This window comes from Primulina tabacum, chromosome 11, assembly GCF_025594145.1.
Source record: "Primulina tabacum isolate GXHZ01 chromosome 11, ASM2559414v2, whole genome shotgun sequence".
Taxonomy (NCBI): Eukaryota; Viridiplantae; Streptophyta; class Magnoliopsida; order Lamiales; family Gesneriaceae; genus Primulina; species Primulina tabacum.
This window is the reverse complement of record NC_134560.1, coordinates 35,251,429-35,394,507: the sequence shown is the minus strand read 5'-3', so window position 1 is coordinate 35,394,507 and position 143,079 is coordinate 35,251,429. Positions and strand designations below refer to the sequence as shown.

The 143,079-nt window shown below is 36.5% G+C and overlaps 11 protein-coding genes and 1 long non-coding RNA gene across 21 annotated transcripts; 3 read left to right on the top strand and 9 right to left on the bottom strand.

Annotated features, from left to right (window-relative positions):
* Window positions 1-16,719: 16,719 nt before the first annotated feature.
* Window positions 16,720-21,780, bottom strand: LOC142519112 (kinesin-like protein KIN-14S). Its single transcript, XM_075622036.1, has 12 exons — window positions 21,637-21,780; window positions 20,749-20,849; window positions 20,564-20,663; window positions 20,166-20,462; window positions 19,789-20,065; window positions 18,808-18,969; window positions 18,489-18,704; window positions 18,354-18,391; window positions 18,048-18,211; window positions 17,841-17,954; window positions 17,073-17,700; window positions 16,720-16,998 (listed from the first exon to the last, which is right to left on the bottom strand). The coding sequence occupies exons 1-12, from the start codon at window positions 21,641-21,643 to the stop codon at window positions 16,868-16,870; spliced, it is 2,235 nt and encodes a 744-aa protein (XP_075478151.1). The 5' UTR covers window positions 21,644-21,780; the 3' UTR covers window positions 16,720-16,867.
* Window positions 21,781-34,147: 12,367 nt separating this feature from the next.
* LOC142519342 (serine carboxypeptidase-like 40) lies at window positions 34,148-39,051 on the bottom strand. Of its 2 annotated transcripts, XM_075622327.1 has the most exons (9): window positions 38,954-39,051; window positions 38,496-38,854; window positions 37,528-37,635; window positions 37,150-37,424; window positions 35,487-35,747; window positions 35,215-35,333; window positions 34,999-35,091; window positions 34,819-34,924; window positions 34,148-34,358 (listed from the first exon to the last, which is right to left on the bottom strand). In XM_075622327.1, the coding sequence occupies exons 2-9, from the start codon at window positions 38,842-38,844 to the stop codon at window positions 34,203-34,205; spliced, it is 1,467 nt and encodes a 488-aa protein (XP_075478442.1). In that variant the 5' UTR covers window positions 38,845-38,854; window positions 38,954-39,051; the 3' UTR covers window positions 34,148-34,202. The 2 variants fall into 2 exon arrangements, with proteins under 2 accessions (XP_075478442.1, XP_075478441.1); XM_075622326.1 differs by lacking the exon at window positions 38,954-39,051 and having other exon boundaries at window positions 38,496-38,920.
* A 20,093-nt stretch (window positions 39,052-59,144) lies between these two features.
* Window positions 59,145-60,362, bottom strand: LOC142517896 (agamous-like MADS-box protein AGL15). The gene is made up of 4 exons (XM_075620397.1): window positions 60,188-60,362; window positions 59,578-59,653; window positions 59,417-59,472; window positions 59,145-59,333 (listed from the first exon to the last, which is right to left on the bottom strand). The coding sequence occupies exons 1-4, from the start codon at window positions 60,343-60,345 to the stop codon at window positions 59,189-59,191; spliced, it is 435 nt and encodes a 144-aa protein (XP_075476512.1). The 5' UTR covers window positions 60,346-60,362; the 3' UTR covers window positions 59,145-59,188.
* A 16,258-nt stretch (window positions 60,363-76,620) lies between these two features.
* On the top strand, window positions 76,621-81,506 carry LOC142517688 (sugar transporter ERD6-like 5). The gene is made up of 18 exons (XM_075620072.1): window positions 76,621-76,885; window positions 77,132-77,194; window positions 78,421-78,510; window positions 78,612-78,671; window positions 79,115-79,180; window positions 79,259-79,324; window positions 79,403-79,478; window positions 79,551-79,615; window positions 79,701-79,793; window positions 79,893-79,973; window positions 80,059-80,143; window positions 80,205-80,248; window positions 80,323-80,385; window positions 80,457-80,516; window positions 80,592-80,642; window positions 80,762-80,821; window positions 80,912-81,026; window positions 81,134-81,506. Exons 1-18 carry the CDS (start codon window positions 76,709-76,711, stop codon window positions 81,262-81,264), a joined length of 1,446 nt encoding a protein of 481 aa, XP_075476187.1. The 5' UTR covers window positions 76,621-76,708; the 3' UTR covers window positions 81,265-81,506.
* Window positions 81,507-81,657: 151 nt separating this feature from the next.
* LOC142517689 (peptidyl-prolyl cis-trans isomerase FKBP42-like) lies at window positions 81,658-86,147 on the bottom strand. Of its 3 annotated transcripts, none has more exons than XM_075620075.1 (8): window positions 85,911-86,147; window positions 85,569-85,656; window positions 84,776-84,958; window positions 83,759-83,848; window positions 83,185-83,369; window positions 82,969-83,091; window positions 82,738-82,885; window positions 81,658-82,027 (listed from the first exon to the last, which is right to left on the bottom strand). In XM_075620075.1, the coding sequence occupies exons 2-8, from the start codon at window positions 85,603-85,605 to the stop codon at window positions 81,906-81,908; spliced, it is 888 nt and encodes a 295-aa protein (XP_075476190.1). In that variant the 5' UTR covers window positions 85,606-85,656; window positions 85,911-86,147; the 3' UTR covers window positions 81,658-81,905. The 3 variants fall into 3 exon arrangements, with proteins under 3 accessions (XP_075476190.1, XP_075476189.1, XP_075476188.1); XM_075620074.1 differs by having other exon boundaries at window positions 81,658-82,005; window positions 82,733-82,885; window positions 85,569-85,662; window positions 85,911-86,144; XM_075620073.1 differs by having other exon boundaries at window positions 81,658-82,005; window positions 82,733-82,885; window positions 85,911-86,144.
* A 1,184-nt stretch (window positions 86,148-87,331) lies between these two features.
* On the top strand, window positions 87,332-95,083 carry LOC142517806 (uncharacterized). Of its 4 annotated transcripts, none has more exons than XM_075620265.1 (12): window positions 87,332-87,513; window positions 87,655-88,000; window positions 89,106-89,283; window positions 89,353-89,402; window positions 89,804-89,896; window positions 89,975-90,063; window positions 90,898-90,976; window positions 91,131-91,213; window positions 91,915-91,993; window positions 92,087-92,792; window positions 93,507-94,083; window positions 94,411-95,083. In XM_075620265.1, exons 1-12 carry the CDS (start codon window positions 87,482-87,484, stop codon window positions 94,541-94,543), a joined length of 2,445 nt encoding a protein of 814 aa, XP_075476380.1. In that variant the 5' UTR covers window positions 87,332-87,481; the 3' UTR covers window positions 94,544-95,083. The 4 variants fall into 4 exon arrangements, with proteins under 4 accessions (XP_075476380.1, XP_075476379.1, XP_075476378.1 ...); XM_075620266.1 differs by having other exon boundaries at window positions 87,333-87,513; window positions 87,655-87,994; XM_075620264.1 differs by having other exon boundaries at window positions 87,655-87,994; window positions 89,804-90,063.
* LOC142517808 (uncharacterized) lies at window positions 91,126-91,925 on the bottom strand. Its single transcript, XR_012813392.1, has 2 exons — window positions 91,395-91,925; window positions 91,126-91,241 (listed from the first exon to the last, which is right to left on the bottom strand). It is a non-coding gene; the product is annotated as an uncharacterized LOC142517808 (long non-coding RNA).
* An 830-nt stretch (window positions 95,084-95,913) lies between the features above and the next one.
* LOC142519079 (protein TAB2 homolog, chloroplastic) lies at window positions 95,914-97,698 on the bottom strand. Its single transcript, XM_075621981.1, has 5 exons — window positions 97,103-97,698; window positions 96,895-96,964; window positions 96,536-96,707; window positions 96,297-96,440; window positions 95,914-96,215 (listed from the first exon to the last, which is right to left on the bottom strand). Exons 1-5 carry the CDS (start codon window positions 97,606-97,608, stop codon window positions 95,956-95,958), a joined length of 1,152 nt encoding a protein of 383 aa, XP_075478096.1. The 5' UTR covers window positions 97,609-97,698; the 3' UTR covers window positions 95,914-95,955.
* A 922-nt stretch (window positions 97,699-98,620) lies between these two features.
* On the top strand, window positions 98,621-110,758 carry LOC142519275 (uncharacterized). 2 transcript variants are annotated; one of them, XM_075622240.1, is made up of 8 exons: window positions 98,621-98,731; window positions 105,107-105,338; window positions 105,435-105,561; window positions 106,714-106,841; window positions 107,913-108,328; window positions 109,714-109,795; window positions 110,019-110,099; window positions 110,414-110,758. In XM_075622240.1, exons 5-8 carry the CDS (start codon window positions 108,324-108,326, stop codon window positions 110,573-110,575), a joined length of 330 nt encoding a protein of 109 aa, XP_075478355.1. In that variant the 5' UTR covers window positions 98,621-98,731; window positions 105,107-105,338; window positions 105,435-105,561; window positions 106,714-106,841; window positions 107,913-108,323; the 3' UTR covers window positions 110,576-110,758. The 2 variants fall into 2 exon arrangements, 1 of the variants encoding a protein (XP_075478355.1); XR_012813745.1 differs by lacking the exon at window positions 98,621-98,731 and adding an exon at window positions 102,325-104,333.
* Window positions 110,759-111,159: 401 nt separating this feature from the next.
* Window positions 111,160-115,661, bottom strand: LOC142518640 (ATP synthase subunit O, mitochondrial-like). The gene is made up of 6 exons (XM_075621431.1): window positions 115,439-115,661; window positions 114,907-114,957; window positions 113,788-114,031; window positions 112,404-112,516; window positions 111,685-111,771; window positions 111,160-111,532 (listed from the first exon to the last, which is right to left on the bottom strand). The coding sequence occupies exons 1-6, from the start codon at window positions 115,535-115,537 to the stop codon at window positions 111,404-111,406; spliced, it is 723 nt and encodes a 240-aa protein (XP_075477546.1). The 5' UTR covers window positions 115,538-115,661; the 3' UTR covers window positions 111,160-111,403.
* A 6,774-nt stretch (window positions 115,662-122,435) lies between these two features.
* Window positions 122,436-123,400, bottom strand: LOC142519132 (thylakoid lumenal 19 kDa protein, chloroplastic). The gene has a single exon (XM_075622063.1). The coding sequence runs from the start codon at window positions 123,344-123,346 to the stop codon at window positions 122,612-122,614; it is 735 nt and encodes a 244-aa protein (XP_075478178.1). The 5' UTR covers window positions 123,347-123,400; the 3' UTR covers window positions 122,436-122,611.
* Window positions 123,401-125,591: 2,191 nt separating this feature from the next.
* On the bottom strand, window positions 125,592-136,910 carry LOC142518065 (uncharacterized). Of its 3 annotated transcripts, XM_075620684.1 has the most exons (10): window positions 136,408-136,909; window positions 134,401-134,501; window positions 133,946-134,315; window positions 131,500-131,857; window positions 131,039-131,388; window positions 130,867-130,921; window positions 130,493-130,554; window positions 130,285-130,391; window positions 130,109-130,196; window positions 125,592-126,373 (listed from the first exon to the last, which is right to left on the bottom strand). In XM_075620684.1, the coding sequence occupies exons 1-10, from the start codon at window positions 136,528-136,530 to the stop codon at window positions 126,065-126,067; spliced, it is 1,923 nt and encodes a 640-aa protein (XP_075476799.1). In that variant the 5' UTR covers window positions 136,531-136,909; the 3' UTR covers window positions 125,592-126,064. The 3 variants fall into 3 exon arrangements, with proteins under 3 accessions (XP_075476799.1, XP_075476798.1, XP_075476800.1); XM_075620683.1 differs by having other exon boundaries at window positions 131,039-131,857; window positions 136,408-136,910; XM_075620685.1 differs by having other exon boundaries at window positions 126,145-126,373; window positions 130,109-130,191; window positions 131,039-131,857; window positions 136,408-136,910.
* Between the last annotated feature and the right edge of the window lie 6,169 nt (window positions 136,911-143,079).

The window sequence follows — 143,079 nt, the reverse complement described above, 5'->3', positions numbered from 1 at the left end:
CAAGCTTGAATCCATACTTTTGATGGGAAGATATGACAAGAAAGGCTTAAGTTTCATAGACAGTGTGTTTGAAATTGGTGAATCTTCAAATTCAACGGTCTTTGTGAAAGGAAAAACTAATGCATCCAAAAAACAACCCACACCCTCAATCAAAAGTTCTCCACCAAAAAGATAACATACTGCACCCGTTCCTAAGAAAAGAAAATGCAGGTATGTATGTCAACTATTGTTTTAAGTTTGGTCACATCAGGCCCTACTGTTATAAACTCAGGGATGACCGCATGAATCAAAAACCGAGTCGGATGTTGCCCCGAATGTTGCAAAACACTTCCCGCAACACCTCCAACCGCCGACCTACAGTAAGACATGTTTGGGTGCCAAAGGTAACAACTCACTGTAATGTTGTCTATACTTCATTGAAAACTAATACTGTAGGTCATTGGTACTTCGATAGTGGAAGCTCACGCCACATGACAGGATCACGAGAACATCTCATTGACTAGGTTGATCAAAAAAGTGGTAGAGTAACATATGGAGGGGGAGCTAAAGGAAATATTGTGGGAACGGGAACATTGAATGTTGAAGGACTACCAAAGCTCCACAATGTGCTTCATGTTGAAGGATTAAACTCGAATTTGATAAGCATAAGCCAATTTTCTGATGACAATTTGCATGTCAAATTTGACAAACATACTTGTGAAGTTTTTGATGAAACTAACATGTACATTATGACATGTACAAGGTCTTCGGATAACTGCTACCAAATAGGTGAAGAACTTTCATGCAAACATACACAAGTTAGTGAACTCGATTTGTGGCATCAAAAACTTGGACATGTGAATTTCAAAACCTGAAGAACATAAGTAAGTACGATGTAGTACGAGGTATGCCTAATCTCTCTTCTACTATACCATATGTGTGCGGAGACTGTCAAAAGGGTAAGCAGACTCGCGTGTCACACCCAGTGTTTCCATCATCTGGGACAACACGTTGTCTGGAGTTACTTCACATGGACCTTATGAGTCATATGGAAGTGGAAAGCTTTGGAGGTAAGAAGTACTCTTTTGTTTGTGTTGATGATTTCTCACGATATTCATGGGTAAGCTTCATTAGGGAGAAATCGGACACTTTCGGTGTGTTTAAACACTTAGTTACAAGAATCACGAACGTCCACAAATTGAAGGTTTGAAGGATCAGAACTGATCATGGTAAGGAATTTGAAAACTCTTCATTCTCATCGTTTTGTGACAGGAAAGGAATTTCACATGAGTTTTCAGCACCAAAAACTCCACAGAAAAATGACACTGCCGAACGCAAAAACAGGACGTTGCAAGAAATGGCTAGGGTGATGCTAGCTTCGAAGAATATTTCAAAGTGTTTTTGGGCAGAATCCCTTAATACAGCTTGCCATATTTCGAATAGGGTGTAATTGAGAAGTGGTTCAACCATGACTTCTTATGAAATAATCATGGGAAAGAAACCTAATCTTAAATATTTTCATATTTTTGGTTGTGTATGTTACACTTCGAATTAGAGGGATCAACTTGCAAATTTTAACTCAAAAAGTGATAAGTGTTTGTTTTTTGCATATGACAATAATAGTCGAGCTTATCGCATGTTTAATTTAGGAACTAGGACTATTATGGAATCCATTAATGTTGTTTTTTATGACTGTGCAGATCTGAAAAAGAAAACAGCTGAAGTTGATGTGGAAGACCTTCTGGAAATTCCAATCTGACTGGAAAATTCAGGTGTTGCCCCAGATGTTGCAACACCTAGCACAACACGCGACATTGAAGTCACTCAATCTGAGGACGACACGAACAGTTATGCTGATGCAGTAGATGATGGACAAAATATTCCAAGTAGAATTCAGAAATACCATCCATCATCTCAAATGATTGGAAATATGCACGAAGATGTCCAAACTCGAAAGCAAAAAATAAAAAGTGGATTATCTCAAGATGGCAAGTCTTATATGCATGAGCTCCATAAACTCACAGGTCAGATTTTCCTGTTTTATATCCAATATTGAACCCAAAAATGTCGATGAGGCTTTAAAAGATGAATTTTGGGTTAATGCAATGCATGAGGAGCTTGAGCAATTTGTTCGAAATGATGTGTGACACTTGGTTCCACCTCCTGACCATGGTAATATTATTGGTACGAAATGGATTTTCAAAAATAAGACTGATGAGTCGAGAGACATCATTCGAAACAAAACTAGGTTGGTTGCTCAAGGGTACACACTGGTTGAGGGGTTGATTTTGATGAGAAATTTGCTCATGTTGCCCGTATTGAGTCAATCAAACTATTGCTAGCTATTGCATGCTATATGAAAATCAAACTTTTTCAAATGGATGTTAAAAGTGCATTTTTAAATGGAAACTTGTGTGAAGAAGTGTATGTTAGACAACCTAAGGGTTCTGAGGATCCACACCATTTTTAGAAATACACTTGATGCAAACGTGATTGGTCAAGCACCAAAGAAGGCATGGGAGTCATTGGAGTTGCCCGAAGAACCTATAACGAGGGGCCGTAGCAAGAAGTTTAAAGAAGCACTTCAAGGATTCATGGTGAACTACCAAGGAAATTCAATAAATGGGGTGTCTAAATTAGAGGAACTTGAGGAACATGGACACAATGATGGAAGTGTTTGGAATGTAATTCAAGTGCTAAAAGACCATGAGGACAGCAGCACGCGCGCCCCCGCGCCAGAAGCGGCGCAGCCGCGCGCGTATGCGCGCATGATTCGGCGCAACCGAGCGCCCCGTGCGCGCCACAGCGCGTGTTTCGGCGCTGCCGCGCGCACGGGCAGAACAAGGCCCGCACCCGCGCGTGTTTCGGCGCTACCGCGCGCACCCAGCTGGAATGTGCAGAACATGGCGCGCCACCGTGCGAGATCACGCGCTACCGCGTGCACTTCCGTGTAAAACTTTGTTGCCAACTCTTTTGATGACTTTTTACACTAATTTTTATTATTTTATTGTATTTATATGCATTGTATCAACCAAAAACGTGATAATTCAGATTGATAAAAAATATCTTGAGGAGTTTCTCTCAAATTTGCAAGGCATTTTGCTTTGTTCTTCACAAAATCAAACTTATCAAAGATTGCATCTTTGTGGCGTTTGTCGATTTTTTTTCGCACGGATTGTCAAAACAAGTTATTTGAAGGTTCGTTTGAAATTCGATTGTTATTATCGTTGATATTTGTTGCTAAGTTATAATCGCTTAGATGTGAATATCACAAATCGTTACTTGTTTCAAAAGATAGGGACAACACAATCGATCCTTGTTCGATATTGAATTGAGGGCGCGATTCTAATAATCGTGTTTGCTTTCATTCGTACGAGGATTCGTATCATTTGGTATCAGAGCTTCTGGTTCTGTTTGATTCAAGTAAGTTATCGTTGTTGTTGTTATTTTCAGATCTGTCTAAAATTTCGTTCCGATCTCAGATCTGTGGTATCCTTTCGTTTCTATTGTCAAATCTTTCTATATATAAAAAAAAAATATATATATATATATAAGAAAAGGAAAACATAAATTTCGTTCTGTTATCAGATCTGTGTTATTCCTTCGTTTCTGTTTTCAAATCTGTGTTATTCTAGTGTTCTTGGCTTTGTGCAATCCAAGTGAGACAGTTGCAAGTGTTCACAAGTTGAATCTTGTTAGTTTGATAAAATATACATATATATATATATATATATATATAAAAAGATTGATCACATCTTTGAGAGAACTATCACATTTGAGTGAAAATATTTGAGTGCGAGTGTTATTTCTTTGGAGTGATTGTGAGAATTTAGGTGAGGAACATCTTTTATTTCTACTAACATTTTCTTGCAGGTACAAAATCTGAAAGTAAAATGGAGAGGGAGGTAGGAGAGAGTTCGAATCAGGGGTTGTCTAAGGTTCAAATGGAGGCGTTATTTGGGCATTTTAGTAAAATGATGAGGGCCGAGTTGGATCCTTTATATGAGAGGTTGGATAGGCTTGAGGTTAGTACTCGCGAAAATAAATCTAAGCCTAAAGTTTTGGGTAGAGGAGAAGAAGAAGAGTATGAATATGATTTGGAAGGAGAAGAGGAGAGTCAAAACGAGAACTGGAGTAGGAGCGGAAGAGGTAGAGGATTTGGTAGGGGAAGAAGAGAAGCCGTACGGGGTAGGTACGATGATGGGAATAAGGAAGATAGTAACATAGGTAGTATTAAGATGAAAATTCCGTCGTTCCATGGTAAGTCAGACCCAGAGGCTTATTTAGAATGGAAAAAGCGGGTTGAATTTGTTTTTGATTGTCACCAGTATTCTGAACTCAAAAAGGTTAGGTTGGCCGTGGTTGAATTTGTTGATTATGCACTTATTTGGTGGGATCAATTAGTGACCACTAAGAGAAGATGCAATGAGAGGCCTATAGAAACTTGAGCTGAGATGAAAAGCGTAATGAGGAAGAGATTTGTACCAAATCACTACTATAGAGAAATGTTTAAAAAGTTACAAACTTTGAGACAGAGTGCGAAGAGTGTTGAGGACTACTATAAAGAGTTGGAAGTAGTCATGATTAGAGCAAACATAGAGGAGGATAGTGAGGCTACTATGGCTCGTTTTCTGTGTGGTTTGAACAGGGAAATTCAAGACCAAGTGGAGCTTAGACACTACTTGAATCTAGATGAAATGGTACAAATGGCGATAAAAGTGGAGCAACAACTCAAGAGGAGAGAAGTTGGCCTACCATTCAAGCTGGGAATACATCAACACCTTGGCGTTCCAATGTTGTTAAACGTGAAGAAGGCAAGGTAGTGGTCAAACCCAAAGCTGACATTAAACAGGAGGCGCCTAAGCAAGGAGTGCAAGGTAAACCTGAAACTACTATTAATCGTTCTAGAGATATTAAATGTTTTAGGTGTCAAGGAGTTGGCCATATTGCTAGACAATGTCCCAATAAAAGAGTGATGGTGTTGAATACTTATGGGGAGTATGAATCTCATAGTGAGGGAGATGATGGAGAGGATGAAGATGAGATGCCTGCATTAGAGGATCCTGATGAGGGATATGAAGCAGTTGTGGGTGAGGCATTAGTGACTAGACGTATCATGAGTGCCCAAGTCAAAGAAGAGGAGACGAATCAGAGGGAAAACTTGTTCCATACTAGATGTTTTGTCAGTGGCAAAGTTTGCAACATTATTATAGATGGAGGGAGTTGTACCAATGTTGCTAGTCTTGAGATGGTGGAAAAATTGAGCTTGCCTACTTTGAAACATCCTCAACCATATGGGCTACAGTGGTTGAATGACTGTGCTGAAGTGAAAGTGAACAAACAAGTTTTGGTAGCGTTTTTGATTGGGAAGTATGTTGATGAGTTGTTGTGTGATGTGGTGCCAATGCATGCTTGTCATATTTTGTTAGGGAGACCATGGCAATATGATAGGCAAGTGACACATGATGGGTTTAGAAATAAATATTCTTTTGTACTCAAGACAGAACCCATTGTTTTACTTCCTTTGTCCCCAAAGCAAGTGTTGGAGGACCATTTGAAAAAAAAGAAGAGAGAAGAGGCCGAAAAAAAGAGTGAGATCAAAAGTGAGATGGCCCTTGAAAGAAATATGATGGCTGAAAGAAAGAGAGATAAAAATGGTGAGATATCCATACAAAAGAAAAAAGAGAGGAAAGAAAATGAAGGAAAAGAAATTGAGAGGAAAGAGGCCAAAAAGAAAACATATATGGCCCAAAAGAGTGAGTTGAAACAATTGTTGCACACACATGATCCACTTGTGTTGATTCTTTACAAAGAGATTCTCTTTAACACAAGTGATATAGCCGGATCCCTTCCGAGCATTGTTGTTTCACTTTTGCAGGAATTTGAAGATGTATTTCCGGATGAGCTATCTCAAGGATTACCACCATTGAGGGGAATCGAGCACCAAATCGATTTCGTGCCGGGGAGTGCATTGCCAAATCGTCCAGCCTATAGGAGCAATCCGGAGGAGACTAAGGAACTTCAGCGGCAGGTAAGTGAGTTGTTAGATAGGGGTTTTGTGCGTGAGTCCATGTCACCCTGTGCAGTACCTGTTTTACTTGTTCCTAAGAAAGATGGCTCATGGCGTATGTGTGTAGATTGTAGAGCAATCAATAACATAATCATTAAGTATAGGCATCCCATACCTAGACTAGATGATATGTTAGATGAATTGCACGGTGCTTGTATCTTTAGAAAAATTGATTTAAAGAGTGGGTATCATCAAATTAGAATGAGAGAAGGTGATGAGTGAAAAACTACTTTTAAAACCAAATACGGGTTATATGAGTGGATGGTCATGCCTTTTGGCTTAACTAACGCTCCTAGCACTTTTATGATGTTAATGAATCATGTTTTGCGTGCACACATAGGAAAGTTTGTTGTGGTTTATTTTGATGATATCCTAAGTGTATAGCAAAGATTTAGAAGAGCATGTTGAGCATTTGAGACTTGTACTGACAACACTTAGGGCTGAACATTTATATGCTAATCTTAAGAAATGTGATTTTTGTACAAGCAAACTTGTCTTTCTTGGTTTTGTGGTAAGTTCGCAAGGGATACAAGTGGATGAGGACAAGGTAAGTGCTATTCGAGATTGGCCAACGCTTGCTTCTGTTGGTCAAGTTCGAAGCTTTCATGGTCTTGCAAGCTTCTATAGGAGGTTTGTAAAGATTTTAGCACACTGGCTGCACCGATGACGGCGGTGATTAAGAAGAACATTCCATTTCATTGGGGCGAGGAGCAAGAGAAGTCTTTTAATATTATTAAACAAAAATTAATTAATGCGGCTTTACTTGTTTTGCCTGATTTTTCTAATACTTTTGAAATTGAATGTGATGCTTCAGGTATAGGTATTGGTGGGGTTTTGATGCAAAGAGGACGACCAGTGGCGTACTTTAGTGAGAAACTCAATGGAGCAGCACTGAACTATCCAACGTATGACAAGGAGTTGTACGCGCTTGTGAGGACTTTGGAGATGTGGCAACACTACTTGAGGCCTAAGGAGTTTGTGATCCATACCGACCATGAGTCTCTAAAGTACCTTATGGGACAACAGAAACTGAACAAGCGGCATGCCAAGTGGGTGGCATTCATAGGTAGATTTCCCTACATAATCAAATACAAACAAGGTAAGGATAATGTAGTGGCCGACGCACTATCACGGAGGTACGTATTATTCTCTACCTTGGAATCGAAAATCTTGGGATTTGAGCATGTGAAAGAGTTGTATTTGTTGGATGAGGATTTTAAGGAGATATTTGAAACATGTATGCATGGTCCACATGACAAATTTTATTTGCATAATGGGTTTTTATTTAGAGAAGATAGATTGTGCATTCCTAAGTCATCAATTCGTGAGTTACTTGTAAGGGAGGCACATGGTGGTGGTTTGATGAGGCACTTTGGTGTGGCTAAAACTTTGAATTGTTTGCATGAGCATTTTTATTGGCCACATATGAAACGTGATGTTGAGCGTGTTTGTGAAAAGTGCATTACTTGTAGACAAGCTAAGTCTAGAACACAACCACAAGGATTGTATACACCACTTCCTATTCCTAGTGAACCTTGGATTGATATTTCTATGGATTTTGTTTTAGGTTTGCCGAGGAATAAGAAGGGGAGGGATTCAATATTTGTTGTTGTTGATAGATTGTCTAAGACGACACATTTTATTGCTTGTCATAAAACCGATGATGCATCAAACATTGCGGATTTGTTCTTCAAGGAAGTCGTTAGGTTGCATGGTATGCCTAGGACTATTGTATCTGATCGTGATGTTAAATTTTTGAGTTACTTTTGGAAAACTTTGTGGGCTAAACTTGGCACAAAACTGTTGTTTTCTACTACATGTCATCCTCAAACGGATGGACAAACTGAACTTGTTAATAGAACTCTTGGAACACTTTTGCGTGCTATACTTAAAAAGAACTTGAAAAATTGGGAAGAATGTTTATCATTTGTTGAGTTTGCGTATAATCGTAGCGTGCATTCTACTACAAATTATTCGCCATTTGAGATTGTTTATGGTTTTAACCCTTTAACTCCTTTGGATTTAATGTCTTTTCCTGTGAGTGAAAGGTTAAACATGGATGGAAAGAAGAAGGCTGAATTTGTTAGGAGTTTGCATGAAAAGTTTAAAGCTAATATCGAGAATAAGAATTTACAATAAACGAATCAAGACAACAAGGGAAGGAAAAAGATGGTTTTTGAAAATGGAGATTGGGTGTGGTTGCACTTAAGGAAGGAAAGATTTCCAGAAAAGCGACGTTCGAAGCTCTTACCTAGGAGTGATGGACCATTTCAAGTGCTTGAAAGGATCAACGACAATGCCTACAAACTAGACTTACCAGGTGAGTACAATGTCAGTTCTGCTTTTAATGTTAGTGATCTTTCGTTGTTTGATGTAGGAGATGATCAAGATTTGAGGACAAATCATTTTCAAGAAGGGGAGGATGATGCAAACGTGATTGGTCAAGCACCAAAGAAGGCATGAGAGTCGTTGGAGTTGCCCGAAGGACCTATAACGAGGGGCCGTAGCAAGAAGTTTAAAGAAGCACTTCAATGATTCATGGTGAACTATCAAGGAAGTTCAATAAATGGGGTGTCTAAATTAGAGGAACTTGAGGAACATGGACACAATGATGGAAGTGTTTGGAATGTAATTCAAGTGCTAAAAGACCATGAGGACAGCAGCACGCGCGCCCCCGCGCCAGAAGCGGCGCAGCCGCGCGCACGCATGCGCGCATGATTCGGCGCAGCTGCGCGCCCCGCGCGTGCCACAACACGTGTTTCGGCGCTGCCGCGCGCACGGGCAGAACAAGGCGCGCCTCCGCGCGTGTTTCGGCGCTACCGCGTGCACCCTGCTGGAATGTGCAGAACATGGCGCGCCACCGCGTGAGATCACGCGCTACCATGCGCAGTTCCGTGTAAAACTTTGTTGCCAACTCTTTTGATGACTTTTTACACTACTTTTTATTATTTTATTGTATTTATATGCATTGTATCAACCAAAAACGTGATAATTCAGATTGATAAAAAATATCTTGAGGAGTTTCTCTCAAATTTGCAAGGCATTTTGCTTTGTTCTTCACAAAATCAAACTTATCAAAGATTGCATCTTTGTGGCGTTTGTCGATTGTTTTTCGCACGGATTGTCAAAACAAGTTCTTTGAAGGTTCGTTTGAAATTAGATTGTTATTATCGTTGATATTTGTTGCTAAGTTATAATCGCTTAGAGGTGAATATCACAAATCGTTACTTGTTTCAAAAGATCGGGACAACACAATCGATCCTTGTTCGATATTGAATTGAGGGCGCGATTCTAATAATCGTGTTTGCTTTCATTCGTACGAAGATTCGTATCAATACTTTTAACATCCATTTGAAAAAGTTTGATTTTCATATAGCATGCAATAGCTAGCAATATCCTGACTGACTCAATACGAACAACAGGAGCAAAGGTCTCATCAAAATCAACCCTTTCAACCTGTGTGTACCCTTGAGCAACCAACCTAGCTTTGTTTCGAATGATGTTTCCCGACTCATCAGTCTTATATTTGAAAATACATTTCGTACCAATAATATTACCATGGTCAGGAGGTGGAACCAAGTGTCACACATCATTTCGAACAAATTGCTCAAGCTCTTCATGCATTGTACTAACCCAAAATTCATCTTTTAAAGTTTCATCAACATTTTTGGGTTCAATATTGGATATAAAACAGGAAAATCTGACTTGTGATTTTATGGAGCTCATGCATATAAGACATGTCATCTTGCGATAATCCACTTTTTCATTCTTTCGAGTTTGGACATCTTCGCGCATATTTCCAATTATTTGAGATGATGGATGATCTTTCTGAATTTTACTTGGAATATTCTGTCCATCATCTACTGCATCATCATCATTGTTCGTGTCGTCCTCAGATTGAGTGACTTCAGTGTCGCATGTTGTGCTAGGTGTTGCAACATCTGGGGCAAGACCTGAATTTTCCAGTCCGATTGGAATTTCCAGAAGGTCTTCCACGTCATCTTCAGTTGTTTTCTTTTTCAGATCTGCACAGTCATCAAAAACAACATTAATGGATTCCATAATAGTCCTAGCTCGTAAATTAAACATTCAATAAACTCGAAAATTAGTGGCATATCCCAAAAACAAACACTTATCACTTTTTGAGTCAAATTCTGCAAGTTGATCCATGTATTTCAAAGTGTAAGAGACACAACTAAAAATATAAATATATATAAGATTAGGCTTTTTTCCCATGATTATTTCATAAGAAGTCATGGTGAACCACTTCTTAAATACACATTATTCGAAATGTGGCAAGCTATATTAAGGGCTTCTGCCCAAAAACACTTTGAAATATTCTTCGAAGCTAGCATCACCCTAGCCATTTCTTGCAACGTCCTGTTTTTGCGTTCGGCAATGTCATTTTGCTGTGGAGTTTTTGGTGCTGAAAACTCGTGAAATTCCTTTCCTGTCACAAAACGATGAGAATGAAGAGTTTTCAAATTCCTTACCATGATCAGTTCTGATCCTTCAAACCTTCAAATTATGGACGTTCGTGATTCTTGTGACTAAGTGTTTAAACACACCGAAAGTTTCTGATTTCTCCTGAATGAAGCTTACCCATGAGTATCGTGAGAAATCAACACTAACAAAAGAGTATTTCTTACCTCCAAAGCTTTCCACTTCCATATGACTCATAAGGTCCATGTGAAGTAATTCCAGACAACATGTTGTCCCAGATGATGGCAACACTGAGGGTGACACGCGAGTCTGCTTACCCTTTTAACAGTCTCCGCACACATATGGTATACTAGAAGAGAGATTAGGCATACCTCGTACTACATCGTACTTACTTATGTTCTTCAGGTTTTGAAATTCACATGTCCAAGTTTTTGATGCCACAAATCGAGTTCACTAACTTGTGTATGTTTGCATGAAAGTTCTTCACCTATTTGGTAGCAGTTATCCGAAGACCTTGTACATGTCATAATGTACATGTTAGTTTCATCAAAAACTTCACAAGTATGTTTGTCAAATTTGACATGCAAATTGTCATCAGACAATTGGCTTATGCTTATCAAATTCCAGTTTAATCCGTCAACATGAAGCACATTGTGGAGCTTTGGTAGCCCTTCAACATTCAATGTTCTCTTTCCCACAATCTTTTCTTTAGCTCCCTCTCTATACGTTACTCTACCACCTTTTTGATCAACATAGTCAATGAGATGTTCTCGTGATCCTGTCATGTGGCGTGAGTTTCCACTATCGAAGTATCAATGACCTGCAGTATTAGTTTTCAATGAAGTATAGACAACATTACAGTGAGTTGTTACCTTTGGTACCCAAACATGTCTTACTGTAGGTCGGCGGTTGGAGGTGTTGCGGGAAGTGTTTTGCAACATTCGGGGCAACATCCGCCTCGGTTTTTTATTCATGCAGTCATCCCTGAGTTTATAACAATAGGGCCTGATATGATCAGGCTTAAAACAATAGTGACATACATACCTACGTTTTGTTTTCTTAGGAACGGGTGCAGCAGGTTGTCTTCTTGGTGAAGAACTTTTGATTGAGGGTGTGGGTTGTGGCTTTGTGGATGCATCAGCTTTTCCTTTCACAAAGACCGTTGAATTTGAAGATTCACCGATTTCAAATACAGTGTCTTTGAAACTTAAGCCTTTCTTGTCATCTCTCCCCATCAAAAGTATGGATTCAAGATTGGATGTGCTCGAATTGAACTTGGATAAAGTTTCAGTTACTTTTTGAAGCTCATCCTTGGTCTTGCCTAGTTCCAAGTCCTTTTTGCTCAGGATTACTTCAAGTTTGGCAACCACAGTTTTTAGTTTGGTGTTCTCCTTCATGAGTGTTGAGTTAAGCTTATTTCTCTTAGTCCAATCAGCATACAACTCCTCATAAAACTTTTGTACACTCTCAAGAGTGATTTCTTCTTCATCAACTTCCAAATCATCATCTACACTCAAGTTTCCAGAAGATGTAGATTTTAAACAAACTGATGTTACACACGTGTTGCGTCCAGCAGTGGCAACACCTAAGGCAACATCTAGGCAACACCTGACGGGTTCACTTGCGGCCTATGTTTTTCTGTCAACAATGCAGTCAGGGAGGTGTGATTATCTTCATCATTGGATTTTTCCTCCTCATCAGATTCTTCATCACTCAGAGAAACATTATAACATTTATTCTTTCGTAATCTGTTAGCACATTCGTTGGCATAGTGACCAAAACCATTGCTTTCTCTACATTGCACCGAATCGTACTTCTTCGAATTAAACTGACCCTTGCCTTCAATCCTTGGTCGAAACTGTTGTTGGACAGGAGGTTTAGGAGCAGGAAGACCGGGAAACTTCGAAGGTTGACCAGCCTTTTTATCCCTGATTCTCTTCAAGTAATCCTCAAACTTCTTCGTGATATATGAGATAGAATCTTCACAAAGATCCGACTTATTTACTTCTTGTGACAATTGAAGGAGATCATTGTAGGAGTCATTCGATACTTGGAAGGCGATAGTTTTACCTTTGTCCCTTTTTTGCATATCAATGTTCATCTCGAAGGTGCGTAAGGAACTTATCAAATCCTCCAGTGCAATTAGAGTTGTATCATTTGCTTCATCGATTGCGCAGATTTTTATCATGACGAGCAAATGCAGCAATCATGGAGTTCCATGAAACTTCATTCTTCTGAGGCATGCTATCGAAGCCCTTCATGGATTCTTCCAACTCTACACATTTGGCATATATTTTGATCAATCCATTGCTAACAAAGACATCAGACATAAATACTTTCTAGATAACCAATGTATGAACTTGTACACCAAGACCCCAAGCAGTGTCGATGCCACGAACTCCAAGAATGGCGGAAACCATGTTCTGGGTAACTTGGCGCCAACATTTACGATTTTCACAAAAATCTGGATGGCCTCTTCCTCAAAACCATTTTGTGCATAACCAGTAACCATAAAAGTTACAGAAACCTCATCAAAATTCTCACCAGACTCAAACATCAACCATGTTTCTTCCACACGACTACACTTAGAATACATATACATCAACGCACTAGTATGCAAATATCTGATTGAATTCCCGACTTCCATGCAACACCATGAATTTGAGCACCTTCCTTGTGTTCTTGCAACCCAGAGCATGCCATAAGCTCGCTCAAATATTTCAAATGATTGGGAGGCACTGCACTGTGATACATGTTAGCAAACAGCTTCAAGCTTTCACCATAAAACTCAGTTTGTGCCAAACCCGAAATCACGGCTGTTCATGTTATCACATATATCTCCTCCATCCCATAAAAACATGACGCCCTGATCAGAAGCCAAACATATGAAATAAGATGTCATCAAGGCATTCTCTCCCGATATCTCCTTCTCATATCCTCATGAAACGACCAATGCGTTTATCATCTTTACGATCCCAAACGATTCAACTCAACTGCCATCACAAGCCCACAAAACCGAGGTTAAACTCGCATGATTAAACCGATAAACCCCCGAACCAATCATCGCTCTGAAATACCCAAATCCCAATTTTAATTCCCCGTGTTTGAAGAAAACTGAGATAAGCGGGTTCCAAGGGACAGTGTCTTTAAGGGGCATATCTTCAAATAGCTTGACTGCATCACAAAGTTCGCCTATTTCCCATACGCATGCAGCAAATAGTTACAAGTTACAAGGATATTTCATATTTCTGACGGGTTTCTGAAGTCAAAGAATGGCGTGTTCTTGACAATAGAAGCGTGTACAGAAGCACCAAAACTGATATTCCCTTGTCTTCCGCAAGTACAAAGGAGCGCTCTCAGATAAGATTCTTCCAAGGGATTGAACATTTCTGCAGGTGCTCGGGAAGAAACTGGGCTCGGGAAATTCGCAAGGCGGCGCCATGACGGAAGCTGAGATATTAAAGGTGGCCGAAGGAGTTTGGTATCCATGAACTTTATGATTCTATATTTTATGAGAAATTAGCTGGTGTGTATTCAATATAGAGATTTATGAGTTGTATTTAATACAGATTTTTTAAAATGATAGATTTTCGTGGATTTGGTAGATTTTTATCGACTCTTATGTAATCTTACATATTTATAAACAGAATTCTATGAACTTTTGTAAACTTTTTGCAAGATTTTAATAGATATTTGCAAATTTTGTACTTTTATGAATATATATATTTATATATATACATATATATATATAATTTCTTTGAACTAATAATTATTTAACATAAATAACATCTTCTATTTGAAATAAATTTACTTATTTAAAAAGTAAATATGTTTAATATATGAAAAAAAAATCAAATTAATTTAACAAAATCAAAATTCCAATCTCCATGTCTATTCCACATGCATAAATGATTAATAAATAAAATTTTAATTTATAAGCATATATAAAAATTTAATCAATATAAATAAATAACTAATCAAAACATTATAAAATTTGATAAATTTTAAGCAGTTTTTTATTTAAAAAATCTAAGATTCGTTATTGCCAATATGATCAACGTCATTCCACATTCGATTTGTTATAGCATCATTCCATGCATTTGAATTTGCTCGTTGTTGTTCTTCAGTGTCAAATATTTGATCAAAGTTGTTATTCTCATAAATTTGTTCTGATGAAGGTTGTGGAACCAGAAATATTTGAGTGTTTCTTTTCAATGGTTATTTTTTTCACATATACATAAATTTCCATTAGTGTTTCTTTTTATTTTCTAAACAAAGAATTTATTTGATTTACGAATTAATTATCCAAAAACGAAAAATTTCAATCAGTTTTCATAAAAAATAAATAATATAGTAAAAAATCAACAAATTTCAAATTCTATTTGATTTAGTTGGGACTTGGGAATAGAGACGAGGGGAATTGACTTTTTAAATTATGAATACGAATGTATTGAGTTTATAGAATATATCAAACAAACTTTCGACAAAATTGAAAACAAACTGCAATATAAATGTATCAAAATCTATTTGAAAACAAACTTCTATATAAAAACAGATTTATAAATTATTTTTCGAGAAATTTGAAAACAAAACCCAATATAAAACAAATGCTTGTATTCATCTATACAAACTCAATACATCTGATTTTGAAAACAAACTTCAATACAAATGTATCTAGTAAATTATGAAAACAATTGTGAATTTGGAACTATTAATTTTTTAGTCTTCCAACATTATAAGAACAATCTAGTAAAAAATTTATTTATCAATCACGCACCGTTTGATTCAAACGATAAATATCTGTGCAAAAATTTGGAGCACACACATAAACAGATATAAACAAAAAACGAACGGAACACAGAAAGAATTACATAGAAATCATAATATATTTTTAGTTAAATCAATAATGATTCAAGAGAGGAATAATACCTTTGACATTCGTGGAACCCTCGACTTACCTTTAGAGAGGAGAAAGGCGTCGTCTTTGAATGAAGAAAAGATATATACGGGTGAGAAAGATGTTTTATTTGATTAAAAGTCTACCAAAATTTTTAGGGTGAATAGAAGACAATTTTTGAGTTTTTATTGTTGTACCTAGGGTTTTAAGGTTTGTACATAAAGAATTATATTAGAATCATTATAAATCTATGGAAATATTGGATACCTATAGATTTTTATAGATTTTTAAAAAGTTAAATTAAATACCACTAGATTTTTTAAGCCTCTAGAAAAATATAATTTGAATACCACTAAACTTTTATAGAGTTTATAAAAGTCTATGTTCAATACCTCTATACTTTTAAATTCTAGAAAAGTCAATAAAAGTAATTAAATTTTTAAGATTGAATACATGTAGGAGGAGAAATTTTTTAGTTGATTAATAAAAAAAAGTTAATTAAATATCCTATAAATTAAAAATTCACTAAAAAAATTATCTGAAAAACTTATTTACTTTAATATCTAAAAGTTTTCCAATAGTAATTCATTATAAAGAAGATATATATATTAAAAAAAAAATCTAAACAATATAATGCATCACATATTACAAATACCCAAAATTACCTCTTTCAATACTTAATTTTCGAAAGTTTTCTAAAAAAAGTTTACCTCATTCAAAATATCCACTAAATATCCACTTTGTTCTCACATTTTTAATATTATTTAAATATTCACTTAATATTCTTTATTTTGACAAAAACTTGTGTGAGACGGTCTCACTGATCGTATTTTGTGAGACGGATCTCTTTTTGGGTCATCCATGAAAAAATATTAGTTTTTATGCTAAGAGTATTACTTTTTATTGTGAATATCGGTAGGGTTGACCCGCTTCACAGGTAGACCTATTCCTTTACTTTTATAGAATCACAAAAATTGAACTTTATATTATCCTTGAACATTGCATACTCAACAAGACCTACATATAATCATTAATTCAATGAGTAGTACACAATTTTTTATATTTTAATTTAATTTGATGTAGCTAACCCAATACATCGTATTAACTCTTTTTCCTAACTAAAAATATTTTAGTGATAAAATATAATGTATTTTTTTCGATTTTCCATGTTGGACTTGATAAAATGCAAATCTTTAAGAAAAAAAATTACTTAAATTTGTTAACATGAGCTTGGTCCTAGTGTAGGAAACGTGTTTTATTAGTCAACTAGAGACTATAATGACTGTTGCAGGACTTGGTAAAAAGGCGTCTTAAACAAAGTGAAGAAACAATCCAATTGAAATGTCTGCTTTGTCATTTACATTTACATTCAGTAGGACAACATGGAAAGCCCCAATGATCAAGAAGAATGATCCAGTTTCCGTATGCAAAACTCCCAATATAAAAGTTGCGAAAGGAAATGATAGAATACATGCATTTTAATTGTTGAAATTGGGTAATGACAATAACGACTTCCGGTTGTTTCTCATGCTTCTGAACTTCAGTGGACTCCAAACCAACTGTTTCTTATGTAGCGCCACAACCGTAGGATGCCTCGGAATCAGTGAACCTGATGTGGTGGAGACAGAGCATTAACGAAACGAAATCATGTTTTATATATACTTTTCGGGAAAGTTTACTGACCTGATGCTTGTGAAGGGGGACTTCCTCTGAATTTACTACTTCTAAAGGAAAGAGGTGTAGCTTCTGTGGCGGCATTTGGCATTTGTCTCCATTGTGGCAGCGGAGAAGATACTCTTGATGTTTTCCATACTTTTTTTGGATCCCACACAAATGATTGTCGGCCCACAGCACGATCAGGCCTTGATCTGACAGTCGAATAGTGAAGTGGAGTTGTCATGTTTGAGCTAGATTCAGGGCGGAGAGTTGCAACGGAAGCCCTTCTTCTGGGCTGAAGAAGCTGATTTGTTGATGGTGGAAGTCTTACAACAACAGAGCCTCGCCTTGCTTTAAAAATTGGCTTAGACCTGTCATCTGATATATTCTCTTTGTGTTCGTCCACAACTGGTAAAAATGACGCCTTGTGTTTGTTCGAGGGAATGGGAGATGGATTTGTCATAAAGTTTGTGATTCTTCGAAGTGGCAACCTCACCTTTGTTGGGGGCAAAGGTGGTTTTTTATCAGTTGTCATTTGTCCTCGGTTTGAAGTTGATACAGCTGAGGGCTTAGTTGAAATTGAGGACAAAGCTCTGCTCTCCTGTTTTATTCTAGTTTTTCTTTCCACATCTAATTGATTTTCAAGGTCTCGAACCTGTAGGGTATATATCAAACAATCGTAGTGACAAGAACAACAAGAAATAGAGTGAACTGAAAAAAAAAATTTAATATTCGTACTTCAACCCAGTCGATGTTGAGTTGCAATCTACACATGCGAGGACATATAGATTATACCTTATCTTGAAGATTTTTGCAAATATGTTCTCTAGCGACAAGCCTTAACTGCAAAGCCTGAATATTGTCCTGCAACTTCTTTGTTTCCTTCTCATCTTGTTTTGCCTTTTCTCCCTGTTAATGCAAAACAAATAACGAGGAAAGGGAATTAATAGGAGTGCGTGTGAATTGATATACCACAAAAGTAGATTGATTGTTTCTCCATACCAACTGCTTGTATTTCAAAAGCTCTGCATGGTCTGTCTGTTTCCGAGCAGGTCCATGCTCTACTCCCCGTATGCGACTAGCAAAATTCAAAGAACAAAGAGTTTCACCTAAATCAGCCGCAATTGGGCTGATTTGAACAAACATCAAAGTTTTACAGTCTCCTCCTGCATTCAATTCCAATTGGTGTTATTCGTAGAAAAACTGTATCACCAAGAGCTTAGTCTCTGTTGCAGAATATTTAATCAAGAACGCAGTTCCAGAATATGTGATTCAAGTCAATCAGTCAAAAAATATCAATTTGCTCACCTAAAGAACTCTGCAGCATATGAGTGAGTTTCGAATTCCTGAAGGTAGAGAAAGATATGGTTACAAAATAATTTTGGAATTTAAGAACTCTTCCCTTCCACACAACACAATCACAGAGGTTAATAGAGAGGACACCTGTATGGAATATGAGATGATTTGGAAGCAAGGGCAGAGACAACATCCCCCAGTGCAGATAAAGATTTATTTATAAACTGAGATTCCTTCAACCTTTCACCTTCAATTTCAATCTTACCTACGCGCTCACTTCCTGCCAGGTCAACCAACCACAAAAGACTTTTCGTTCTTTCCCCATTTACTAAATTCTCTCCGACAACAGTCACACGTAACAAACTGCATGACAATATAATGTTATATGAACATAGGCATTCTTTATACTGAATCAGATGAACCGACCAAAAAAAAAGAATGCAGATAAAACAGTACTGAATTTTACCAGTGAGACCGGCTACTCAGCTCATTAGCATTTGTTGATCCAACGGATCTTACTCGACCGCCTAATTCTAGCAGGCCCCAAACTTCATCTGTACCAAAAACTTGTGCTTCAACAAGTCCAGGGACCTCCTGAGTACCTTCAGCCGATTGCTTGATCTCCAGCCTGCATTTGCAAAGTGTTAACTCTTGTGGACCTTCCCCATAAAAGAAAAACTTATAAATCAATATATTGACTATGAATCCTTTCTTACAGAGAGCATTCTTGAATCCTGTTTTTTAGCAAGTACCTCCAGATTGAGTCATTGAGAAACGGTGACACTTCTTAAATTCCATATCCTTATTTCTTGTTTCTTAAGTCTGTTATTTCTGTAATGCAAGTTATTTTGCCATTGAAACTCAAAAACCTTTCCTCTATGTTTTGTTCTAATAAATCATTAAACCCATATCCTTCTTTTATTTTTATGATGTTAAGATCAGTGCGATGTAAAGTCCAATTAAGTTGTCATTTTAAAATATATAATTATTTCCTAAATTGTGTAAATCTTAGGAAGAAGTATGTCTCAGGAATAAAAAATATTAAAGCAAATAAATTTGAAGCTTGTTTTGAGCAGGAAAACCGCAAAACAAGGTCAGATACATTGGCACGTAGCAATGAGGAAACATGGTGTATAGAATATGTTATACATGTGGCCATGTGCCTAAAATAGGAAACATGCAATTCCTCCCAATTCTTGATTCTATAGTTGGTTGATTGAATGAAAACTGTTCTCCGTTCAATGGAATGCAAATGTGTTTCTATAACATGGAAGCAGTGCTATATATACTCAATACCCAAATGGGTGACCGGGAAATTCTTTAAAATATGGGGTAGAATTTTGTTAGCTATATAATTTCTACAGTTTTTTATTCATTAGCTTCCCCTGGACACAAGGTTCATAATTCAAAAGAAAAGGCAAGATAAGAAAGATTAATAGAGCCTTACTTCTTGGCAGGTTGGTTCGAGTTCTCGACCAGGAGATCCCTTATCTTTTCATTGTAAACCTCTAGCATGCTGACAGACAATTCATATTTCATACAGTTCCTTTCTTTTGATAATCTAAAGAGTTCCTCCAGAGTTCTGTAGTTTACTCCCCTATTTTCAGGTGTTCCTTCCATTGTATATGTCTTACCCGTTCCAGTTTGTCCATAGGCGAATATGCATGCATTATAACCATCCAAGACAGAGGTCACTATGGGCAGAGTTTGAACAAAGATAGCCTCTGCATTGGAATTTCATGGATTAATGATTAACAATTCAAAGAAGTTTGTTAGAGCTCAAAAAAACGGTAATGCACAACATTTAAAGTCAGTTCTATCTACCCTGGCTGTCCTCAGGTCTAAATACATGATCCAACTTGAACTGCTTTCGACAAGAATCAGAGCAGATGATCTGTAGCTCGGTTTCCTTAGACGAGGTAAAATCAAGGACTGAAGTCAAACCATCTCCAATCTCTTCTTGTTTTAGGGGCCTACACCTGCAGAAGACTCTGATATTTCCTTTGAGTTCAATGACTTCATTGTAAAGAATCTTTCTTTCAGATGATTCTTCAAGATACTGCTTTTTTAGTAGTTCGCACTCTTCATGACTTTTCTTCTTCAGAAGTTCATGTTCGGTGACTATAACTCGACAAAATATAGCATTAATAAGTTTCATTTATGCGTCAAAACTTGTCAAAAAATCTCAAGGAGACTAAGATTGTACAGAACTGGAAACACACCTAGATTCTGAAGAGCAGTGAAAGCTTCGGAACCAATAAAAGAATGAGCTGTGAAGCCCTTAACTTCATCACACAGAAGCGCGTGTTCATTCCTAATAAACTGAAAGAAAAGCAGTGTTACAGTCGATAGTAGCAGCCAAAGTGAAACCGCTAAAATGAAAATGCTTCTGCCAGTAACCACATACGTTTACTTTCTCTCCGAGATCTTGGATTTTCTGAAGAATAGGAAGAGTCTGCTGCGGATAAGAACAAAATTCTTGGGTGTCCTCAATCAGACCACTATTTCCTTCAAATTAAAAATCCCCAATCAGAGTCCACAATAATTATGTCACCGGATCTTCAGTAAAACTACCCCATTTCGTTTATGTTTCTTAATTTGTCAAGAAAATAAAGTAAACAACAGCAGAATGAGAAAATGTCAAGATTTTTCCTTCAACCAACCAGCTTTCATCGGAGAGAATTCTGTAATTTCTAAAAAATTTAGAAGCTACCTTTTCTCCTGAACAATAACGATAGAAAAATAGGGATAAAATATAACCCTAAAAAAACACAAATATCTGGGACAAATGAAATCGAAATAGAAATATGGGGTTACAAATAATACTAAAAATCCTCAATGTGCTTGAATAGTTAAAATTAAAATTCGGAACATCAGGTAAAAATTAACACTATAAATCGACGATTCTGAGAACGATGAAAATTGAAAATATTAATATCAGATCAAAATTAACACTAAAAACAGCAGTTCTCCAGATCAACTGAAGTTTAAAATCCACATTTCTCTCGAAAAATTCAAATTGAGAACAGAAACATCAGGTAAAATTAACATGAAAACCCCAATTCTGGCCGAACGATGAAAATTGAGAATATTAATGTCAGATAAAAATTAACACTAAAACCTACTATTCTCGCGGACAGTTGAAGTTGAAAATAGGAACATTAAGTCCAAAATAACTATAAAACCTAAAAATTCACCAGGAAATCGAAAGTAAAAAAAAAAACCAAGAACACTAGGTCAAAACATCCCAAAAACCAAAGATGGAAAAGAAGACAAGCGAAAAGAGAGAGATTACCGTCCATGACAACAGTTAATTCGCCGCTCTTTCCACTGATAGATCGAGAAAAACTGTAGCAGAAAATCGAATTTCAGAGCTGAAATTTACGGAGGGAGAGAGAGAGAGTGTGTGTGTGGAAGAGAATGGATGTGAAACGTTGAATCGGCCCCTTTTCTTTTCAAAATTTAAAATTGGAGCAATCCGAACCGTTTAATTCAACCATTTTCTTACAACGGCTATAATTTCACGACCGGGCCGGGCCGGAGCCCCGAGCGTATCTTCGTGGGTTAAATTTGTCACCCTTACCATTATAATTAAGTTTTATTATATATATATATATATATATATAAACCGGATTTTCTTTATAATCATTTCGTGGTCCCTCGTACTAACTCCAACGAGCACATTAATCTAAACATATGTCTCTTGTGAGATAGTCTCGCGAGTTTTTATCTGTAAGACGGCTCGATCCTATCGATATTCAAAAAAAAAGATAATATTATTAGCATAAAAAGTAATATTTTTTCGGATGACTCAAATAAGAGATCGTCTTACAAAAAAAAACATGTATCACATAAGTTTTTGCTGTAATTACAAGGATGCAATAATATCTCACTTTGTTAGATAAATGCGAGCATATAGTATGCGTGAAACTTCTCACTTCCGTGAGTTGTAATTATCGATTTTATAACCCTATATTAGTCTGATAAATCATAGTTAATAATAATTGTGAGTGGGTTTTTTTATTTAAAATATATATTTTGTAAGCGCTTTTGATTTAAATTATATATTTTTGTTAGTATGTTTAAATGCATATTTTTTGTCGAAATGGAGCATAAGTGCTTTTTTTATACAAGCATGAATATTTTCTGAAAATTTACTGTTGATTATTGGTCTTTTTTTAATGAGTAACGTATAGGATACTGACATTAACTTAGTCATTCAGAACGTAGTTATTTCAGTACATTTGTGAAATATGATTCATGTTATTAATGAATATCCAATTATTTTAATCCGAAAATTATTTATTTTCTATCAAAATCTACTAATACACAGACATATATTTTTTCAATAATTGAAACTTTAAAGGGATAATTCGAATTTTGCGGGTATACGGATTAAATATATACTGTAAAATAAAAGATCTATCGAAACGTCCCGAAAATTTGGAGGTTCACGTGAAACACATGCATGTAAGATATTAAATTTCTTATGTATTTTGATTAAATTTTTTTATTGCATAAATTGATTATGGTAGGCATATTTATCTGTTTAAAATGTAGTTTTATTTTAGAATGTATAAAACTGTATTTTTAAAGGTTATTCGAGATGCGATCGAAGAACGGAGACAGAAGGCAGAAAAATGGAAAATGTTTTTATTAAATAATAGTTTTTAATTATTTAAAATAAGGTTGATGATTTATGATATTTCTGAAAATAAGGAGTTTTGAGGTGATTTTATACGTCGAGACGTGATTTTTATTGGTATTCGATTTTCAACAAAAATATGAACTTTCTGAGAACTCAGCTAATATTTTCACAACTTTTTCTAAATAAAATATTTTAAGTATTTACAAAAGGGCTTAATGGGCCTAATATACATTGATTAATGAGCTTAGGCTTGCACTTGAGTTTTAATTAAAATAAAAAGCCATCAAACCTCACAATTACACACACAACTCACGCACACCACACACACAAACATAAGGACTCCTCTTGGCAGCCACCAACAGCACACCACACTTATTTTTGAAGAATAAAAGCCATGGAAATTGAAGGAAAAATCAGCAAGCTTTCACCTCTCATCTCCCCGTAGACGTTCTTCGCATCTCAAGTCGTTTTTCCTGCGTAATATACGCAAAGGCACGCCTTAATCTCATTTTTTCATCTTTCACACCATATTATTTGTTTGATACATGATTACATGAAAAACATGATACACTTTATATATTTTCGTTTTTATGGCTATACATGTACAAAACTAGTGTTTTCATCTTTTAAAACTCCTCCTAATGATGCATAAAGGGGTTGCGATAGTATGGGAATTTGAAGGGATATTTTTCCACATGTTTAAGGTTCCATAGATGCATGTTAAAGGGACTGGATAGTAGGGGTACAAGGATGAACGAAAATAAGAGTCCTAGGGGCTAAGGAGTCTTCGGCTAGGAGTCCTTGTTGGTTATGGTTTCTAGCTACGTACTATTAGAGCATGACTATGAAGCCTAAGAGGGCTGCATGATGTTCCTAATATGGTGGCATGAGGGTGGCTCGAAGGGCAAGGTCGATGTGCATGCACTTGGACGGGTTTGGGGGGAAACGGGTGCATGCGTTTGGACGAGATTGAGGGGCTGTGGGTTTAGGCATCTCAAGCTTGGTCTAGTAGAGTCCATAGGGGTCCAGTAGAGTCCTAGGGTGGTCAACTAGGGGCTGGTCGGGTTGCTTTAGGCCTTGGAGCGAAGGGATGCATGACAAGTTATACTAGGGTTTTCGAAAATAAAGGGCAGAAATTCAGTAAGCTTGCAGGGTGATTCCGAGGGTGTTAGGTGGATTGATTTGGGTTCAATATGGTTTATTTAGTTGTTATTAAGCTTTTTTTCAAGTTTGGTAAAATTTGGTCAAATTTCGAGTCAATACGAGTCAAAACTAGGATGTACGTCTAAGCTTTAAAAACGTTTTGGGAAATTAGTCGATGGACATAAGTTTACGTCTAAGGAATATTTATGGGAGTGTTTCAAGGTTATATGTTAAGTTTGGAACAATTTGAGACGTCATTTCGAGGTCTAAGGATAAATATGAAAAAATTTACGTCTAGGGGTAAAACAGTCATTTTACACCTGAAAAGTGTTAGGCGTCCTGGAAATGCCCTACTGTAAAAGATGTTAATTTAATTATTTTAAATGTTTATGGAAATTTATGAGGAAACGTTAACTCTAAAAGATATGTTGCATGCTTGGTTTAAAAGAAAAATGATTATTTTATGCATGAATTTTAAAGTGATGAAATTATGAAATGTTGAAGGAAGTGAATTAATTGTGACTAATACGATGATATGATAATACGTAAGGCCAAGGCTCAATTGACGGGTGAGAGTGTCGTTGATGTCCCCGCCGCCCAGTACTGTGGTTACATATGGATAGATAAGTCGACCTTTAATAAGAATACAAAAGTTACATTTAACGATCTGAAAACTATACGTATATGATGATATGGAATATGCTGATGATGATATGAAAATGTTTAAGATTATGCATGTTCATGAAAAGCAATTTTAAATAAAAGTATATTCATTGTTGCATGTGGATGTATATGTATTACTTGTTATCATGGTTAAGGTTTGCTGAGTTTTTAGACTCACTAGGTGTGATCGATGCAGGTGGGCATGATGTTGATATTAGTGGAGGTCTTGATGGTCGATCTTACTGGACCGAAGGTGCACATAACCCGAATGTTCAATAAGTCGCAAAGGATTATATAAGAAGATTGATTTTTCGATCTAAGTGTGGCTATGTTTTTGAAGTTCTGTTTGCATGATTCTTATGTGGTTCTGAATTATTCAAATAATAATAAGGTAAGTAGGTTTTTGTATATAATTTGGCACAATTGTTCTTTAAATTGGACTTATGTGACACGATCAATTAGGGGTAAATCGTTGAGCTATAATAGCTCAGTTCTTGAAATATAGAACACCGATGAATTAAATCGAGTTTAATTTTCAAATCAAGCGGAAGACATTCAAAATAATCTTTCGTAGAAATCGATTAACATTTTGTAAAGAATTTAAAATATATGCAAGTTGAATGAGTAAAAAATATTTTGGTTGAAGCATTTTATCAAACACTTGGTATGAAATAAATTTGTATTTGAAGAACACATAAAATGCTTCAACAATGCATCCTTAAAACAACAGAAATAATAAGTAAATGCAATAAACAAATAGACACGAATTTTGCCCACCATACGTGAAATATGACTTGTTCCAAATTGAGTTTTCTTATCATTCAAGTTGGCGGATTGTCATTTGGATCATTCATTTGAGAGATATCTTCAAAACACCGAAGCTCGCTAGAAATTCAGTTTGGCTGAATTCCGTTTCAGTTTGCTTGTTGTGTTTGCAACTTCACACTTGAGTAAATATGTTAAAAACACAATAACAAGTTTTTTTTAAAACAATAACAACTCACTCAACTAATATTTGAAGTCCAACTCTCTTGTATATGTGTGAATGATTGTGTATGAGGAATTTATCATTTACAGTGTACATATCAAATGTATCCTCACACAAGGGCTTGTGCTCTCAACTAGCTGATTTCTTCATCCTAACTGTCCATGCTTTAAATCTTCTTCAAAAGCTCTTGTTTGATCTTCTAGATGTTGTATTTATAAGCCCCAACAATGATATATACGTTAGACACAAGAATATGACCGTTTGGAAAGTTTCTGTACTGTTTCTGTTATTGCAATGGTCAAATTCGTCTTGATGTACTTTTTCCCGACTGTTCAACTCAACTGGTCGTTCAGTTCAACTTGTCTGCAGCTGGTTCAGTTCATTTCAGTTGGTCAGCTGCTGGTTCGGTTCGGTTCAGTTCAGCTGATTCAATTGGTCTGGTTCCATTCAACTGGTTCAGTTCAGTTGGTCAGCAGCTAGTTCAGTTCAGTTCAGTTCAGCTGGTGTGCTGAAATCATCCTAGCTGATTTCAGTTTGTGATGAACCGGTATCTTCATCATCATTTATCAGCATCTTAAGCTTCGATTCAGATTTTGACTTCTGAAGATGATTTGTAGATCATTGTCTTATCTTTCCAACGCATACTGGATCGCTTCATTTAGATAATCGAGCTGAGAGATATAACCAAAATATCGCAGCTGCTCAAACCCAACTGATTGTTGTCTTCGTGCGATCGGTTACGATCAGTTTTATCTAGATAACATCCGATTTTGCCCAACATACGTGAAATACGACTTGTTCCAAATTGGGTTTTATTATCAGTCAAAGTTGGCGGATTGTCATTTGGATCATCCAGATGAAAGATATCTTCAAAATACCGAAACTCGCCAGAAATTCAGTTTGGCTGAATTCCGTTTCAGTTTTCTTGTTGTGTTTGCAACTTCACACTTGAGTAAATATGTTAGAAACATAATAACAAGTTTTATTAACATCAACATCAAGATTGAGAACACGAAATGTTCGAACATTATGTTTTAAATTAATTTGTATATGAATCATTTCAGTTTTTGAAAGTTTCAGTCGAGCATGAGCTATTCGTTTCATGATGTACGTGTTGAAAGAACCTAGTGTTTTGAGCACTGTTAGGATTCAACTGGATATGAGTAAAAAAAACCCTAATACGATAAATGTATGGCCTTTATATGGTGTGATTGTAACCATTGTTAAGTTCTCGTCCCTTTAGAGAATTAAAAATTATGAACTGATATCAGTAAATCATAGAAAGTAGATGAATTTCAGTGATTATTATTATTTATGTTACGACGTCAAGATTATGAAATATGAATATGTGTTATGATTCAAGTTATGATATGTTATGCAAAGATTTTGAAATTATATATGTATGTTATTGTGTGTCTCAAACGGCCTTCACTTGCTGAGTATTTCACAAATACTCACATCTTACTCTTCCTCCCCAGATAAGAACAAAATCCAAGTAGATGAGGATGCGCAAAATATGTTTTGGGACTGGTGATGAAGACGTGTCAATTAAAGAATTTAGTTTAGTCAATTTCAATATTATTTTATTAAGTTGTAAAATGTTTTCGCAATGCTATTTTGTTTCAGAGTTTTTTTCTTGTAAAGACAATATTATTTTGAGTTATTTATGAAATATATTGGTTTTGATATATATTATGCTACGAGCCTTGTTGTTTTATATTACATGGTTATTGAACAAAGTCGATGTCGATTAACCCCGGTCCCTGAGCGTCACATTTAAGTGATATCAGAGAAGCCAAGTTCATAATCCAATTGGAGAAAAAAATTTAAAAAGAAAAAAATATGTCATATTAAGGCAAAGAGCCCGTGAAGTCCCTTTCGTAACGACCCAACAAGTAATAATCATCATTTCGTTGTGAGGTATGGTCCAAAAACGCGAAACTCCTTTGTCTAGGCCTTCGAATCCCGTTTTGTTGTTTTAAGAAAGTTTTGTAAAGCCTATAAGTTTTCGTTGGAAATTACAAATTCGATTCCGTCAACTGTTATGGAATCATCTCGCGTATTCTTTCAATCCGTATGTCAATCTCTGATATTTATATTTTTGTAAAATTTATCAAAAAATCATGTTTAACGTATTTCTTGTACTACTTGTAGAATTTTTATGAAATTGTAATATGGGGACAATTAGTATTTGTCTATATTGTTGAAAATATATATATGAGAGATAAGTTAACTTAGGCTTCCAACTTAAGATTAAATATTTGACTCGGAGATGATAAATTATTTATGAAAAACTAATACGAGAAAATCTTATATAAGAATTAGGTAATAATTTTTGGGTATTTCAATAAAAGTTGAATTTTTGTCAATAATTAATTGTGTGAACATTAAAATTGAGTCATTGATAATGTTAAACGATAATTTTAAATGTGTAGGATTTTGCAATATCTTGTTAAAAATGAATACGAGAAACAATATCTGCATATTAAGAAATTTATGATATTTTGGGATAACAAGTAGGTTATGATCTTTTGTGAATAAAATAAGATGAGATATTGTTGGATATTGAGGAAAGTATAACATAATAAGTTTTGACGTTTATTATGGTATTAAAAATGATTTAAAGAGAAAGACATTCAATGAACTTATTTGTGTTATAGTGTGCTAGGCTCATGGTCTTGCTGAAAGCAAGATTTAGTAAAATGATATTTATTTGAGGATTAGTTTCTTTTCGTACAATGTTGAATGAAGTTTTATTTATAACATCCATGTTATAATTTTTTGGATTTAAGTTAATAGGCTATAGTTTGATATTGAGTTAAGTTTCAAGATTCTATATGATTTATGAGTTTTGATACAATAATCGTGATAATTTTATGATAAAATAAAATCAGTATCAATTTGCATATATTCAGTGTCGACTTGATTCAACTCACTTTAGTATATTTCGACGTCATTCTAGAGGTGGATTGGTTATCTATGATTCATGCAATAAAGGTTGCCGGAGTAAGAATGTTAAACTCCGAACTCTAAACCAAGAAGAATTCTTATACCATGGCAAGACCAAGAACTGAAAACATTCTTTGCTTCCTAGAATTGGAGAGCAGCGAGGTCTGGAGAAGAATTTCACCTAGCAATAATGAACGAAATACAAAAAAGAGTTGAGCTAAAGTTGGATGATATTACAGTAGTACGAGAATTTTGCAGACGACCTTCCGGAAGGACTGCTGGAATGCTCCTGGACCATGAAGTTGAATTCGAGATAAATTTGGTGCCTGGTGCTGCATCAATCTCCTAGGCACCCTACCGAATGGCTACACTTCCAGGAGCTAAAAGAGCAACTCAAAGAATTGCTATACAAGAAGAAATTTTGACCGAGTGTGTCTCCATGGAAAGCTCCAATGCTTTTAGTGAAGAAGAAGGATGTGAATATGAGATTGTCCATTGATTATAATGAAATAAAAAAGATTACAATTAAGAATAATTATCCCCTTTCAATGATAGGCGATCTTTTGATCAACTTAAAGGAGCTATAGTCTTCTCCAAGTTCGACCTGAGGACAGGCTACCAACGTTTAAAGATCAGAGCGGAAGACATCCCAAAATAGCATTCCGAACAAGACACAAGCATTATGAGTTCATTGTAACGCCTTTTGGCTTCACTAACGCGCCAACAAACTTTATGGATCTAATGAAAAGATTGTTCAAGCCATTCCTTGACAAATTCATGGTGGTGTTTATCGATGAAATCCTCGTCTATTCTCCAAGCGTCTATTCTCCAAGCGAAGAAGACCACCAAGATCACATCTACCTCGCTCTACAATCATTAAGAGAGAAAAAGCTCAGGAAATGCTAATTCTAGCTAAGAAGTGTATCTTCCTTAGGTCATGAAATCTCGGAAGAAAAAGTATCAATGTATCCAAAGAAAGTAGAGGCAGTTCTAGATTGGCCGAGAATAATGAAATCGACATTAGAAGCTTCCTTGGATTAGCAGGCTATTAGCGGAAGTTCGTCTATGGTTACTCTTCAATAGCCGTATTACTAAAGAAACTCACACAGAAAAACTTCAAATTCATCTGGAGCGAGAGTTGTGAGAAGTGCTTCTATACATTAAAAAAGAAGCACACATAACACCAATATTGGTATTGCTACCGAGAATAGGGATTTTACCAATTATAGTGACACATCAAAAGAAGGTCTGTAATGTGTATGTATGCAAGAGGAAATAACGAGTGTTTATGCATCAAGACAGTTGAAACTGCATAAACTATAATCTGAACAAGCTGGTTACCCTGTACATGGACAAAATCATATGATTACATAGAGTTCTAGTGAGCATCTTGTTCGACAGAGATCCAAAATTTGTATCACACTTTTGGAAGAGATTTTAAGAATCCATGAGAAATAAGGTTACACTCAATACGACCTATCACCCATAGACCGATGTCCAAACTGAGATAACAATACAAACCCTATAGTATATGATGCATGCATGTACCTTAGATTTCAGTAGCAATTGGGGCACTCATTTACCCTTAATTAAGTTTGCATACAATAACAGCAACTACAACGATATTGGAATGGCCTTAGACAAAGCTTTGTATGGGCGAAAATTTCAGTCACCCCTATATTAAGATAAAATAGGAGAAAAATCCATAACGGGACCTGAGCTTTTCCAAGCAACGGTGGACAAGGTAACGGTCATTAAAGAATCAAAGCTGCTCTAGATCGACAGAAAAGATGGGTTGATCTAAAAAGAAGATCTGTGGAATTCACTAACGTGAAAAGCCCTACGTGAAAGTCTCTCAAATGAAATGGATTGTCTGATTCAACAAAACTGGAAAACGGAACACCCGCTATGTATGACATTTCGAAATCTTAGAGAAAGTAAGCACACTAGCTTACATGCTAATGTTGACGCCAAATATGTCAAGAATCTACAAATTATTTCATGTATACCAGCTAAGGAAATAAATTTCGACATATTGGAAGTTGAACCACTCCTGACCGAAGATAACTTGGGAGAAAAATTAAAGTACGAAGAAGTTCTCATTCAAATTGTAGACACCAAAGACCAAGTACTGAGATGATGCACCATTCCCTACGTCAAGGTGCAATGGTCCAACCTTACCAAACGAGAAGCTACATGGGAGTTGGAAGAAAGAATACGAGAAAAATACCCTTATCTCTTTGAAGACCAAGTCAACCCAAGTTTCGAGAACTAAACTTCCTATAAAGAGGAGTGATGTAAAAACCTGCAAATTTTAAACTCGGTGTATTAATTTTGTACTCGAAATTTGTAAGAAGTTATCAGAGATTTTTTTAGGATTGTAAAAATTATCTGAAGTGGTAAGTGATACCTTTATGTACAAATTATCCAAAGAATTCGAGTTTCAAGTGACCAATACCTAATTTTCGATTTTTGTATGTAGATATACATAGGTCAAGATTCTTCAAGATTCAAGTATTAAGATAGAGAAACGTTGGATATATAATGTTGGGTGCAATAATTCTCCCTGCTGGAAGAGTGATCGAACCATGGTGCTTGAGCTGCTGTGCGGTTTAAAAGATTTAAGTTTCACCATTACCACCAGCTATAGCTTTTGGTAAAACGGTAAGCACTCGGCCCTACAATTGATATCAGAGCCAAGGTCACGTGTTCAATTCCCGTTGATTGCAAGGAGTAAAATTATTGAGAGAGAAATTGTTGGGTGAAATAATTGTCCCTGCTCGAAGAGTGATCGAACCGTGGTGCTTTAGTTTTTGTGCGGTTTAAAAGATTTGAGTTGTATCATTACCACCAGCTATAGCTTTTGCTAAAGCGGTAAGCACACAATTCTACAATTGATATCATAGCCAAGGTCACGGGTTCGATTCTCATTTATTGCAAGGAGGGCAATTATTGGGAGGAAAATTGTTTGGTGCAATAATTGTCCCTGCTGGAAGAGCAATCGAACACTGGTGTTTGAGCTGCTATGCAGTTTAAAAGATTTGAGTTGTACCATTACCACTAGCTATAGTTTTTGGTAAAGCGGTAAGCACTCGGTCCTATGTATACATACATGTATATATGTATTTCAAAATTTATGGGGTTACACTATTTATCTATCAAATCAATCTTTATCTTGTATTTTAATTTACTATTTTCGATCTTATCTTGTATTTTAATTTACTATTTTCGAAATCATACCCATAAATTTTGAAAATATGTATATATAGGACGGAGTGCTTATCGCTTTATCAAAAGCTATAACTGGTGGTAATTCAATTTTTGAGGGTAATTCGAATTTTGAGGGTACATAGATTAAAAATACATACTGCAAAAAATATATATATATACAGCAAAATAAAATATATAGGATCAAAACCTTTGGGCATGAAGATTTCGAATCCATGCTTTCAAGGGAGGTAAATTTCAAAAATTTCCGACTCAAGGGATTGATAGAGAGATTTTGATCTATATTGATTGATATATATCGTAAATTGAAGACTTGAATACAAAATTTAAGCACACAGATAATATGCGATCTAGAAAGCATCTACAACTCGACCTCAATAAATAGAGCAACACCCCCATTAGAAAATTTCACACCACTCAAGCTCTCAAATTTTTGAGTTTCGCTCTCCATTATTTTCAAAAATCCTCTCCCAAGCACTGCTACGATCATCAAAGTGTTGTCCATGTTCAGAAAATTATTTACATATCTCCATTTCTTAGAATCCAATATTCACCATTAATAATACAATATCTTATGTTATGAAAAATATATCTAAAATTCAGCCGAATCCAATTGTTAGTTTTTTTATATACAGTCTCCGCAAGAAGAATGCTCAGATTATAAGTGGGAATAAAATACCTACTGTTTTTCATCCATAAATAGATCGAAACAATTTTCAAACCTGATCTTCGCCATTCATAATTTATTTGAATTACTCGTTGACGTTCTTTGCAAGTTCAAGCCTGTTCCATAGGTTCAATAAGTCGCAAAGAATTCCGCAAGACAATTGCTTTTCGGCCAAAGTGCAGCTACAATTTCGAAGTGTCATTTGCGTGATTCTTCTGTGGTTTCGAATTATTCAATCAATACTAAGGCATGTGGGTTTTTGTATATAATTTAGCATACTTGATCTTGTAAGTGGTCTTATTTTTTAAATTAATTCAATTTGAATCATTTTAGTTTTTGAAAGTTTCGTTCACGTATGAGTTATTTGTTTCATGTTATGTTGCAAGAACCCTATGTTATGAGCACTATTAGGATTCAATTGGATATAGGTGGGAACCCCCAAATACGATAGGTTTATGACCCTTACATGGTGGGATTGTAACCAGTTATGACGTCATGAAGATCACGAAATATGAATGTGTTACGATTCTAGTTATGATATGTTATGCAAAGAATTTGAAATTATATATATTGTTATGTGTCTCAAACGGCCCTCATTTGCTGAGTATTTCACAAATTACTCATCTCTTACTCTCTCTTCCAGATAAGAATGAAGAACAAGTAAAATAAGATGTGCAAAATATGTTTTGGGACTGATGATGATGTTTCAATTCAAGAATTTAGTTTAGTTACGTTATTTCAAAATTATTTTATTAAGTTGTAAAACGCTTCCGCGATGCTATTTTGTTTTGGACTTTTTTCGTTGTAAATACAATATAATTTTGAGCTATTTATGAAACATACTAGTTTTGGTATATATTGTGCCATGAGACTTATTGTTTTATGATTATGTGATTGTTGAACAATGTCGGTATCAATTAACCCTGATCTCAGAACGTGACGACCATATTTTAGAAATTTAGAATCAGCCCAAAGCTCGATGCGTGACATTATGTGCAGCCAACAAATTATGGGAAGTAGATTTTATGATTTTTTTAATACTGCAAGAATAAAAAGAATCAAAATGTTTTTTCTACGAAAAAATGGTCAATACAGTGAGTTGTCATGTTTGCTTTTTTGGTAATCTGACTTATCAAGATTGTGTGTTAGTCATGTAACTTTGCTTGTTATTGGTTTGTAGTCATATTTCATAGTAGTGTTGATACGACATCAAAAAATGCTGAGAGAATAATTGGAAGTGAAATTGTTGGATCGGATTTTGGTGAATACAACTGGCACCTTTTGTGCAATTTAGTTTCATCAACGAGAAGCAACAAAATGCAATTATTATTATAATTATAATTATAAAACATGTTACATTAATTTTACAAAATATAGTTGTGTCAGTTTTTCATTCGGATCCGGATCTGAAATTATATTTCATCGTGGCAATAAAATTTTAATATCCGACAAAAATATGTTTCTTGAGATAATTATTTTTCTTGTTTAATAAAAACAAAAGAACAAATAAGGAGAAAAACTTTACTGAAATTTTAATTTGTTATTAATTGATTAGGTGAACCCATATATAATTATTTAATTTCTGGAGGAATTAGGAAGCTGTGTCCCTCCAAGAAAGTGCATGACAAGGGAAAGTGCCCTAGCTGGTTGGTAACTTGGTACTTGGTGTCCTGCCCCTCTTACGGTAGCAAATGTTAGGTTGCCTTCATACACTTCTGTATATCCTCCAACCTATTTAACAAAAAATAAATTTAATAATATAAAATAAAAATATATTTAAAGATTAATAAAATATTTTTCCAATATCATTCATCGTTACTGTAAATTTTTTTGAACTTTTAGTATCTGATGAGTTATAAGTCATCGAGGACTAATAGATACTCGTAGTATTTATGTTCAATCTAATTTTCTTGAGTTACCATCGGAACCATTCATTTTCTCCTATATACAACCATTGAAACATACAAATCTGACATCAAAGTAGTCATGAATTTGAGACGACATCTCAGGTTCGAGACTCAGCTGTTTTTAAATTGGGTTTTGGAGTTTAGATTTTAAATTTTTTTCCCGTTATAATTATCCGAAGTTATTAAAAGAATCCGATATTTTCGAACTTCGATTTATTTAAAAACTTTTATATAGATGTTGATTAAATATTTAAACCTCAAATGTAATGTGCAAATGAGCTAACCTCTCCAGCCAGATACCAAGGGTGCCATCGAGTTTTGACTGTGAGTTTCATCTGCTTCATAGAATTTAATGTTGAAGTCACCGGTATCCTTCCATCTATATCCCCACTGTATTTTACATCAAACAAATATAACGTGTGTGTCTCGATTACTAGTATATATTTTGATCGCTAATATCATACCTAAATATCCAAACTCGAAGTCCATTCGACTTGAACTCCTCGAGAAGAGGAATGATCGTCGAAGGGCTGTCTAACCATTTCTTGAGGACGTCGCTGCAATTTAAATTCCGGTTAATAACGAAATTATAATTATACGTACGTCCGACGACTAATAATAATATTCAAATAATGTAAAAATAAAAATTATTATGGGAGATTAATGAAAAAATAATTGACCTGCATGCTTCCCAGTCATAATTAAGTTTTGTAGTATTGGCATGGAGAGCCTGCTGAACCTCAGGAGAATTAAGGTATGCATGGACGTAATAGTCACTGCATGGATCAAAAACCATTCCCTGCATAATATATAATCATTTTTAATTTGTAAGAATTTCATTATTCTCTATTAAAAAAAATTATGGGAAAAATCTATGGAATATATTTTTTAAAAAATATTGCTTAAAATTAATAAAAATTGAATTTTAATGAATGTTAATTAAGTACTATACCGATGTTTTCTTAGGCTTTTGGGTGATGCTTGAGTCAGCGCATAAGGGAGCATAAATGTTGTAAATATCAATGTTGCCGACGTTTTCCCCTGCTTCTTCGACTGCCTGGCTGCAATTTTTCGATTCGTCGGAGAAGTTTGGGGAAAAATCACAGTACTTCATGACGTTGTTAAAAGTTTGATCCGACATCAGGGCGTGGCTCGTGAAAAATTCATACATCCCTTTCTCGTCGGTCTCTTCGTTGATCACAGCATTTCCAATCTGTAGTTATATATCCAAGAAAAATATGAACATCATGTTGCATTCAATGGTGGAGTTACATTTAGTATAGGGTCCCTGAGGTTGATCCAGAAAATAGCAGATGGTTTTTTCCCTTTAATTTTAAGAGAAAATATCTTATTCTTGAATAGAAATATAATTTTTGAAGCTCTTCAAAAATTATAGGAATAATTCATATATCTCTAAGTCATTACTACATCTCTTTTATAATACTTTATCTTTCAAATTTTTTTTGGGAGCATGTAAAACAAGCATATTCATAAAATATATTTATTTGTGAGAAAAAAAATCCAAAATTGTTCCCTGGAATGGGCTAGATAAGGTTTTGATCTTCTAACATATTAAATTTTGGTCTTGGTGCAATAAAATGTCATTTTGCGCATATACTCTTATTTTTGTTGACGCCATCGACATGATGTAGGATATTGCAAACATGCATATCTATCCCCACGTCACCATTTCGACAAAAATCAATCTAAAATATGTAGGAAAAGAAAAACCAAGTTTTGGCCATTTTTATTACATGGGGGTTGAGTTTTTTCGCAATCACACAAAGTCGAATCCAATATAGGAAAGATGTTTATGTTACTGCACGTTTGCGACTCGCAGTTTTGGCCTATTAGAAGACCAAATATGTGATGTATGGAATGCAATGGACCAAATATCTAAGGGCATGAGTTTAGGCATGAGAGCATGCAAATAAGCATCAAGTTCCTCCACACTTTGTGGCAAATTAGATAGGGTACCAGCCAACAACCCAACCATAAAAAGATGTCTACCAGTCTATTATATATGTGCAACAAGACAAATTTTGCTTTGTCACATATAGGCACTTTTTTTATTACAATAAAATATAGAGTAGGTCTCTTATGAGATGATCTCACGAATCTTTATCTGTGAGACGGGTCAACCCTACTGATATTTATAATAAAAAGTAATACTCATAGCATAAAAAGTAATACTTTTTCATGAATGACTTAAATAAGATATATGTCTCACAAAATACGACTCATGAGACCGTCTCACACAAGTTTTTGCCAAAAATATATTAATTAGAAAACCAAAAAAATAAAAAAAAATTATATGAAGATAAAAATGTAGAATTGGCATCGTAAATTTGTCTATATAGAATTATTGAATTATTAATCTAATTTATTGTACTAAGATTGAAATTGACTAATTAGATGACCAAAATTTATATTGTACAACATAATCAAATTATAGTGAGGTGTGACGGATCGAGCTGGTCCCAACGAGAATATATCAATACTGATGTTTTGACTAAATTTTATTTTTTAGTAAAACAAATAATAAAAAAAAAGTTTTGCTGTCCCAAAAAATATATATTTTTAATTGAATAGATTAAAAGTATGCCAAAACTTACCATTATTCCTTTGAGATTAATCATATTCTTGCTTGCCTTGTGATTATGATAGAGAATGGTATGTGCCAACTGAGGTACGTAGTGTCCGGCATAACTCTCTCCGGCGATATAAAAATCCCGGTTTTTGTACTCCGGAAATCTTTCAAGCCAATTCAATAAAAATGCATAATTATCGGAAGACGTCTTACTATCTCCTCCTGTCACGATATCTTCTGTCGTGTTCGAGTATGAGAAGCCAACGCCAGCCGGCGATTCCAAAAACAACACATTTGCGGCTTTTAAAAAATAAAAATAAAAAATAAACAAAAATAATCAAAAAGAAGATCCAAAATTAATTTTTTTTGTTTAAAATGAAACTGTATATATATATTAAAGTACCATAATTCCATGCAAATTTATTTTTGTAGAGTGTTTTGCCATCGCTTAGAACTCTAAATGGTCCTAGCTCTTGCATTGCTCCAAAGGCAAGAGACGAGCAGCCGGGCCCTGTCACACAATAAATTCGAAATCTTTAAAGTTATTACCTAATACTTGATTAATTAATTAATTCTGACAGGTAATATTATATTAATTATTATTTTCTAAGGAAATTTAAAAAATATAAATTCATCATTTTCCCACGTGACGCGACGAATATTTTAATTTTAACATGTGTGTATCATTAATTTCATCGGCTACAATTTCAAGTATTAATCATTAAATATTATAATTTGGAATCCCAATTTAAAAAATCATTTATTTCATAAATTTATAGGAAAATATTGCTTATTTCTAGCTGGATGGAAATATAATAAGAGTTAATTATTAAAAACAAAGAGGTTGTCACAAGATACGACATGCATAACATTAAATTATAATATGACAAGACGAAGCCAATGATACAAGACAAAGAATGGGTTTTAATTCCAAGAAAACTGCAAGACTAATAAACATGTCTCGTTAATATTTTTTTTTTTTTTTTGACTTGGAAGAGTAGTCAAAAAGGGTGAGATAATATACCAAAATTTTCGTTATTACGAGGTTATCGTATCGAAATATATTGAATTTATCAAAATTGTTGGTATACTTAAGATTTCGGTAAAATATGATAATGATACCAAAATGTTCGATACGATAACATTACGAAATTTGAAAAATTTCAGTATATACAAAGAAAAAAATTTATGGGATATTTCCATGGAAACCAAACATTATACCATCCGAAAGAAAAAATCCATGTGAATTCCACATAAACTAACATGTAGAAAAAACAAATAACCTAAATCTCACCTAACACAACTAAAAATTTTACTAAAAAAATTAGAACATATCTTTTTTAAAAAAAACAAAAAGCAAAAAACAAATACCTCCATTGAGCCAGAGAAGGAGAGGCAATGGCTTATCCGAATTCTGAGCTTCTACAAAGTAATAGAAGAAAGCTCGACCGGCAGTTCGATTCACCGTCACATATCCGCCGTATTGCTTGAACCTAACATGTGGCTGTCCCGGCAATCTCTCGATCCTATCACTTTCTTTCATCCCTTCTTGTGAGTAAACTACCGCTTCACGAAAATGGCGGCTCGCGTTGAAAAGGCTCCTGTCTATGCTTGGATTAATTTTCCTCATAATAAGCTTGTTGGCTGTCGAAAGAGATTCGGTTGGCTTCTTCTGTAAGAGTAGAGTGAAGAAAAGAATGAGAAATGCTTTGGTTTCCATTGTTTTTCTTCTGCACAAGAGTATGTGTGCCGTGTCAGAGTATATATAGAGAGTAATTTGTGGGGAGAAAAAAAAAGTGTTAAAATGTATTCAAAAGTCTTCAACAAACCAGCTGAAATGTAGAGATTCTTGGAGGACAGAAAAGACCTTCCTCGGTTTGCAATTATTAATTCATTAGCGGCGTATCAGTTTTCGCCATGTCAAGAGTTTAGTCAAGATCATCATTTTTCAGTTTCATATCATCACTCGATGAAAAAGAATGAAAATGAAAATAAATGTGTAAATTAGTGAATTAAGACTATAAAATGATAGACATCATTACCAAAAATTAAAAAATATACAAATTAATTATATAAACAAGAAATGTAATTTTCCCCTATTGTCATATGTACTTAGTGAGTGTGTAAAATATGATTTTATATTATTAATTTTACTCCAAATTTTATGTTTAAACCTTTAATTTTCTATATTTTTTTTATTAATTATTAAAACGGTGTGATGTTTGTGCCGAGGCCGAAAATATTTTTAGTCAAATGCCTCCAACACTTAAAGTCAGTCAACTCAAATTTTTACAAAAGTAAAAAAATAAAAATAAAGAATTATTAATATTATGATTTATATATATAATTTTACAAGGCTATTTATATTTTTTTTCGAATAAAAGATGGCTAATCGTCACCCTTTGTGTGAATCCAATAAAAGATGGGCATAGCACCACCAAACTGTCGTTTTCTAACTTTTCTTATTCAAGTAATGGCTAGCAACTTACTCTCAGCCATCAATATTTATGCCGTGGAAACCTGTATCCATTAGTTTTTACCGTGCATTGGATAAACCATCGAACTAACGTAACAGTCGACAAACCATGTTAGCTAAGCTTATACTATAAGTTCGTCTGAGAAAGTGTTGGCGGGGAAAATCAAAACTCGTGATCATTGATCAAACATTCACCTACTCCACCAACTCAAATATCTTCCTCGACCATCAATATTGCTTGATAGGATGGCAGTTCGTGGTTCAGCACCATATATTTCTATGACTAATAGAGGTCTTGAAATTAATTCAAAGAGTGGGCATGTCGAGGAAATTTGATCGGACAAAAGATTTTGTGAGGATATCCGAGTGTATAATTGTAAAAATATATATTTTTTGGGGTAATAAGATTAGAATTTGATGCAACCCGGGCGAAATGGGTCGGGTTAGGTACTCTGCCGGATTTGCTATCAAATTAAAGGAAATATGAGTCGAGCGTTTGGACTGAACTTCTTTCCATCCTGAGATTTGAGAGATCTGCGAACAAGAAAATAACCACGTTAATGGGCGCCGGAGGGGTGTCCGGCGTGACCACTCCGATGCTTAAGTCAGCAGGGAACTCAAGCAATAATACCAATGTAGCCCAATGATGGGTGTGAGATTGGTGTGGAGAGTGGGAGTAAATAAGCAATAAATGAGAGTATTTAATATGTGTATTCAATATCTGAATAGAGAGTAATGCAAGTAAAGAACCTGGTATTTATAGTAGAGGATGCAATGATGACCACGTTTTTTGTGTTTGAGCATTAATTATAGTAGGGCGGCTGATTATACCCTATTGTTCTGACATGTCAAATCGCATAGTAGTCACATCCAGCCTACTTGATTTTACCAACCACTTGCACTGATGTCAGAGATAGGTCGGCTACATACATTCTGTTTATCGACGGTATTAAATGCTTTCCTCATATCGAGGTGGCCCGGGTGAAATGCTTCCCGGGAAATATCATAGGAAACCGGACCCCTAACAGCCTGATGATCGGGCGCCTCAGATATTCGCCTTCCCGGCTCCTGACAAATCCTCCATGCAGATTCTCCTTGACGACCTATCTGTTCCACAGCCCGGGCATCGAATCTCTCGGCTTTCCCTAGGCTCCTTTGTGGGACTTGATAATCCGTTTATCCCGACTCCCGGGTTATCCGTACGACCCGGGAGTAATTCATTCCCCCTGATTCGGGCACCATTCTATATCCATGTCCCGGGTCATCCATAACCCGGGACATTATGGGGCATCATCACTCCCTTCTTAAATAGTCGGGCTAGAGTCTTACTCGTTGTCCCGATTGATCATGTGTGCCCGGTCAGGCAAAGCAATTTGTCGCTTAACCTCCCGAGACGATAAAAATGCTGTCACCATCACTGATGCTGTCGTAAGCCCTAAAATTTCAACTTATCCAAATCGTTTCGTATCCCAAGGATAATCATTGTGATATCTCGATATATGTGCACGTCTTTTCAGCTACTTGGTACAACTTTCAATGTCCATCCTGACCGTTCATGCATTCAAAGATCAACAGCTGTGATATTCTTTCCTCCTATACATAGTAACCCATCTATTTTTCAATCATATTAGCAAATTATTACCCAAGCAGTATAATGGCCAGCGCAAGTAGCTCAAGGACTCCTGATATGGCTGAGGCTTGCAAGAAATCTGCTTTGGAGGCTCGAAAAGCTGCTATGGAAGATGAAGTCTTCCATAAAATTCTTTGCTATTGGGAAGAGCTTCAGGGGCTGAAGTTTCTTTATGAAACTGGAGAAGCTACCACTTCCAGACTTGTGGCAAAGATGAAGAAATTTCGGGACCACTTGCACATAGCTGAGGGGTCAGACATTTTTACTGATGGACATGTCTACCAACTGATGCTTCGGAAAGAAAGGAAAATCCTCCACCAGATTGCTGATTCAGACAGCTTTCTCAAGACTTTCACCGGAGTCTTAACCGGTTGGTTGAGAAAATGGGAGGCTGCTGTAGAAGATGAATATTTTGATGTAATCTGTGCTAATTTCTGTTAAAAAATATTTCTTCTAGTTCGTCTCTGTAGTTTATTTTCCTAGTATCCTTAAATTTCATCAGTGGATGCATATATCATGAATTGAATAACTGACAAAGCTAACTGACATTAGTAGAAGATAAATAACGGATCAACGACAAACCGAAATGTTGGGACCTCTCATACCCCAGGCTTAGAATAAGGTACCGGGGCCTTATATTTCCCGGGCTTAGATTTTTCGTCGGTTAGGGTTCTCGGGTAGTCCACGGGGTGTCACTATGACGCATGCTTTTAGCATTTATATTGCCGAAAATCGTTTCATATTCCGAGAATCCGATGAGTCTCACACATTGATATTCGTGCACGCCCTTTTGTCTGTTCGGGTCAACTTCCAAAATTAATCCTGAACGTTCATGTGTTCATAGATCAACGGCTGTGATTAGCTCCCTCCTCCTGAATAAATGAGGAGGCGTTTTGATTGGTTTGAGGTCTTCCAACTTCTTCAATATTAAATGTCCCTTGTCTATAAATAAGACGGTAGGAACGAAGTGTGAGAATATTAGTTCAATATGTCGAGTTCAAGTGATTCCAGTGCTTGCAGTAGTATAGTTACTTGCAGCAGTACGCATGGTCAAGTATCAAACGAAATGCGTCCTTATCTGGAGGATCTGAAGAGGACTATCGAAGAGTATATCTGGGTAAAGGTCATGTCTACTTGGTATAAGATTCAAGATCTCAATAACATGCACCAGAATGGTTTGGCCCTTACTCGTGCACAAAGAGCAGTGGCGAGGAAATATAGGCGAGAGCTGGAAGTAGATCGAGTTGCATATCTAGCCACTGAACAAGTTTTGTTGCATGCGATGCTGTGGAAGGAATGGCATCAGCTGAACAAGATCTCAACCGCCGAGTCCTTCACCAATCTTCGCATTCAGGAATTGACTGAGTGGATAACTGAGTGGCAAGATTATGTAGCTTCGAGAATGGCGGATGTAATACGACATCGACAATTTCCTTAATAAAATTTCAATTATCGTACTTTGTTTCTTTAATCTTCTGCAAATGAATCAATGCAAACTGGATAATATATTACCGACAAGTGAAATTGGGGTGTCAGGACCTAATGCCTCCTGAGCTTAAAATAAAGTGCCGGGGACTTGTATCTCCCGGGCTCAAAATAAGATATCGGGTTCTCACACCACCCGGGCTCATAGATAAAATGCCGAGCTCTCGCATAACCCGGACTTATAGATAAGATGTCGGGCTCTCTCACCATCCGGGCTTATAGATAAGATGCTGGGCTCTCTCACCACCCGGGCTTATAGTATTTTGTCGTTTGGTTTCCCTGGGCAGTTAATGTGGTGTCATAATGACGCGTCCCCTACTGAAAAGTTGTCAGAATCTGTATGTATTCTGAGCAGATAAATGATCATGACGCCTCGATTTATGCGCCTGTCTTTTCAAATATCCCGCCTAATTATGCCGCTCAATTTCCGAGGTTGATCTAGTCCGTTCGATTCGTTTTAGATCAACGGTGAGGATCATTCTCCTCCTCCTATATATAGTAGGTGACCGATTTTTGAAAAATCACTTGCAAATTCACTCTGTGGCCAAACTCTTGCGAATTTCTCTCGAATTCTTCGACGCGCAAATCCTTACTCCGGTGACCTTCCAGCCACCAGTTACCACTTTCGTTTCTTTTTCCAGTAAGTTTTTCTTCTCCCTTACCATCTTTATCCCTTTTCTTACGTCATGTCGAACTCCACCTCATCCAACTCCGGTAAAAATGTCAGGGGTCGATCGGAGGATAACTCTCCGACCCCTTCTGAAACCTCTATTCACATCCCAATAGGCATTCCTATTGTTTCCTCCCAACCCATTTCCAAAAAACCCACTAAAGCTTCTTCCTCCCGGTCTTCAGGCATCCCCAGCAAGGGGAAGGATAAAGTAGTAGGGTCCTTATGGTTCTCTACTGTAACTTCTACCCTTTGCCCGGGTAGTTTAGAGGAGATAAGATCCCTAGGTTCTATCCCTTCTTCCTACAAAATTAAGATCCCCGGGCCAAACGATCACCCGGATACCCCTCCTCCCGGCTTTCACACCATATTTGTTGAGCAACTCAAGAGCGGTCTTCGCTTCCCGGTCCATCATTTCTTTGAAGGGGTGGCCCGATTCTATGATCTGCCCCTTAACCATCTACATCCTAATGCTTTTAGGATTATGGCCGCCACTTTTGTTTTATTCCGTATGAAATCCCTTTTGATCAACTCTACTATTTTTCATTATTTTTATTCTTGCCGGTTTAATGACGGGGTCTTTTCTTTCATGGCCCGGATGCATTACCGGTTTTTGACTAACATTCCTTCTTCTTTGAAGGGGTGTAAGACAAAATTCTTCTTTTTACAATTTCCAACTCTTCCATCCTGTGTCCTGGGCTTCTTATCTTCCATGCCCACTCAACCCGAGCTTCCCCGGGACTATAAACTTCTTTCCCCCTTCACCCACACCTGGGATGTTCTGGAGAATCAATCTTTTCTCTCCTCAGTGCTGATCGGGGAAGAGAATCTGATTCATTACGGAATCGGGTCCCGGCCTGAAGACCCTATAGATCAGATAATAGATGAATTTGGTCAAGCTGGTCCTCAGGCTGGTAAATAGAAAGAGGGCCCGAGAAGCTCAGAAGGAGGAGGAACGCCGATCCCGGGAGGCGGCTGAAGCCCAGGAACTTGAGGGGCAGCAGGCCCGAGCGGAGGTTGAGGCCCGGGAGGAGGCGGTTTCTGCCAGGGAGGAGACTACTCCCTCGGCCCATGAGGATCCGGCTCCTCTGAATCACCGCAAGAGGAAGGCTATGACTAAGCCAGTTCTCGAGACAGTGGTTGTGGAGGATGAGCCCGAAGAGGTTGTCCGATCTCCTCCTCTTACCGGTTCGTCTGCTGGCCCATCAGGGGGAAGGCCCTGGGTCCTCCCCAATATTTTTGGGGAAGACATCAGCTCGGATCTTGTCAAGATGATCCGGGGCCTTCTGCGCCCTGACGAGGTGGCGCACCTCCAGGGAGTTCATCCCAATATACTGCTTTGCGAAGGAGTAGCTCGGACCTTCTCTGTAAGTTCGTAAAATTATTCAGTTCTCCCTTTCATATCGTCTTCTCTGACCGTTTTTATGTTTTCAGGGCTTGCAGATGCTCATGCATTCCTACGAGCGAGTGGCTCAAGCAGCAAAAGGGGCAAATGCTCAGGCCACCTCTGCCCGGGAGATGCATGCCAATCTCGCCGTTTGAAGGAGCTTCATGAGCACGTTCTGGCCCGGTAGAAGGCTGTTTGGCAGCAACAGATGGACTTGACCCGGGCAGAACTAGCTGAGGCCCGGGCAGAGGCGGAGTCCTCCCGAGTCTGAGCTGAAGATTTCCAGGCTGCTGTAAGCCTTCTGAGGACTGCCCAGGAGGAACAGATGACAAATTTTTTGAAGTCCCCTGAGTTCAAGAAGATGGTGGCTGACAAAGCTTTCCCCTACTTCGAACAGGGCCTCAAAAAGTGCATGGAGCAGTTTGAAGAGGCGGGTTTGGTCCCAGCTGACCGGGAGGACTTCCCGGACTTAGAGAAGGCTGTTGCATCTCTCCCGGATGATGAAGAAGAGAATAAGAAGCAGGATAAACAAGCTCCTCAATAGATTAGAATTTCTGTAGTTTTTGTTGTTTTTTTTTTTATTCCCGGGCTTCCGGGCACTTTGTAAATATCTTCATTTTCAATGAAATATTTCGTTCTCATATTTGATAGATAACCAGGGTACAGGTCCCCGGGCCAAGGTAAGGGTCCTTGGTCTTTGTAGAGAACCAGGGTGCGGATCCCCGGGCCAAGGTACGGGTCCTTGGGCTTAGATACCAGGGTGCGGGTCCCTGGGCCAGGGTACGGGTCCCTGGACTTAGATAACCAGGGTGCGGGTCCCTGAGCCAAGGTACGGATCTTTGGTCTTTGTAGAGAACCAGGGTGCGGATCCCCGGGCCAAGGTACGGGTCCTTGGGCTTAGATACCAGGGTGCGGGTCCCTGGGCCAGGGTACGGGTCCCTGGACTTAGATAACCATTTCCTTGAACAATTTCTTCATTTGACGAATAAACGGTAGATACATGTGCTTTTAAACATAATATTTCTTTAAATGAAAAGCATTATATGGTCTCTTAAGGCTGTGTCCCTGATAATCTTCAAGATAATAAGCCGCACCTGAGCTGACTCTTCGAACTATTTTGAAGGGTCCTTCCCACCTTGCTTCTAATTTTCCCACATCACCTACTGGCTTGACCTTTTTCATAACCAAGTCCCCAACCTTGAAATCTCGTGATCGAACATGCTTGTTGTAGGACTTCATCACCTGGCTACGATAAGCTTCCATTCGAATGGCTGCTCGATCTCTTCTCTCTTCTACTAAATCTAGTTCAATGGCCCGGGACTGATCATTGTTGCTCGGATAAGATTCTATCCGAGTAGAAGATTGCCCAATCTCCACAGGTAGGTCTGCTTCTGAACCATAGACAAGACTATAGGGAGTTTCCCGAGTAGTTGTTCGTGGTGTAGTTCGATACGCCCATAATACACTCGGCAGTTCTTCCCCCCAATCTTTACCCTTCCCATGAAGCCGGGCTTTCAATGCTTGCACAATGATTCTATTAGTGACTTCAGTCTGGCAATTAGCTTGAGGGTAAGCTACTGAGGTGAAGGATTGAATAATCTTTATTTCTTGACACCATGAGGTGATTTTCTTTCCCTGGAATTGCCTCCCATTATCTGAAATTAATTTCCTCGGGATGCCATATCTGCAAACAATATTTTTCCAAAGAAATTTCATGACCTCTTCTTCAGTAATTTTGGCCAATGGCTCGGCCTCTACCCATTTAGATAAATAATCCACAGCCACAAGAAGGAACTTTTTCTGTGCTCGGGCTATGAGGAAGGGACCCATAATATCTAAACCCCATTGATCAAAAGGGCATGATACTGAGATTGGTTGCATATTAGCAGCTGGACGATGATGAAAATTGGAATGATGTTGACAACCCTTGCATTTTTGAACAAGTCGGGCAGCATCCTGATTCATTTGGGGCCCCCAGAATCCGACCAAGATAACTTTTCGAGACAGAGTTGTTCCCCCGAGATGTACACCACAGCATCCTTCGTGTATTTCCCGGAGGACATACTCTACCTCATCTTCTGATAAGCACTTGAGTAACGGGCCTTTATATGATCGCATGTATAAAATATCATTTAAAAAGACGAACCTGGGTGCATGTTTTTTAATTTTTGCGGCCCGGGCCCAATTTTCTGGGAGCTTGCCATGGACTATATACTCAATGATAGGGGTCATCCACGAGCTTCTCTGAGTCGGGGGCATTTCTTCATTAATATAGAGCATTAACCTGGTAAAACAGAGGACTTCCCGGGTACTTATATTGGACATGGAAGCAGCCAACTTTGTTAAGGCATCAGCTTCTGCATTTTCCTCCCGGGGAATTTGCTCGATATTCCAGTCGGTCAGAGACGCTGCCCGGGCCATGATGAGCCCCAGGTACTTGAGCATTTTTTCATTTTTGGCCTCATATGCTCCTTTGATTTGTTGTGTGACCAACTAAGAGTCAGAATAAATAATGACCCGGGAAGCACCGACTTCCCGGGCAGCCTGCAATCCTGCCAAAACAGCCTCGTACTCAGCTTCATTATTGGTAATCCTGGAATCAATCCTCAGAGCTAGCTTGATTTTCTCTTCTGATGGGGCAATAAGGACCACACCCACTCAACATCCTGATAAATTTGATGCACCATCAACAAACACTCTCCAGACATTTTCTTCTACTGATTGAATCATTTCTATTAAGAAATCTGTCAATGCTTGGGCTTTTATAGCAGCTCGGGGTTTGTATTCAATGTCATACTCCCCGAGCTCCACAGTCCATTTAACCATTCTTCCGGAGACTTCGGCGTGAGTCATAATCCTCCCGAGTGGAGAGTTGGTGAGGACCACAATGGGATGTGATAGAAAATAAGGCCTTAGTTTTCGAGCAGTCATTACCAGGGCCAATGCTATTTTTTCCAACTCACTGTATTTTAATTATGCTCCTCGAAGGGCGTGACTGACATAATATATCGGTTTATGATCGGCTCCTTCTTCCCGGACAAGCACAGAACTAACAGCAAATTCAGTGGCGGAGAGAGAGACCCATAATTTTTCACCGGGCTCGGGCTTGGCCAGAATAGGCAATTCAGCCAGATGTTTCTTCAAGTCTTGAAAAGCCTGTTCACATTTGTCGTCACAGCCAAATTTTTGCGCTTTTCTCAATACTTGAAAGAATGGATAACTTCGGTGAGCAGATCGGGAAATGAAATGTGACAGGGTAGCAATTCTCCCGGTTAACTTTTGCACATCTCGCACAGATCGAGGAGAAGGCATGTCCATTATTGCTTTGATTTATTCGGGGTTGACTTCGATTCCCCTGTCAGTTACCAAGAAACCCAAGAATTTACCACTTCTGACTCCGAACACACATTTGCCCGGGTTGAGCTTTATTCCGTATTGCTTCAAAGTGGTGAATGTTTCAGCTAGATCATCAACAAAGTGGGAGACTTCCCGGGTCTTGATTAGAATGTCGTCCACATACACCTCAATATTCCGACCTATTTGCTTTTGGAAGACAAGATTCATCAGGCGTTGGTATGTAGCCCCTGCATTCTTCAATCCAAAAGGCATAACAACATAGCAGAAGGTGCCCCCGGAGGTGATAAAACTGGCTTTATCTTGATCTTCCAGAGCTAAGGGGATTTGGTGATACCCCTGATATGCATCCAGAAAGCTTAATAACTCGCACCCAGAAGTGGAATCTACCAGCTGATCAATCCGAGGGAGTGGATAGCAGTCTTTGGGCCAGGCTTTATTCAGGTCCCTGAAATCAACACACATTCTCCACTTCCCAGTGGATTTTGGGACGAGGACCACATTTGATAGGCAGGTAGGGAATTGGACTTCCCTGATATGCCCGGCTTTCAGCAATTCTCCCACTTGCTCTTCAATTATTTTATCTTTTTCAGGGCCGAAATGCCTCTTCTTTTGCTTCACGGGCCGGGATCCTGGGAGGATATTCAATTTATGCTCAGTCACTTGGGGCGAGATCCCGGCTAGTTCCTGCTGAGACCAGGCGAAAACACTAATGTTAGTTTTTAAACATTGCAAGAGATTTACCCGGGTGGACGTGCTGATGTCTTGGGCCACCCGGACGTGCTTTCCTGGCTCAATTTATACCACTTCTTGCTCTTCTTCAGCGACAAAATGCACCTCTCTCTCCTTGTCTCCTTCCTCTAGACATTCCTTCTCCTTCCCTTCCCTCATTGTCTTCTTCTGGTCTACCCGGACGGCCTCCCCATAACACCTCCGAGAAGAGGGTTGATCTCCCTTGACTTCCTCGACCTGTCCTCGAACTGGAAATTTAATTTTCTGGTGATAAATGGAGGCCACAGCTCTCATATCATTCATAGCTGGCTTTCCCAATATGATATTATATGAGGACGGGGCATCCACCACGGTAAAAACAGTCATCACAGTCTTCCTCAAGTCTTCAGTGCCCAGGGTCAGGGGTAGGGTGATTTCCCCCTCAGGGTACACAGCATGTCCAGCAAAACCAAACAAGGCAGTCTCAACCGCCTCTAATTGATATTCATGTAAATCCATTTGGACCAGCGCCTCCTTAAAGATGACATTGACCGAGCTGCCATTGTCAACAAATACCCTCAATACATCATAATTAGCTACTTGGGCCTGGATGACCAGAGCGTCATTGTGGGGCAGACTAACTCCCCTGAGGTCTTCTGGTCCAAAGCTTATGACTGGCTCGTCTCTCCTCCTCCCATCAACCTCCAAACACTCCCTCCTGCTCCTTGCTTTCCGGGCCCGGTTGGAATCGCCATCTGTGGACCCTCCCGAAATTATTTTTATTACTCCTCGGCTTGGGGAAGGGTCCTTCCTTTCAACTTGTCTGTTCCTTTCTTCTCGGGAACTTGTTTCCTCCCTCCTGCTTCCACTCGAGATGTCTGCTGACTTTGGAGGAATATTCGGTCCGAGACGTCTAGACAACCAAGGTGGCTGTCTAGACTTATCTCGAGGGGGATGGGATGCTGGCATAGGATGCTTACTGGATTTCTTCCTCAGGGTCCGGCATTCATTGGTGTTGTGAGAACAATCTTTATGAAGTGTGCAGTACCCTCTCTGCTCTGGCCTTGATGCCCTCGTCACTGGATTGGGAAGCGGGGCTACATCTGAGCTGCATTCTTGAATCTCTAGGTCCCGGGCAATTCTCAAAGGTACATGAGAGAAATGTCCCGGGCCACTTTTCTTGGGAGCTCTTTCTTCAGGCCTGACAGCCCGGTCTCCTCTGGCTCTCTTCAAAGCTTCTCTTTTTTGGTTATACACCTCTTCCATATTAATGTATTTTCCTGGCCGGGACAGGAGATCTTCAAAGTTCTCAGGCAATTTTTTGGTCAAGGATCGAAAGAAATCCCCTTCCCACAGCCCTTGCGTGAACGCGGTGGTTTTCGTCTCGGGTGCACAGGCCGGCACATCCAGGGCCACTCGGTTGAATCTTTTGTTATGCCCTTAGGGTTTCATCTTGTCCCCGCTTTACTTCAAACAAGCTGAAATCAGTTTTCTTGTACTTCTTACTGCTGCTAAATTGATGCAAGAACACTTTTTGGAAATCTTCAAAGCAATTGATGCTTTGTGGTGCCAACCCTTCGAACCATCTTTGTGCAGAATCGACCAGGGTAGTTAGGAATACTTAACACTTGATTTGGTCCCCATAACAATGCAACATGGCCATGTTTTCGAAGCGAGCAAGGTGCTCCTCGGGATCAGAACTCCCATCATAGTCCTTGATTTTGGCTGATTTGAAATGTTCGGGTAGCGGTTCCCGGACGATGACATCAGAGAACGGACAACCCTTCGCAACTTGAATACCGCTCTTAGAAACAACTTGTCCTTCCAATGCCTTCACCTTCTTCCTTAATTCCTCCAACTCCTTTGCCACAGTGGGAGATTTAGATCCTGCACTTGATTCCCTTTCCTCCTCCCTTCTCTCCTCCTCCTGAGGTTGCTCACGCTGCTGCTCTGGATGACTGGAATGATGAGTAGGAGTCTTCTTTGCCATGGCCATCTTAACAACATCAGTTATAATCTTATTTAACTTCTCGGGAGTTAAATGAATGGTGGGCTGAGGACCACTAGGTGGAGGGCCACCTGCACCAGAAAGACGAGTATTGTTCTCATCCTGGACTCGAGAAGTGTCTTGGTTTGCTCTTCTAGTAGGTGCCATATCAACGCCTTAGAACTCAATTTCCCACAGACGGCGCCAATGATGCAACCCGGGCGAAATGGGTCGAGTCAGGTACTCTGCCGGATTTGCTATCAAATTAAAGGAAATATGAGTCGAGCGTCTGGACTGAACTTCTTTCCATCCTGAGATTTGAGAGATCTGCGAACAAGAAAATAACCACGTGAATGGGCGCCGGAGGGGTGTCCGACGTGACCACTCGGATGCTAAGTCAGCAGGGTACTCAAGCAATAATACCAATGTAGCCCAATGATGGGTGTGAGATTGGTGTGGAGAGTGGGAGTAAATAAGCAATAAATGAGAGTATTTAATATGTGTATTCAATATCTGAATAGAGAGTAATGCAAGTAAAGAACCTGGTATTTATAGTAGAGGATGCAATGATGAACTCGTTTTTTGTGTTTGAGCATTAATTATAGTAGGGCGGCTGATTATACCATATTGTTCTGACATGTCAAATCGCATAGTAGTCACATCCAGCCTACTTGATTTTACCAACCATTTGCATTGATGTCAGAGATAGGTCAGCTACATACATTCTGTTTATCGGCGGTATTAAATGCTTTCCTCATATCGAGGTGGCCCGGGTGGAATGCTTCCCGGGAAATATCATAGGAAACCTGACCCCTAACAGCCTGACGATCGGACGCCTCAGATATTCGCTTTCCCAGCTCCTGACGAATCCTCCCTGCAGATTCTCCTTGACGACCTGTCTGTCCCACAGCCCGGGCATCGAATCTCCCGGCTTTCCCTAGGCTCCTTTGTGGGACTTGATAATCCGTTTATCCCGACTCCCGGGTTATCCATACGATCCGGGAGTAATCCATTCCCCCTGATTCGGTCACCGTTCTATATCCATGTCCCGGGTCATCCATAACCCGGGACATTATGGGGCATCGTCAGAATTCTTTAGCTTAAGTATTTGATTTCTTACTAATATTTTATATATCGTGTGTGTCTATATCTATATGTAGTTGATGTACTTTGTGTGGAAATACAATTCATCGAAACATAATTTTTTTATTAAACTAAAATTTTGATAATTAGCCATTGAAATAAATACATCTAACAATATGTGGGATAAAAACTAAAATGAGTAGTAGTAAATTTGATATAAAGAGATTGTTAGGAAAAAAAATGAGTGAGATTTGTTGAAATAAATGAAAAATATATTTTTTTTTTCTTGCGTCTTGAGTTTTAATTCTCTAAGTGGTCAAACTGGGCAAACTTTGAGTACTTAATAGACTAAAACTCAAAATGAGATAAGTTAGTGAATTAAAAAATTATTTTCCTTAAATAAGTGAATAATTTTTAATACTTACCATCATAAATCTCTCACATTTTTGTGTTAAAAAATGTAGTGAAAATTTCTCATACAAATTTAGAAATGATGAATTAAGTCAGGTACACAAGAAAGTCTCTCTGTAATATTAAAAATATTATATATTATTTGAATTTGTGTACGGATTGTTACCACAAACGAGTCGTTCTCTCCCAGGATTAGTCGAGCAAAGCGTACAAGTAGATGTCTCATTACAGATGTGATTATACACATTGTCATCGACAAATTGTCGGATGTACCCACAGACTTGCTCGTGCTTGAAGTTCCATTCAACATCTGGTTTAGACTCGTTGAACACCGATATGTGCATCTTGGTGACTAGTAGATGATCTTTCATCTTACTTTTCCAAAATTGATAATTAGAGCCATTAAGACTAATCATCTTGCTTGTGTGTACCTCCATCTTTTGTGACTGCTACTAACGAATTAATCGTCAAAGCCTGAACACAAAAGAATCACTTCCCTAATAATGTCTAGAAAGCCTTTTCTGATGTGGAAGTTGAGACTAAGCTGCAACCACAGAGCATACGAGGACCTGCTATAGTATTTGAGAATATCGCTCTAATATCAGTTGTTGAGATATCAGAGAAATAAAATAGGTAAAATTGCAGCGGAACATCATAAGTAATATCAACAATGAATAAGATGAACATCAATATTTATATTGGTTCACCCTAAAATGGGGATATTTTTGCTCTAAACCTCTCAAAGAGATCACTTATTTATTAATAACAAAGAAGACCAGAGAATTGAGAATACAAAGTATTTCACTAAGAACACTCTTATTTTAACATTCATTTTCTATCTACTAATTCTATTTTTTTCAAGGATAAACACTCCTTGAGAAATCTCACACTAAATTATTTATCTCACTTCTACACTTATGATTGTAGATGAGAGGATTTTGTGTTTTTTTGGTATGATTTAGAAACGAAGAATGTATGAGTAATAATAGTTGAAATTTAAGGAATAAAACAAAAAGTAAAACATCATTGCTTACATAATCAAACTAACCATTTTTAACTAACCATGTGTTAATTATTCAAAAATAGTATTCTTTAAATTCAAATTAGGTTGATTTGTTAAACATGTATGTATCATGAAAAGATTCCTTTGTCAAGAACATCTTATAAAATTTTCTGATATAATGTTCGTTCGATTTTGTCTTTTTCAATTTTTTTATTTACTGATCATATATAGTTTCCCTTTTAAATATATGAATTTGATTATTTATTTATGTGACAAAGTGCGAAATTATATATAATTATGTAAAAGGATTACAATATCATATATTACACATCTAAAGGGCCTCCTCTTTGGTATGTCAAAAACTTGTGTGAGACGATCTTACAGGTCGTATTTTGTGAGACAGATATCTCATTTGGGTCATCCATAAAAAAATATTACTTTTTATGCTAAGAGTATTACTTTTTATTGTGAATATCGATAGGGTTGACCCGTCTCACAGATAAAGATTCATGAGATCGTCTCATAAGAGACCTACTCGTTTGATATTTTTAATTGTATTTACAAGAATATTTATTTCCCTTTTCAATTAAAAAACAAATAAATAAAACCTGTCATATCGAAAGGCTTAAATTTTTTTTCATATATCTAATTCTCTCATATAATGAATGCATAAATAATCTATTTCGATCACGAATCACGATTCAATTATTAATTATATCACCCACAATTTATTTAAATAAATGTTATTACATATTATCACATTCTATCATATTAATTTAATTATGTTATTAATTACTTAAATTTTTATCTTGAAATAAAAATATTTTGAAAATATGATAGTTACACACACACACACACAATGTGTGTGTAGATAGATTAGCTAGTATTAATTATTAATTTTAGATGATTAATAAACAATACCGGATTTGCGTAGACAAAACTTTGAGTTCAATCAACGACTTATCTATAATCGGTTTCGACTTGATTCGGATTATCGATGGTAAAATGAAAAGCGTTCTATATTTTGTCGAACCTAAACATTAGCAAGAGGGACAAGCCAACGATTGTTCGGGCAATGTTCTGAATTCCAACCAACACAACATCTGAGTACGTGGTTCAATGAACTGGTTTTGTATCCGTAGTTGGCAAGTGCTCAATTTTCATTTCTGGTTTTATTGAGACATAAATTATGCATGTCGGTATGGTCAAGACCATGTCTCTCACTTGTGTAAGAAAATAAATCATAGTATTTTAGGGTAAATTGTCTTTAAATCCTTGGAACCCAACTTGGCTGAGTTTGGGGTCACTCTCTATCATAAATATATAAATTAATACGTTGATTTACTATTTTTCAACTATATTTTCTTAAATTAGTACACATGTATAATAAGTGTTCATGTTAATAAAATTATTTCAAATTTATACTCAAAATCTTTTTTTTTTGTACGAGATTTTAAATAATTGGTATTCGAATATCATATACTAATACTATATTTTAATGATTTGCATCAATTTTCATTGTATAAAATTTTTATTTTTGGATCAAGGATTGCAAATCATTTTCTCATTGACATAGACTGACCCAAAACTCAAGTTTGGGTTTAGAAATGTAAAGACAATTTACTCATATTTTAAGGGGAAATCACTTTGTTGGTCTTTTAACTTGTAGTATTTTGAGTTTTATTCCAATAACTTGTCAAACTTTGATCTTTGTGCAATAACACTTAACTTTTGGCTATTTTGTTCTAATTGCTGACATGAATGTCGGAGATGTAAGCATTTTAAGGTGTCAACATCTGCAACATTCGGTGTATTGCCGGCATTTCTTTAACGTCACATCAATGTTTTCCGTATCTCATCATCACTCAAATTAAATAGAACTAAAAGCCAAAAAATAAAAATTGCTACATCAAAACATAAACTTTAATACTTTTAGTGGATCAAATATCAAAATAGGACAAATTAGTGTAAAAAAATTATTTACCCATTATCATATACCGAGTTATAAAAATTACATGTTTAAAAAACCAATCGGTGACACAAAATAGGAATGTGGAAACATTCCACATGATAGGAGTCAAATTTTCTAAATTACCAATTACATTAATATTTTGTAAGCCCATAACTTTGTAGATCATTTAATAGGGTTCTTAATTAAATAATCGATCGACGCGTAATTTATGAACAAAGTAGCCCAAAAAATTAACCAACAAAAAATGTTAATTAATGATTGAAAAAATAGGAAATTGGAAACTTTCTATAAATAGGATACAAAATTTATTGAACGCGTGGGTCTATTAATGAAGATTATGTTTCTAGTTCTAGTATGAATTATTTAATTTTATGTTATATTTTGAGTATTTTCCCCCTGTGATATAGTCAAATGTTAGCCCTTTGATCATTAACATATATGTCAATTTTTATAAAAATGTGAAAAAATTATATGATCGTATCGGAACAGAGAGAGAAACACTCTCGATGTAGTAATTTGCTAATCCTCGTGAATGCTCAATTATCGTTTTTCCAGTATTAAAATGGGAATATAAAGAATTATTATTCGACTAGAGTAGAATTTTTATTTTTTGGCTTTTAAATTATCATTGTATATTATTCAATACATAGTTACTCATTGTAGAATCAAACGCTGGAATAAGAGACAACTGTTCTTATTTCTTGTTGGTGGTAGGGGATGACACGCCGGGATGAAGAAGAAGGCTCCATACCGAGACGGAGGGAAAGTGAGATCTCTAAATTTGTATTTCCGTGTTTTTTGATATTTTTCTTTTGTTACACTCTATGAGGACGTATATTAACAGTATGCTAGCAAAAACACAAGAAAAAATATTACTAAATATGAAAAATAAACTTTTTTAAAAAAAAACTTTATATTTTATCCATATTTAGTTCGGTTAAATAATAGTTATATATTTTTCAGTACTTAGTTAATAGGAATATATTAGCAAAAAAAAATAATAAATATTACTATATATGAAAAGTAAACTATTTTTTTAGAATCGAAAATAATTGGTACCGGCATAATAATTTAATAAATATTTATAAATTACTATAGACTATATTTTTACATGTAAATCTTTCTTTTTGTTTGAATGGTGATAAAACTCGTCGTCATTATTTTTCGGTGGATATTTGGTTAATCTACATTATAACGCAATAGCATGTAGTCCGTTCGAAAAAGTATTGTTACGAAGAATCGAACTTTTAACTATTTATACAATATTTATCTACTTCACCGATTAGAACATGTATTCCCGAACTTCAGCCAATAAATAGAACGTTTGCGATGTCAAAAAGAGAAGAAAATATAATAAAAAATTGTATCCAAAAAAATAATAATTTGGACATAACACCAAATAATTATGATAAAGAAACTAAAAGGCGGCAAATTATCTTACACGTTTGCGCCGTCAAAATTGCAAACCGACACGGACAAGGATACGAATGTTTGACCAGTCATACGGCGTTCCTTCTGCCCCAAAACTAATTTACGCGCCAAGCAATCAACTTTATACATAAATAGGTCCAAGCTCCTACATGTAAAGATCATAACAAAAAACCAGAAGCATATCAATACCAAAACAGCCACAATATCAAATACTTCATGGTAATCCTACTCGAAAGATTCAAATTCCCATTTGGGATTGAAGTTCACAACAAGAAGTACAAGTCTCCGTCCACCTCTTTACGCGGTTTTCGCTCCGAAATCTCGAATTTCATGAGCCAATTCTTGTCAAAGAATCTGCCCTTGACTGGTTTTGATAGGTATTTTGAGTTTATACAACTGACAAACAATGCTTTTGCAAAGCTAGTGGTAGATATAGAGCATCCAATGTGTGAGTGGGGTGCCAAAACCAGGGAGCAATACCTTAGCTACAGCTTGAACTTGCTGGATCTGCTCAATGCGATTGACTCCTCCATTTCTCATCTAAACCAATCCAAGATTTCGAATCTTTACGCCCTTAGGCTTGTCGAGAGCTCGCCTTCTTCCGCAGCAAAGCGCTTGAAGAAAATCCCGAAAACAACGTTTGATCTTGGCATGGATTTCAAAGAGGAAGGATGGTCAGTTGGGATTCGAGAAAAGGCCAACTCTAAGAAGGAAACGACAGTTCTTGATGCTTTGACAGTGGTCAGGAGAATCGGAGTCTTAACACTTGGCCTGGTTCTGTCAAGCTTGTGCAATGATGCTAAACCATACGAGGATGTAAGAAAAATCGTCCTGGGACTGGGATCGGATGATTCATTGATAAAAGACCTGGATACGATTCTTGGAAAAGATGTGGAGAAAACGGATGGTGTCATCCAGGAGGTGAATGCTGCAGTTGATCGCCTTTCGGCTGATAATTCTGCTGGAAACTGGGGTAAGGCTGCCTGGGATATGAAGAATCTGTTGGAAACACTGGAGAATACAACACAGGGCATTGAAAAGAAAGCCTCTAATTTGTTTTCTGAAGTCTTGGAAACAAGAAACGAACTGCTCGTCAAATTTCTTGGAAGACAGAAGCGGCAGCTATAAGAGAGAACTATCATTTAAGTGATGTTAGACTCTGTGACCCGAATTCTTTTGAGCTCAGCTCGAAAAGCTCGCGGAGGGATGTAAACGATGCAACTTTACTTGCGAGGTTTTTTCGGGAATATGCGGTGGTGGCAGAGATAGCAACCCCGCGGTGTAATCTATATTATTTTTGGTATATATATTTTGTAAATAAGGAACTGGGGTTGTGAGTCTAATGTGACGTAAACCACTGCTAGATCTTCTCTTGTACTTCATCTTTCAACATAGCGAATTTTATCTTATGCCCGTGGTTTTTAACCCATCTCGGGTTTTCCACGTAAATCTGTGTATCAAGTTCAAATCTCACTAAGTTGTGTTCTTGTGCAAATTTAATCAAGTTCGTTAAATATATTTACAACAGAAACTAGTTCCTAACAGGGGAGCCTGAAGGGGGGGAATCAATATTCGAAAAAATTTAAAGCCACAAAATCGTAATAGAAATTCATTAGAGAGCTTAAAAGGGGAGATTGCAAGCTCGTAAACTCATCAACTGGTGTTTTGTACATTCCTAGAAACCATGTACGCAGTGAGAAATATAAAGTAGATAAACCAAGAGTTAGATTGATCCACGAAACCGTCGAATAAAAGAATCTAAACCACAAAATTAAACTGCATCCTGTGATCCTATAAAGTAAGAAAATTATCGTCGTTGCTTCTTTCCTCGTGTGGAGTTTTCCTTTTCCCACAAACCTTAGGAGCTGAAGGCCTGCACGAAAAGCAAGAAACATGTAATCAGAACGTAGGAAACCAGGAACTTAAAAAGGCCGAAATTTCGGAGAAAATGTCATACCCCAGATTTAGGGAGACGTCTACTGTGTTTGCATCTCCGGTGCTAATATCGCAAGCCATTTGGAGACCATAAACACCTTGTACGGGAACAAAGTCGCTCAGCGCCATCAACTGGTACTGGACACACACTGGTTGTTGATAAATGGTAGAGGCACAATCCCTTTCAAGTTGTTCGACCTATGAATCATGTTAAGCCAGTGCAGAGTACTTAGATATATTTACATCAATACCCGAATTTCGTAACGAAAATAAGAGTCTCTACACTACACATGCCTTTCTGCGTAAGGTCTCATTCTCCTGCATGTATCGTTGCTCCTGCAAAAAAATCAAAAAAAGGGGACAAGTTTTTTTAACTATTTTTTCTCTCCAGGACCCGTATGAGAAATCAGCTGATGCACAAAAAAAGAGATTAATCGGCGTACTTGTTCCCTTGATTTTTCAAGTTGCTGGACCAGTATCGCCTCCTGAAAAAGCGTAGCAATTGTCTTTTATTGTCAACAGTGAAAGATTATAACATTTTGTTCAACTCCATAGTAGAATTTATAGGCCAAACCTTCCTATCCTTAATGCACAATAGCCCTTCGTCTAGTTGTTGTTCGAGTTCGCGCAAATCTTCGCGACCCATGCCCTCGAGATCCATCCCCGAGACATGCCTGCAGATTAACAGGCCGGAAGATAAAAAAAAAACACGGGTTTTCGAAAAATACGAGAATGTCATTGTTGTAAGAAATCATACTGGTCGTTGTCTTGTTTGAGCTTTTCCATCTCTTCTCTCAGGAGATCCTCGTCCCTCTGTTAAAGGTTCACCAACCATAATAAATCCGATACATATACTGAATATCGGGATGGATTAATTAAGAGTCCAAAAATATGTCAAAATTCAAGCATCATATGTACCTCTGGATCGTTGTTCACCGGAATACCTTGTTTAATTCGCCGGCATTTTTCGAATCTTGTCATTATCTTCGCCATGCTGCATTCAAGAGAATCAGATTATAGTGTTGCACGATACTCATATCAATCGCTTGACGGGTTTTTATTCGTTCTTCCTAAAATATTGTCCTTGTATTTTCTTAACTACATACCCCTATCAAAAACCAAAACCGAGAAACTTAGGATTCGGCTCGGTTCCAGTTCCTAAAAGTTAGATGATTAATTGTATACCATGTTAGGTTCTAATATAATATATATATATATATATATATATATATATATATATATTACTACGAGTGTTCATGCAACGGGAGATTTTGTCCGATCAATCACCTAAAAAATTCAAGAAAAAATCTCCTGAAACAACAAATTAACCACAGGAATAAATCCCCAAGAAACAACAGAAACAAATTCTCAGAAAAAGTACGGGAGATTTTCTCCGATCAATCACCAAAAAAAAACTAAAGAAAAAATATCCTGAACCAACAAATAACACCAAGAAACAACAGGAAAAAAAATAATTCAGAAAGAAGATGTAGCAGCATAGAGATTAGAGGGAGAGACGCATGCGTACTTGGAACTAGCATACTCGAACAACTCCCCGTCTTTGGAGTAGCCGAAAAGGGCGATTTCTGAATCGCATAGAGTAGACAACTCGCTAGCTTTCCTGATCAAACAAGCACGCCTCTTGATGAACGCAATTTTACCCTCGGTATTCTTTGTATGATCCATCTTCCCTCGAACCCTTCTTTTTTTTTTTTTTTGGTTTGCTCTCAAAAATCTCACGAAAATTCACTTCTCAGAATCCCAAAACAGCGATGATTTGTACTCTGTGGCCTGCTTCTTATCAATAGGAAAAAAAGAAAAAGATGCATGCAATGTAGGCTTCTTGAACAGGAGACGTATTTATGGGGTTTTTATTTTTTTTGGAATTCCAAATTCAAAATTTTTTAAATATATTTAAAAAAATTTAAAAATATAGTGTATTATTATCATATTTTTGTTTTGTGAAAAGTTAAAAGATATAATTTCAAACAATCTGCCAAGATTTGGTAAATCTTTTAAAGATATTATTTCAAACAATCTGCCTATATTTGGTAAATCTTTTTTAGAGACCTTGTAATGATAGAAGTATTTCGATAGAGGAAGCCTTAAACTTTGAAATAATTTGATAATTTACTACCATATTCTATATTTCTATTTTCAGTTTTTATTTTATTGTATGACAAAAGTGTCCCTCGATACAATTATTCGACCATTGAAAAATATTATTAATTTGACGTAAATGTTTTAAATAAACACTCTTATGAGACAGTCTTACAGGTCAATTTTGTGATACAGATATCTAATCCAACCCGATTCGTGAAAAAATATTATATTTTATGCTACAAATAATTATATGGATCAAGTTGACCTAGCTATGTCACAAAAATATATCTGTGAGACTGTATAACAAGAAACATACTCAATATTTTATTCATAAAATTAATTACTAATTTAAATTTTTTGTAATCAACTATTCGGCTTCATATTTTTTTGTACTAGAAGATTTTTTTTGTGTTAATAAAAATACAAAATTTAATTTTTTTTCAAAATAACTCTTCTAATTACTTTGAACTTTTCTCTCCTTTTTAATATTAATATAAATTATTTTGCATCATTTGAGTATTTTTTAAAGGATACAAAAAATAATGGGACATACTATATCCAATGTCACGCCCTGTGACGGGGTTAGTTGACACCGGCGTTGCTCTCAAATTTACATTCGAAAACAACAAGCCTCAGAAGTACGAAATTCAGAAACCAGTCTTTTTATTCATAATACGAAGTAATTCATTGTCTGATACAAACTCGAATCACTAATGTTTTACAGCAGAAATGTAAAATAGACATAACATTGCTTCTACAGATACAGCGAAAAATATAATCTAAAACTGAAAGTGACAGTCTTCTTCTTCACCATCCCCAAAACTGGTTCTGTTCCTCTGCTTCTAATCTTTCTTCGTCGTTCTTATCTGAGATGTTTTGGTGGGTGAGTGATATGATTGTCACTCAGTAAGCAGGGGTGGGAATAACTCCCAATTTCGAAATCGTTTTCAACAGAAACAGTAATACAATAATATACAGAAACTCTTTATTTCAGAACAGAAATCAGTATTCAGAAATCAGTAATCGGGAATCAGTATTCGGTATTCAGAAATCATAATTTAACAAGTAAGCACTGAGCACATTCGTGAATTTCATGGCTAAACTGATATCAGTCCCCTATATGTTCTCTGCTCTAAGGGGTGAGGCCAGTAATCAGTGATCAGTAATGTTCAGAATATATATTCCTACCATTAGTTCACTAAGTTTCAGTGCTTCAAAATTAGATATCAGGATTCAAGAATATACTTTGCTTTAAAACAGAAATCATCAAACGGTTTTCAAGATATTTATACATAAGCCCACTTACCGTAATTTGCTAGAGTTTCGGTTGAAGTCTACTGGAAATCTGGTTGCTCTCGCTACTGGATTTTACAGCTCGAACAAGGCACTCTCTTAGCTCGAATATTTCAAGTGATACCTCAAGATTTGTGTAACACCAATTCAGAGGTTTGAGTGTGTTATATATATAGGCAAAATTCTGACTGTTAGCCTCCCAATTAATGGCCATAATCTGCCATTAACAATCTTTATTCCGTGTTAAATGCTTCAGTTACAAGTCATGGGCTGAATTAGTAACTGTCTGCTGGAATTTCGTGGTTTGCTGCTGAATTCTAATCTGCTGGAAAAATACCAGCTTCTGAAATATTAGCTTCTGCTGGAATTTTGCATTGCTGCTGGAATGCTGGAATAGCTTCTGTTGGAAATTTGCATTGCTGCTGGAATGCTGGAAATTCGGGTTCTCACATATAATATAAATATATATATAATATAAATATGTATATATATAAAATATAAATATGCATATATATATAATATAAATATGTGACATTTAGTATCACCAAATATATGTTTCTTATTTTGTCATTTACTAACGATGATAATTAAAATAATTGTTTTAGCAACTCAAAAAATGTATAATAAAAAATCATATTTAATTGAATTATATTACAATTTAGAGGGTTTCTTGTGATACGATCTCACGAATCTTTATCTGTGAGATGTGTCAACTCTACCGATACTCACAATAAAAAGTAATACTTTTAGCATAAAAAATAATATTTTTTCATTGATGACCCAAATAAGAAATATCTCTCACAAAATACGACCCATTAGACCGTTTCACATAAATTTTTACCTAAAATTTTAATATATACGTGCAATATTTACTGTTTGGATGCAGTGAGGAGAACAACAGTGGTACATAGATAGAAATACTCCATCTATTTTGGTATATTTTACTTGGAATAATGTTATATATATATATATATATATATAGATTAAGTATCAAATACATTTATATAACATTTTTGGGATAGATATATATCAAAAAATGTTATATAAATGTATTTGATACAAATATTTAATATACGTTGCATGTTTATATAGTCTTTTATTTATTTTTAAATATTTGAATTATAATCAATTTTATACTTTGTTTGATTTATATTATAAAATAGAGGTGTTATATAGTTGTGAAATTTTACTTTGATGATGAGTATTGTGGGGGCCCGGACGCTAATCAAGTTCATAATCGTCATTGGGACAATTTAATTAATTATAATAAATAGGGTCTAATTTTTTTTTTAAAATGCGGAACGTAATGGAAATCATACTAGTATACATATCAGTATAAGGTACAAGTCCTGTACAACATACATTCGATACAAACGAAGGTTCACCAACTAGCTATCAAATGTTCAAACCCTATCTACAGCAACATCAAAGTCCGTGGTCTCCACTCTAATAATGATCTCTCGTCATCTCCTCGACCCTGATCATGTCCCACCTGTTGTCATGCACACATACAAACACAACAACAGCCGGATAATTCCGGTGAGAATATAATCCCAGTATAAATCAACGAACATGCAATCATATGATAAACATAAAAGCATGGACAGATAACAGCAATATGTATCAAAATCTGAAACATAATCAATATAAAACTGTCGACAATGCTCGTGACTCCACGACTCAGACTAGACTCAATCCTAGTCTAGGGATCCCGGTTTCCAGACGTTGGTATTCCTATATTGACCAACAGTAATAGAATAAACTCCGATTCTATCCACGTCGATATAACCAAACATCCAGTGTCTTGACCTATCCGTCACAGACTGTGGCACTATCACCAATACACTATCTTGTGACATCGTGCAATGTGCCCGTGGCGATCCCACCACTATCAGGCACTTCTGTCACAAGATCACTCGACTAATACCTGCTTTCTATACATCCATAGAAAAAGCATATCAAGTCAAAGCAATGAACATAATAATAAGAAGTATGTGATTTAGGGAAACTCAAGTATATCCTACTTGAGTCGATCTCCCAGTACCACATTGAATTATACCTTTCTTTCGTTGAAGTTCTGACGACGTTCAAGTCTGGAATTCAAAGTCTGTCAATCCCTCAATCTGGCCATGACAGTATCAATAATATCATATCAATATACTGCTCAAATCAATACCAATCTGATCAATCTGGATTCAACTCAAAATCAACGGCATAACGGAACGATCTCGACATCCCCGTCAATACCACATCAACATATATCAATTATAATCTATAACCCATATCCAATACAATCTGTAATCAATCCATAATACAAATCTGTCCGATTTCAAATCAATATAATCAGAAAATCATAACAATTCCATAATCAGTCTGTTTTTCAATCTGACTTCGATTCTACGATGTTTAACAAATCCAGAACACCATATATGAATCATATCAAATTCCTACAACATCATATTTTCAAATGATAACAGAACTCAATAAAACTTACGTCCGGTTGTAGCTGTCGACGAGAGGAGTACAGTACTGTGTCCGGATTCAAATTCTGATAGACGGTTCTTTAAAAATCACAATTCAAAGCAAAATGAAAATTTATGAATTCTCTGTATTCTTTCTCGTTTCCCTTGGCTGAAGAATGGAGGAGAATTGAACTTTTTATATCAAGTTGCATGACAAGTGTCCCACTCAAGTCCCAAAATTGCACTTTAGCCCCTGAATTCTTCACTATTTGCAATTTGGTCCTCAAAACTCTTTTTAATTCCATTTCAATCCTAATTAATTACAAAAATCGTGGAATTTAATTCATCATTCCAAAATTCGTAAATTAAATAATCTCGAATTAAAATGATATAATCGCGGGCCTTACAATTCTCCCCCTCTGCGACATGATTTCGTCCTCGAAATCTCAAGCAATCATATCACAGGTAATCAAATCAGAAATAACATAAACTAAAATAGTAAACTCACATCAGTGAAATAACTCTGGGAATTTCTGTCTCATATATGATTCAGTCTCCCAAGTAGCTTCTTCAATGCCATGACGAGTCCACTGGACTTTCACAAGTGGGATGGTCTTCGTTCTGAGTTGCTTTTCTTTACGATCAGAGACTCATCAAGCTCAGCCTCGTCTGGCTGGATAATATGAAAATCATCGGGGAGATATTTCCGTAACATAGATACATGAAAGACACCATGTATTCCAGATAGAGAAGCCGGTAGTGCAATTCGATAGGCACGATTTCCTATCTTCTCGAGAATCTCATACGGCCCAATAAAACGTGGAGACAATTTCCCTTTCTTGCCAAATCTAACAACTCCTCTGAAAGGTGAAATCTTCAGAAATACTCGGTCTCCTACCTCAAACACCAACAGTCTACGTCGAACATTAGCATATTTGGCTTGTCTATCTTGAGCTGTCTTCATCCTTTTCTGAATCAGCTTCACTTTCTCAGTCATATCTCTGATCATATCAGGCCCAATCTCAGGTATCTCAGAGACATCATCCCAATACAGATGGGATCTGCACTTCTTGTCGTACAACGCTTCAAACGGTGCCATCTTAATACTCGTCTGATAGCTGTTGTTGTACGAAAACTCACAAAGTGGCAATGCATCTTGCCAACTAGTGATAAAATCAAGCACTACAGCTCTTAGCATATCTTCCAATGTCTGGATAGTCCGCTCTGACTGTCCGTCGGTCTGTGGATGATTCGCGGTACTCAGATGTAGCTTCGTACCTAGAGCCTGCTGGAAACTCTGCCAAAAGTGAGAAGTAAACCGAGGAACACCGTTTGATACAATCGACTTTGGCACTCCGTGCAATTTGACCACTTCTCTGACATAAATCTCTGCCATCTGGTCATATCTGTAAATCATCTGATACGGAATAAAGCATGCTGATTTGGTCAATATGTCAATCACAGCCCAAATCGCATCACAACCTCGGGAGGAACGCGGTAACTGCGTCACAAAATCCATGGAAATGTGATCCCATTTCCATTCAGGAATAGACAAACTGTGCAGTAGACCTCCTGGTTTTTTTTCTTTCAGCTTTGACATGTTGGCAATTCAGACACTTGGAAACAAATTCAGCAACATCAAATTTCATCTGTTTCCACCAAAACTGTGTCTTCAAATCATTATACATCTTTCTGACACCCGGATGAATACTGAATCGACTATTGTGCGCTTCTGCCAATATCTGCTGTCTCAACTCTGAAACATTTGGCACAACAAGACGATTATTCACATACAGTACACTGTCACGTACCTGATATTCTGATCAATGCCCTGATCTGACCATCTCAATCGATTTTTTGCACTTTCTGATCAATTTTCTGAGCCGCTTTAATTCTCAAAATCAGCTCTGGTTCAGCTTGTATAGCATACAATCTCAACGGTCTACAATCTGTCTCAAATACCAATCCAGATAAACAGCAGTCTTCAATCAAATTCGAAACACCTATTGTCGATAAGGATAAAGCACATACCTTTCGACTCAATGCATCAGCTGCTGCATTGGACTTCCCCGGATAATATTTGATTTCACAATCGAAATTCTTCAATAAATCAAGCCATCTTCGCTGCCTTATATTCAGCTCTGACTGTGAAAACATATATTTCAGGCTTTTGTGATCAGAATAAATCTCAAATTTCTCACCATAGAGGTAATGTCGCCATATTTTCAGTGCAAATACAATGACTGCCAATTCAAGATCATGAATTGGGTAGCGAGTCTCGTGTGGCTTCAACTGTCTCGAAGCATAGGCAATGACATGGCCTCGCTGCATCAACACACAACCCAAACCTCTGTGAGAAGCATCACAATAAACTACAAATCCATCAGTACCTGACGGGATAGTCAACACCGGAGCACTGGTCAATCTCTTCTTCAGCTCTACAAAACTGGACTCACACTCCTCAGACCAAACAAATGGAGCATTCTTCTGAGTCAACTGCGTAATAGGTTTAGCAATGCTCGAAAAATCTTTAATAAATCGACGGTAATATCCTGCCAAACCCATAAAACTGCGAATCTCTGGCACCGATGTCGGTCTCGGCCAACTGATCACGGCTTCAACCTTGCTAGGATCAACAGAAATCCCATCTCCAGATATAATGTGACCCAGAAATACAACCTGTCTCAACCAAAACTCACATTTGGACAGTTTGCATACAATTTCTCAGCCCTCAGAGTTCTCAAAATAATTCTTAGATGTTCAGCATGATCAATCATATTCTTCGAATATATCAAAATATCATCAATTAAAATAATCACGAAATCATCGAGATATTTCTGAAATACTCGGTTCATCAGACCCATAAAAACAGCTGGAGCATTGGTAAGACCGAAAGACATGACAACAAACTCATAATGTCCATACCTGGTTCTAAATGATGTCTTCGAGATATCAGAATCTCTGACTCTCAGCTGATGGTATCCAGATCTCAGATCAATCTTGAAATAGACAGATGATCCCTGCAACTGATCAAATAAATCATCTATACGAGGCAATGGATATTTATTCTTTACCGTTGCTTTGTTCAGTTACCGGTAGTCAATGCAGAGTCTCATTGAACCGTCTTTCTTCCTCACAAATAATATTGGAGCACCCCAAGGAGAAACACTCGGTCTGATGTAACCCTTGACCAGTAAATCTTCCAACTGATCTTTCAACTCTTTCAATTCTATCGGTGCAATTTTGTACGGAGCTCTAGAGATCGGAACTGTAACTGACATCAATTCAATGCTGAAGTATATCTCTCGAATCGGAGGCAATCCCGGAATCTCATCTGGGAAAACATCAGCAAACTCACACACCACTGGCAAATTTGCCAATGATGGGTTCGATTTCAGTAAATCCACTGAATAGACAAGGAATCCCTCTGCTCCTCTCTGCAATAATCGAGTCATAGACATAACAGATATCAAATAAATTCTAGATCTAGAACCCTTATCGTAGAATTTCCATTCATCAGCCATGTCAGGTCTGAGTCGGACAATCTTATGAAAACAGTCAACGGTAGCTCTGTACTTGGTCAACATATCAATACCGATAATACAGTCAAAATCAGACAACCCAAGCACAATACAGTCTAACTCAATCTCATGTCCGTCATACTGTAGCATACAAGATCTAACAGAAGTCACTGATACAAGGCCTTTCCCCAAAGGTGAAGAGACAGATACTACAGTAGATAATGACTCAATAGGCAATGCATGAATCAATGCAAATCGCTCAGAAATAAATGTATGTGATGCACCATTATCAATCAATACATAAGCAGGATAACCAGAAATAGAACAGTTACCTGCAACAACATCATCAGGTGCGTCCTGTTCCTGCTCCTCAGTCAAAGTAAAAACTCTGGCCTGCTGTCTCGGAGGATGGCTAACAGTCTGGCTTCCTCCTGGCCTCTGCTGTGACTGGGTCGATGGTGCTGGCTGGAAAGAGTGAACAGTTGATGGTCGTCTCCCTGTCTGAGCCACTGATCCAGATAACTCTGCTCTCTGGGATCCGTGAGAACCTCTCTGGAGACATACTCTAGCGAAATGTCCCTGCTGTCCGCAAATACGGCAACTGCCAAATACTCCTCGGCACTGCTCTGTGGAATGTCTCCCTCCACACGTGCTGCAATAAACCCCTGAATAACTCTGGCTCTGGGCAGTCTGTCGTGAGCCACTAGAACTGGATGAACGCAGATCTTTTGAACTGTTTCCCTCTAGCTTTCAACTGATCTTTCCTTCCACTAATGTTGTCACTCTCAAATCTGGGAGAAGGTTGTGGAAACTGAGCTGAGGATGGTTGATGTGGTCTCGGTGCCGGTGCAACATACGAAGCTCCTTTCTGTCTAATCAGACCAGCTTCGGCTCCCTTAGCTCTGTTCAAAGCATCAGTAAAATTATTCAGTCTCCCGGTATTCACCAAGGTAAAGATTTCCGGATTCAGGCCATTAATGAACTGATCAGCAACGGCTTCGTCATTCTCGACCACATGTGGAGCAAATCGTAGCAGTGTAGAGAACTTGGCCACATATTCCTCGATGTTCAGCTGACCCTGTCTCAAGTTTGCAAATTCTGCTCTTTGTCCTTCCTATACGACACTGGAAAGAACCTCTGATAGAATTCAGTTCTAAACACATTCCAGGTAATAACTGTACCTCGATACTCCAATGCCCGCTTTATTGTAATCCACCAGTTCTTTGCCACATCATACAACTGGTGCCCTATCAGTTTCACTCTCCGCTCATCAGTATAATCTAAGGACTCAAACAGCATCTCAATGTCATCCAGCCAACTCTCACAATCCACTGCTATCTCAGTACCCTTCAATGTAGGTGGATGAGAAGTGCTACCCTGTTCCGGTACTCTTCGAGGAGGCATATCTGATTATCAAAAGGGTTAGCAACCAAATACAATAAATCTGATCAAAAATTGGTTCTGATTGAATCTCAATAATACACATTACCATATCAAAGTCAGATAATCAGGTAAACATGTATTAAAGCAGTAATTCATGCTAACAATCAAAAGTAGGAAAGAAAACTCAATCTACCCCGCTCACTAGCTCATATCTCAGTCTAAAGGATCTATCGCTCTGATACCACCTGTTGTGGGGACCCGGACGCTAATCAAGTTCATAATCGTCATTGGGACAATTTAATTAATTATAATAAACAGGGTCTAAATTTTTTTTTTTTGAAAATGCGGAACGTAATGGAAATCATACTAGTATACATATCAGTATAACATAAGGTACAAGTCCTGTACAGCATACATTCGATACAAACGAAGGTTCACCAACTAGCTATCAAGTGTTCAAACCCTATCTACAGCAACATCAAAGTCCGTGGTCTCCACTCTAATCATGATCTCTCGTCATCTCCTCGACCCTGATCATGTCCCACCTGTTGTCATGCACACATACAAACACGAAAACAGCCGGATAATTCCGGTGAGAATATAATCCCAGTATAAATCAACGAACATGCAATCATATGATAAACATAAAAGCATGGACAGATAACAGCAATATGTATCAAAATCTGAAACATAATCAATATAAAACTGTCGACAATGTTCGTGACTCCACGACTCAGACTAGACTCAATCCTAGTCTAGGGATCCCAGTTTCCAGATGTTGGTATTCCTATATCGACCAACAGTAATAGAATAAACTCCGATTCTATCCACGTCAATATAACCAAACATCCAGTGTCTTGACCTATCCATCACAGACTGTGGCACTATCGCCAATACACTATCTTGTGACATCGTGCAATGTGCCCGTGGCGATCCCACCACTATCAGGCACTTCTGTCACAAGATCACTCGACTAATACCTGCTTTCTATACATCCATAGAACAAGCATATCAAGTCAAAGCAATGAACACAATAATAAGAAGTATGTGATTTAGGGAAACTCAAGTATATCCTACTTGAGTCGATCTCCCTGTACCACATTGACTTATACCTTTCTTTCGTTGAAGTTCTGACGACGTTCAAGTCTGGAATTCAAAGTCTGTCAATCCCTCAATCTGGCCATGACAATATCAATAATATCATATCAATATACTGCTCAAATCAATACCAATCTGATCAATCTGGATTCAACTCAAAATCAACGGCATAACGGAACGATCTCGACATCCCCGTCAATACCACATCAACATATATCAATTACAATCTGTAACCCATATCCAATACAATCTGTAATTAATCCATAATACAAATCTGTCCGATTTCAAATCAATATAATCAGAAAATCATAACAATTCCATAATCAGTCTGTTTTTCAATCTGACTTCGATTCTACGATGTTTAACAAATCCATAACACCATATATGAATCATATCAAATTCCTACAACATCATATTTTCAAATGATAACAGAACTCAATAAAACTTACGTCCGATTGTAGCTGTCGACGAGAGGAGTACAGTAATGTGTCCGGATTCAAATTCTGATAGACGTTTCTTTAAAAATCACAATTCAAAGCAAAATGAAAATTTATGAATTCTCTGTATTCTTTCTCGTTTCCCTTGGCTGAAGAATGGAGGAGAATTGAACTTTATATATCAAGTTGCATGACAAGTGTCCCACTCAAGTCCCAAAATTACACTTTAGCCCCTGAATTCTTCACTATTTGCAATTTGGTACTCAAAACTCTTTTTAATTCCATTTCAATCCTAATTAATTACAAAAATCGTGGAATTTAACTCATCATTCCAAAATTCGTAAATTAAATAATCTCGGATTAAAATGATATAATCTCGGGCCTTACAGGTATAACAGTAAAAAACATTTTCATATTATTGCAATCTTTAAAATAAATTTTGTGCATCATGCTTGACTGAATAACCGATTCTTGACGTCATCTCGGTATTTGAGTAGGTTTTTTAGCAGATAATATCACGAATTTTTATCCGTGAGATATATTAATTGATCCATAATTATAATAAAAAGTGATACTTTTGATATAAAAAGTTATACTTTCATGAGTTGGATCGGGTTGGAGATACGTCTCACAAAATTGATTTTTGAGACAGTTTCAAAGATTTTTTGTGCTCGATATTATTATTTGATATTTCTACATTTTATGAAGTTAATTGATTTGATACAAATACAATTTTTTTGCTTTTTTTCTTTTACATAGACATAAAAATTAATTAATCGAAAACATTGATATATTTTGCAAGTGTGCAATGATTACTATTTTCTATTTTAGGTTTTTTTTTTAATTTGTGGATTAAAGTTTCTTGTGATTAATTGTTTTTTTTTTTCGAGAAATATTTTACTTAAATGTACTTCTTTAAGTAGAAATCTAACATTTTTTTGTGTTTTAATACTTTTTATTTCGTCCTTCAACTTAATAGTGTACTCTCTCTCTCTCTCTCTCTCTATAGATATATATATATATCGAGATAAATTTTTCCATTAGATTCAAATTTTCTGATTAGGCTCTTGATTGCATGAACAACACAGAGATCCTGAGTTGCATGCAAAATAGGTTGTACCAGTTGGGTCGTCTCACTCCGTCAATTTCCTAACCTATCGAAATAGCAGGTTGGGGAGGCTACGAACCAACTCGCCCTAATCCACTTAATATAACTAAAAAATGACTAGGTCCATCAGCATGGGCGGAGCCATGTGTTGCTCCGGGTGACTTGTTTTTTCCGTATTTATTATACATAAAATTTTTTCTTATTTTCTAGTAGTCCGGATGCTCTATTTGTCAATATTAACTCAACCATGATTTAGAAAATTCTAGTCTAGGTATAAATGAAAACTTGGCTCCGACAATATCCATCTGGTCGGGTTGACTCGCTAATAAATAGGTGGATTGGAAAATTCAAAACCTATCTAATTGATGTCTAGCTAGCCAGCCAAATGGTGGATTGCCGTCGGCCAATCCTTCTGGCCATACATAAAAGTAAACTTGAGTATTTTGATAATTTAATTTAACTAATGAAATAGTCATTGATGGCTGCATTATGTTATACTAGGTATAGGGACCTCAAATTTTTTGAGGTTTTGACCCAAGGTTTAATGCGGTAAATGATAAATGTTGTTAGGTGTTTGTCCAATTTGGTATATGGTAAATGGTAAATTTTGTTTATAAGTAAAAACGCTAAATATGTATTCATATTTGTATATATGTATTTATATAAGCCTTTTTTAAAATGGGTGACATTTGTATAAGTTTTTAAGTTCGTTAAATAATGAAGTATGTCAAAAGCTTTGTAGGTACCTAAAGGATTTTTTATGTATTTATAAACCAAAAGTTTCATTTTTTCAGTTTTTTTGAATATTGATATTTTTAGGAAAGCTAAGTGACAAGCTATATGTTATTGAATATTGTTATCAAAATATTAATAAAGTTTAAACATCATAATAGCATGCTAATTTACGTAAATTCGATGTACTGTATTTAGATAGCACATGCCTAGGAAAAACAAAAAAACTTAGTTATGTTTCTATTACTATAAGATAATTTCATTCCTGATTTCTGCTTGTGGGATTGTACCTGAAGAAAACAAAGACAACAGTAAGGTGAGTTAGAATCGAGTTTATTAGTTGGTGTGTATTCGTAGAAATTTAATCTATCATAAAAGAAAAAGGCTAGAAAATATAATCATACTATTTTAGATTAATAGAAATAAACAGCAGGTGAAAATGTGGGGATTTGATTAAATTTTTTTCCCCTAACGAACAGAAATTATTGTTCGTAGGTAAGATTAAGCAACAATATATTTGCAAAAGCTATATCATATGTTGAGATTTAGTCGGCATATCTATGACTGAAAGGTTATATATGTCATTTATTGACTAAAAGTATAAAGAAGCGAAACAAATTAGCTAGTAGTTAAGTCATTAATAAAATGTTAAATTAGATATAGCCTGAAATTGTTAAAAATAGATATATCAAACAGAAAGAAATTGTATACCAAGAACATTAGAAAAGTTATTTAGGCATTGCAACGAACGCACATATTAAACTCCTTTGTATCGTCATCATTGCCAGTATATAGTTGTATCAAATCAGAAGGCATTTTTGAAGGTAAAAGATTTATTTCTCCTGAAGATCAACAAAATGTCGGTGGCTCAGCATATATGCGCTTGACACCACAATATTTACAATCTGGCACAACCGGTAGTTCATCTGGACCATTTGCTATACACAATAATAGGTCACCCATATTATTTTCTACATCACCCTTTTGCAAATTATGGCTTTCTTTTTTTTATCGTCGCTGAATTTTTTTTTCTAACCTACGATCATTTGGACAAACAAATTTTCGTTTACGAGAGTTATTAGGCCTGCTTATATCTACTGAGATTTCTTTTTTTTTTTGCCGCGGCATCGTAGCTAATTCATAATATTAAGCAATATGACAAGGTAATACCAAAAACAATTTGGGCTATGAACTATGATTTAGTAACACAAAAGATAATAAATAAAAGCTCTCTATAACAAAATAATAATAACAAATATGAACAAAAAAACCAACATATATAACAACGAAGTAAGAGTGATAGAAGATGAACTAATAACTCAAAATAAAACCTGCACGCAGTGCGAGTAGAAGAAATCGCCATATGTTTCAGTTGGTTAAGCTTCTTAATGAAAAAACAGCTACCTCAACATAGCAAATTCAAATTGAACCTGGATATGTCAACAAAATAACAAATTAGTTAAGCTAACCAATCTAACAAATCAGTAGTAGGCTAAGCAAACAAAATAATTTATACCCCGAAATCATAAAACAATCTAAGCCTGAGTTTTTCAATGTTTCCTAAAAGGATTGTATTTTTCCTTTGTAAAAACAAAGGGAGTCGAGCTTTTTCTCTGTAAGGGAAATAGAAATAAACAAAATAGTTTAAGTGTGTGTGTTCGTTGAATATAATAAAATCAATTCTTGCGAATGAACAACAAAAAATATACTACAAACCTTTGATCAGCATAGGTGAAACTATAATTCTTAAATTAAATCAAAGCTATATGGTTTGGCTGCCAGAGCTAGGCGTTAAAACAGATAACCGGGGGGAAAAAACAAGTCATTCCAAAAAAACCGAGCGTGGAACACCAGATTCAAATGAATCCTAGAAAGCTAAGCGTTAGAACAGGCAAGAAAATCCAAAAACCGCAAAGCATAAGCAAACAATCATTAAAAACAACAACGCTATAGATAGTTGGGAGATCGAATCCTTATGGTCAATAACAAATAAACTAAATCCCTTTAATAAGCACAAAAAAATTGCATGGCAAACCTAACCTAGATATTTGGGTGCCGAGGCTAAGCGTTAGATCAAAAACAAAGTAGCCGAGAAAATCGTAAAGCAATATTTAAAAACAACAACACTACAAATAACCGTGAGGAAAAAGCAAGGTCTTTCAAAGAAAAACCGAGTGAGGAACACCATATTTGAACGAATCCGAAGGAAAAACGCACCTAATTGACACTCTTCAAAGCAAAATCAAAGTAGATCGCGCCATTGGGAGAAATTCTAAAAAAATAAATCCGGAAGATGGACGGTGACCAAAGAAGAAGTTAATAAATATTTACGGATAAAATGAAAACAACACACAAGCAAGACGAAACACCAAAAAAAAACTGGAAGTTAGCCGGCGGTAGAAAAGAAGGCGAACAACGAGCACGGCGGATAAAATGAAAACGACGCACAAACAAAGCGAAACATCGATAGAAAGCCGAAAGTTAGCCGGCGGTAGAAAAGAAGACGAACAACGAGCACGGTGGAAGGGGAAAGACAACACGTAAGCAAAACAGTGCGCCAAAAAAAAAAAACAGAAGGTAATCGGAGGTATGGAAGGAGACGTACAGCAGAGAAGGTGGAGGGGAGAAGAAACCTGAGAAGGAAGGAGGAAAGCAGATAGGAGCAGAAGAAAACAAAGGAGAAGGGAAAACCGGCTACAACAACTGTGGGACAAACAACTTACTCTTGACAACGAATGCTTTTGGTTTGGTGGGAAGCCCAGCGTATAACACGTGTTTTTTGGGATGACCGGAAACCGTACAAAAACAGGTCCGTTTTACACTTTTCATGCTTTCATATATGTAGAAATGGGAAGATACTCTCTAAGGATAGCTGAGGCGATGCGTACACGAGACGCACGAAGTTGAGTAAAGAACAAAAATATTTGGCACCTAATTGTTTTGAATAACTATATATAATTATTTAATTTTTAAACTTTGTTATATATATATATATATATATATATATATTGTCTAATATAATAATATTTTAGTTCGACGATCAAGCTAAATCAATATAACTAGTTAGAATTTTTTAGATAAATTAGTTCGATCACCGATCCAATTATAAAAACAATGTTTTTCTTCAATAGTTAATGTGTAAGTTATTTTTATGCGGCCAAAACATGAAATGCTATACAATAAATATAACAAGTCCATCGCACTCTTATATAATATATAAAATTGTATAGTATAAAATTAGTAATAACAAATTCATCGCACTCTTGACAGCATATTTTCTGGTGTTATTATTTTTTTATGGAAATCTTTTAGATTATATAAATTTAAAACTTTAGATAATATTTTCTGCGAATTTTTAATAATTAATCAAAATAATTATTCATGTATATAATATTATGTTATTTCTAAAATTTAAAACATTGTGAGAATATGGTCAAATAATTGGTCTAGGAATTAATGCTTAAAAATATAATATAAACAATCTATATATAAAGAAATTTATTCAAAGGCTAAAATAATTAGTAGCACAAGATTTTCTCAATCAATATACCATAAAATCAGAGCATATCCTTATTTGAATAATTTATTACCAAAACTATATTTTCTTTGTTAAAATATTTTTATTTTGTTTTTTTATATATTATATGGGTATTTAACTAGTCAAATGGCTTATTTTATTTGTTAAAATATTTTTATTTTATTTTATATATATTATATGGGTATTTAATTAGTCAATTTGCTTATTTTAAATAATAATAAAAAAATCTATAATTTAATTAATTTTTATAAATTTGTTGGAAGTATAAATCAATTCATCGTTCTCCACAAGGAACTAACACTCGACGCCATTTCTCCTGTTCGAGCAATTTCTTTGTTTACGAAGTGATCCTCGCTGTTGATTCACTGTCCTAAATGGAGCCGGAAGCCATAGTTGATGAAGCCACCGGTAGCAATAGCGTTCCTTTGCTTCCGAGGATAATTTCAGATGTCCACGGCGGCGAGCGGCGGAGCAATTCTGCCACCATGACCGGTGTTCTTGTGTTCAGCACCTTCGTCGCAGTCTTGGGTTCTTTTGTTTTTGGTTCTGCTGTATGTTTTCACTGAATGCATGATCATGTTCAAATATAGATTACTGTTCTTTTTGTTTTCTTGTCCACTGGTTTTTCAGGCATATCAAAGAGTGGGCTATGACTATTTAATATATATATTAAATATCGTTTATAGAAATTTGGCAGAGTTTGAAATTTTTTTACCCTTCAACCTGTTGTTGATTGTTGGTGGCGCTCTTTTAAAACTAGTGAATTGAATTGGAATGCCTGTGCTATAAATTTGCAGGTGGGATTTTCATCCCCGGCGCAGTCTGAGATTCTTAAGGATCTAGGTCTATCCTTGGCAGAGGTAAATCAATTTTGAAGTTGCCTACACATTTGAAGATATGAACTTTAGTTGTATTAGTAAACTTTCACTCTTATATTTTGTTTCTCATGTTTTATGAATTCCAGGACCTCAATAGACAAGTTACCCAATTTGTTGCTGTAACTAATTTCAGATTGTTCTCTGTATAGAAATGAGCCAGATATTGTGCCAGTACTTGGTGACCCGTCAGTGTTGCAAGAGGATGTGTTTTGATTTTTTTTTAGTTGAAACAACAAAGATAAATATGGAAAGAGTAAAAAATCTGATGCAACAGTTTTAAATGCACCAACAATATGTTTATTGATGAAATTTTTTTATAATGGAAAAGCGGTTCAACGTGAGTAGAATCCATTTCCGTGGTGTTTTAAGGTTTTACTACGGTGCCAGTATTGTATTGATTCTCACACCTTCACATCAAAGGAAAAAGCACGGGATTAGAGATAGCAACTGATCACTTCCTCACATTTGCATAAGATTGGGTCCAGCTAACTTCAGTATTTTCCCAAGGTTTGCTAGAAACAGTAGCAGCAAGGTAAAAATTAATGAGAACATTAGAAACAGTTTGGCCTTTATTAAGCGTGCTGCTCAACAAGTATAAGGAGAGTATGTGCCTGTCTGTTTCATGGTCCAGGATTGGTGGCTTGCTCTCTTGTCACCATCCTTGATAGTCGGCAAAGAACTAACTTTACAGCAATTTTGAAATTACTTGGCTATTTTGAACATGAAAACATTCGATTTTACAAATTTATGTTTTCTCATGCTCTTATCCTAGCAGATTAGATCTTATAATGGCTTTGAACTAGCTTTCGTTTTTCTTTTGTGGAGCTACCCTTATTCTAAAACATCTTAGAGGCATATTCTTTTGTTCTGAAGTTGATGACAACTTGAATGCTCCGGTTTATTCCACTATCTTTGTATTTCAACCCTTCAAATCGCATCATCCAATCTTGAATATCATTGTTGAAGGAGAATAGTAAGTGGTGTTCTGGTGTGCTAAAATGATTATTCCACGCCAGTGAGTGTCAATTGGTGAACAAAGTTAATGTAAGGCAATATTTCGACAAGAAAGCATTTCAAACTTTATATAAATAAGTTCATTTCTGATGATGGTTTAACAGTTATGTTTACAATTCACATTTTTGGCAACATTTATATATGTGTATGTGGTATATTTTACCCACACCATTCATTTAGATTCTGCATCGCAGTATTCATTGTTTGGCTCAATATCAACCATTGGAGCAATGGTTGGTGCAGTGGTTAGTGGGAAGGTAGCAGATCTCTTTGGGAGAAGAGGAGTAAGCTCCTTTGTTTTCCTGATTTGCCTGAATATTACAAAATTTCACCTATGGAAATTATTTGTTTCTCTGGATCATGCAAAATTAATGAAATAATACAGGCCATGGGCATCGCACTGTTGTTTAACGTTTTTGGATGGCTTGCTATAGTCTTTTCAAAGGTATTTTTGCTCATTGTTTACTCATGTTTTTATCTCTGATGAGTTGGAAAGATTCAATTTGCATTCTGGTACGAATTTATTCGTGGGTGGACTAAGAACTTCATTGTAGTCAGGAGGTCAAGGGAAAGGAAATATACATACAAGAACTTGTGTAAAGGCTAACATAATGATCTCCATGTGCAAGTCTAAGTAAAGTGCAAGTTTCTTGAGGAAAGTTTATATCATGCTTTTATTCTCGTCTAAATAAATACTCACACAATTTCAATTGATTATACATTTGAGGGGCAGTGTTTGTATGAGAGAAGAAAGCAGACATTGCTTCACATTATTTAAAATTTTACTGGTGGTACATCGAAAAGAATGTACGAATACTTGTCTACGTGCAGGGTCAACTAGTTTTTTTAAGTCTTTCATTTTTGTTGTTGATTACTGCTTCCCAACAGAATGCTTTGTGGCTTGACATTGGAAGGTTGTCAACAGGATTTGGAGTCGGAATTATTTCTTATGTGGTACATACAGTTTCATACTCCCAAATTCCCTTCCTTGATTTACCCTTTGAAGGTTTTTTACAGTTCTTATTATGTTAGGTACCTGTATATATAGCGGAAATAACACCGAAGAATCTCCGTGGAGCATTTACAGCAGTGAACCAGGTAAAATGGAAATCTGCTTCATACTTTCAAGCCAAAATTTTTATAGCTGCTTAGGCTAGTGTGCTTCGGATGCTTCAGTTGATGATATGTTTTGGTGCCTCCGTAATGTATCTAGTTGGTAATGTCATAACATGGCGTCTCTTGGCTTTGACGGGTAATTTCCTTTCCATATTCGCTTTCTTTGATATATGTGCAAGGCAGTTGAAGTGATCAGGTTGAATTTTAGGAATTATCCCGTGTGTAATACAGCTTGTGGGCCTATTCTTCATTCCAGAGTCCCCCAGATGGCTGGTAAACTCAGATTGAATATTGTTGAAGTTTGTTAAACTTGAAGATCATGGAATAGGTCTGTTCAGTCGTGTTCGAATTTTTCCAGGCTAAGAATGGTCGGTGGGATGGCAGTGAATCATCTTTGGTGCGCTTGCGCGGGATGAGAGCTAACATTCTTGAAGAAGCTGCTGAAATTAGAGTAGCCTCTTCTATTTGTTAACGCTTGTAGGATGATTTTTAAATTTTCCAGCTTATTCTTTTGCTTTGACACACATACAATGTGTTCATGGACTCGTAGGACTATACTGTAACTTTAGAACAATTCAAGGAATCCAGCATAATAGAGTTGTTCCAATGGAAATATGCTCACTCACTTGCTGTAAGGTTCCATCTATTTCTACAAGAGGATTAATGATTTGTTTTATGTGACTTACGATGTCCAAGTACGTGTTTCATATTCACAGATCGGGGTCGGCCTGATGGTGTTACAACAATTTGGAGGCGTCAATGCAATAGCATACTATGCAAGTTCTATATTTGTGTCAGCTGGTAAAGAACATTTACTCAAAGATGAGTAGGAAGAATAATTCTAATCTTTAGCTTATTACAGGTTTTTCAGAAAAAGTGGGCACGACAGCTATGGTTGTCATTCAGGTTTCTATGTTCTGTATTTCGTTTTTTGATTGTTGGATTCTATTTCTCCCATTTCATATAGTTCCCTTTTGCAGGTTCCAATGACTGTTTTAGGAGTCCTATTGATGGATAAGTCTGGGAGATGTCCACTGCTTTTGGTAACACGATTATATCGCCCTTACCTTCATTTAGCTTTTATGACCATCTTCTGAAAGGTTTTCTGTTTCAGGTTTCAGCGGCAGGAACATGCTTGGGTTGTTTCTCGATTGGGTTATCATTCTTGTTACAGGTCTTATCTTGTACCAATCTGTTTCACGCGTCATGTTGATCTGGATACATTTTGTATATTATCCTCCAATTGCAGGACCTTAAACTATGGGAATCCAGCCCCTTTCTATCTCTTGGTGGAGTCTTGGTAATCCATTGTCACTAGTAACTCGAAAACGTGACAATACTTAGAATATTGGCATATCCTATAAGCATTTCTCATTCCATTGGCTCCAATGACCAAAGACTTGTTTAACTTTTCATCAGATTTTTACGGGATCATTCTCTTTAGGCATGGGAGGCATTCCTTGGGTTATAATGTCAGAGGTACAACACTATATCAGAACTTCACCTTATATATTTGCCAGAAATAGTTCAAATCTCACCAATATGTCTGACATTTCTTTGATATTTCAGATATTTCCTATAAATGTGAAAGGTGTAGCTGGAAGCCTGGTGGCAGTGGTAAGCTGGTTTGGTTCTTGGATTATAACATATTCATTCAACTTTCTTGCACAGTGGAGCTTTGCAGGTGATACACTGGCCCCCTCTAGTTTTAGTTTCCAATATCCTACCAATTCAGTAAACATGAGCTCTAAACTTTCGAGTAACCTGGTGATACCATTTCGAATTTTTCAGGTACATTTTTCATTTTCTCAGCCATTTGTGGATTTACGATCATCTTTGTCATAAAGCTTGTTCCGGAAACGAAGGGACGTACATTGGAAGAAATACAGGCATCCTTGGTATCCTTCGGTTTAGCAAAGTAGCCACTACATGTAGGCAGCAAAGCTCTTTAGAGGTTGCACATGGATGGTGGAGAAATGTTGAATATTTGTTTGGAGGCTTTGGAAATTTATTTGCAAAATAAAAATTTAGTTGTGCAAGAGAATTACTAGCTGTTTTGCTACAGCGCGTCAAGTTTAACATGCTCGAGGATTTCTATAAACCGAGCTCAATTTCGAGCACGAGCACCCATAAATCAATACCCAGTACTGGCAATTTACGTATCGTTTTAGAAAATGGAAATCTAGTGGGAAAAAGAAGGAATATGTTATCATTGTTTGTACCGACACGAGCTGAACTCCGAGTTGGTCCTGAAACTCAATAAACAGGAATTGTCTGCATTAGCATCCCTTGTATTCATTCTTAAACAATTGTATATGTAAACCTCGCATCAAACATCAGTCGGCCTTTCGTCTCTCTTTCTTGAAAAGTCGAGAGAACAATGACAGCAACCAATACCAAATCAAAACAAGCCCATTTTTTGTTTCTGGTTTTGGATCTGGACGTGATCCAAATAATCCCTTGTAGAGCTCCTTCTGTTTCTGATAAACAGCTTTGTCATCTTCTGCTAGCAGGCGTAACTCTCTTGTTATTGCTTTGTCTTCAGGGGCAAATTTCCGGGCCTTCATGAAGTCTTCACGAGCAGCATCCGTCTGTCCAAGTTCCGCTCTAGCCTTGCCACGTCGAAACAACGCTTTGACATTGTTCTCCTCCTCGGCCAACACCTAGCCGCAACATCTTTCAAGTCTTATTTTTATTATGGTAGTGATACCAGCAAAAAAAGAGAGTACAAATGATATAGTAAGGGTAGATAACATCATATTGATCCAGAAATTCAAGTTCCATTTTTTTTTAAAATGCAAAGTTCCGTTTAGCTATTATAGCAAACACTTGGCAAATCATGTATCTGACAAAGAAAATACCGAAAAGTGAAAAAGTAACCCAGTAGGTCTATGGGAAACAGAACACGAACCACGTGATCAAGAAGAAAAGAAAAATTCAAGTGATAAAGCTTGTGAATTTTTTAGATACAAAACGCAATTTTTCTGACCATCGTTGTGCAAAATCAAGTTTCTACGTTCTGTTAAAAATCACCTCGTTTTTCTCCTGTAAACATTATCCTGGATCTTATTAAAACCGCTTGATATTACATTTAAGTATCTGAAATCATCTATGATATAGTTTTCCCGTTTCAAATGTTTGGATTGTACTCAATATTTGGAAAAATGTAATAGAAACGTGTAGTCCGACTAACATTAGGATCAAAAGGCGATAAACTCGTGTTTCCTCCAAAAGAGACAAGATCCTAGCCGGCACATTTCATTGACCAAGGGACTATTTACTTTTGAAGCTGAATAAAGGTTCAACAAAATTTGATGATGAGAGAAATGAAAGAAAATAAACAGTCAAAACAGTTCTGAGTGGATGAATTTTCAGGAAGTATCTACATACAATACCACATTGGGCAATAGCTTCCTCATAGCGCTTGAGCTTTATGAAGCAGGCTGCCATATTAAGGTGGCAAGGATTTTTTACTGCCAAAGCCAAATCACGGTACTTCCCAAACAACTGGAACATGAAGTCATCTCCCATGTATGCTATGGCCTAAAGCACAAAAAAATGCCATAAGGAATGTTAATTAAGAAAATGAAAACAACAAAAGTAGTTAAGAGCAGTAATTTTGCAACCATTTCATACTGCTGCATTGCCTCCTTCAATTTATCCTCTTTGAACAAATCATTCCCATTCATCTTTCTTCGATCTGCTGCACCAATTCTCTCTTCTACTGTCATGTCACTGCGAGCTTTTCCCTGTGTGATGATTAGTCAGGAGAGAGTGAATATTTGGAAATCAAAAGTAATCTACGAAAACATTAAGCACGGAGAGAGATATAAAACACGCACTTCTTTGGTTTCATCGAAACCAATTAATTCAACTTCATACACAATATCCGCCTTTGGTGGAACATTTGGAAAAGAAAAATTTCCTTCTTTTCCATATCCTAGTTCCCAACCGACATTAAGCAATGCACGTTCTCCAGATTTCATGCTAGAAATTCCAATAGCCAACCCAGTCTTTTCGTTTTTCTCTGTAGGAAAATATCAGAAGACAAATATTACACATTTTGCAAGAAACTTATATCCCATCATTTTTCACGGTACATCAATGAAAATGTTCAATGAACTCTCATGGACCAAAAAATCTTTTAAAAATAAATATTTATCTTTAAGTTTCATAGTGGCTTTTTGCAATATAAGGATAAAATCCTTCAGAATAACTGTCATCTCCGTAGCTCCATTAATAAAGAAGTTCAGCAAACTAGCCTAGAAAGAGATATGTTACTACACACTAGTAGCACAAAAGAATGGCAAAGGATATTTTGTAAGTTGTCATAAAAGGATCCAAACGAGTGTGTGTACAGATAACTACAGTTACCACCTTTTCGAAAACCAACATGTATAATTCCTTATGTATTACCTTTGCCTAGGATAAGCTCAAGGGGTTGCTGTTCATGCCATGTATCTTCAAACTTGTGTTGGGTACTTTCAGTCCATGCCCTGTAGTGCACTGACAAAAATTTTGGGGTTAGTTTGTGTACCTCTTCCCCATTAAAGCGATGGAAATTTCAAACACAGCAAGCAAATCACCCTAAACTGCCCTTTCAAAAGAAACGAATCAAGTGAAAATTCAAACTATAAATGAAAGTCCACAATAACATTACATGAGCAGCATCCGGATCAAAGAGTTTTATTTGAATAACATAAAAAATTTGAAATTCAAAAACTTTTAGGAAACATCCGAACAAAGATACGGCACTTGCAAGTCCAGCAACCATTTTCATGATAACTCACACACACAAGGTAGTCAAATTCGACCCGTGTACAGTTTCATAATTTGCCTTCATGAGGGTACACCCATTCCTTACATAAATCAAAGCAAAGATCTACGAGTAAGAAGAGGAATAAAGTCATGTAAAAAGGCTATGATCGGTTAAAATTTCCAAACAATAAAGCAAAATCGTATAAGAAATAAGAATCTGGTTCATATAGGAACATTATAACATCCAGGAGAATCAGATTGAGGTATAGGACCATTCCTGAAATTATTTAAATACTCGAAACTGCTATCGTCCCACATCTACACTACCTTTCCCAACTGTAGAAGATTATTGTGTTCCCTCGGTTCATGGCTTGGTATTTCTTTTTCAAACTTCTCATGAGCATGTTTCAGGATTTTCTTAAAATCTTACAAACGTTCTTCCAGATAGATAAAATTTAGTCAGACATGAATTTTGTTACAGTATCATGGTCATCCATCCCCATCATTTGGCAGAATGTCGAGTCCATGGGATGCTAACGTGCATGGATACAAGGATCTTCACTATTTAACATCATTTATCTAAATCGAAAAGACAAATATGCCAACTCATGGAGAGCATTTAATAACTCATGGAAAGCAATTAAGAGGTCAATAAAATCTTATCATTGGACTTACAAAAGCATGTTGAATATTTTGATGGCTTCTGACCATGGCCTTCCTTTATAATTTGCTTTGTCACTTTTTCATGTAGAACTTCCACAGCAGAACTAACCTTAGGGGGGCCACTGTCATCTTGAGGAAGTTCTCCATGCACAACTGAGGCACCTTCAGCAACAATTTCATCATCACCATCTCGATCTGCAAATGATTCATGTTTTATTCATCTCAAATATTCTCATTTTAAAATAAACATAACCATTTTATAATTGATCTGCATACAGAAAATACTTCACATTGCTAGAGAAACACTACCCTCGTGATTCAAGTGCTGTAAGGGGTTCACTCTAGGAGTAAAGTTAACAATAATACATATTATCAAAGTAACAGTAGTATTAGTCTTAAATATATGACTCCCCAAAATCAAACATCTTAGAAAGATCAGTAAAACTACACCAAGTGAATTCCAATTTTTCAGATAATTTTACATTTTCAGGGAATTTAAAAACTTGTAACATTTTATCTTTGGGGCAGCAGAGAAGCATGCCCCAGCCCTGCTGAGTTGCTCAACCAGAGCTATTTATGGATTATGGGAACAGGTCTTCGACACATGGTCATACATATATATGTGTGTGTGTGTAGCAACTATCCAATTTTTAATTCGTGCACCTCACACAATGCTTGGAAAATGACACGCTATCGCACACCACACGATTCCGGGCATCCAATAGAAGTATTGACACAAAATTTAAAAAACACCACAATTTCTAAACCAAACTTGAGATTAAAAACGCCATAACATGATAACTACCTGGCGAAGGCACTCGCTGCTCCTCCAATTCCACCATTATTTATATCTTAAAAGAGATTACCGATATCTGTTATCAACTCCTTTCAATCTGCATCTTTCACAATGCAAAATCCAACAAAAAGAAAGTAAAAAAAACATAAATTTTAGCTAGAGGCAGATCATATGATACTCAATAATAGTCACTCCAGTCAAAATGGCCTGTAGATCAATCAACGAAATCACAAATAACAAAAATGAATCAACGCAGCAAACTTCACTTCTCTGGTCCAGCAGTTTAATAAAGCCAAAAATGGTGTTCAATTCAGAAAACCCTAATAAAGAGGGCAACAGTGGCACGATTACCTTGATCAGCTCAATCTTCTGCTTATACACACATTGCCGGATCCTATTCACCTCTGAGTGCGTGAAAGTGTGTGTTTGTCTTTGTACCAATCGAAGAAAATTCTGGAGAAAGAGAATGAATTGCTTTGACTGACCAAATATTCGCAGGCTCGAACAGTTTTCGGTAAACCGGTCGGATCCAATACAAATAGAAGATCCGTTAAGATTTCGAATAATTCTCATCCGTCCGATCCATTCGAGCTTCTTTGTGAAATCGATCCATCGTAAATTCATTCAAACAATTATGTTCATAATATTTTTCGATCTTTTTATTTAAATTAAATATATAAATTTTAAACTAATATTTTTTTTATATTTTCTTCATAATTTTTTTTGTCATCGAAAATCGTTAATGTTTTTCGAGTCTATATTTCCAATTAATGGTTCAAGTATAATTTATGAAAGTGAATGTTAGAATATGTAAAACTCATATATAATTGGAGCCAAATCTAAGCCAAAAATATCTAAAAATTTGAGTTGCATAATATTCAAACTAGCTTGAAGATTTTTTTAATAATATTATTATATTATTTAAAATAAAAAGTTTAATAAATTACGTAGATGTGTTTCTTGGCAAAAAACTTGTGTGAGATGGTCTCATCGCTCATATTTTGTGAGACATATATCTTATTTGGATCATCTATGAAAAAGTATTACTTTTTATTATGAATATGAGTAGGATTGACCCGTCTCACAGATAAATATTCGTGAGACCGTCTCACAAGAGATCTACCTGTGTTTCTTTATTTGTAAATTGTAATATACCTAATGACAAGGAAACCATGACAAATTATTTATGGGGAAATTATATTTAAAAAAAAATCATACTGAAAAATTATTTAGAATAACAACTTTGGCAAATTTTCATACCCCAAAAACCGGTAGATGAGATCCTACCTATGTAGTCACTACCCTCACTTCATTTCAACAGATAAAGATCTTTGCCACACATACAATTTAAAAAAAAAAGTGAGTCCTGTATATGCATGAACAAATCTTGGTCATCCATCCTATCATGAGGGCAATGTCCACATGGGTAGGATGAAATAAACCCCAAAAACCCATTAATTAAAAATCTAATAATTTTTTTTGATTATTTCCATTAAGAGAAATTTATAGTCGAACACCCCAAATGTAACAAGAACGAGCATTTTCGTTTTAAAATGTAAGAATATGTGAAGTTGATATCTAATTCGAGCTAAATATGATTAATAGTTCGAGTTTCGAATCATTCAAATTTGATATGGTAAAATAAAATAATATTCAAAAGAAATCTCTGTTAAATGTAGAATTCTTGAAAGCAGAGGGGAGCAAAATCATGTTTCCCCATAATATATAAACCAAGCAAGGCCTGATGATTCACAAATTGCCTTTCGTCACTCTTTCTCCCTCAAAATAATCGTGGGTTTTCCAGTATATCAGCGCCGTAAAAATAAATAATTTGTCTGCACGAAAATACCACCACTCGCTCAAGGGAAAATTAAAAATAATTCCCCTTAATATATATATATATATTTTTTTTTTCAAATTCGATGGCTTTTCATGTTTCTTGCCCAATTACCTGGTAATCTCTCTCTTAATCCGTGGACTGAGCCCATTCATGTGTGGATTTACGCGCAGTGGAGTGTGTGTGTGTGTCTGCTAGATGGGTTTTTGAGTTGGTATAAATCTCTCTTTTTTTTTCTTTTTTTTTGTGTGTTTGCAGTCGAAAGATATGTTCTTGCGCTCTTGGGTTTCGTCGAAGATTGCAGAGCGAGAAGGGCCTGAAGGAATTTTTGCAGGAGGTTGCTGGGGTCGAGCAGTTCTTGAACGACCCGTGGTCGATCAAAGCCAGGGAGAATGCGACGATTCAGGTCAAGGTGCCGAAGGTTATTGTTTCCCCAGCTCCGCTGCCGCAAATTCCGGAAACCCTTGCGGTGGGAGGTGGAGCTGGGGAGGGTGATGCTTCCGCAAAGGTTAAGAGGTCAGCGCTGCAGAAACAAGCTGCCGCCGCCTCAAACGTGGCTGAGGATTATGCGAGGAGTTTTGAGTCTGGTGATAAGATGGTGAGGGTTTTAGTAATCATGCTTTGCCTAAATAAGGTTTCTTTTCAATTCCGAGACATTGGATTGCAATGCAATTTCTAGTTTATTGGTAACAACCACCTGAATGTGTTCTCCACATGTTTGCATTAGGTATTTTGATGCATATACTTTCTACATGTTTTGGTGTTGATTATAATGAGATCAAGCAAATGTGTTCTCCTCATAGGAGTTCTTTTTCCATACGAAAATTGGGCCATGCAGTCGGTGCACGGCTGCTGAGGGGCTCATGTAAGCTGTTGTATCAGTTTTATTGACATTTAATGGAATGGTCGCGGCGACCACCGTGGATTTTTATTGTAGAAAACTAAAAAAATCCAGAAATTTGAAAAATTACCAACAGAAGAACAAAAAAAAATTCTTAAAATCCCAAGAAATCACAACGTGATGTTAAAAAAGCGCCATTACAGAGCATAATTTTTTTTCGTGATGGCTGATACCTTTTATGACATCAATTTCAGAAATCGGCAGTTGTTACCGGACATCACTTTTCCTGAAACTTTGATGTGACAAGCGTCATTTCAATTCCAGTATGACCATTCCAGACCGTTCCAGCGAACCATGGCTCCATGTGCATGGGAAATTTATAATTGTATTAGCAGATTGTTACCCATTTCTTTGATCTGGATTCTGGATAACTTTGATGTTGTCCTTTAAGGACATCGCTTGAATACATTTGTCAAGAACTCTTTTTGGAAATAAAATAGATATTAATGTGTAACGGCAACAGATATCGTCGCTTATCACCGAATTGTTGGTAACGGTATTATAACTTTTAGCTCTTGATTTTGTCAACATTAAAATTTTCTTTATGGTCACTGATGACTCCAGTTTTGGTAATTGACCCGTTATAAGTCAATCGATTCTCGTGCCATTATGAGTCAATTCTTTTGTCGTGTAAGTAGGGATCTGCTCATTACGTGTAGAGAATTCATGAGTCTGACTATATTGGTTAATGGGACTTCATTCTAATTCAGGGCACATACATTCGAATAGTTGCTTTTTAAGGTTTTGTAAATATAATTCTGATTAAAAAAAGTCATCTGTTTCCTTGACATGCTTACCAAATAAGCAGGGTTATGTGAGAGATGTTACTGGAGAAGAGGGGGGTCAATCAAATACCAAAATAATGTGCCGGCTATGCTTTTGTGGGGAAAATGACGGAAGTAGAAGGACGGGAAAAATGCTAGCTTGCAATAGTTGTGGCAAGAAGTATCACAGGAGCTGTCTAAAATCTTGGTCTCGAAATAGAGGTACTAAATGTGGTAAACAAATTATGGAAAACAAGCTTGTACCTTTTTGTGATGGAATTTTGGTCACAGATCTATTTCACTGGAGTTCTTGGAGTTGCCCCTCATGCCGAACATGTGAGGTGATTTTAAAAAATCTGACTTGTAGAATGTGTTCTATATCGTTATGGGAAAGCTATTCTACTGTGATAAATGTGTAGAAAATTTGCGCTCATGCAAAGCTATGGATAATGTCATTTTAGTCCATAATGTTATGTCTAGCATGAGAATTGCACACGTAAACAAAAAATTGAGGCGTACATGGCACAATTTTTTGCTCTGACCATTCCAGTTACTTAAAATTAGCCCTTTTCACTGAAACTTATATGTTCTAGGGATGAGTGAGGATGCATATTTTTCAACCCTTCGAATGTTTTCTTGGAATTGTCAGATTTGAGGCCCCATCTAACTTCTGATTGTTTATAGAAATTAATGAAAATGTAGATGCAACTTGTCCTTACCTTTTCTACTTTATTATCCTTAGGTTTGTCGAAGGACAGGAGATCCCAATAAATTTATGTTTTGCAAAAGATGTGATAGTGCTTACCATTGTTACTGCCAGCAACCTCCTCATAAGGTGGCTCTGTGTATCCCTTATTCTTGCAACTATACTGGTATTATATGTGCTCGTTTAGTTCACTTTTTAAACATGCAGAATGTTGGCCACGGTCCTTATTTGTGTCCAAAGCATACGAAGTGTCACAGCTGTGGTTCTTCTGTCCCAGGAAATGGTCTAAGTGTTCGGTATGAGTTTTCATCGCTTGTTAAAGACTCTCACTTATATGGATTATATCATGTTGTTTTTACCACACCCCTGGTCCTGCTGATATTACTTTTACGTCTTAGATTCTCGGTGTTTACAGATAAAAAGTTATGTAGAGTTCAACTAACGAATATCAACCTTTCTGATATCATGTTCTCTAGTACATTTGATGAATAAAGTATTGGGTGTTCTATGAATTAAGTTTTGGGTTTTTTGAAAGTGGGTTTTAGTGTTTGACCATGATTAAAACGGTGTAAGAGTGCATTAATGCATTTTGGATTATTTTTTAAGGAGGAGGCCGGGTGAATTGTGAAACTTGCAGATGTCATTGTATCTCATAGGTTTTGCCTTCTTTCATGATAGTACGTATGCAATATAGCTGAGCTTGAAGGTGTTAAATCTGCTGCAATTCTGGAGAAAAGCAGCCTTCCTGATATTCTTCAAATTATTTATTCAGGAGAAAAGCAATCCCTTAATATTTTCTAACAAAAATTTATAATAACTGCAGTAAATCTCAATTGTATCAATCGACTCGAACTTATGTATTCAAAAACATTTTAATTTCTTAATCGTATTCAATGTATTAGTTGAAATTTTAATGAGTCAATTTTAAATAATGACTACCTAGGATAATTGTATTAAAATTTATGAAATATGTTGAATATATAGTATGTTCTTATTTATATGTATACATGCATATGTATGTTTGTCCCATAAATTTTATCTTACGGTTTATCCCTTTTCTGCTCCAGAAAACATGGAAATTTTGTAAAATAAGTTTCACTTCTCATGATACTATGTTTGAATTGCTGCAGGTGGTTTCTAGGGTATACTTGTTGTGATGCTTGTGGAAGATTATTTGTTAAGGGAAACTACTGCCCTGTTTGTTTGAAGGTACAACATAGTGCCAAGGATATTCCTATGCATTTATGTGCATCCTCAATATCCATTCGCTAATGTTACCTATATACCTGACATGAACAAGGTGAAATATTGACTTGATTTAATGCAAAACAAGTTGATTGCTTATTTTCCTTAAAAACTGCAGGTCTATAGAGATTCCGAGTCAACACCAATGGTTTGCTGTGATATCTGCCAAAGCTGGGTACATTGTCCCTGTGACGGGATCAGGTTTTTCTCTAAAACTTGTTCCTCGACCCTTTTCAGTTGCACATTTCCTTTCCTTTTTTTGGCGTTATCATATTTTAAATTGCTAAATTAGTTATTTTTAAAGGTAATGTAAACAAACTTACCCATTTTACCTATCACATCACTAAATATGTATCAGCCAAATACTAAATCAAAATTTCACTTTTTCCCCATTCTAAAAATTGTTCACGAATTTTTAGGTGATAAAAAGTGAACTGAAAACCGAAAAACACAGCCTTGCTGCCGTGGAATATTTTGTATTCTTTCTTTTTCCTCTTCATTACTTAGAACATTTTGTAGTTCCCTTTTGTCACTTGCTGTTTGGCTCCTGAATTAGCACCCCAAGCTCAGGATTTGGCATGAATGTGTGACTTGAGTTGCAGGCATGTGAAATATCAGTTTGGCCATATTTTCCCAATTGGTCAACAATAGTTGACTTAATTATAGGATGGATCCATGACTTTCCCAGGGAAGTTGGTATTTCCACCTCCTAACAGAATGGTTGATGACTAGTTGGAGTTTGTTAATTGTTTTCTCTTGAGTTGTTTTGTTTTTTATCTGGTACTACATCAAACTTTGTGTTCTAGTTTAGAGAACTTGCTACGTTGGTGATAAGTCCCAATCTAATTGCATCATACTTTGATTTTCTTGCCTCAACCTAACCTTTTTGGCCACCATTTTAGTGATGCCAAGTATAGTCAATTTCAAGTTGATGGAAATCTCCAATATGTGTGCCCTACTTGTCGTGGAGAATGCTGCCAGGTTAGATTTTCTGTTTAACTGGTTTCTAGAGATGTGTGCCATGTAAGTTCTCCCCTTTCTCATGTTTTCCCTTAATATCTATCGCATTATCAGGTTAGGAATCTTGACGAGGCTGTTCAGGAGCTTTGGAAAAGAAGAGATGAAACCGATAAGGATTTGATTGCTAGCTTGAGGGCAGCTACTGGTTTGCCAGCTCAGGAAGAAATATTTGACATTTCACCCTTTTCAGATGATGAAGAGAGTGGATCTCTGTTGTCAAAGAATGAATACAGCAGTTCATTGAAGTTCTCTCTAAAAGGGATGGGTGATAACTCACCAAGAAAGGACAAAGAAAATGGAAAAAAGTGTTCGAACAAGAAGTACGGAAAGAAAAAAGGGAATGAAACATCTTTTACACTTGGAACTGATGGTCCCCCGAGTTTTGAAGATCACATGAGTGGACTATTGTCTGGATCTAGAACTGGTGATGAAAATAAAGAAAAAATTTCTGATCCTGTGACTGGAAATTTAACAGACGGCATTTGTTCAGTTGACGAGTCCGGTGTCTCTAAACACAAATATGTTGATGAGGTTACAACAACTAATGTAAATAAGACATCGAGAACAATCAAAATAAAAAGTAATAAACCTCGTGATTCGACTAACAAGGAGGACATTGGCAACAACACTAATGTGGCTAAGGGTGCTCAAGGACCAAAGCTAGTTATACATTTGGGTGGACGAAGCAGAAATATCACCAGAACTTCTAGATCTGACACTTCAATTGTTAGAAAGGGACAAGATTCGACTTCATCAAAATGTACGTTCTGTGATACATTTGTATATACGTTTTCCTATTGAATTGGTAAGCTTTGCTGGGCACACAATTAGATGTTTATTCTGCCAAAAGTCATATTATGTAGAAATTAAACGATAAATAGTTATTTACTGATAACTGAAACTTCTTGTGCGTTCAAGTTTGGCATGCTAATGATATGTTTGGTATTCAAGTTTCTGTGAAAAGTCATTCAGTAGAAATTACACATTATGAATAGTTATTTACCGATAACTGAATCTTTTTGGGTATTCAAGTTTTGCAAGCTAGTAATATGTAAGAGCATGTAGCTACGCATCTTAAATCTTCTTTGAATTCAATTTAACAGAAATTGGAAAAAAAAAACTATTTCGATGAACGTTCTGAGAACTTTAAATCCTTGATTTTCCCTTGATGAAGTTTCATCTGTCAACGCAATGTAAATGTGAAAGTAGTCTGCACGAGTCCTTTTATGTGTAATTGGGTGCATCTGCAGGCTAAGATTTTCCAAAATTACAAGACGAGGATAGATATCTCATGTTGGAGAAACAGAGTTATAAAAAAAACTTTTATTGTTTTAGCTGTAATACGAACTCAATACTCTAGATCTCTTTGAGCCTGATTGAGCCAGCATATGCAATAAGAAGGTTTTTTTTTCCATCTTGCAGTATTTTGTCCCTTAATAGTTTTTCTGAGAAAAACATATCTTTCGAGTTGCAGTGCATTACCCTGCTGACCTGGTGAAAGCTTCCATGTTACGAGGGAAAGAGGGTCACTTGATTAACATCAACAATGACAATTCAGAAGTCTCAGACTTTAATGATGGGTATGAGTCTGTTTCTCCAAAGAATAAGCATTCAGAACTTGGAAAAAGGGCCACTGAAGATATTGAATCTGCAAGGAGTGGATCAGATATCATAGTTAGCAGGAAGAACAAAGATTATTCTATGATGTACTCAGAAGATGGGCCTGCTATTTTTGGTGATTTGAATGATGACAAAAGTAGCATTCCATCGATCCCACAGGCATCAGAGAAAAACCATAAGCCTTACTTGAAGTTCAAAATTCCCAACAGTTCAAAGTACGGAAACCAGACCGCCTTGAAGGAAGAGATAACATATACCAGGGGTCAAAGATCAAAACGTAGGAGACCAGCACAAGGAGATGAAGATTCATCTCAATGGCATGAAGACAACACAATGAAGGAGTTCACTGATGCTAACTGGGTATTACAAAAATTAGGAAAAAATGCTGCTGGGAAAAGGGTGGAAATTCATCAGCTTTCCACAAACTCCTGGTGAGTGAATCTCTTGGAATGAAATATTAAAGGATACCTTAGATTTCAAGGGTTTGTGTTGGGTTTTGTATTCAAGGATGGGCCATGGGGGATCTAAAATTTAATTGTAAATTATTATTTTTCCTAAATATTTAATTGATTTTTCCTGACATCTGATTCCAATATAATTTTCCCTCTTTCCCAAGCAGAGAATTGGTGATTTGATGAAGTATTGCCAACCTAACATAACAGTTTCCAGTTGTGTTGATGTCTTGTTCCTTCAAATGATCAACATTTTTGGATTACTTGGTGCATAGGTGTTTAACTTTTCGTTTTTATCTCTTCCAGGCATAGGGGAACAGTAGTAGAAGTCTTTGAGGGTACATCAACTGTCAGCATAGATCTTGATGATGGAAAGGCCAAGAATTTTGAACTGGGGAAGCAAGGAATTCGTTTTGTGTCTCAGAAGCAAAAACATTGATTTTGATTTTCGCTTAGTTTAGTGGGTCCTGTCAGAGAGAGAGAGAGAGAGAGAGAGAGAGCCGTCAAAGTTTGATTGCAACTTTGACATGTTTATCTAATTTAGTCAGCTGCATTAATAGTTACAAGAAGCCCCCAGAACGTGGAGCCTCGTTTTTCTAGTTCCATTTCATCATCTTGTTGACAATCCTTGCTGCACTAGAATCCGTTCAAAGAGTAGGGGATGGCTTGTTTTGTTCCTCATTCATGAAATGCTGATGAATCCATGCTTCTGTTCCTTCAGAAGTTAGTTCGTTAGATATTGCTGGGATTTTCTTTTACTTTTTGTCATTACTAGATTAGTTTGTCTTTTTTATCCTATGAACTGTGTAAGGAATGCCTGAGTTGAATTCAGCTCAGTTGCTGTTCAGTATCTGTAAATGAATATAATACTTCATGTATCCATTTGGCAAACCCACAATTGAGCATTGACATCGGAATTGTCTAAAATCCTGTTGATGCTGAGACCAGTAATGCAAAGAATGTCGAGGTTGTTATTTTACCTTCAATCCTTGGAGTATCTGAAGTTATCCAACTCTTTTACCCAGTGTGGTACATAAATTCACTCTCAATTGCTTTCACAATTTGTATTCACAAAGAATCGTATAAAGTTTCATAATTTGCCCTATTTCTTTTTAGAGGAGATGTTCTGCAAGTCAACGGGTAGGTGGAGAATTTATTCACTGATTTGTAATAAACAATCTTTATTTTAAATAGAACCTAAACCTTGAATTATGAAATTAGATTATGGCTTTTGTTTTAAGGTAAAGGAGCCATAACCCTGTCCTCCAAGCAACCCTAATTTTTGAAAATCCTCCTCCGTTCCTCTCCAATAATTCGGCCACCTTGAATAATCACAATGTTTCGAGCCGTCTCTCAATTTTTGATCTCCAATGGAAAAACTTCTTCTAAATTTCTAGTGCATTTTAGAAGAGGAACATTCGATGCGGTCGTGGACCTGATATGGGGATCAAAGAAAGGAGATTTGAAGAACGTTGGCAGAGATTTACAACAAGAGTTACGTCCGCTAATACCGGAGTAGTTGGTGCTGAGGAAAAAATTCCACTAAAAGTATATTATTAAACATCTTATCTATGTTATTTTACTTTAAACCATACAAGTGGCCAAATAATATTTTGATTGTCAAAATAAAATTTTAAAACTTCCGATGCGATTTAGACACGAAAAAAACCATAACCTAACATTTCTGACCTCGAGAGTTGGTGAAATTTGGCGTATATTAAATGGAAGACCTGAATTTTTTAGAAAAATAGTTGCAAGATACTTGTATTTGAGATTATCTTCGGCTCAGTGTAAACAAAATTCTCGAAATACAAAGCAACTACTTGTGGTGGTTTTACTAAAGCTTTAAAATCATACAGGTGAAGGTGGCAAGTCTGATAATAGCCAAAACCCAACGCAACTGTCTGAATCTAAGTCATCTTGAATAGCAAGAAAATGTAAGCCTCCACAAGCTTTTTTTGCTGCTTCCCAAGTTTCAGCTTCGCGTGTAGTGACTGGTGTTTTCTTGTATGTTGCATAGACGTACCGGGTTGAAATCCCGACGGATAGAATTATACTAGCCCGCACTACGTCTGCTTCAATTGAACATACTTCTAAACCATTCATCCATGCTGCAACAGTGAATGCAAACATGAATACAATGCTTGGAAAAGAACATGATGCTAAGAAGAGTCTATACATAGCATTGAAACCTGCCAACGGTTGAGCTCGGGAAGATCCAACAGCGATCCCCGGAACTAATGTCTTTTCGCCTACTTCAATCCCAAGAAGATCCAAATCCAAACCTGCACCAAAGGCCAATCTTTTTTGCAAAGATGCCACCTCTTCTGCAACAGCTGAGGATTCAAGACTGGATGGATTAGTGTTGTAATGGTAACCAAAAGATGCTAAAACGTAGAATTACTAGCTCGATGAGAAAAGTTTTTGATACCTGAAAAAGGTAACTGGACAAAAGCCCATTTTTCTCCATACAGATTCTCTGGAAGTTGTACAGGGAAAGGATTATCAAGTGAAAGAATTGGCTTTAACCCTTTCTGAAAACCGGGATGGCGAGTATATACGGTTTCATACCGTTCTTCTAGCCACAGGACCAGAGACAAACACTGAACCGAACAGATTAATTTGCACAGATTAATCAAATACAGAATTTTAGAACTTTAACACTTCAAAATAAGTTAACCAAGTACCATACTTCTCCTTCATAGTTCTCATAAAAACTGAAAATACCAACTTTCTTGATATAAAACATTATATTACACCTTACAGTATAAAAAAACCATTTACACCCACCCGTTTGCTTGGAATTGGCTTTATACCAAGCTCAGTGCAAGCTCTTGTTATAATGGTCTGCATCTGTGACCTATTATCAATTCAAGAACACGAATAATCAATTTCCAACTTTATCTTTTCAATCGAACCCAAGAAAATACATATACAAAAAGAAGCCCTGCAATCAAGAATATATATATATATATGAAAAGACAATTAAATAAATTACCTGAAAAAACGAATTTTCTCTGGTAAAGGCACACCCAAATCATCACATATTGCAACTAAAGCATCCTTAAGAGTGACACTGTTAATGACATTGTTAGGAAAGTACTTGGTGTACTGAAGGGAAAGAGATTCATCGCAAACTACAAGCTCCCAAACCTTCTTTCCCCGTATATCAAGAATCGGCCTAGAGCAGAAATCCACCTGCCACTCTTTGATGCTCCCCGGATCAGTTCCGGGGTCGAAATAACACAATTCTGCAGTTGGGTCATCCTCAATTTCTTCTTCTGAATCATCTTCAACAAGAACTTCCCCGCTTTTGGTCTGCAAAGGGGTGGAGGAAACCGAACTTTCAGAGACTGAAAAACAGGGTGGGAAATGGAGATTCTTCAAGATTCTTTGGTGGGACGGTTTCTTTGTGCAGAGATGATAATATGAGGTCTTGGTGAGGGAATCGAGTGCGTGAATTGGGTGTTCGATTCTTGCGGTATGGAAGCTTAAACTAGCCATCGCAGGTTGTCTGGGGAGAGTGGGGATAAGGAATTGGTGGGAGGATCTTGGAAGAGCTGTTAGATTAGTTATCCACCACTTACATTTACATGTGAAAAAAGAAAATTATATTAAATATATAAAAATTTTAATATAATATATAATTGTCTTTAGTAATGAACTTAAAAAAGTTTGATTAGAAGGTGAAGTTTTTGTCACATATCATACAATCAATATGGTATTATTTTAGATGGTCAAAAACTTGTTTGAAACGATTTTACGGGTCGTATTTTGTGAGACAGATCTATTATTTGGGTAATCCATTAAAAATTATTATTTTTTACGCTAAGAGTATTATTTTTTATTGTGAATATCGATATAGTTGACCCGTCTCACAAATAAAGATTCGTGAGATCATATCACAAGAGACCTACTCTTTTAGATATAGGTCTCCAGTGACGATATGATGTTAATCGGGTCGATCGATCTATATTTACATAAAAAATTATTTTAAGTATAAAAAATAATATTTGTTCATCAATCAGATCGAGTTGGAGATACGTCTAAAAAATTAATTCATAAAAAAATCTCATATAAATTTTTTTGTTATTCTAAATCATAATGTAAAATCGATCATTTAACAATCTACGTGAAAATCCGCATATAACCTCTTTATATAATTAATGATATTTTAAAACAACATTTTTTAAAAAAATTATGCTTAAAATCCCTGCAAATAAGAAAATATGCATTATTTTTATAAAAACACATAATTTTAAAAGGTTTTTAATTATTTTATGCATATGTTCTATGTTTTTTAATATTTCGCATGAGGGATAATTTTTTCGTCGGGATAATTCTTATAAAACATTGAATAAATAATATAATTAATTATAAATAAGTTTAAATTATGAATCGATATTACAATGGGATTAAATAATTAAGTGGAAAAATGGAAGGAGTAATTCTGATATATCAATAAATTGAGTGGGTTAAAAAGGTATTAACCTAACTTTAGGGGTGTAAAGGAAATTCAACCATACATGTATAAATTCGTCTGTGGAAGCGCAAAGATTGAAACTTGGCGGCCGCTCCGCTGTCTCCGACCCCAAGTGTGGCCAACGAAGCCCGCTAAATTTCCGACGTAAGTCTCTGTTTTACGTTTGCTTTGAATTTTCGCCAACCAACCAAGAAAAAGGATCCTTTATCCAAGTTTGGTGGGCATTTTGAATTCTTTTCGAATGAGGTTCATACAGCCTCCAGTTTTCGGGCTTGTGTCCATTGTCTGTAGCTGAGGTTTAGGTTCGAGATTCTTTCTTTCACTTCATACCCTGTGATACCCCATGGATGGGCCCATTACCCTTGGCCCATCCCTAGCTCAAAAGGAAGACAAGCCCATCAAGGGCCCAGGTATTCTCCTATAAATACCAGGTTTGAGTGTACAGTTATTGGATTCACTATATTGTTTTCAGCAGCGCCCTTAGCTGCTCCCCCCATACATCCTCAGTCTCTGACTTGAGCGTCGGAGGGGCTACGCCAGGATACTCTCCTGGCCCCCTCCTAACGGTCTTATTTGTGATTTCAGGCCCAGGGTAATTTTGGAGCCCGTGTCTGGATTAGTGACGCTTGCGTGGATCGGACCCTAAATTTCCCGTGAGTATCACTTGGCGCCGTCTGTGGGAACACTTGAGTTGAGACGTAGAGATGGTAGGCAAGAAAGGAAGTAGAAGAGTTACCTCGGCATCATCGCGTCCTCAGAGGGGACCCGAACAATCTCATGTTGAGACAAGACAAGAACAACCGCATCTTGAGACGAGACATGAACAACCTCGTCAAGAGGCCAGAACTGAGCAGCCCATCCACGAGACGAGGGTCGAGCAAACCCATCCCAATGAGAATGTGGGAAACTTGACCCTGGAACAGCTGGGCCAATTTATCACTCGAACAGTGGATGAGGCCATGAAGAGGAATCAAGAGTCTATGTTTGCAGAAGAGCCGGCCGCTCGCCAGGAGCGAGAGGAGAATGTGAAGGGCAGTCAGAGTAGGGTGGAGGAGACGCGACCCCTCCCAAGTGAGGAGAATCCGGAGATGGAGGAGATGTGGAGGGAGATACAGATGTTGAGGCAGCAGTTGGGAAGCAGAGCACCGGCACCCAAGAGAGGAAGTCCCTTTTCACTAGCCATTTTAGAAGAAGAACTTCCTCCAACTTTTCGACAGTCGAATGTGGGAGAGTACGATGGACATACTGACCCCGAGGAACACTTGGGGAGATTTGAGAATGCGGCCATGTTACATCAATATTCAAATGGAGTCAGGTGCAGGGTGTTCCTGGGCACGTTGGTGAGGTCAGCCCAGCAATGGTTTAATACCCTGCAGCCCAACTCCATACAGTCTTTTGACGATTTTGCTACAGCTTTCTTGCACAGATTTGCCAGCAGCAAGAGGCACCAGAAAAATTATTTGACCCTGTTCGTGATGAAACAGCAAGAGAATGAAACTTTGCGAGAATTTGTCCAGCGTTTCAACAGTGCAGCGCTGGAAATACCAGCGGCTACCCCTGACATCATGATAAGTGCCTTCACACAAGGACTGAGGGGAGGGGAGTTTTTCAAGTCGTTGGTCAAGAAGCCTCCGTTGAGCTATGATGATCTGTTGGCTCGAGCTGAGAAATATGTAAACTTGGAAGATGCCCAACGGTACAGAAGGATGGAGAGCCGGCCCGGAGGAAGTAGAGTTGAGGGAGCGGAGAAAGGAGGAAGGAAGAGGGGTGCGGGGGAAAGAGAGGAAGACAGAACTAGTAGTAGAAGACAATTCTCATCCCATGTTCCCCTAGATAGGAGTCGGGACGAGGTGATGGAGGTGAGGGAGCCCGCGGGGAGGTGGGAGAAGTCGCGAAGGGTTGGGTACAGTGCTAGATTATCTTCACGGGATAGACGAGAAGGATCCTCATTAAGGAGTCGACAAAGGTCTCGCTCGCCCCCTAGGCGTGGTCAAGGCCCTCCATGGATAAATCAGAGGATGGGTGAGCAGAGAGGGGAAGGTGGATGTCAAGATGTCCCTCAGGAGCTCGTGGAACCGAGGAGGGGAATGAATGAGGATAACCACCCTACGAGAGGAATGATTCATATGATCTCGGGGGGTGCTACTGATGGAGACTCTGGGCGAGCTCGGAAAGCACATGGGAGAAAATTGGAGAACTTTGAGATATATAGTGGTGCAGACTTACCACAAGACCCCGTCATCAGCTTTGGGCCGGAAGACCTCCGGGGCGTTGTGACTCCACATAACGATGCCTTGGTGGTGACGGCCACCATTGCCAATTATGATGTGGCAAGGATATTTATTGATAATGGAAGCTCCGTGAACGTCTTGTTCAAGAGCACGTTGGATCAAATGAAGATGAGAGGATTTGAGTTTGAGCCGGTATCCACCCCGCTGTATGGGTTTGCAGAACACGTCATCTTGCCTTTGGGTCAGATTGTTCTTCCCCTATCCTTGGGGACTGATCCTCGGCGGGTAACAAAGGTGATAGCCTTCACTGTAGTAGATACCCAGTCAGCGTATAGTGGAATTCTAGGACGACCAGCCCTGAAGGATTTTAGAGCAGTAGCTTCCAGTTATCATCAGAAGCTTAAGTTTCCTGTGGGAAGAGGAGTTGGAGTCCTGTGCGGGGACCAAAAAGTCGCACGTCGTTGTTATGAGAGAATCGTGAAGGAAGAAGAAAAGAGAAGTCACGAGCATTCGCATGGAAGCTTGAGCTCAGTCTTGCAGTTGTAGAGTCATTCGGAGAAGCTTCAAAATGGGTAACTTTGTCCTGTGGAGGTACAAGAGGAGCTGAGAGGAAAGTTGGAGAATGCGCTGGGTAAGGCTCTAAAGAGGCATGGGAACGCTTACCACCTTAGAGAACATCTTTACTTCATTTTTGATGTATTTCGTTCCTGAATTTGTCTTACGTTATCAGTTGATATTTAATAAAGCCAAGTTCTTATATTAAGTTCGTGGTTGTTCTTGTATTATGAGGATTATATGAATTTTATTTTACCTGCTTAGGCTGCGCCTAGTAGAGGAGAAGAGTGGGGGGGAGAAAAGTTAAATTTTTCCTGCTAAGGCATCGCCTAGCAGAGGAGTAGAGGCTGAGGTGGAGAATATTTATTTTCCTGCTAAGGCATCGCCTAGCAGAGGAGCAGAGTCGGCGATGAGAGGAGCAGAGTGGAAGAGAAGAATTTTTATTTTCCTGCTAAGGCCCGGCTTAGCAGAGGAGTTAGAGGGTGGGGGCGTTGAATTTTATTTTCCTGCTAAGGCCCGGTTTAGCAGAGGAGTTATGAGATGATGAGGTGAGAGTTTGATTTTTCCTGCTAAGGCCCGGCTTAGCAGAGGAGTTAGAGGGTGGAGGTGTTGACTTTATTTTCCTGCTAAGGCCCGGCTTAGCAGAGGAGTTAGAGGGTGGAGGTGTTAACTTTATTTTCCTGCTAAGGCCCGGCTTAGCAGAGGAGTTAGAGGGTGGAGGTGTTGACTTTATTTTCCTGCTAAGGCATCGCCTAGCAGAGGAGTTAGAGGGTGGAGGTGTTGATTTTATTTTCCTGCTAAGGCCCGGCTTAGCAGAGGAGTTATGAGATGATGAGGTGAGAGTTTGATTTTTCCTGCTAAGGCCCGGCTTAGCAGAGGAGTTAGAGGGTGGAGGTGTTGACTTTATTTTCCTGCTAAGGCATCGCCTAGCAGAGGAGTTAGAGGATGGAGGTGTTGATTTTATTTTCCTGCTAAGGCCCGACTTAGCTGGCTTAGCAGAGGAGTTAGAGGATGGAGGTGTTGATTTTATTTTCCTGCTAAGGTATCACCTAGCAGAGGAATTAGATGGAGGAGTTGAATTTTATTTTCCTGCTAGGGCCCGGCCTAGCAGAGGAGTTAGAGGGTGGAGGTGTTGAATTTAAATTTTCCTGCTAAGGTATCACCTAGCAGAGGAGTTAGATGGAGGAGTTGAATTTTATTTTCCTGCTAAGACCCGGCTTAGCAGAGAAGCTAGAGGGTGGGGGTAGTGAATTTTTATTTTCCTGCTAAGGCATCACCTAGCAGAGGAGCGGAGTTTGGGAGGAGAAAAATGTTATTTTCCTGCTAAGGCATCGCCTAGCAGAGGAGAAGAGTGGATGAGGAGAATTAAATTTATTTTTCCTGCTAAGGTGTCACCTAGCAGAGGAGTTAGAGGGTGGAGATGTTGAGTTTTTATTTTCCTGCTAAGACATCGCCTAGCAGAGGAGCAAAGTTTGGGAAGAGAAAAATTTATTTGGTTAGTCGATAACAAAAGATGTTTACGGGGAGCAGAGTTTACGGGGATCGACCTGCCCGGTCAGGTCGCGGGGATCGACCTGCCCGGTCAGGTCGTGGGGGTGTGGGGGCAACGCCCCCATAATTTTTTCAGAAATCACACAACCATTCGCAAGGGAATATATCAAAATTCTCAACGTACTGGACGAGCGCTCGATGCGTTGGGCGAGCGTGAAGAGGCGAGCGAGTGGCTGCGGGCTGAGCGGGTGTGCGAGGCGAGATGGGGGGCGCTGGACGAGCAGGCGCACTTGGGCGAGGGTGGAGCGGCGTGAGGCGTGCTAGGGGCGCCGGGCGAGCGCTTGGCTGGGCGAGCGTGGCGCTCGGAGGGGACGAGCGCTTGGCTGGGTGAGCAGGCGTGCTGGGGGCGCCGGGCGAGAGCTTGGCTGGGCGAGCAGGCATGCTGGGGGCGCCGGGCGAGAGCTTGGCTGGGCGAGCGTGGCGCTCGACGAGGGCGAGTGCTTGGCTAGGCGAGCGTGGGAGCTCGGCTGGGCGAGCTTAGGCGAGGGGGCGAGGTGGCGAGGGCGAAGCTTGGGCGAGGTGCTGGCAGGCGAGGGGGCGAGGGGCGAGCGTGGCGAGGAGCTGGCGCGTGGGCTTGGGCGAGCTCGGCTGGGCAGGGAGACGGCGAGGCAGGCGAGGCGGGCGTGTGGGCCTGGGCGAGGGGCGAGCGTGGCACCCAGCAGGGCGAGCGGGAGGATGGCGAGGCGCGACGCGCGGGGCTGGGTGCCTGGGCGAGCGAGGGGCTCGGATGGGCGCTCGGCAGGAGACGAGGGGCAGGGGGCTCGGCTGGGCGAGCTCGGCAGGGCGAGCGGGAGGATGGCGAAGCGCGGCGCACGGGGCTGGGCGCTTGGATTCGTGGGGCTGGGCGAGCTTGAATGGGGTTTCGGCGAGGGTAGCGAGGCGAGGACTCGGGCATGGGGGGGGAGAGCTGGTGAACGAATTGAAGAGAAAACTATAACAAGATTGCGATATGATTTAATTTGTTTCCAAATCTTTGGAGACTGACAAACGACCGGAAGAAAATACACAACTCGTACCCGGTGACCCGAGGACAACACATCTAATCGAACTTTGAACCTACGATTCAGTTCGACTCGGGAGGGGAGACTGGTGATACCCCATGGATGGGCCCATTACCCTTGGCCCATCCCTAGCTCAAAAGGAAGACAAGCCCATCAAGGGCCCATGTATTCTCCTATAAATACCAGGTTTGAGTGTACAGTTATTGGATTCACTATATTGTTTTCAGCAGCGCCCTTAGCTGCTCCCCCCATACATCCTCAGTCTCTGACTTGAGCGTCGGAGGGGCTACGCCAGGATACTCTCCTGGCCCCCTCCTAACGGTCTTATTTGTGATTTCAGGCCCAGGGTAATTTTGGAGCCCGTGTCTGGATTAGTGACGCTTGCGTGGATCGGACCCTAAATTTCCCGTGAGTATCACCCTGTTTTGGGATATCGGTCGTATGCATTTTTGTGGATGAATTTGAATAAGTTGAAATTCGGGTGAGCTTGCTTGAGATAAAGAAAGCTATGAAGGTGAGGTAGATACAGTACCGGAGTCATAAATAGGAAAACTTAGAGAGGTGAGATCCATGATAGGAACTCAAATTCCTATAGAACGAATTCCAGCTTGGTTCAAGCTATAGATGTGAGAAGTTGTGGAGAGGGAGAACTAGAGAAAAGATTGGGGAAATAATCTATTGATTTCATTCAATGCTTTCTATTGATACAAAAATAGAATTTTTATGATGCCTTTTTCGTTTCTGACAAGTAGCTAAGTAACTATTAGTGTTGATCTCTTATTTAGCAACTAACTAAAAACTTGTTTTATGATTTACATGCATGTGCTGTATATATAAAATGGTGTATGGTTAAGGAAAATTTAAGAGAGAATAGACTTGCTCCGCCACTTGTCAGACACATCATTAGTCAGTCCAAAATGTCCTCTCTTTTCATTTTCATTGATTTTGTGGAAACAAGGTACTGTATGCCACTTATAATCCTATCTGTGAGGTAACCTTAATTGATGGAATCAACTAGGCAAAGACTCACGTCTTGGTTCTTTACCGATTTGTCTATCTCAACAGTTTGTTGGTATCAACTAGATCAGCAGTCATGCATACAATGTTTTTTCTGATAATATCTTTACATGGTCAAGATTGGCATCCTCTCGTGTCATTTGTGTTTTGACTAAACTATTTAGGTATACTAAAAAACAAGCAGCATCAAGGATAGGGTGGCTTTGTCTGCTGGACATAATTGTTTGGTTCTTTTACTCCTGTTCGTTCTGCTTTCCTGAAATGCAATGCCAGATTGTCATCGAACTTAATTTACTGAATCTGTTGAAATCAAACAATACATTTATATCATCGTAAGCACCCAAGTCATAGAGAGTCTATAATGGTTGCTGCTCGGTACCCTCCCCCATGGTTCAGGTGATCTTCTTTTGAGTTTTCAACTATGTTTCTTTTTAGTAGGTCTGTGGTTGGTCGTGTGTAATATATTTACTGTTCTATTTGATATCCATCCAGTGTGGCTCCGATGGTGGAATGCACAAACAACTAGTCAACTACTACAGAACTTTGGCCCGCTACTTAACGAAACATGCATGGCTGTACACCGAAATGATTGCTGCAGAAACCATAGAAGGGAGATTTGGTACTTATTTCCGGAAATTGTTTCTTTCCCTTTTTTTGTTTCCATCAGAAGGAAAATGTGTTGTATCTGCAAATACAGTGGCACTTGGATAGTTGGATGGGTTTTCTATCCACTCAAAAACTTCAAAACATATTTGAAAGTGTGTTGGGTAAGAAATTATTGGAAGTTGGTATGAGGATTTTTATTTTATTCTTACTTGCAGCGAGTAAGTTTTAGAATTTTTTTGGTGATGCATGGTTTCAAGGAAGGAACATTGAGATTGTTGGAGAAAATTGAATTTGAAAATGTTGAAAGTTGAATAGAAGTTGAACAAAACAACTAGCCGCTACACTTTTGAGTTAAGAAACGTCCACTAGCAAGGCCAAGCCTACAGATCCATAACTTTCACAGCCTAAGAAAGGTTTCTGGAATTAGGAATGTTTTGAGAAGCTGTTTAACATAATTGATATGATGCTTAGGGGTCACGATTTCTATTACCGTACTGGGATTTTTGTGGACAAATTTGGAAATGAAGCAGTTTGGGTTAGGCAAAAATTGTGAAACAAGATTGATTTCCATGTTTGCGAGAAGGCATAGGAAGCTAAGTAAACTTGTTTTATTCCTTTTGTTTTCACTCTCTACTGTTTTGAACATCCCATAGTTCCATAAATGCTAAATAAGTATGCATGTACCTCACTCCCGATGTGTGTCTGTAGTTGAGAAAATTTGAAATGAGCACTAACTATTTTTCTTCTATTTTTTAATGTTTGAAGATGTGGATAAAAGGTTTAATGCAATCCTAATATCAAATATCATGACACCATGCTTGATGTTAAAATTGTTGTTCGTCAAAATCTAATGTGGAAGGTCAAAAACTATTCCACTTCTGATAAAGAAGCTAGACAAGAAACTCGTATGTGTTTTCAGATGTTGTATGTTGTCGCTTTTTGAGTTATTGAACGACTAAATTTTCCTTTTATACTTGATGTTTCAGTTGTTCCCATTGCATTCATGCTCTTAGCTGTGTGCATGCTTATTTAGAGTATTCCTTATGAATGCTGCTGGATGCTTTTTAACTTGAAGTGGTGTGTTTTGTGCAATCAGTGTGCCATGTGTCTGATATGTTCACGTTATTGTGTCATCTGACGTCCTTGATTTCTGTATAACTGCCAGGACAAGTTCTTGGCATTTGGTCCCGAGCAGCATCCGATAGCGCTCCAAATTGGCGGAAATGATTTGGTTAACCTTGCTATGGCAACTCAACTTGCAAATTCTTATGGATATGATGAGATTAATCTCAAGTGAGTTCCTTAGACGAATGTTCCTGTAAGTGTGAAATGCACAATTGGTGTTGATGACCATGATTCGTATAATGAACTGTGCAAGTTCTTACGCTGCTTTCATACAGACATTCAAATTTAAAATTGTTCTTCTCTTTTAATTTTACCTGGCTTCCAAAATAGGGTTATCGGATTGGTGTTCATACATTTCCAGTTACTGATGTTTACATAACCATACTCTGTTTTGTCTACCTAAGAATAATTGGAATATGTTTATTTGGACTGGTTGATTTCGAAAATTTTAGCTTCATTTTAAATTGTCAAAAGCACATTTATTCACATTTTAAATCAAATAATAAGAACACAAACATTGTAGAATCATGCCTTTTCTTTCTTTTTTCATTGACCAATCATTGTTTTATTTCACACTTTTTGTATAATTAATTTACAATATCGATTTGTTGCGGACCTTCATTCTACAAGTTTATATATAAACACCATTTTATAATTTTTGTAGCAAATACTGCAAAATCTTTCTGCATTTTCAAGTTGAATGAGGACGAAAGATCAACCAGTGAGCTTATTGTTTACCCGTGACTTCTGAATAACCGTACCTGTGTAGGTTGTGTCTATATGTAGTATGTACAGATTTACGAGTTCTTGGATGTGCTTCCTAATTACTCTTTACTGCAATTCTTTTTGTTGTCGTAATTGTCATCTTCCCATTTCATTTAATCAATCATTCTAGTTTTAAGCATGCAGACTTGTGATGCCTACAATGAATGCACCCTTGTCATATTTGAAGTACCACTATAGACATAAGTATAGTCTTTTTTATGTTTTTTCTTTCATAATCTTGTAGTAATATATGGACAATCTAACCATGTACTTGTTTTGTTAAATCAATAATCCATGTTTATAAACCCTGTCTTCGCTCGTTTCTGTCTCACATTCTTCACTTTTGATTTATTTGGAAAATGGCGATTTTACTCGTGAAAGTTCTTGAGGTTTGAAATAATGCCACATTTTTATTAATTTTTGTGTCCTAGATTGACTTGATTTTTATGATTACTCATTCTGCATCTTATCTAGGATCCCATGATCAAAACTTGGTCGGGTTTGTGATTGTCCACAGAATCGACCATTTTCCTTCTTCCGCAGGTGATTTCATTTATAAGGTCTCATCTCAATCGCCAACAAAGCATTTCATAATACACTCCAGGAAGGCATTACTTAACGGAATCACCCAAAAAAAAAATAGATATATCCCTCCCTTGAAGTATGCATTTAGTGTATCACATATTTGTTGTCATCTCTTTGATTTGCCTAATTTAAATGACGTTTCTATCTGCGATTGATTTAGTTTTTTCCCTTTCTAAATGATTTTGTTATTGTCATTCACATTTGTTTGGCTCAAAATATGCATATACGAGTACTACTATGCTCTTGTGCGGGACTTTCCAGACTTGCAGTTTACTCTCAATGGAGGCATAAATACCATTAATGAGGTAAATTTTCTCACTTAATCACCTGACATAATAAACGGTGTTGGAATTTTGATACCTTACTAGTTAGTACTTAGTAGTTTTGTGGTATGTAAGCAAGTGTTATCCCTGAAGAATGAATGATCTTTATCTAAGCCTGGTTCATGTGGAATTGTTTAATTTTCTTTCTTCTGCATCTTTTGTTTATTTATCTTTTCTTTTCTCGAAATCCTTGTTTAGTTGATCACTTTTTCATCCAAGAATTAAACAGGTTTTGCTGAATATATCCATAGTATTACGTTACGAGCATTAAAATGAGATTGTGCCGACCTTGAAAAAAATAACTGTATCTTTCATAAGCTTTCTGCTGGAAGGCGTCCCATGATTCTCTAGAACTGATGCAATTTGGTTCTTTCTTACCTTTTCTTTGGGATGATTGAGTATGTATACGAAGATAATGAATCATCATAATGATATGTTTTAAAGATTGAGTTTAGAACTAACTAATTTAATAATTCCCAGTAATTTGTAGTGAAGTTATTGTCCAGTCAGGACTTCGAAATGAACAGGTTGTGTGATTTAGCAGCAGAACAACTTGGAGCTTACTTATTTTAAAATCGTTCATTTTAAGATATTAAAACCAATTTTGTTGCAGTTTGAAACTGACTCAGCGGGTGTTCCCCAAGATAGATTCCATACCGTTGAAGGCCTTGACCACGTCTTTACTTCTTTTCATGAAAGAATACCTAAAATTCTCCATTGAATGCCATTTAGTTGTTTTCAGTGGGCTGAGGAATGAGTTTTAGACAAGTTTCTTTACCATTGGATAAGTTTGATTAGTTAGTGTCTTAAGTCAGTCAAATTTGCAACATTTGTTAGTTGAGCAGTTAGATTAAAAAAAAAACATTTGGTTGACAGACTAGGTTCAACTGTATCCGTTAGATGCAAAATTTACTTCAGTAAATATGTTTGTGCATCTAGGCAGCAAAATCTGGTTACTGGTAATTCAGAGTTCTTTTTCTTTTCCTTTAAGTCGATGAGACAAATGCAATATTTGGCAAACAAGAATGTTTTTGCTGCTGGTTCTTTTAGAATTACTGGTAATCAAACATAGGCAATTTTTGCTAGTGTTAAGATATCAATAAAAATTTATAAATTATTTAAAAACAGGTGAAAAGAATTACATCTCGATAAAAATAAAATTTTGTTAACGATATTTTTTGGAATACACATTTTGCTTAATAAAAATAATTTAAATTTCCATAATTAATGATAATTTAGGTAAATAATTTAGATATGAAATTATTACACTTGAAGTGTTGCAATTGGGGCGGTAAACATAATTTGATTTGCTATAGTTCTTTGCATAAACACATAGTCCTTATTTTTGTCTGCTCATTTTTATGTAGGTTCTTGAAAAGTACCAGATTTATGGTGAATTCAGTCTTGCGTAATTATGATCCTAAAACAAATCCTCGGGAAGTAGTGGAAGTACGTGAACTCGTCTTCCCATCTTGTCCATTCATTCTTGTTCCTTCCCTCCTTCCTGGAGACATTGAAAAAGGAAATAAAAATATTATGTCCGTCTTATCCGCGGTCTTTACTCTGATTGCTTTCTTGATTAAATTAATAACTATTATTCTATAAAGGGTAATGTAACATGTTAGTTTGGCATGTTCGTTGTTCTTTTAACACTACCTTAAAATACATGTAGCCTTTCCTGGGTTTTGTCCATTCAGCGCCTGGAAACGCTGTATGGAAGCGCAAAGCTGATGCTGCTTTTCTGAAATTCACTGTAAGTCATCACATTTTCAAAAATATGATGCTTATAATTTGCATTACTTCTGTAATCTGTTATAAAATTTTATAACATGGCTTTTATTTGCATTCTGAGGACAGCGGAAGAACGTTCTTGGTTATTTATGTTTAACTGCATTCCATGTATCAATTTCCTTGCACAGTTTATGAACCTCTTTAACAGAGACACTCTATCACTTGTTATTATCCTTTGATTCCCGCATCTGCCTCGGTATCCTTTTCATAGTTCTACTATACGATTCGTCTTGACCATCGAATCAATCTTTGTCACATGTCTTTTGAATCTTGCAGACACTGAAATCATTTTTCGAGGAGACGCTGGTTGCTATTCTAGATTATGTATTAGATTCACCTCTTACAGAGACACCGCTCTGCTATTCGGATACTTTTGCTAGTTCCAAGTCACGGTTACCTCCTCCATATTCAATCAGAGAAGAGATGATATATCCCTAGTTTATATTACTTCCCTTTATTGAGTTTCTTGTTATCTCCTTCAAAGTTTCAGAGAAAAAAGGTCGATTATATTTAGCAGAAATATTCATATATTTAGATCTTCACTAAATTGTGTACTACATTATATGTTACATTAAAGGCCCACCAAAATGCAATGAAGCGCATGTCCTGATTGCAAAGCCATTTTTATTTGCTTGTATATTTTTGGATATTTGTAGTACGAATATTCATCGGTTTTCATTTTCTAGGATAGTAATTTTTTTCCATATCGTTAACCTGCTAATGTTTATGGTCAAAATTTGAGAAAAAAGTTTTAAATGAAAATATTAAAATAAATATTAGTTTGCGTTGAATTCTTGACACTAATTGTTAGGATTGAGAAAATATCTACTTATTAGTTTTTTTTTTTTTATAAATTAGAGTTATATATGCCAATAAATAAATTGTATATTTAACATTATTGCAATAGTTTGGCTCTGGTTTAGTTAGTTGAACACCCCTCACTGGACAATTGAAGGATGACAAAATGCTCTTCAATGCATGAGTGCATTGAAGAGCATTACGTCATTACAATCTATTCCCTATATAGAATCCCTTGATAAGTTGGAAATTTTTTAAAGAAATTGCACAAAAATCCCTCATCAAACCAATGAAATTCAAACGAGTTGCCCATGACTCGAACAGATGAGAACGGGAGTAGCTTTTATTTGCAAGCACCGCACAACAAAATTGTGAGCATCAAAAGAGTTCATTGCTCGTCAATCTCCGAGTGTTTAGGCCAAATGATTGGGAATCACAACAAAATATGGTTCTACATATTCTAACCATTTATTGGGCATCCAAGTTGATAGGCTGGCGTAGGAATCGCTCCATCTGAAGTGCCCTAGTCTTTATGGACATGTCAAAAACTTTTTGCTGGAATTCAACCACGAGTCCACCAAGAATGCTGGGGTCAATCTGCAGATCGACCAGTAAAATTGTGGATACATCCATCGCTGATGGCGACTAGAATCACCAACAGATGAATGTGGGTGTGGGTGTGGGTGTGGGTGTGGGTGTAGGTGTGTTTTTAAAAAAAAAAAAAAATAGAAATGACTGAAAGCGCACACCTTCTGCTCAAGCTTAACTTTCTTCCCTTGCCCAAGTATATCATGCAATGTCTCCTTCAATTCTTTCTCTTCCTCTGGAGGTAGAGCCTTGTCATTCAAGAACAGGAATCATGAGTAAAAAAAGATGAAGAATAAAAGAGCGACAAAAAATTTGAAGAATATTAGTCGAAACGATAACTTTCTTTGTCACACAGACACTCAGGATTGATAGTTGCAAAGCTAACATTTGTTTAACATTACTAAATATCTGGACTGTGTTGATGTCGAAGACAATACAGACACGCTGCATGTACAGAATGGATTGTCATAAAATTATCGAGAACTAATTATAATATCAACTTATAAAAAAACAAAATATAATTAATGACATTTTTTAAATGAAAATTACATATAATATCTCCCGATTCTTGATGCTTAGTATATGATAATAATAGATAATTTGCTTGTGGTGATTTTTGGCAGGACATTTTTGGGAATAAAAAATGTTTTTCTAATCCCATATATTTTATATAGAAGTAAATAGCATATATTTATACATTACACAAGTATGAATATTTTTTCTAACCCCTGCACGCTTAGATTATGAAGATATGTCTCGCGGTATGATGGTTATAGTTGCTGCACAAGCACAAATCCAGTACCAAGATAGTGAGGCGTATGATTTGCAAAAGCAGAAAAGATTAGTCTATCTAAAACCATATTCCAAATGATGAACTTACAATAACAGAGGTTACAGTAGCTTTAACTTCTCCTCTATGTGCCATGGTCAGCTCTGAGAATCTCTGAGCTATCCGTTCTATATGTCCCAACCTCCCTGATTCAGCAACGACAGCTGGTACAACCAAATGCCATAAGACATGTTATATACTTTATATATGCACTAAATGACACAAGCAGACAATGTAATAAGAAAGACAATGGGATGGATGGTAGACATGAACATAAAATAAGAGCGTCAAGCTCCAAGGTGGCATTGACTTGTCAAGATTTTGTTCATGTCAAAAGAGTAGGAATTCGATGAATGACAAAGGAGATAGTTGCATATTGAGTCTTAGTTTATTCTGAAGTACTAGAGTATAAGTTTTTTAAAGATGTTGTGCATGTGCTTATTTCTATTACTGGTCCTAGTAATTAAGTGAAATGTTTACTCGTGAAAAAATAACGAAAAAAGGATAAACAACTTGCATGCTAAGAATTTCTTAAATTCAAATATCATAGCCTCTGCGATTTTCAGCTTACAATGAAATTTTAAGTACAATTTTGCCCAAATAATGCAAATCCAACAAGGGACAAAACAACTGCAGATAAGCAAATCCAACATGGCACAAGACTGCAGATAATCAACCCCAATAAAAAATTGTTGCTTCATAACTAATACTTGATGAAAGAAACCTAATTGGTACAAAAAAGTGTAACAATTGTATATTGTTCCAGCAAGTTTTGAATGCCTCAAATATCTGAGTAAGAGAACCACATGGAAATTTAGTACTATATGGTTTAATTTTTTTGAAAAGACTTCCTAATTCATGATGTAGTACTAATTACAAGACCCACCTCAAGCATTTGGTTTCCACTTAGACAAATGAAACCATAAAGGAGAATATATCTTTCACAGCAAAGCAACAAGGATGGAGACAAAAAACTGGTTAAGAGAGCATAAACATTGAAGCTCTGTACCGTCAAAATTAAGAGGAAAAATAATTTTAAAAATATATCAAGAGAGTAGCGAGTCAGATGAGATGTGATGAAAAAAGAACTAGCACAGAGGAATGAGTCTCATATCTCAAAGCTAATAAACAAAGTAATTAGATACTCTTACTGTGGTGAATTCAAATAGTCCTCAACATTAGCATGACCTACCAAAGTGATATAACCCCCATATCTAGATGTATGTGGTAAGATTTACAGTATTTCACAACAAAGTCATAGTCATTTGATTGTTTACTTTAGCGCTTATATTATATATAAGAGTACCAATAAACCACTTCCAGATCAAGGCAAGGCAAAAGAAGTATCCCATAATGATTAGAATTTTCAAACACACACTAACAACAACAAATCATTCTGAAACACAATATAATATTCATTTGCAAAACCACATACCCAAAAAGTTTTTTGTTATGTCATCAAACTTAGCCTGAGCACCAATATCATTTACGGCCTTCATTCTGATATCCGCAGTCACAGATAGATCTTTCATGAATTGAGAAAATTTGGGGCTTTTCTTTGAAGCCTCGATAAGAACAAGAAGCTCAGATTCAACCTTGTCCAGTACATTAGCTTTAACAGCAGCAAGGTACAACGCCGAAGCATAGTTTCCTGAGACACCATACATTGCAAAGGGTACCTAACCACAATACAACAAGGGGATGGGGTATCAGGTAAGCAAGAAACGCCTCAGCAGCATTTTTTATGAACTTTTCTAAAACTCTTGCATCAGAAAAAATGGTGTTGAAATGGGCAAGGGAAAATCAATAACTCAACTCCCTAGCAAATCATGAGTTACATATACGCTCATAAATCTCACATTTATGAATAAAGACAAATCAAAATAATAATAAGTTTTTAAAGACTAAACTTCTGATGTTAGACAATCAAGTAACCCAAATGGTATGGCATGGAACTGAATATCAGAAGGAGTTCAGAAACAAACTTTAGTCCTCAGTAAAGTTTGAGTTAAATATTAGTTCTGTGGAAGAACTACATGATTAAAAAATGTGTAACACAATTCATAAAAACAAGCACCAAAGTAAGATAAATACAGAGCCTACTGATGATCTATGTACTGTAGATAAAATAGAGAAGGATATTTGTATCATAAGTATATTTATAATGACAACATGACTTAAAAGATGCAGTTGTACAAACATTAGCCTCATAGTCTGTTTCAAAACATAAATAAAACAAGATGCAGAAACACAAAGGCCTGATGAACAGATATCTTTTGCAGCATTCACGAGGATAAAAGAACATCTGAATGTTAACAATGAATATAACACATACTGGTGGCAAACGACAATGATTCAAGACATAAAAATCTAGAAGAATAAAAAATTTATTCAGGGTAACCTTCAGCTTAGATAACTCAAATTGTCTAAGCTCGTGAAAATTGTCATTATTTCCTGTGAAAAGAAGCGTACCTTCTCATTACAAAGACATGAATGTGTACAAATACGCATCAATATAGTCAAATGACATACAACCGCAAAAAATGGTCATTACCTTGACTTTTTGCTCCTTCACAGGAGAGGTAGTTGCATAGTTCCTCGAAAACTGCAATAAATAACAACCAACAACTGAATAGAAGCCCACTTATCTAGGGATTCTCCATAAGAGTATTTCCAAACAACAAAACGATCACAATTTAAATATCACGTAATACTGAACGCCAATACTTATTCTACTTTCCCTTGCTTTCCTTACAGAAATGATGACTCCCCAGTTATAAATGACGCTACTTTATGAATATAGGCGGAATAAAACATAACATTTAGAAGAACAATATACTCGCTTATTGGAAACGTAAATGAAACGCCAGAAAACCAAAAAAAAAAAAAAAACTAACAAAACTGAAATTACGTTGAGCAAATTCAGTTTGTAGCAAGGGATAAAACACGACAGATTCGTAAAAATTTGACGTGAAACACTAAATCTAAATGTCTGCATAATTCTTCCGAGCAGATCAAGATCGGGAAATAAGAAAAAAAAAGAAATCGAACCATTTTCATGTAATAAGAACAATTCTCGGCAATACCTCAGCATTAGCGAAGGAAGGGTAGACGAACACTTTCTGAGCGTCGTTGGTTAGGGTTCTCCGAAGTATTGGAAGCGCCGATCGCAATCGCCCCGCCATTGTCAGCTTTGATTTCCTATTTCTTGTTTTGGTAGCTGCACTGTTAACTCACAGCGGCGAAGGGGAATCGGAAAATGGATGTGTTGGGTAAACTGTGACGTGGGGAGGCATGATTTCGGGGAAATTGAAACCTAATTTATTATGTGACACGTGTCATATCATTTAGTGCTAAATGTGACATTTTAAATATATATATTCAAAACATAAACAGGAATGTTATATATATATAAATTTAATTATATTTAGTTTTGTTTTAACGATAAAAGATGTATTTAATTTTTAATATAACTATAATTATGTTAAATAATAGATAAAATAATATATGAATTAGAACTAAATGCATAAATTTTTAGACACAAACTCCTGTTAGACCGTCCAACATGTTATTTTTGTGATACATAACTCGTATCCAATTCGACTAATTTTTTTCATTCTATAAATGGATCGGGTCGAGTAGTTGCGACCAATGGCAGTGAGGGTCGAACACGAGAATTTGAGGAGCATTTTTTGAAACAACAGCATAACATCCAGTTAAGAGTTTTTAGTAACTGGGTAGGTCTTCGGGTCAAAGAATGAAGGACGTTGCTTGGTCGCCGCTGCAACTAAGGCATCGTCGCCCGTGACACCTGCATCTTGCCGTCGTAGCCTACAGTGGAAGGACCAAAGCTAATATTGTTTCAGTAAGGGCTAGCACGGTTGTGGAACAAACTCCACAGGACCTCCAGGCCTGGCATCGAGCAATGGAGAATTGAACAGTCGTTTTGGTTTGGGAAATAAATGAAGCAAATTATTCGCGAGCGATAAAAACAATTTTTAGCTAGTTTGTTAATTTTATCAAGACGAGCTAGAAATTAAGAATATTTAGCTCGTGAGCTCGCATATATGTTTGTTAATAAGCTCGCGAGCTCATGCTCGACTCGTTCAGATAGCTCGCCATCTCAAGATTTAGCTCTTCTTGGTTAGTTGTCTCGCAAACATATTCGTTTATATGTCTCGTAATCTCAAGCTCGAATTCGACTTTTTTATCTGGTTCGAGCTTGATTCTTCTACATATCCGTGAATATGCTTGTCTATGCTTGAGCTCTGGTCTAGATATTTAGGGAAAATATAATTTTCGATTATATTATTTTGTTTTGTTTACAAGTACGTAATACATACAACGGTTGTTTCAAACACGAAAACTACACAGAACAATTTATGTGGTGCAACTTTGATTTTGAGAATTTTTTGAGATCGTGGTAGGAGAGGTAAGCCTCCATTAATCTTTTTATATGATGATTTCTCTTTCCATGCACGCCGTTGAATTATTATTATTATTTTTTATCCATCTTGGATTTCTATGTAAATCTATGTATTTTCTTACTTCCTAATTTGTTGCATAATTTCATCTTTCTTATATATAAATATAATTACAACAATCTTTTCCATCATAAAAATAATTATGGAAGACAATTTCCATCGTTTTTGACATTTTAACAATGCATTTTTTGTATGTGAATCTAAGTTTTCGTTTGAGTGAGATTATTGTCATGCCACAACGCAAGTTCATGTAAGCACGATTCCACAATAGACTTATATATTAGTTAGGATAATAATCATTTTCTTTTTATAAAATCGGTTAACTGAAGTTGCTATATATAAGAGTTCATTTTAATCCATCATAAATCGTTCTAACTTCACTTTTCTCGCACGTGGGAGGGAAGTACGAATACAGAAATTAGAGTCGGAAGACTTGAACTTAATTTAATAAATTATATATTATTACAAAAATATAATAATAAATATACTGATTATAATATTTGAGTCAACAGAGTCATAACTAGCTGTAATTTTTAGGATCTCCAAAATATTTTTTTTTTTTTTTTAGTGTTCCTATTTACTTTTTTGGCATTCAAAATTAAATTTATTTTAAAAAAATCAAAATTACTCATTAAAAATCAGAAAATTTTAAATTTTAATTTCGATTTTTTTAACACAAAGACTAATATAAAATTTGTTTACTGTACATGCACGTAACGCGTGCACACAAGATTAGTATATATTTAAAAAAATCATTATATTATATTATTTAAACAAAAAAACACTTTTTTTACACATTAATTTTTTATCACGATTTTTTGCACATTAATTTTTTTTATCACGATGAAATATTAATTTCTTTGAAAAATGGAAAGGAAAAAGAAATCAATTTACCTTACTAACAAGCAACACCAGAACAGCAGCGGCGTGCGGAGTTGAGGGTAGCGGTCGACGGGATTTTGAGTTTCTCTTCCTCTACTTTTCTCCCATGCTCGTTCTCTCCTCCAGGTTTAGAGAATTAAAGAGGTAGAAAAAAACTTACACAGGTAATAAAAAAAATTAGATGGACTATAGCTCAAGACAGCCCTCGTCTCTAATTTGAGATCGAAATTAGTAATATCGGTCGTCGTCTCTATTTTGCTGTAGATAGAGACCGAATAAAAATCGATTTGTCGGTCTCGAATCCGTGTTTTTCTTGCGGCGACAATTGTATTACAAGGGATGTAGCCTTGATAAATTTCCATGAAAAAGAGGCAGTTTTATTTCATATAAACTGAAACGTTCAAGTACATTACAAGATCCAAAAGTACATAAAGATAATGGAATAATTCTCCAAGAAAATACCTTTAACTAACAAGAGTACATTTATTATGCTACTCCGTATGGGAAGCTTTCTTGTTGCTGAATATTTATATCAGTTGTCTTTATGATCTTGTGATGGTAATAATTGCTTATGGATGAGGTAGATTAGTAGTCTTTTGTATGTTTTTAGGGGCTGAATACAACTTCATGGTCGAGGTGGTGGAGAAGGGGGTGATGGTGGCGGCGTTGAAGTTAGAGAGGGCGATGTTGGTGGTGGTGGTGGTGGTGGGGTAGCTGGAGTCAGTGGTGGTCGGGGTTTAGGTAGGGATGGTGGGATTAATGGTGATGGTATTGATAGAGATGGTGGTGGTGGTGAAGATCGGGTGGGACGTGGGGGTGGTGGCGATGTTGATGGTGGTAGAGGGGTTGGTCTTGGAAATCGTGGTGGTGGTGATCGTAATAGTGGTGGTCGCGGTGAAGATGGTGATCGAGGTGGCCGAGATAGGCAAGGTATTGGAGGGCGGCGACCACGAGGAGGCGTTATGCATCGCCTTGGTGGGAAGGTTGCATCGACTGCAGTCGTGGAGGCATTCGCATTGAGAGCCAATGAGGCAAACAATGTTGCAAGAATCAAGGTCTTCATTTCTTTAGAACTCATTTTATCTACTTGAGCAAAAGGGAGGATTGTAGTTTATATTTATAAGGAGAGCTCTGTGCCCTTCTCTTTGTTTTTTTTTTAAAAAATATATATATAATTTTGATATGCGGCACACCTATCGTGTACATTTATTTGAGCACTGATAAAATGTCATAGACCTATTGGATGTAGGGACGACAACTTTCCCCACGGGTTTTGAACCCCACGGGGAAAACCCTAAACGGAGATGGGGATCCCCAATTTTTTCGAGTTCGAGACGGGTATGAGATTACTATCCACATCCCCGAACGCTCCCCAAAAATAATATCAATAATAAAATAACAGTATTATTAGTATTAATAATATAATAATATTATTATTTCTAAAATACTAATAATAATAATAATATTATTATTATTATTAATATTGATATTAATATTAATATTATCACTAATAATAATAGATAATAATAAATTTTGATTTAAGAAGTTTTTGAATCCATTATCGTCTTGTCTTATTAATATTTTTGAAACAGGGATGAAGGTGGGGATGTAAAGTTGACCCCCGAAGTTTCGGGTTTGGAAATTCTTCGAACCCGAAAAAGCGGGGATCAGGGCGGGTACGAGGGTGAGAATGAAATTCAGGGACATGGATGAGGATGACAAACCCGCCCCCGCCCTAGCTCCATCCCTCCCCATTACCATTCTTAATTGAATGTGATGAAACATAGTATCAAATTTTATTTAGTTTCATCGAATTGTGTTCCATGTGAAAAGCAAGAATGCCAAACATCACAAAATCAAAAAAAAAAAAAAAAAGGTCCAAATTTTAGCACGTATTTGAGGCACACACATTGATATCCTCAACTGCACGTATATTCTATAAAAATGTCAAGTTCTATTTCACCAAATTATAAGGTAAAATCCATCGCAAAAATGGCTTGTTACCATACCAAAATGCAAAATTCATTCAGTCTCCGAGTCTGAACCCACTCTGGAAATCAGTTCCATTTTTTAATTTCCATATTTTGAATTATTGGGTTATTAACGTGCATGGAATAAGTTTTTGGATAATATCATTTCTTGATTATTGAGAGAAAAAATTATTAAAATCAATATTTCTCAAATAAATTATTTAAATCAAATATTTTTATTTGGATATTTATACATTTTTTAAAGATTTATATCAAAATCGTTGTTCTGAGTTTTCAGAGCATAGCTAATATGGCGGCCGGGCGAACGGTTTGTTTTGATCTTATTTCTTGCCTATATAATAGTTAATTGATCTGAATTATGATATCAGAGAGCCACAAGTGAAATGTTAAAGAACAAAATGGTAGAAATATATTCCGATTTCTATATTTCTGTACTAATTTTCGATTCCTTTTGCGTTGCAAATACATTTTACTTATATTGTTTCAAATTCGGAACAACTAGAAAAATTATTAGGGATACTGTGAGATGGTATTAAAATATTTTTTTCGAGAAAAAGAAGGATAAGTTGGAGATACATTTTCAAACTCAGACATAAATTTATCATTACTTCTTACACTCAAAAAACTTTGTTTCAACTCCTTAAAATAATAAAAATGACAAAAAAAAAAAACTCTTATATGTGTTTATTTTTACTAGGTCAAAAATGATATTTAAGGATAGGTAAAATTATTTCAAACATTCGAAATTATTATTAATGATTAATTAACTGATTGAGGAGTAGAATTTTCTCAAATAATTAGATCCGAACTGTGGTTAATGTTAATTATTTGCAATGTTTATTTCAAAACTTTCGAATATTTGAAACAAGAAGATATAACAAATGTTAGATATCATAAAACAAGTGGAACTATCGGAGTCCTAAGATAAACTAATGATTCAAAATAATATATTCCTGGAATTAGTATTGGATTCTTCTAAACACTCCGGAGATCTTAGAAATTCAAAATACAATACAAAATTATGGCAATATGTTGTATCATGTAGAAACAAAATGTGAAGAAAATCTTTGGAAAACAAAAAGTAACTCTTGGAATATTAAAGTATATTCAAACAAGAATTCAAACCCTACAACAACAATCAAGTTCTTGTAAAGGATTTCGGAAGGAAGGTTACCACCATCCTTTTGTACTGAACTCTTATTACACCAAAGAAGAAAGACCAAAGTAATGTCAAAACCTTTAATTGACGAAGAAAAAATGATCAATCTAATTAAAACAGAATCAGAAAAAAATTAATCTGATGACAACTTTAGAAAAGATTGGTTTCGATGATCTTTAAGACCTAACATGATTTTTTGCAAATATCAAGGTCATAGATCTAAATATTAACACAACTAGGGTGAAGCACCCGCAATAACTTGGTCATCTTCTCATGAACCACGAAGAGAAAGTGTGTGATATCATAATACAAATTTGAGAGGACCCCAAACAGATTTTCATACTGATTGAGAATCACACCCTACAAGAATAAGGTCAAAGCGAAGTCAAATTTCCTTGCACCAAACACCCTAAGAGAAATCTGTTTGTAACTTATAGATCTTTATGGGGTTATGCTTAACCTTGATGTACTGAGCAATCCGGATACTTTGGCACAAAGAGCCTATTTTCTCAAAGGAAAATTGGCAGAATGACGTCATATGACTAATTACAAATGACTAAAAGGTATTAACAAACATACTCATTTATACTGTAAAGAAAATGGTCTTTCAATAATTATTGGAAGTAAGCCACAAAGACAAAAAAGAAAGAGCTTTCAATCTCATCATTATGCCAGAAGTGTAAGAAATGAAAGAAGTTTTTGGAAATCAAGAACAATATGGTCCAGACAAAAGGCCAGATATCACAAATCTGGCAAAGAATTGGATTATCAAGAACAAGTAGGATGTCATCCCAAGCATCGAGCACATCTCGAAGAAAAGCCACCAACGAATGGTTAAAGGGACTACCACTCACAAGATGTTTTCGGCCACAACTGACAAAATAATTCACAAGATTTGAAGTCCGGATTTCAAATCCAGCATGACTTCTATAAATATTAAGGTAGAAGGAAGATGAAGACATCATTCAACCTCTTCATTTTATTTCAAATAAATTGTAATATTTTATCTTTCTAGTTTATGTGTATTATATTCTTCAGCTACTATAAATATCTAAAAAAGTTCATTATCCTCTACATGAGGTTACTATCTAATAATAGTTTGTATGTTTGAATAAAAAGACCGATCCTTATTACCTCTCTCATGTATTATTTTCAAATTAAATTAATTTATTATACACTCTGAGGTAGGAAACGAAATATAGTTGTGTTAGGTGTTGTTGAAAGAACCTATATAAGGAACAACTGTTGCGACTGCATGGTTAGGATGTGAGAAACAGTCTGTAAAACCTAGTAGATAGAACCCGAAGACATTCCGGTCGAAGAGGTAAACTGTTCAATTTATTATACGGAAGCAAAATTAGTCATTTATATTAAAAAAATTGATCATCTAAATATGATATATATGCGAGAAATTTGCGTAATTGCATATCTCTAGAGTATATGTTTGTAAGAATATGCTCAATTGGTAAAACAATGATATATACCATAATTATGAACATTGAAGATATTTTTATAAATTTAAAAAAAAAATTGGGGAGAGCTTGATAATTTGAGCAACAATTCCAAATATTTTGCACCAAAATCCATGTACTATCTAGAGCACTTGTATTTCCATCTCAAGATACAAACCTGAAGTGTGCAGTGACATACATCGATCATCCAAATCCCAAAATACACAAGATCATATATTCAGATTATATCTCCACTGACTCATACAAGGTGTGGATAATGAAAAAAAAGAAATCATCCAACCACGGTTTTAAAAGATTCATGAATATGCCTTAAAGTTTCTTGATCCCTATTCCACTCAGGCGTGGGAGCCTTCACAAAATGTGCGTAAATCTTGTTGTTTGCACAAGTCACCGAAATCAAGCTGTGTGCGCCGACTCCATCAATCTCATACACATAATATACCTGCCCTTTATCATCCTTCCTCTCTTCCGAGCTCACGTTGTCTGCAGTGGCAATAAGGTCCTGTAAATCTACGTCCGATAGAGCAAGATTGTTCAAGACCAAATCTTTTGGTGCCAATTTCCGGAACCCATCAAGAAAAGTTAAGTAAACTTTCTCAGTCTTCTTCTTTGGGTTAAAGAATTCACTGTCTGTTCCGTTGGTCCCCTTTTGAATCTTGGTCACCAGCTTTTCCTTCCACCCATCTGGGACGTCGTAGATGTACTCTGCGGAGGCTTTCTTGTCGGAGTTTCCGCCGAATCCTCCGTAGTTGGCGGCGCTGGCGGCGGTGCCGTAGTAGAGGTGGTAGGTTGTGAGAGAGTCTGCTAGTGATGGTGGGGTACTGGTGGTTAGCATTGTTGCGGCCAGAGCTGTGGCGGCTAGGGTGGTGGTTAAGTTGGGTAGGAATGTTTTTTTGGGCGGTATGGGGAGGTGGGTTTTTGGCTGCGGCGGGAGTGGTGATTTTGGGGTGGCGGCGGCGGTGGAGGTGGAGGAGAGGAGGGCGGAGGGGGAGAAGATTGTGGCCATTTTGGAGCTTGAGCGGTGGAATCTTGGATTCAGTGGATATGGTTTGCTTTGTATTTTTTAAATTCCTTATCCACCAATATTTAGGATTGGATATGAGGCAGGGACCGTGTACACTAGGTAATAATATTCACCAATCACAGTCGTTGATTTCACCACGTCATTTGCAATATAGGCCATCCATAACACCAGCGGTCATTTTCATTTTAATCTTAACACTCATTATCTGAGATCTTATCATTTATTTATCTGTTTTTGTAAATTTTAATATATTTTTCAATTTCATTTATAATATTTAAATTATTATTATTTTTAAATTTTTGTATTACTTAAAAGTATTTCATATTATTTTATGATTTTAATTTATCGAAAAATTAAAATTTATTATAAATTTGAAATAAAGAAACATAACATAAGAACAAAATCATAATTTCATATAATTAGAAACAATATATAAATTATATGTTTCAAAATATGTAAAATATTATTATAGAAACAGAGAGAAGATTTGAGATTACAATAATGTGTTTGGATTAATTAAATAATTTTGTGAAAGTTGATGAATATTTATATGTTGTTTTTTAAATAATCATTTACGTTTTTTTATAATTTCAGATTTTTTTATTTTTAATTATTTTGATTATTAATACAGTTGTTAGAAATTTAAAACAAATAAAAAAACTAAAAAATAAATTGCCCCACGCCTTTCAAGGTGGAGTGGATCTTATGTGAGACCGTTTCACGGATCTTAATCTGTGAGACAGATCAACCCGACGGATATTCACAATAAAAAATAATACTCTTAGCATAATTTAGATGTGACAAAGTATGCTCGGTAGTTGTCTTTTTTGTTTACTTATGTACCACATGTGGCTGGGAGAGAGGATGCAAAACTCGGCAAATTTACGGAAGGATTGGGTTCTCGATTGTATTCCTTGGTGTTGATTAATAATCATACTGACTACACCGACGCAGTGGACAACAAAATAAGGCAAGAGGACGGAATACGAAGGGATGTACCACAATATACTCTGCATACACCCACTGGAGGTGCAGAGTTTCCTATGAAAACACACACTTACATACCTCAACAGTCTTTCAAGCAACCAAAACAGGAGTTTCCAGCTCAGGGGAAAGCGATTTAAGTAGAAGTCCTATAGAAATTCTGCAGCTCTCATGGTTCGTCCGAGAGTCATGTTATAAGTGTGGGGGCAGACATTCATCTGGTCATGTACATGAGTTCAGGGTACTTGTCCTAGATGTGGTCAGCAGGGACATTATGTCAGAGTTTATCCTAATGCGAGAGACAGCAGTTCCAGTCACCTCAGTTTAGTCTGTTTCCCCGGGCTTCAATTGCCAGACCAGTTACTCCTCATTACACACCACAACCAAGTTTCCCGCACAGGATCCCAGCAGGCCAAAGTTCATGTAGTGACTCAACACCATGCTCACGAGGCACTTGAAGGGGTTATTGCAGGTTTGCACGCATATTAATAAAAACAAGAGCATCTCGTTCATTTATATATATTGTTGTTTAGTACGAGATAGATATTACCTTGTTGATTGACACAATGTATGTGTCAACTCTTGTTGAAGTGTTTTTTGGGTCTCGTGAAATAGATTTGAATTGCGTGATCTGCTTCGATAAAAAGTATCATGATAATCAATTTCATTAAGTTGTATATGTCTGAATTTGACAACATTTATCGGAATGGATATTTTGACAAATTATCGAGCTATCGTTGACTGTTTCCATGAATTTGTGAGATTCCGACCACGTTTTGACAATAAATATAATTTTTATGACAATGTTTCACAATCTTGCATTCCGTTAATATAAAAAATGCAGATGCTTCGATTGTCATTAACAAATAATGAAGATATTTGATTTATGCGATTGATGCCACTCAAGAAAAGGGATCATTTGTTTCTGACATGCCAGTGGTTGAGGAATTTCTAGATGTCTTTCTTTTAAAAAGTTGTTCATGAACTGATCACCATTAGTTTCAATATATTCATAATTTGTTATAAATTAATTTTGATTGTCAAAACAGGGTAATTCAAATCATCGATCGAACTTCCTCTCAACAGCACTCGGCATAGAACAAAATGAATCAAACTTAAATTCAAACAACAAAATCACATTTTTTAACTTCGAAGAATTGAGCTCGGGGCCTGCTTAAAAAATTAAACTCGAATTCAAATATGAATCGCTCTCAATCAACCTTATTCAGTTGGTGATCATCCCTATGGTAAATTAATTGGGAGCGCACAGCTATTTCCGGAGGTACAAAGCACATAACCAGTAACCACTTTATGTCTTTTAATCTTCCTTTTTTTTTTTACATCTTTTCACAAAGATAAGAAAAAAAAGTTGTGAAAAAATAGCGCCTGGGTTGATTCCATCTCGTATTCACAGAGAAAAATCTAGGCAACAATTGTTTTAATGCTACTGCATAAAAGACTAAATTGTACCGCATGTTAACCTTTCAAGATCATGCAGATCATCTGGAAAACTTTACTAAACAGAGCAAAAATTATGGAAAACCACCCCCTCCATCTCCATCATCTCCGAGCGTGGCCATGTATCCATCCCATTACTCCAGGTGCAGCCTTTTATCTCACGACTGAAGAAAACATGGTACGAAAATAAATCCAGTTCAACATTTATCCTGAAGTTCAAAAATTGCACTTCATTGAATTGGACGCCCCATCAAAATATTAAGCAGTGCCAGAACTTCCATTTGCCTTAGATTCTGTTCGAACATACGTTAGGCTACGGGTAGTCAAAGGTGGAACAATACTGTTGGAGGCCTGATTTGAGGTCTCAGTCAAGGTGGCCCCTCTCTTCCACTGAAAACTCCTAGCAACGGGTATACTAGGTATACGAGACCTGTATAAAGTGGGTATACCTCTAGCAAAAGGACCTCTGCTAAATCTTGGAACAGTAAATGGGGATGCTCGAGCAACTCGAGGCCATGTAGTAAGAAAGGCAGCTTCAGGTTGAACAGAAGAACTTTTCCTCACAACCTGTGAATGATCAGACGTTATACAGGTTAGATTCATTTAAAACAAATGTTAAATGGGAAGACGAGAAGAAAAGACCATCAGTGCATGTAAAGGGGTAACAAAGTTGTTAACTTTTAAAGGGGTTTTTAAAAAACTGTTTATTCCACTTTTTTGGAAAAACGTTGCAATAAATGTTTTGCTTCCAATCTGGCATTTGGAATAAACAGTTTTTTAAAAACTTCTATAAAAGTTAAGATCTTCTCTTTCAAAATCTGGATTCAACATAATATTTCAATTTTAATTTTTAATTCATCTCACTTTCAATCTTAGATGAACACTCCATTCTTAGAGATGATATGAAATCAAGAACTGGCTGGTGATCATTGCCTGAGGTTCATATGACCATCTTTCTATATTTTTGCACCTTAGCTTAGCTGATTGCCATCCATGGAGTTGCACAAAATTTCTGTATCTGACTTAATGCAGTAGTCCTACTAGGTTAGGGTACCTTTCTTGATTCTGGATCTCCAATTTCAACTAAACAATTAGGAAAATGATTGATCCAGGTGAACAAAATAAAGCTCCATACCTACTACAGCCTATGGTTCAGATTCCTTAATTTCCCGCAGCATATTAAGAGAGATCAATTCGGGACTCCAAATTCGATTTTTTATAGGAAACCATATTATATTAGTAGAAGCTATTAATAACAAAAAAACGGACAAGTGGTTCGCGTTAACAACAAATAAGACTACAATCCCGAAACTTAATCTTGTCTCAGCACTCTTCATGTGATTCTTCTTGATTGCCAAAAATCGTCATATTATTCTCCAAACAAAACTAACCAACGAATATAATGAACTATCACCATCCAAAAAATTTTACAGCTCCTGTCAAGGTCGCGACTAAGATCTGTTGCAAATAAATTCCTCGTTGATCTCGAAGCTACCCAAACCAGACCCAACTCCTCCAATGCTTTGAAGTAAAGGTAGCTCGTAAAAAGACAATGAATAAAAATGTGGTCTTGGGTCTCCCCACCTCTTGCAGTCATAACACACACCAACTCGAACAAAGAGAGTAAGTGGGTCACCTTTTTTGCATCGCAAGTTGGTAATTTTCCTAGCATTGGAACCCAAGAGAACACTTGAACCTTGGATGGGATCGACGCTTTCCAAACGACATGATAAAGAGGAAAATAGGGAAAACAATTGTCTGGAAAAAAAGACTAGTATAAAGATTTAACTGAAAATAGCTTGAGGAATCCCAAACCCATTTTCTAATATCGGCAGCTCCTTCAACCAAACTAACCCTCTCTAAGGACCATAGCAGTTCGCTCAAAATGCTCACCTCCTCATCCCTCAAACCCCGACGAAAGTGCAAATCCCAAGGAAGGAAGAAATAGATGAAGTGTCAGAATGAATAAAATGGGAAAGTGTCATTATGAGCCGTAGAGATCTGAAATAAATATAGATGGATAAAGATCCTGAAAAGATGAATCGCCCCCCACCACCTATCCTCCGAAAACCTGATCTTATTGGCCCTTTTTACCACAGCCCACACTGACTGATGAAAAACTGGATAAATCCTAGAAACAAACTTCTATGGACTCCTGAAACTGACATTTCTCGCTAGGCCCGCACCCCACCCATTATACTGTAAGCCATATTTGCTGGTGATAATCTTCTTCCATAACAGCTCTCTCTCACAAGCAAATCTCCACCATTTTCCTAGATGAGCCCTATTACTCGGACAAGTTTCCAATACTCAGGCCCCCTCTTTCCTTCGGTGCAAACCTGATCCCAGGCGACCAAGTAACAATGTAGATCCCCATCACCTTCATCCCACAAAATCCCTAATAATCTTCTCCATGGCCTCCGCTATGCCCCGTAGAATCCTAAAACGAGATATGAAGTACACTGACAAAGCATTCAGCACTACTAAGATCAAAGTCAATCTCCCCCCCTGTAGAAAAAAAATGCTTGCTTCCAACTCGCTAACATATTGGACATCTTGGAAAGGACAGGCTCCCAAAACGAGACTTTTAATGGATTTCCACCTAATGGAACCCACAAATATCTAATGGGCCAAAACTCCGTCCGACACCAAACCTCACTAGCTAACCCTTTTACTTATTCTTCTTCATACTTAAGCCCCAATAAGGCGATTTTTTCCATATTAATCTTTAATCCTAACATATTACAAAATGAATACAAAATCTCCACCAAAAATCTCAAACGGCCATCATTCTTCACAAAGAACAAAATATCGTCTGCAAATTGAATATGGGAGATCTCTACCTATTTCCAAACCGTGGATGAGGTTCATGGGCTTTGTCTTGTCGACCAATCCGCCCAACGCATCTACTACCAAGTTAAAAAGGAACGGGGAAAGCGGATCTCCATTTCTAAATCCTTTTTCTCCCTTAAATTTACCCCCTAGGCCTTTCATTAATAAGTAATGAGAAGGACACAGTCGAAAAGAAACCCTCGATCCATTTTCTCCAACGCTCTCCGAAACCTTTTGTGAATAAGACAAAATCCAAAAACTCCAATCTACGTTGTCATAAGCCTTCTCGAAATCAACTTTAAAAACCCAACCCTTCATTTTCTTCAGCCTCAGGTCCTCCACCAACTCATTTGCTATGAGACAACAATCTAAAATCTGCCTACCTTCGATGAAAGCACTCTGAGTTTCTGCTATTGTAATGGGGGTTGCCTTCTTCAATCTAAAAGACAAGAGTTTAGCAATAATCTTATTCATGCTGGTTACCAAACTGATAGGCCGAAAATCGCTTATCCGAACAAATTCTTGTTTTCTAGGGATCAAACATATGTAAGTTTCATTGGTGATACCATTGATAATACCCCTAAAAAATACGATATTAGTGAATTTTAGAAAGAAATGATACAAAGGTAATTTCAGAAGTCACCTCTTAGAATTATTTTTTGATCACAAAACCTACACCGAAAAACTAACCCCAATCTCAGCTTTCTAAAGAAAAGGATGCAAAGGATATTCTCGGAAATCAGCGTATTTCACTAATTAATTCTACTTATAAAGATGAAATTTTTCTTAAAACTAAATTTGCATGGAGCTCCAAATATAAACTTTCAGAAAATAAGTTGACTTCAATAATATGTGAAACTTGAAAAAACAAAGAAGAAATAAAGAAACTGTGCTACTATAAAGTTTCAAATTTTAATAGCAAGTAACTTCTTGCACTGTGTATATATGTATATCTTCTCTTTTTAAAATAATACAAATAAAGAATTATTATTACTATAATTATTTCAGCAACATTTATTTCACATCTTACATTTAAATATTTATTTCACATCTTTACATTTTACACGGCAAGGGTTTTATTCACTAGTTTTTTTTAAGACAAAAACAATCTATTGGAAATTCCAACATTTATTGGATCAACAAAGAAGTTTTCATTATAAGTTTTAGATGATTAGAGTGCACATGCAACTAATCAAAACATCATCTTCAGGCAACAAATGAAATTTCAGCCTCAACAAGTTTCTTTTTTCCCTGTAGGAAAGTAGGAGTAACAGGATTTTCACAAAAACAAACAAATAGGGGAAAAAACCCAAAATTAGCCAGTAAAAAAAGGCAACCAAACAAACCTGTGACAGTATAAAGCGAAATAACAGAGACCAAACAAACAATCCATCATGCAGCCACAGAACACAAAAAAGGCTGGACATTCATCAACTAAATAATTCACATTAGCATCCTTCAATCACTTACCTTGAGAAACCGAGACATAAAAGAGGTACCATCCAAAGACAGAGCATGCTCAGCCGCTTCTTTTCTCATGAATTCTATATAAGCTGATCTGAACAAGCAATACACTTCAGGAACTCCTTTATAAAAATGGGGTAAAAATATTAATAAATGGCAATGATGCATCCAAGAAACCTTACCCTTTCGGTTGCCCAGTGGCAGGATCAGTTAAAATAATTACTTTCAGGACTTCTCCAAACTTGTTGAAATGTCGTGAAAGACTGTCCTTGGTGGCAGCAAAATGAACCTAACGCAGGGGATAATATGTCAATGACAAAGAAAAGCAATAGAATTAAAGAACAGAGTCCTTACAAATCAGAATGTTTAGAATCAGATTCGGGTAATTACATTGCTAAGAAAAATAGTTCGAGAATCGGCATCTTCTGTAGGCCCACTTGTAGAATATAATCCTGCATACATATGTTCAGATAAAAAGATCAATATCGTGGGATCTTAAAGATCTAATTATTTTACTGGTGGCATGGAGAATCAGTTGTGGATCTTGATTTAAACTTTGAATATCAAACCAGGACTAAAAACCCAAAATGACATAAGTTGGAAGCAACCATCAGTTTTAACAAGTAAAAATATGACTACAATGCCAAAACCACATAAGTTGGAAGCAACCATCAGTTTAAACAAATAAAAAATTTGATGCATATGCTCTCACATCAGTTCTGCAAATTAAAGATGCACTAGGATGGGGAAAAAAGAAGGCTTACCAAGTGGTGCAGGAGCCATTTGTAGTTCATGTTTAGGATCAATACCTGGTTGTGCCTACAGAAGAGCAAGCAAGAAGACAGTGAACAAATGCATAATGGCTATAAAACAGCTCATTATGACAAACAAGCAAAGGACAAAAAAACATGACATTATTTCACTCGGATATCTTACGTGTCCATTGAAACCTACTAAGGAGTTGTTCTCCTTTGTCAACCACACTTCAGATTTAGCAACCAAAGTATCGGTCCCTATGAATTCTTCAAGATTATGCATCTTAGATCCCTCCCTAGCCTCCTGATATTGCGGAAGTCTCAAGGTGTTCATGTTTACAGATGAAGAAATCTTGAAGGATTTACTAGGCATATCCACAAGACGATCTTGTTGTGGCCTATGTGCTCTTCCTTCAGAATTATTAGTTGCACCATACTGAAACTGTAAGGAGTTCTCTGCCAATTTTCCTCTGGATAAGCCTAACTCATTAGTCACTCTTTGCCCCATCACATCATCATAATCATCATAACCTACACCAAAATCCAAAGCCACAACAGGGTTGTCATCAAAGGATGAAGTACTCCCATCTTGTTGCAACATGCCATCATTCTGTGAATAGTAAGTAGAACGAAAATCCTCACTTTCATTAACAAAATCAGCTTCATCAACAATATCTCTGAATTCATCTTGATTGATAATGTTTGAAGCAATAGTAGGATGATCAAGCCTATCAAACACATTACGCGATGGTCTATCTTTGCTCAGATCTTTCACCGCATCTGTTACAGCCTTAATAGCAGCTGACATGTCAGCACGCATTCCAGCCACTTGTCTAGTTCTCCGTTGATGTTCTTTCGGGGAAACATCCTCTGTCGAAGTGGAAATAACAGAACGAAGGCGTTTGAGGGAAGGTTCTGCCGGCCTAGAAGTACCAACAGCTTCTCGTACTGCAAACTGCAACAACCTTTTTGGGGCACTGATGGTTTCTGAAATTTTCCTCTGCAAATGTCAAACAAGTGAGAAAAATGGAAATAAACAAGGGACTCCATATCTTTTGGCATATTGAGCAAGGAATATTTGAAAGAACTACTGCTACATGAAGCATGAAAAGAAAAAGGAATGAATAGCAGCCACCGATTGAACTTGTTATAGGTCTAGGACAATTTCAATAAACAAGAAAGGAAAAAATATGTCAGAGCCCATGTAGAAGTTTTCCATCCGAACATTAAGAAAAGGCAGGACATAACTAATGAAATAAATTATAATGAGGTCATACCTCAGGACAATAAAAGATGAAAAAGAACCGTAAACAAAAACAATGGAAGTTATATTGCGATGCATAAAGAAAAATCTTGAATGAAGCCAGTTTCGCACATAGGAAAAACAGCTATTATGGTGAAGATCTGCACCCAAGCACTCTATTACCAAAAACTCGGACCAACCAATTCAAAGGTACAGTGGAATAAACATTAATATGGATCCATGAAGTAGCATAAAATAAAACAAGAGAATTCATACAATATCACCCCTTCCTAGTACAACGGTTCCAGGTATCCTAATATCAAATGAAGACTATATACTCCATGTGCTATGTTGGTTTCTCATCTCTATCATTGTAAAAGTTTTCAAGAAAACTAAAAAGGCGAAAGAAGAAAAGGGACAAACATTTGCACAGGTGTTAATCTATTATGTTTTCAGAGCCAATGTGTTGAGAAAAGATTAATGTTTGGTAATTATTATTTGCAAAAAGAAATAGAAAACAGAGTGGTTCAGTGAATATTGAGAGAACCTCAGGGTGGTGGGTTTGATATCAATAATGAAGTGTTTGAAATATTTGGAGGATATTCTTGAAAAAAAATGCCAATTTTTTCCATAAAACAACGGAAGAAGAGTGGAAAGAGGAAAGAATCAACCAAACAACTTTTTATAGGAAAAAAATCCACGAGAAAACTTGAACCTTAAATGGGATCGGCATTTTGCAAATTACATGAAAAAAAGAGGAGGAAAACCACTGACAGAAAAACTCATAGAAAGAATTGACAGAAAAAATCCCTCAAGGATCCCAAACCCAAATTCTAGTATCTGCAACCCCTTCACCCAACCTGATATCCTAATGTATTTATTTTATTGTTGTGCCTTCTTTAACTCTGCTTGAAATATCTTTGTATCAAATAAAAAAAAAATTATTCTAGACCCTATGGGAACAGAATAGATGATAAAGAAGTTTCTCAAACAACATGAGGTATACTTTATTTCATCTCCAATTAGTCAGTTTTCCAATAGTTAGGTACAAATTATCTCTTTTTACTTATTGCATAATTTACATATGAGCCATACAAAAGATAATGCTGCCACAGGAGGCATATTTTTTTCACTCTACTCCCTGTATGAATCAAAATCCCACGTCATTTAAATACATTCAACTGTTTCACCTACTTCCTGTTTCAAATCTTGATGAATGAATAAACAAAATCTCAGCAAAAAAAAAAGAGAAAATAACAAGTCATGTCATTTAACTGTCAGGAATCATCTTGTTTCACATTTAAACAATATCAATAGGCCATACAATACGAATCATCAGAATATTCCAAAACATGTACCTCATGCCAATTTTGTGCAGACCACTACAGAGTTTGCCAAAGAAACAATGATACGAAAACAGAACTGAGAACTTGGAGACTATAAAATATAAATTCATTTCTATATATATATATTGACATCAAGAAAAATGCATTTATGGGCTTCCAAAAAGAATACATCTCTATAACAACCTTCCCACATGGCTCCATCACAGGGCATTTACACACAACCACCATCCACCACATGATCGCAGTTATAAAATTAAAATTTAGCAAATTATCACAGTGAACTCTATACCTACAAGTCAATTGGTAAAGTGAAACTAGATCACAAAAGGGGGGATGCAACATATGATGGAAACTCTCAGAAAACCCCAGTCCAAAATATCATATATAAAATCCTATTTCTAAACTATATGGAAGAAAGAAAGAAATTCAAGAATTTTCTAATTAAAAAAGCAAATTGAAAAGGCTCCAAGCAGCATGGAACTCGAGGGAATAAAATCACCTTTCTTGGACGTTTCTCCTCAGTTTGCCTTCTTCTCTTCTGTGTAATTGGCCTAGGTGAACGAGATAGTTTAGTTCGATCAACTCTGTGACGAGGGTTATCCTTGGAATGCACATTCTCAGCCAAAGAGTTTCTAGAAAGGGGGATTACATTTTCATCCTTTCCCCTCTCTAAACCATTCCCTTCCCTATTGTAACGTTTTCCAGATATTTTATCAGAAGTTCTTTTCTCAGCTTCAGGTGAAGCATGCTGCAACTCTGTTTTTCCAATTTGTTTCCCTGTTGAGGACTTCACACTAGGGGCTCGATCTGGATGAAGTGCCAAGGGTTGCACATATAGATTTAAATGAGATCCTAAATGATCCCAGAGCCTGAGCAAAACAACAATATTGATCAGAGAGAGTGGTAAAATGTTTGCTGCCAAGAAAAACATTTAACAGGAAAAAATAATCTTACCAAGATATGAATGTGTCACTGTCCTCTCCCAGAAAGACATTTAACTCACCCTTTGCTTCATCTTTCCGCCTACCATTTTTTAGCAAGACTATAACATATTCCTATAGCCAAATAACAGAAGATCAATGATAAGTGGAAAAAATTTGGTAGATTGGCATTATAATACATGATAGATGAGATTCAATAAAAAATCAGTGAATGTCAAATTTTTACATAGTACAATACAGTTAGGCGCATGACCTGATAAGCAAAAACCAATTTTCAGTAAACGATACTGGATCGAGCAAAAATATAATCAAAGCCAAGGAAACTAGAAGTGATTCGGATATATTAAATATAGATAAACAAAAAAGGCATTCATGAAAGAGAAGTGCCCCTAGGAGAAACCAAATAGTAACTATCTCAACATAAACCAATTCTTAAGGTATCTAACCATCGCTGTGCTGCAAAGCATGGGGAATGTGGGAACGACTGGAATATAGATATATAGAACAATATAGCAGGAAAAAACTAGGTCCACCACAAACAGAACCAAGAAATATGAAATATCAAATGATCACAAATATCAAAGTTGAGTGATCAAAATTGAACAGATCATGAAGATGTGAAAGAACTCAAATATTAAGGATACAACAGTAACTTCACTAAGAATGTGTAATAGATTTAAAAAATATGTTTCCAAGTTAGATCAGCGCATGCTGCATTCACGTAAGTTGATCGAAGATTTATAAACTAGAGACGCGATCATTCCATTAGAACATCTGCTTCAAATTTAGAGGGATCAGTTCATGTCATGACCTCTTCCCACAAGCAAAAGATGTGCACACAAAAAAGTAAAAACTCTTCCAAATGAGCCTCGCCATTTTTGCTCATCTAGCAATAAGATCGCGAAAAGAAATGGAAATCAGAAGAAAGAAAATGTGGGCACTAAAAACCACAACTACAAAGAAAAGGATGTGCATGTATGCAGTTCTTGGTTATTCATCCGTTAAGTTTTCAGAAGCTTGCAAGAAAATATGCATAATGTAAAGCAGATCAATCAACCGCAATTGTCCATCAACCAACAACTGATTTCATCAAAGAACTCAAAAGAACGGGCTGTGTGACACAGTTCAACAATAAGAAAATGAATCGAAGAAAGACAAAAAAATCAATAAATGCATCATTTCAAAGTCTCATATCATATGCAATGTTGCATAACTAGTCATTAATTCAATTCACAACATGACAGTTTTCATTTGTTTTTAATTGCATAGTAATTGTACTCCTTGAATGGTATAATGGAATGTCTACTTTAGCGAAGAAGAGTTTTCATTAATGTTCATATAATTTAAACGACCACATGTTACTATATTAATCAAGTACCAGAACTAATTCATACACCAAAACCTCACTATAGCTACCTGGGTTGAGAAACCTTCATATTTTGGCAGCATTAATAAATACAAATTCCCTTGCAGATTCAGTCACCTATTTATATCTGACATAGATAGATCCAATAATTTGCCTTTGTCTATGCTACACCAGGAGTGTCACTCCTGGTGTAGTTTTATACAAGACGTTCTTATGAACATCTCACATAAACACAAATAATGTGGGTCCAACAGTACTTTTTTGCTTTCAATTCAGATTTCAATATGAACATCTTGTGTAAATTACACCGGGAGTGTTATAGACAGCCATAAAAACTCAAAGGTAAAAAAATAACATATTGGATAGGTGGCCTCTCAAACTTGCGTACGAGTCACACTCCAAATGACTGGGGAGCAAACTTGGGATCACAACAATTAATGAGGTGTCACATTCCACATTTGTTCTATCAAACATTTAGCACATCAATGACCTCGAAGACTTATCTAGAACCAATTTTCTTTTAAAGGCAAAGCAAGAAATCTCAACAGCAAACAGCACGTGTTACAGGATTAAAAAGAAAAACAAGAAGAGAGAGATAATCAGCAAAGAAGGTGAACCCAAGATTAATGAAAAATAACAGAAGCAACATCATACCACCAGAGTGTCGTCAGTGTAGTCACCCATAAACTCCTTCAGTTTCTCGTTGATTTCCGCTCGAAGCCGTGCAACTCCTGCGTCTGAGAATTCACCCCCAAATGTCCGCTCATCTCCCGCCATTAATCCACTCCACCAAAAAAAACCAATGGGGTACTCCTAAAACCCTAATCACAATTGCAATGACGAAGCTCCAACAACTTGATTCAGTTCCCAAAAATCCAAAACTCTCAGTCTAAAACAAATGAAATGATACTACAGACAACCGGAAAAGAAAAGGCCGATAGATTAGAAAATTAAGAATGCGCCGAATCGTTCCACAGATATTGATTAGGGCTTTTCATTTAAAAGTAAATCAGCAAAAAAGAAAATAATTTTGAACAAAATCAAGTTTAGGTATTTCGGGGAAGAGAATCCAGAAGCCTTTCGCTGAGCGGCAGTGGAAAGGGTCGCAAGGAACCCGACGTCGATTTGTATTTTTCAGTATAAGATAAATAATTGGCAGATGAATAAATAATATGGTGCATGAAACATAAGATTAGATTGGATAAAAATGTGACGAACCAAACAGTAGTCGCAAACGATTGCTCATACCCAAAGATTTCCTGAAGTTTCCAGAAGTCAATTTATGTCTTCTAGGTGAGACCAAACAAACAGATTGCTTATACCCAAAGATGTACATCAACTGATACACACGCATTGATCGTATCTGGGGAAGATGGATCATAGAAGGGAGACAAGTATCTCAGATATTGTAGCATTCGCAAACGATTAAAAAAAGTTATTGTCGATTTTTCTTTTACAAAGTTTCGTCGTAGTAAAAATTTTGGAAATTTATAAGTAAAGCTTCGATTTTGTTATCCTAATTAATAATCAAATTTTTGCAGAAAAATCAAAGCATTTCCGCTATATGGACCAAAGAATTGTGGGAAATCGTACGTATGTAACTAAAGTTTATGATTACATGCATGTATGTATGAATAATAAAATTGTAACGCCTTCATAATCAAGGACGGAGCTGGGTTGGCGGTGCCAACATGAACATTCCGAAATAATATTATTTATTATTAAATTAAAATTATAAATGTAATATTTAAAAATTATTGACAAATTAATAATTGGAAAAAACAATATTTTAGTCAATATAATAAAAAATATTTTAGTTTTTTTAATTAAAAATAACTAAACAAAGCAATATTTAAAGTATTAAAATTAAAACTTTATTTATCGCAGAGAAAATATTAAAATAGAAAGTTAAAAAGTAAAAATATATATAAAAAAAACATTTTCTATTTAATATTTTATATTATACTCGAGTTTATTTTATATATTTTCAAACTAAGAAGTAATTAAATCAATACTAAAATTAGGAACAAAATCTTTATGTGGACCTTTTACCTCGGTGAGATTGTAATTTCCAAGTAATGGTGATTAATGAGTGATAATGGAGATTAAAGACTGGATTATGTCGTTGTTGAATAATGTCTTTTAAGATGAGATATGTGACCATGAATATGTGCTTTTGATAAGAGTTTGATAGTCATCAATAGATGTTATCAAGAAAAGGTCACTGACAATGAATAATAGCATTTAAGGTGAAATAAATGACAATGAATTGGGCGACCCTCCATCTCACACTTTGAGGCCTATAAATAAAGGCCCATAAAATCCAAGAAAATCACACTCAAAAGCTTCGGTCACTTCAAGCAAAGAATAGAGATTGCATTCTCCCATTGTAGTGATGTCCAAGTGTTGTCTCGCTCGTGACCAGGTGCAGCCCAAGTATCGGTTAAGTTCGAATAGTACATTTGAACCAAGTGTGTATATATATACATATATATATAGAACATTTGTTCTTCGTGAGTGTTCTTAAGTATCTTTTAAAATGTTATGCTATGATTTAAAATTCAATCGATTATAATATGATTTGCCTTCGTTCGTATTTCCATATGATATACATTAATTCCGTAATATCTCATTTAAAGAAGAAGGCCTCAGAGGGAGCCCATGATCCATGATCATTAAAATGTGATTTGCTTCGATAAGATTTGATAAGGTTCCGTTTTGATAAGTTCTAATCTGATACGATTCAATTATGATGTGTTTTGTGCGTCTGATTTGATAAGTCTTGAGTTACGATTATTCCATTATGTTCGAATTTTGTTATGTATTATAATCCTTCTGAAAGATATGTATATGTATAATATGTTGTATTGTTATTCGATCGGCTCATACTTGCTGATTGTTTCCTGAAATACTCATCCCCTTACGTCCTTCCCTAAGTAATAATGAAGAACAGATGGAATAGGCATACCAAGATCAATTCTGAGGCTGGTGAAGAAATCCAGAGTTACTAAGATCGGGTCCTTAATTTCAAGTTTAAAATTATTCGTATTAGCTTCCTCATTTCGTACTTTCTAATTAAGAACAAATTCTGTTTTATTCGTATTCCGTATATATAAAGACAATGTTCTTTTATAAATTAAACTAATTTTGACTATTTGCTTCGAGACTTATTGTTTTCAATGTATATTATTAAATGTTAGGATCGGGAATGAGTTTAGAGGGGAGTGAATAAACTTTTTAAAAATATTTACTTTTTAAAATTAGTTTTCAATCGTTTTTAGACGGTTGAAAGTTTTTCTTAATTGTTAGAAATATGAACCACTTGAAAATTGCGGAAAATCGTTCACAATTTCTATGATAGCTTCAGCTGGTTGACTGGCTTGCTAACAAGAAACGATTCGAAAAGTAAGTGCACGCGAAAAGTAAAGACGCGTGATTTTGATGGATGTTCGGAGATAAAAATTCCTATGTCATCCCTTCTTCCTCTTTAGGAAAGATTCCACTAAAAGACTTTGGCTTTACAAACTTATTGCAACAGCCCACTTCAATAAGGTCTTATCACACTACCTGTTTTTGAACTCTTAGTGATCACTTTATACTTTTGGATTTTAATAACTCTCGGTTCACCAGACAACACAAGCAATCAAATAACGAAAAGATTACTGATAAAAGAAAACTGTATGTTTTGAGTAGCACAAAATTTATCCTTGAATGATCAGATATATTTCTGCTTAGTGCGTGCTTGATGAGCAATGAAGTATATGAACTTTAAGAGCACTCAGATCTTTGAGTATGCAAGCTTCAGTAGTGTGTCAATCGCGTGGTTGAAAAGCTTAAAATTGATCGAACTCCCTTCTGCATTCTTCAACTCTTTTTTTATAAGATATCATTCCAACGGTCGGAAACGATGAATAACGTAAACATGTATTGCTGGAGTGATGTGTCACTATCAGCTGCAACTTCATTAAATGTTCTTCAACAAACATTTAATGTTTTCTTTGCTTGTGTAGCTTTGAATCCCATTCCTTGAAGAATTTCTGCTGAGTATCCCTTTGTGGTGACTGTTATCTTCATCAGAACTTGAGGGATGTATAAGCAATCTTTCTATTCTGGGATAGTAATATTAATGCAGACCTTTATCGGGACTCGTGCAGGATATGGTTGACTTGTAGCAGTGCACAACCATTAAATATCATGAGCCGATCAGATAATATCTTTCATTAAGTGAGCAATAAAAAGCTAATTAATGAAACGGTTTGAAGACTTTGAACAGCCAGTTGAAAGTCTTTTAAAAGGTTGAAACTTCTTCAAATTGTAGGCGGACAACCGGTTTGAAAGTTCAAGCGGTCGGAGACTAAGCGGTTGAAATCTAGATGGTTGAAATGGTTCGTGCTATACAAGGAAGATTGCAGCTGATTCTTGAAACAGTTATGTGTTGTTTTGATTTTGTCAATTACCAAAACTTTAGGGTAACAATAATTTCTTAACATTAAACAATGTCAGATGTCTTATACGTCTCAGCTCCTGGAGCTTGACATTATGATTATACATTAACGAATAATTATCAAAATATTTATCTTCTTTCATTATGTTATCTCGTATTTACAATTTTAAGAGCAAAAAATTCACTATATTGTTATAATGAACATCGAAATGTTTAAATTAGTCTAATTATTATATCCACGGTATATGAACGATAATTTGGAGAAAAATACATCTACCCATGTTTATTTAAGATTCAGTCCTCATCTGTTTTTTTCGTGTTCTAATACCTGACAAAACTCCAAATTTATTTGTACTCCCTCTTTAATCCATTTTGACATTTTTACCCTTTTTAATTATTAAAAAATGTTATAAATCCCTAATTTTATTGGTCACCTCCCCATCTCCCTTCCCGCTTCCCGTTTATCTTTTCTTCTGTGAGAACTCATGCTTTTTTATTCCATTTCCTACTAGCCATTATTTCTCAAACCCTTTCCTGTTGCCCATCAGCACAATTTTAGGGCTGCGAAAACCATTGTACGCTTTAGAAGCTTGAATCTCACCAGTTTAGAGCCCAAAAAAAAAAACATCAGAAGCTTGAATCTCACCATTTTACGGCCCAAAACAAAAACCATCGGAAATGAAAGAGTTGAAGAAGGCAGCAAGCAAAGATTAGGGCTGCAATTTGCGCAAAGAAACTTGAATTTATGCCATAGAATTTGCTTAGACAAACACTATTTGCACAAAGAATCTTGAAAAAGGTAATATGCTTGATTACTCCAATTTAGGGTTTTATTTTTGTTAATAAATTTTAGCACATTATTCTGAAATTGAATTTTTTTTTTTTACCGAATGTTGACATTAATGTCCATGATTTTGGGAATAAGTTTGGTTTGACAGAATGTGTTAGTTTAGATAATATGCTTGGAATGATAATTATGTAAGATTAGTTTCCGCATGTGAGAATGAGTTGAGTTTGGTTTGGTTTGGTTTGTTTTGCCGGAATGTGCTTGGTTTGGTTTGACAGAATGTGATAGTTATGTGAGATTAGTTTCCGCATGTAAGATCATTATCTAATTTTGTGAGATATTTATGTGAGATTAGTTGTTCATGTTTGTACCGACTTATTTGTCTAATTTCGTGAGATATTTATGTCAATTTAATGTGATATTTTTTGAGTTATTATATATTTGTAACATTGCCAAATTATTTGACAATTAACATCATAAATATTTTATGTGGATTAGAATGACGAAGACTAAAGAAACTACGCATGGTAATTATGGAAATATTGGACCAATTGTAAAAGAAGGTTATTCAAGGTGTTCTCCAACAAAATTTTTATCTGTAATGGAGCAATTAGTTCTCAAATTGAGTAAATTACAATTAGAGAAGATAGAGACTTCACCTCTTGCACCTTGGTTGAAGATCCAAAAGCTTTCTATAAGCACCTCAAGAGTCCATGCAATGCTTAGACGCTTTGAAGTAGAGACCTGCAGCTTTTGATTTGGAAGCAATACCATGATTCCATTCACTTCTGGGGATTTCTCGATCGTTATAGGTTTGTCTAGCGTTGGTCAATCGGTTAACATCAGTTGGGTTCTAACTTCCTTCAGCATCATTTCATGGGAATGAATTGTGTTCAGAGAAATGTCATCATAGAGAAGATATTTGAGTTGGCAGGGAATGAGCTTGAAATTGATAATTTTTTCAAATTTTTTTATTTTGAGGCTTTTTAATTGTGTTAAATTTTCTATTAGTAATTTTGGCACACTAAAGTTTATTTCTCGTACTTGGACAATTTTGAAACATTTTTTGGATATGGTTGGGGAGATGCAGTCTTTAGGTTTTTGCGTGATGAAATTGAAGATCATCTTGGATTATCTCAAGTGAAAAAAAATAAAAAGAAAAAAAGCATATGGGAGATTGCATAGTTGGATTGAAGGTATTTTCTTTTTCTTTTTCAAGCTTATATATGTTATTGTTAGTTGTAGTAAATGCTAATAAATTTTATTTGTATAGGCTTGGGTTTATGTAAGAGTTCCTATACTTGGTGAATCTCATGTTTTACATTGCTTTCCTCGTTTATTTAAGTGGGGAGAGAGTAAGATTCTCGTGAATCCTAAAGGCGCAGAGGTTGCATTAATGGCTGTGAGATCAAACAAGGTTTGCGCAGTTTAATTTATAGCATTATATAGGTTTGTGTAAATCATGTATTAATAAAACTAAAAATTTCTCTTTAATGTTTTTAGATTGTGCCGATCAAAACATTTGAGGAGGAAAAAATATTTGTTAATGATATTGAGATGATTGTTGAGGTAAACATTTGTAATTGATGACAACCAATTTATTAATAGTATATTATTTAACCAATTACCATGCTTAATTAACACTTATATTTTCAGGTTCATTCTCGATACAATGATTCGGAATTGTTGGATCAGATAAAAAGGCTTAAAATGAGATTAAAGTGTTGAAGGAAAAAAATGAAGTGGTTGAGGAGGACACAACCCGATCTGTCTTCTAAGATGCGACACATATGTATGATGAAGGTCATACCGAGCAAGATATGGATGGACTTGTTGATGCTACAGTTGAAAGTTTGAATGAAGTGGTTGACAACAAAATGAAAACGAACACAAAAAACAACGTTAAAGTGGAGAGTTATGTGAGAGTGGTTGTGGATGAAGTGGAAATGAACACATATTCGGGAGACAACGATCACGTAGGTACTGAAATTGGAGAAGGGAAAGAGATTATTATTTATAATCCAAAATCATCTATTGTGAAGACGGTTCAAAAAAGAACAGATCAGTTGAGAAAGAGAAAAGATCCTGAGTATAT

Coding starts and splice junctions, on each gene's coding strand:
- LOC142519112 (XM_075622036.1), bottom strand. Junction 17,701..17,840: donor GCAAAAATCTTCAAGATAAG/GTATAATCTATA, acceptor TATACCCTACAG/GTTCGAGACCTTGAAAATCA. Junction 16,999..17,072: donor TCCCCCTTCACAAGCATCAG/GTCAGTAAACTT, acceptor CCACCACATCAG/GTTCACTGATTCCGAGGCAT.
- LOC142519342 (XM_075622327.1), bottom strand. CDS start 38,844: ATGGAAACCAAAGCATTTCTCATTCTTTTCTTCACTCTACTCTTACAG. Junction 35,748..37,149: donor TTAATCTCAAAGGAATAATG/GTAAGTTTTGGC, acceptor ATATAACTACAG/ATTGGAAATGCTGTGATCAA. Junction 34,359..34,818: donor CTTGGTATCTGGCTGGAGAG/GTTAGCTCATTT, acceptor TTTGTTAAATAG/GTTGGAGGATATACAGAAGT.
- LOC142517896 (XM_075620397.1), bottom strand. CDS start 60,345: ATGGATCATACAAAGAATACCGAGGGTAAAATTGCGTTCATCAAGAGG. Junction 59,473..59,577: donor CGGTGAACAACGATCCAGAG/GTACATATGATG, acceptor AACCTTTAACAG/AGGGACGAGGATCTCCTGAG. Junction 59,334..59,416: donor CTCAAACAAGACAACGACCA/GTATGATTTCTT, acceptor GTTAATCTGCAG/GCATGTCTCGGGGATGGATC.
- LOC142517688 (XM_075620072.1), top strand. CDS start 76,709: ATGGAGCCGGAAGCCATAGTTGATGAAGCCACCGGTAGCAATAGCGTT. Junction 79,479..79,550: donor GCGTCTCTTGGCTTTGACGG/GTAATTTCCTTT, acceptor GTTGAATTTTAG/GAATTATCCCGTGTGTAATA. Junction 80,144..80,204: donor TTCTATATTTGTGTCAGCTG/GTAAAGAACATT, acceptor AGCTTATTACAG/GTTTTTCAGAAAAAGTGGGC.
- LOC142517689 (XM_075620074.1), bottom strand. CDS start 85,605: ATGGTGGAATTGGAGGAGCAGCGAGTGCCTTCGCCAG. Junction 83,849..84,775: donor AAAATATTCAACATGCTTTT/GTAAGTCCAATG, acceptor AATTTTTGTCAG/TGCACTACAGGGCATGGACT. Junction 82,006..82,732: donor CTATTGCCCAATGTGGTATT/GTATGTAGATAC, acceptor TGTTGCGGCTAG/GTGTTGGCCGAGGAGGAGAA.
- LOC142517806 (XM_075620263.1), top strand. CDS start 87,482: ATGGCTTTTCATGTTTCTTGCCCAATTACCTG. Junction 89,284..89,352: donor ATCTTGGTCTCGAAATAGAG/GTACTAAATGTG, acceptor TTTTGGTCACAG/ATCTATTTCACTGGAGTTCT. Junction 90,064..90,897: donor GGAAATGGTCTAAGTGTTCG/GTATGAGTTTTC, acceptor GAATTGCTGCAG/GTGGTTTCTAGGGTATACTT.
- LOC142519079 (XM_075621981.1), bottom strand. CDS start 97,608: ATGGCTAGTTTAAGCTTCCATACCGCAAGAATCGAACACCCAATTCAC. Junction 96,441..96,535: donor TGTCCAGTTACCTTTTTCAG/GTATCAAAAACT, acceptor TTGAATCCTCAG/CTGTTGCAGAAGAGGTGGCA. Junction 96,216..96,296: donor CCGAGCTCAACCGTTGGCAG/GTTTCAATGCTA, acceptor TCACTGTTGCAG/CATGGATGAATGGTTTAGAA.
- LOC142519275 (XM_075622240.1), top strand. Junction 109,796..110,018: donor ATCCTCGGGAAGTAGTGGAA/GTACGTGAACTC, acceptor AAATACATGTAG/CCTTTCCTGGGTTTTGTCCA. Junction 110,100..110,413: donor CTGCTTTTCTGAAATTCACT/GTAAGTCATCAC, acceptor TGAATCTTGCAG/ACACTGAAATCATTTTTCGA.
- LOC142518640 (XM_075621431.1), bottom strand. CDS start 115,537: ATGGCGGGGCGATTGCGATCGGCGCTTCCAATACTTCGGAGAACCCTA. Junction 114,032..114,906: donor TGAAGGAGCAAAAAGTCAAG/GTAATGACCATT, acceptor TATTGTGGTTAG/GTACCCTTTGCAATGTATGG. Junction 112,517..113,787: donor CATAACAAAAAACTTTTTGG/GTATGTGGTTTT, acceptor TGGTTGTACCAG/CTGTCGTTGCTGAATCAGGG.
- LOC142519132 (XM_075622063.1), bottom strand. CDS start 123,346: ATGGCCACAATCTTCTCCCCCTCCGCCCTCCTCTCCTCCACCTCCACC.
- LOC142518065 (XM_075620683.1), bottom strand. CDS start 136,530: ATGGCGGGAGATGAGCGGACATTTGGGGGTGAATTCTCAGACGCAGGA. Junction 131,858..133,945: donor AGGAGAAACGTCCAAGAAAG/GTGATTTTATTC, acceptor TGACATTTGCAG/AGGAAAATTTCAGAAACCAT. Junction 130,392..130,492: donor GAACTATTTTTCTTAGCAAT/GTAATTACCCGA, acceptor CCCCTGCGTTAG/GTTCATTTTGCTGCCACCAA.